Source organism: Sceloporus occidentalis, unplaced genomic scaffold (genome assembly GCF_023333645.1).
Source record: "Sceloporus occidentalis isolate IW3139 unplaced genomic scaffold, rSceOcc1.0.p SCAF_1, whole genome shotgun sequence".
NCBI lineage: Eukaryota > Metazoa > Chordata > Lepidosauria > Squamata > Phrynosomatidae > Sceloporus > Sceloporus occidentalis.
The window spans coordinates 128,481,334-128,612,770 of record NW_028316981.1 but is presented as its reverse complement, the minus strand read 5'-3'; the positions used below and the strand labels follow the sequence as shown (position 1 = coordinate 128,612,770).

General features: G+C 41.7%; 2 protein-coding genes across 3 annotated transcripts in view; both read left to right on the top strand.

The window, feature by feature from the left end:
- The first annotated feature begins 17,675 nt into the window (after nucleotides 1-17,675).
- Nucleotides 17,676-75,597, top strand: LOC149322124 (SEC14-like protein 1). Of its 2 annotated transcripts, XM_089534954.1 has the most exons (17): nucleotides 17,676-17,935; nucleotides 22,820-22,910; nucleotides 52,771-52,920; nucleotides 53,008-53,139; nucleotides 56,178-56,306; nucleotides 57,273-57,504; nucleotides 57,978-58,087; nucleotides 60,519-60,708; nucleotides 63,784-63,872; nucleotides 65,479-65,549; nucleotides 66,355-66,526; nucleotides 66,798-66,932; nucleotides 68,214-68,348; nucleotides 69,291-69,542; nucleotides 70,741-70,919; nucleotides 73,031-73,132; nucleotides 75,092-75,597. In XM_089534954.1, the coding sequence occupies exons 2-17, from the start codon at nucleotides 22,848-22,850 to the stop codon at nucleotides 75,105-75,107; spliced, it is 2,157 nt and encodes a 718-aa protein (XP_089391080.1). In that variant the 5' UTR covers nucleotides 17,676-17,935; nucleotides 22,820-22,847; the 3' UTR covers nucleotides 75,108-75,597. The 2 variants fall into 2 exon arrangements, with proteins under 2 accessions (XP_089391080.1, XP_089391091.1); XM_089534965.1 differs by having other exon boundaries at nucleotides 73,031-75,597.
- A 55,384-nt stretch (nucleotides 75,598-130,981) lies between these two features.
- The window catches only part of LOC149322123 (GTP-binding protein Rhes-like), a 9,630-nt gene continuing 9,174 nt past the window's right edge, over nucleotides 130,982-131,437 (top strand). The window contains exon 1 of the mRNA XM_089507749.1: nucleotides 130,982-131,039. The gene's annotated coding sequence lies outside the window, so the exon portion shown is untranslated. The remainder of the gene's footprint in view (nucleotides 131,040-131,437) is intronic.

Below are 131,437 nucleotides of genomic sequence, written 5' to 3'. Positions count from 1 at the left end.
TATTAATGGGGAAGGACACACAAGCTAGGAGAGGCTGGAGCAGTTTGGGGTGGGGTTTTGTTTTGTTTTTGCCTTACCCTAATGGGAAGGGTAAGTTTCCACCCCTTCCTCTCCTCTCCCCTCCTGTTGAATTACCCAAATGCAGACTACTTTTACATTTTGAACTCATTTTGCAGCAACTGAAGTAAACTGAGGTCAAAGGAGAAAAGTGGGAGGAGGAGAGAAAAACTGGAACATTCTTAAGAGCAGCTCAAAAAATGGGACAACAGAGGATTAATTGGGGCTGTCCCTGCCAAATCTGGATAGTTGGAGGGAGAGAAAAATTTGAAAGAGAATGGGGAATGGTGATAGATTACTTAAAACATTCAGCATAATAACCTATGTGAAAACATCAACATAGATAAGTTGATGATTTGAGAATTAAAAACATTTATAGACTGACACAAATCTTTATTTGTCTGTCAGATTTAGGAACGTATTCCATATCTAAGACAAAGGACTTTCTTTAATTCTGGCATCCTATATAGAAAAGGAAAGGTTCATATAACAGAGTTACCTTAAATATAATTTGAAATCTGAGACTAAGACGATAATAAATAAATAATAAAAACTTTATTTATATACCGCCTTTCCTGTAGATCAAAGCGGTTTACAATATAGTGGGTATGTGACACATGTTGCAATACAGAACAATAAAACACCTCACTAGTTACAATTCACAGTTTCATAAAATCTGAGCCATATCGCGACCATTAAAACCAACAGTTATGGGGGAAGTTCCTACCTTCTTGGACATCTCATGGACGATGATTTGTAAAGTAATGCAATGCATGGAATCCTGTAAAAGGAGGAATTTAATGGTAAAAATAATAGATTAACCAAGCCAGAAGAGGAAGTACTAAGTTTATGTGTTTGCCAAAATGTTTGTCTTTGATGTTTGTTGTTGGAATCTCACAATATTTAATAAATAAATATGCTGAAGAGATGGTGTGCATGAGGCAAAACTCAGTGGGAGGATATAAGAGAGTCTCCATTTTTTAAAGAAACCTAAATTTTAAAATTTAAAATTAAAAAGTGACATTTTAATTTAAAAAATCTTTTTAAAATTTACTTTAAAAGCATCACATCTTACCAAATGTTCACTTTAACCACATGAAAGTATGTACATGTAAATACATTTAGGCTATGAGCATGATAAAGTATAATTTGAGTTTTCTTACTTATTTATGTCGCAACTATTACCATTTCATTCAGTGATATATGGGAATTGCAATTTATGAGTAACGTTAGTACAAAACAAAAACCCCATTATGGTTTGGTCTGGGAGGGGGTCAGTGGAGTGTGTGACCCCATAAGCTCCCACACTGGTTGATGCCAACCATAGTGATGCCACTGCTCCCCCTGCCACACTTAATGCCTGTCACTTCTCTGTCCTTTTAAAAGTGCCAGCTTGGTCCTGCTAGTTCCATGTGGCAAGGAAGAGGAACAGCTGTCATGTGAGCAGGAGGTGGAAATGAAAATGAGTCTGGCACAAAGAAGAGCAACTATAAGAGAGCAGGAGATAGTTCAGCAGCAGGAAAGATGGGTGAGAAATGAAAGGGATAGGTGATGGAGGGATAGCAGTAAATGGAAAGTCAAGAGAAGTAGCAGACAGACACAGAAAAGAGGTCAGAATGGGGACTGTAAAAGGAGTGAGTTTAGGTAATAACAGTGGGATCCTCTGAACGGGGGGAACAACACACTTCACTAGCCCAGGCATTCTATCTCCTGCTTTTCACTCATGCACAGGTCATAGATTTTACATCTTGTGTTTTTTTTCTAAATCAGGAAGGAATAATTTTATGGTAATGGGTGGAAATAATCTTCACAATAACTGACAAAAAGAGGCAATTAGAAGAGGCTATTTGAGAGGGAAATGATCACAAATCCCACAATTTTGATAGACTGGATAAAGGACAGGATCTGCAAACAAAATCTTCTCAATTAAAGAGTTGTGAACTCTTATTATACAAGTCAGGCTGTTGATCCACATGCCTCTATAATTCATTCCATTACTTTTTATACCATGTAGTAACCTGTTCCTATTACTCATGATAGTCATGGAAAAAGTGAAGTCCTTGTATATTCCTTGTTACGTTGTTCATTGCTCTTCCTTTATTTTCTGTTGCTTTTTTGGGGGGAGGAAGCAACCATTCGGAATGACAACAGCATGGACAGCACTTGAAAAACCCCTGTCAAAAGGCTTCCTCAAATGCCCTTCAAATAACTAGAAGTGCTTTTACTTCTCACAATGCTTTTACACATGACTGTTATACCCTTGTTACCCAACTGACAATAAGCCAAAAGGTGTTAGTTTTAGGGGGCAAATTTCTACCAACTCCTCTCTCCACTTTACCCCACATCAGCCTTCCAGATTATAACAGCCTCCATCCATGGGTCTTGGGAGTAATGAGGGTGGGGGTTACAGGTGAAATATATCAGCCTGCATCAGCAAAATGTCAAAGAGTGAAATACGCCTGGATGCGAGCTATTTAATAATCTGGTACCCAAATTCTTTGGGCAAGTCACACTCTCTCAGCCTCAGAGGATGGCAGTGGCAAATCTCGTCTGGAGAAACTAACCAAGAAAATCACATGATAGGTTCTCCTCAGGGTCTCTATAAGGCAGAAATGACTTGAAGGCACAGAACAACAAAACCCAAATTTTAATTTCAGCATGAAAATATGAATTTATATGACCAAATCTCACATTTTTACAAAACTTTTAATGATTTATTTTAGAAAAAAAAGAATACTGAGACTGGCATTTTGCTTAGTTTCTGGGAAGTTCTCCAAGCTTCCCCTATTGATGTTTTTATTTCTGTGACATCAGCAGAAACTCTGCCCTTTCAGAAGCCTTGTGAATGGTGAATGACAACATTCACTGCAGTTTTGTGACCATTCAAAACTGGTAGTAGTTTGTCAGCTTTGCAGAACTTATTGTCATCACCTGGCCTTCCTAATTAAGAACATCTATGAGTCAGGTTTGGGCCTTGGACATCTATCAACATTGGTCTGCGTAAAAATTTGAGCAATGGCATATTGACTTTGGAAGGTGAAGTCAGAATGTTGGCAGCAGAATTCACTTGGCTAACACTCAGTCCCTTGCGTTTTAATCTTCCCCCATGCCTTTAAAAAACAAAACAAAAACTGCAATGCGTAAATGAGGATGGTGACCAAGCAGAAGTGATATGGAAAGCCGAGGAAAAAGAAAAGGCAAATTCAGTGTTACTGGTTCTTAAGCAATAGATTGAAAATACGAACTACAAATATTGTGATAGCATTGTTTAAAGCTACAGCACAGCCACATTTGGCACATCATGTATGGTTATGGCTGCCTAGGGTCAAAAAGGATACTGCGCCACTGTAAAAGGGATGATGACAACTAAAGGCCAATTAAAACGATCATAAGAGTTTGGAGCACATTTCTATACAAAATGAAAAGTTTTATTTTTGGGAAAGAGAGAATTGTGAGGAGGCCAGGATAGAGGTTTCAAAATCATCAGGAAAAAACCCATGACTGATGACCTTGTTCCTACAGCAACATCTTGTTTGGATATCATAGCAGTCAACATACTTTTGTTAAATGTGAAGCTTTGCCTCAGGGCAACCTATCTTGCTCACACAGAAATCTGACATGAAACCTATAATAACACTCCGCTGAGCTTTATGCAGTATAGCACTATATCTGACACAAGTTCAAAACTGCTTGATCTGAAAAAATGTCCATTTTCAGAGACTATGTTCTAAAAACTAGAAAGGCACCAGATCTCATCTGACCTTGAAAGCTATGCAGGGTCAGCCCCGGTTAGTACCTGGATGGCAGACTTCCTATGACTCCCAGTGTTGTAAAATATATTTCTGAAGAAGGAACTGGTAAAACCACTTCTATGTGTAATCCTTGCATAAGAAAACTATGAAAGTCATGGAGTCACCCTAAGTTGACAGGCAACTTGAAGACACATACATGCATACATACATATTTGCAGAAAATGACTACATAGTGAGTATTTTTCTTACTAATTCCATACGTAGAGCAAATTACAATTGCTTAATCAGATCATTTTAAAAACACTCTGCTAGAATTTCCAACAAGACACTATTGAGGGAGCCAGGCGAAATTTCTTTACATTAAGTTACATTTAGGCCTTTTACAGATTGCCAAAATAAAGCTGCTTTGGGTCTCTTTGGAGGTATGCTGTTTAAATGATGCATGGGTCCTAAGAATCCAGAAGCTGCACCAAAGCTGCACTCCAGTGCTTTGGAATAGAGTGTGGCTTTGGCGCGACCTCCGGACTCTTAGGACCCATGCATCATTTAAATAGCATATCTCCAAAGAGACCCGAAGCAGCTTTATTTTGGCAGTCTAACAGGCCTTAGATACTTATTCCAGCAGTGATTGAAGTGTTTAATACCAAAAGTGTGGCATGATTATTATATGCTTCCACCATTTGGATAAGAGCTTTATCTTCTGGCTTGGATAAACAACAAGCAAGATTCCTGAAGTCATTGTTTCAATTTCCAAATTTCATTCCTAATTGTATGTTTTTGCTGGAAACAGGGAAAGCCCCTTATCCAAGCTTGGTGGCTTGCCTTCATGTTATGGATGAAGATTACAGTGTTTAGTGAGGGCTTAGGTCTCCTTAAACATCTGGCACAAGTAGGGTTGCCATAAGTCTGGACCTCCAAACCGGGACAAATGTAGGACAAATGTAGGACAAAATTTTCAAATGGAGGGCACATTTTTTTTTAAAATGGAGGACCCGCGGAAAAAATTGATGGTTTTAAAAAATGTTAATATAAATACATGTTTCTTAGGCATGATCAAAATGGAGGACATTTGGGCATTATTCCTAGACAGATGACAGAAATGTACTTTCCCTTTCTGTCCACCCCCCTCCCCCCATTCCCAACAGCACATTTGGGCATTGAACATGGCTTTACTTAAGATGGCAATCTCTTGCATATTTCAGAGGCTTATTCCATAACCAAACTCTTTGGGTTTCATACTGAATATGTCAAGGTGATTTAACAAGTAGTGGGTTTGCCCTCAGATTCAACTGTACTTCTCAGAAGTGTGTATTTGGTCAAGGGACTTTGGTTTTTTTTCCACTGCGCATGAGTTTGTAAAAATCAGAGCAACTTACATTGGTCGTGCCTCAGAAGCTGGCTCATTTCATCATCATCACCATCATCACTATCCTCTTCCTCCTCCTCCTCTTCTTCCTCCTTGTCTTTCCTCCTTCCTCCTTCCTCCCTCCTCCCTTCCTCCCTCCTCCTCCTTCCTCCTTCCTTCCTTCCTCCCTCCTCCTCCTTCCTTCCTTCCTCCCTCCTTCCTCCCTCCTCTTCCTCTGCCTCCCAGGCCCAAGCGGAGGAGGAGGTGGGTGGCTGCCTTGGCGCACTCCTCCCGCCTGCGCGCCAAGGCAGCAGGCAGGCAGCCACCCACCTCCGCCTCGCGCGCCTCTGCGCGACCATGCTAGGCGCTTGCCTTGGGCCCGGCAGGCAGAGGCAGAGGCAGAGGAGGAGGCAGAGGTGCCTGCCTGGCTTGGCGCTCCCCGCCCGCCCGCGTGCCAAGGCAGCAGGCAGGCAGCCACCCACCTCCGCCTCAGCCTCCTCCTCTGCCTCCACCTCCCAGGCCCAAGGAAGTGCCCAGCGCGGAGGCGGAGGAGGCAGTGGGTGACTGCCTGCCTGCTGCCTTGGCGCACGTGCGGGCGGGGAGCACCAAGCCAGGCAGGCACCTCTGCCTCCTCCTCCGCTTGGCGCGGCCTGGAACGGAGGAGGAGGAGAAGGAGGTGCGCCTCCTGCACGTGCCCGCGCCCACTCCCCACTTCCCCGCCTCCCTGCCACCTTTCCCCGCAATCCCACGTCACCCACCTCCTCCTCCGTTCCAGGCCACGCGGCCGCGTGCAGGAAGCGCACTGCCTCCTCCTTCGCTTCCTCCACGCAGCTGCGTGGTCTGGATGGAGGAGGAGGAGGAGGTGGGTGGCGCGGCCGCACAGGGAGGCGGGGGAAGGTGGGTTGGCGCTGCGCGGGCCCCGAATCGGGGGCTGGGGGCCAAACCGGACCGGGACCGGGAGGGGGCCCCCAAAAGCAGATTTGTCCTGGGGGCCGCCAGGATATGGCATCCCTAGGCACAAGGTAAATATGTTAGTTCCTGGTCCAAGTATGTAGCTGAGAAAGCTGCATCGATTTGTCGCTCCTCATCTCTTCTTTCCAGCCTTGGTTTGTATACTGCTCCCAAGTCTGTCAAATTAAGACTTAGAAACAGCTTTCTGCAATAGTGCATTTGTATTCTTATGACTCTTGTTTCTCTACACATACATTATGATGGCCTTTTTCATATAGCCAATTACTGTATATACTCATCTCTAAATCTAAAAATCTATGCCCAAAATTGACTCCAAAATCCTAGGTCGACTTATTTACGGGTCAGCGTGGTAATGTGATAGCAGCTCTTTCAGATTTCCCCATGCAGTTTCTTTCTGTCCTGAGCCAAGCAGAAAGAGTCCTTGGTGATTGATTGATTGATTGATTGCTGTTTGTTTAACAGTCCCTCTCCCACCCACGGACTTCTCTGTCTCAGAGTGAAGGCTGAAACACTGAAGATTCCTATTGATTGCTGCTTCCCTCTTGCTGCTTGCCTACACATACTGAAGGAGACTCCAAGTTTTACACTTGACCTATTCATGGGTCATGCCAAAATCCATAATTTTGGCCCCAAAACTTGCCCTCAATTTATACATGAAGTCGACTTATAGTTGAATATTTATGCTATTTGCTAAGCCTGTTTCTAGGTAAGTATCACTGCTTTTTCTCTAAGGCTAGATGCAATATATATTCCATAGACCTACATCATGGTAGATTTGCTGGTGTTCCATATGCCGAAAGAAGAGGCCCATGTAGTCACTTGGAAGTAGAGTCTATGAAACATATTTTATTATACTATAGTCTTTACTACTAGATTTGACAAGCCAAAATGTATCCATTATTAAGATGAATGGAAGATCAGATCTTTTAATGTAATGTAAAATACTTGTTGGAAGATAAATGCTTGAATGTCACTCTTGAAGTCACTAAATTTCTGAGGCAGCTAGGATTGGAACGCTCTATATATAAAGGGATAGTGAGAGTTAAATCTAGCAACCCCCTTGATTCTTGTCCTATTGTAGGAAATTTTGATGACTTGTATCTCTTGATTGTATGTGTAAATTTTTGGCCCCAAAAAGACATACTGATTGAAAGACATACTTATTCAGTCCAGTTTTCCCCCTTTAGGCTGGGGAGGAGTGGAGATTAAAGTTTATAATGAGTGAGTTTTAAACTCTTTTCTATTATGAATGAGTTCTAAACTCTTTTCTATTACACAAAAATAATAAATCTAACATTTATGAAACAGTATGGGGTGTTTTCATTTTTAGGCTCCTTCTTGCCTCCTCATTTACTTTAGGAATAAAATGGGATAAAGAACTATACATCTGAATAAGTAAACCCAGCATGCTACACATTTTATATAACCATTTATTTGTACATTAAAAAGCAGAACTGAATCATTTATATTGTTCAGCAAAAAGATTGCATTTCATATATTAATGCATTAAAGGCAAAGAACATTCACTAATATGAAGAACTAGTTTGAACAGCTTTTCCATAAAATGTCTCTCATTGGCACTGCAAGTGCATGAGTTGGGTGTGTGTGTGTGTGATCCCAGGGGTATGCGGTGAGTCCAGGAGGGGAAGAGAAAGGGACTAGAGTAAAATATGAACACAGCAAAGGAGGCACTCCGAGAGGAAGGAAACAGTCAATAGTAATAGCATTTACATCTCTGTACCACTTATCAGTGAACTCAGCACTCTCTAAGCCAGGGGTAGGCAACCTGCGGCCCACGGGCCGGATGCGGCCTGGCGAGGCCTTGGGACCGGCCCCAGCCCGGTCCTGCTGCCGATTGCCGCCGGGGCCTTTGGCCTCTTGCGCGCAGGGGCAAGGGGGGCAATTGTCTATAGATGCCTCAGAAACATGCATTTATATTAACATTTTTTAAAAAATCAGCAAAATTTTTTGCGTGTCCTCCACTTTTTTAAAAAAAGTGTCCACCATTTGAAAATGTTGTCCTACATTTGTCTTGGTTTATTTATTTATTTAAATTTTTTAAAAATTATTTAATTATTTATTTTTTGGCTTCGGCCCCCCAGTTGTCTGAGGGACAGCAACCCGGCCCCCGGCTCAAAAAGGTTGCCTACCCCTGCTCTAAGCAGTTTACAGTGCTGGGTACTCATTTTACTGAACTATGAAAGGATGGAAGGCTGAGTCAACCATGGACCCTGGGATTGAACTCTTAACCCTGTGGCTGCACAAGTGCTCCAGAGAAACAGGGCAATTCATTGCTCCTGTGCTCTGATCCTTGAGCTGGCCACCTCTTGATGCTATTCTGAGGAAGGGAGGAGCTGGAAAAGGCAGAAGAAGAGGGGAGACATACGCTTATTTATTGATTTGAATCTTCAAATTTGGGGGAAAGGGATCCAAACAAGGATAAAGAAAAGATAAAGCCTTTTAAAAATCAATTAATTCCAGATTTACGTGTTTTGGGAATATGGTATGAACATTTCCCATACATACATTTGCCCCACTAAATTATACATGTATATGAGATTAAAATATTAGGACTACGTTTATTGAAACTCAGAGAAACAAAACAGCAGCTATTACATTTAGAAAGGATTTATATTGAGGAGAGGTACAAGAGTGGTGTACACATACAAGAATGCTGATAGGGTGGCCCATCTCCCACACTGGATTGACTCTTACTTTGAATTTTTTTTTTCTTTGCACAAAGGAATGCCTTTCAAAGTCTTCAGTGTGGCAGCTTTGTTATTTGTTGGCAACAAAAACAATAAGATCTAGTTATCTACCCTTGCTTATCTAGCAGTTGTTGTTGTGTGCCTTCAAGTTATTTCTAGCTTACGGTGAACCTACCATGGGGTTTAATTGGCAAGATTTGTTCAGAAGAGGTCTGTACAACCCACGGCCTGAGGGTGGTCATAAGTTGAAAGTGACTTGAAGGCATACAACAACAACAATATGGCAAACCTGCCATTCACAGCCTACTAGGGTTCCTAGATTCTGATAAACTAGTTTCTATAAACTGCAATGAACCATAAAAATCACTATTTTGTGACAAAGGGTTTGTTGACAGTGACCTTTGAGAGTGATGGGGAGGAACTAAGGCAATTCTTGTACATTACAAGCTGAATCCTTAAATGCTAGTAGCCTGAGATGAAACTCTGTGAACGCTGTGACCTTACATAGGTCATGACTCATTCCAGGCACAGTCTCCACTGCCACTAAATTATATACCAGAAGGCAGGAAAATCAGTATTATGATGTGTTTTCAAGTATGCAACATACGTAGATGTTGAGTTTTGCATTCCCATTTCCAGCTATTGAAAATGCAATTGGCTAATGCATTATGTCCATAAACAACAACCAGCAATATTAATATTAAAAATTTCCAGTAACCCACTGTTTAGTCATGCAGAGACTTGCTTCTGTGTTGTTAACAAGAAATGACTCAATAATAATATAAATACTGATCTTTTCCCTCTGTAAAAGCATGTAGGTTATGTATATTTACTGTAGTTTCTTGAGTATCTAAGCAGCAGTTTTCAAAGAGCATTCCTAAGAACAGTGGTGCTGATGGAAAGCCCAAAAGGAATTGTCCTGTTAAAAGATTGGTAACAGATGATTTCACTTTTGTGAAAGGTGTGCTTGTTCATGGTGTTCAATCTTTCCTTGCAAAATGCAAACATAATCAGTTGCTGGGGTGATTTTGCCTGTATAAGGCAAGCAAAACACCTCTCACTCTCCACCCTTTGATAACACAGAAAGAGACCTCTCTTCTGAAGAGTTGTGATATGGGACATGATTTACTCACTGTGGTTTCTTTTAACCATTCAGAAACTGTTGTGATGGTACTGGAACATGCAGTTTTACTGGATTATATTGTGATCACACTTAACCATGACACACTTAACCGTGACACTTAACCGTTGGTGTATTAACTGAAGAAAGGAGCCTTAGGCAGAATACAGACCGCCCAAAGCGGGCGGTCTCCCGCCGCCCTAGTTTGCTCCACGGGGAAGCCGCAGCCTCCAGACCACGGGGCTACCCCACAGAGCAAAAAGAACCCTTAAAAGACAGGTTCTTTATGCGGCGTGCTTGTGACACTGCAATACGCCAATGGTGCACTTGCGGTGTCACAAGCGTGACAGGACATGCAGACGCTAGGTGTCCGTCATGTCAAAGTGGCGGCACCCATGTAGATAGGGCGCCGCCATTTAGAAGTCCTGGCGACGTACTAGGGTTAGGGAGCGTCTAAAAGCTACGCTTCCAGGCAACCCTAGTGCGTCATCAGGACGTACTAAAAGGCCCATGTAAACAGGGCCTAACAAAACTAACCTGAAAGTTTTATTATCTCACCTACTTTTGTGCGTGTGTGAGAGAGGGTAAAGCAATGTAATACAGTATATAAAATACCTTTAATATAGACAGGCAGACAGGCAGACAGAGAGAGACAGGCCTTAGGGCTGAGCCCTGGCATTAACACAATAATAATAATAATAATAATAATAATAATAATAATAATAGCCTTTTGCAAACTGAGGTGCCCTGATGGAAGCAAGGAAGTGAAAGGGAAATAGCACAAGCACACATACACATGTAGCATTCAAATCTTACATAATAATAATAATAATAATAATAATAGCCTTTTGCAAACTGGGGTGCCTTGATGGAGGCAAGGAAGTGAAAGGGAAATAGCACAAGCACACACATATTCTATCTATTTGTATCACCCTGTAGCAAAAGTCGTTTGCATAGTCTGTCAAAAGTAAAAAATAAAAAGAGAGAAATCTGCCTGTGAGAGGGAGGCATGTTCCATTCTCTGCTCTCCCTCTGACTATCCCTCCCCTGAACTTTTGGCTCCATCCTCCTCCTCCTCCTTAGCCCAGATTCTGCCCTTGGCACCCTTTCTCCAGCTCCTTCCTTCCTTCTACTCCTCCTCTTCGCCCGATGAAGGGGAGGCATGTTCTGCCCTCTGCCCTCCCTCTGACCTAAATCCTTCGCCTGAATTTGACCCGGGGCAAAGTTCATATTGACGGAACCCGTTTTCCCCCCAAAAGATACAGCTTTTACTCCGCTTTCAAAAGACACGCGCCAAGGAGCATTTGCCCCTGAACGGGTGTGAAAATCTCCAATTCACTTGTGGAAGAATCGGGGTCAATATGAACTTCCCGTGCTTAATCCGGGTTCTGATCCAGGGTAAAAGGTAGTCTGAATGCCCCCCCCGTGTGATCGGGGTTTTTTTGGAAGCAATTGTGGTTCCCACTGGCAGCACCACTTTAAACTCCCCTGTCAATCATCTGACGTAAGCCCGGCTTGGAAATGGGGGGTGGTGGTGGTTGGAGGCTGAGAGAGTGTGAGGCTGAGAGAGTGTGGCAATGGAGCAAGGCAAGGTGGGGAGAGTGGAGAAGAAGAGGAGGAAGAGACCAAGGCAAGGCTGGGAAGGGAGCTTGGGGCTGGGGAAGGGACATCGCCATGCCAGGAAGGGAGAGAGGAGGAGGAGGAGGAGGAGGAGGAGGAGGAGGAGGAGGAGGAGGAGGAGGAAGAAGATGGAAATGGAGGGCACTGGGACCCAGGGAGGCCTGTGAGAAGGAGGACAGGGCATCTTTTCTTTTCTTTCTTTTCTTTCTTTTTTGTAAATACAATTAAGCGCTTAAGCAACAGAGTGGTTTAGCACGTTTGCAAGTAGTTGCTAAACCATTCTGTCCCTTCATTGCTTGGTTTTATTTTTTTTTAAAGGAACCAAACATCACACCAATAATGATAAGACAGCACATGGGGGTGGGGGTAACATCTCCCAAAAATGGGGAGGGATGGTAAACAGTGTTCTGCCATTAGTTCCTCTCCTCCAGAATGCTACGATTCCAATCTGTCGTTCTCTCTTGCTTGACAAGCTTTGGAATAGTGTTTTTTCAAAAGAACCTCTTTTTAGCTGGTGTCTGGAAAAAACGGTTTTTTTGCTTTTACCTCGCTTCTTCATGACAGATTCGATCACATTGCGACAGGAACCGAGTTCAAATGGGAATGAGAGTCACTTAATTTGCTCAGCAATCCGATTCTTTTTATCGTGGGAATGGGACCTCTGTTTGTCACACTAAAATGAATAGAAAGTACCAGGTCAATACATGCAATAACAAAAAATGTATAATGATAATATTTTGATGCATCGCACATAATTGGTAGGTTCAATATATTAGGTGTTACTCTGACATTCTGTAGAATGGATAAAACTTGGAATGTATAGGGTACCAGCTAAACTTAGATGTAACAAGTTATAAGAAATGTACGCCCGGTACACACCGCCAGGGAGCGGTGTCCTGGTGGTGATAGTAGTGCTCGGGACTATGCACCAACTACACGGTCCCGAGCCCTACTACATGTGGGTGGCACCATAATTGCGTGGCACTGACCACACAAAGGGCGTATCTGTGACTTGTGGGCATCTGAGTGCCCACACGTCTTCTACAGTACAAAGCCCTATGACGGATTGCTCCAGGATGCTCCTTTTTTTTGCTGTGCAGCAGTACCGCACTGTTTGGTTGCTGCGATAACACTGTGCAACCAAAAGGGACAACATTTCTCTGCCTGTCTGTCTCAGCTCTTAGTTATTGGTAACTGGTTTACTTTTCTAGGTAACAAAAAAGTAATGAAGTTATATTTGAAAGTCAGAACAAGTAGCAGCAAGGTTTTCTTCCTAGTGTAATGGATCATGTTTTAATTACTTTCATAAGTTATTTTCCAGGAACACATTTAGAGACATTTAACAGAAATTTCCCAGTTTTATGCCATTGTCATATTAATCCTAAGATTTTGCCTCCTTCAGAAAAGTTATAGAAGGTAATTGGGGCAGGAGTAAAACAGCAGAACAAGTAATGTAATGAGCTACTCTCCAAGCACAATGTAATAGGTAATGACAACAGGCCACTCTGCAAACACTTTTGAGAAAGTGTTTTAAGTTTTAAGATTGTTTTAAAAGTAAGTAACCGTTCAAGCTCTGGTAGCCAGTCTATGCCATTATCATCACAAGTGACATAGGAAATGGAGGGAAATTCGTGTTATACTTTGGAGGGGGCTGGAAGCAAAGGGGGCTATGGGTCTACCAACAGAATAGACAGTACCAACAGTATCCTGCCAGCTGTTCAGGCACTGTTTTGATACCTGCATCCAGTTCTTAGACCAAAACCACTCAGGTTTGCTCTACATACATACTGAAATGCACACTAGAATGACACCAGAGTGATTCAAGTGCAACACAAAACTCAACCATGGTTTAGAATTACAGGAATGAACAGTACAATTCTCAAGATGATACAATTGTTTTGCACATGCAGAGATTGAAAGCTCTCTAACAATTCAGATCTAGTAACCTATGGCTTTCGAAGCCTTAGCTGGGTGGACAAGACTAAACAAATCATAATTTCAAATTAGGATCAAACTATGATCCAGACGTGAAATGAAACAGCAAACTATGGGTGCTCACTAATTGCAATTTCCAAGGGGATAGCAAGGGCAAAAGGAAGGACAGACAACGCATAGTTATGTATGAATAGTACCCTATGTCTTACTGTAGAATTAACATGTAAGATGCTTTTACGAAGCATTGGCCTTTGCTTTTGTACTGCTGGCCCATAAGAACTTCCAGCTTGCCAAAAGTGAAATAAATTAAATGAAGCATACAAGCGTTTCCCTGTTTCTCTGCTTATTTCTTTTCTTTTCTGCTATGGCAACCGTTGGGTTGAAAATGTTTCCAAGCATTTGCAGCGACACAAAGAATTTTTTAGCACATGGTCTCCAGGGATATTGATGAGTGCCAAGGACATGGATTACATAGCACAATACACTGAGTAAGATGCCTTTTGGGTTCTTAATATTTAAAAGTGTAATATTGCTTTACAATACATAAGAGAGCTATGTTTTTTAAACTGAGAGAAACACCTGCTTTTCCTAAAGCTGCCTTCCAGCCTAGAAAGCTTATCAAGTTACTCAAAGTGATACTAAATGAGATACTGTACTAACTCACTGAACAGACAACAGGAGGAAGAAGCCTCTAAATCTGCCTAGGAATTTGAACATACATAATGTAAAAACAATAGTTTGGGGCATTTTGTTATTATACAGTGGTCCCTTGGTATCTGCTGGGTTTTGGTTCCAGGACTCCCTACGGATAACAAAATCTGTGAATGCTCAAGTCCCATTAAATACAATGACATTGTAAAATGGTACCCCTTATATAAAATGGGCAAAACCAAGGTGTGCTGTTTGGAATTAATAATTTTTTTCAATATTTTCAAACAGTGGATGTGTGAATCAGTGGGTAAAAAAAATCCATGGAAATGGAGGGCTGACTTGTATATTAATATAACCATAATATATGAATATAACAAAATTATTATTAATATTATTATTATTATTTCTTACCCATCTCTCCTAATGGATCAAGGAAGGGAAAAGTAACAGACTAACAACTACACAACCTCAGTTAAAAACACAAATCAGTTTAAAACAACAAACAAGACACATACATATTTAAAAATCCACCTTTAGAATTAATCATTTAAAATTTACAATTTAAAAACCAAGTGGATAGGCCTGCCGGAAGAGACTGGTCTTTAATGCTGTTTTAAATTCAGACAATGTATTCAGCTGTCAAATCTCTTCTGGCAGGTTGTCCCATATTTTAGGGGCAGCTGATGAAAAAGCCCTCTGGCTGACAGATGCCAGCCTAGTCTTGGCTGACTGGAATATTAAAGGGCACCTGAGTGTATGAGGCAGATTATATGGGAGGAGGCAACCTCATAGGTAAATGGGATCCAAACCATGTACCAATAGCAGTCTAGCAATTACATGTCTATACTGCTTATCAGTGCACTTAAGCAGTCCCTAAGTGGTTTGGCTGAGTCAGTCCTGGAGACACTCGCTGGGATTGAATTCACAACTCTGTGGCTTGTGAGTGAGTGGATGCAGTTATGGCATTTAACCACTGCGTCACTAGGGCTCCCTGGACTGGTTGGAGTTACACTCCTGCTGAAAGACTATGGTCCAAAAAACACTCTAGAAATAATCCAGTCTGAAACCGCTTTAACTGTCTTGTCTCAGTGCTAGGGAATCCTGGGAATTGTAGCTTATTGTGGCACCAGAGCTCTCTCTGAAAGAGAAGGCTCAATGGAAATGTTCACACAGGGGATATCCTGTCCTTGTCCCATTCCTGTCCTATTCTTCCTGCACAATCGTGGGAAGGACTTTCAGATGTTGAGCAGATCCTGTCATTAACCCGTCCAAAAAAGTGCGATTGACCGTGATTGTGCAAAAGATTTGCAGTTGACATTGCACAGATCCTGTAATTAACCAGCCATTAAACCAACATTAAAGCAACATTGGCTGGCATTTTGCAATAACGGAAGTTTGCATTACTGAAATGCCACTTTAATGATGGGTTAATGGCGGGATCGGTACTACAATTTGAAAGCCTTTCACACTATCGCAGTTACGAAGGGTTTATGATGGAATAAGGACCGGGGAGCGATCCCATCCCTATCCCATCTGTGTATGAAAATCTCTAATGTCTCACAAAACTAGTTCCCAGAATTCCCTAGCATTGAGCCAGGGCAGTAAAAGAGGTCTCGAACTGGATTATTTCTGCAGTGTGTTTCGGATCTCTGTTTGCAGCTTGAGGGTGCTTCTGGATCCATTGCTCCAAATGACAGCTCAGATAGTGCTTACTGTCAGCTTCAGTTGTTACAGTAGCCGCATCCCTACCTAGCACTGGAGGACCTACAGATGGTAGTGCTCATGCTGGTAACCTCAATGCTGGACTTCTGCAATGCACTGTACGTGGGGCTATCTCTGTACCAAGTCTGGAAACTTCAATTAATGCAAAACATGGCAGCCAGATTGGTTACTGGGACATCCAGGAGTGATCATATTACACCTCCAAACCCAGGTTAGGAGGACTGTTGACAGCAAGCCCCTCTGTCTTGCATGGATTCAGCTTCAATTTCTTCTTCCTCATCCAGTCCATTACATTTCAGGCATTTATTCAGAGGAGACACATAGTGGAAGAGGCAGGAAATAAATAAATAAATAAATAAATAAATAAATAAATAAATAAATATTCATATTTATATCCTGCCCTTTTCCCAAACTGGGACACTCAGGGTTGCTCACAACGTTAAAAACACAGTACAACTAAAAGCATACAAAAATAGTACATTAAAACAGAATTAGATTATTACAATATTAATTTTTTTAAACTTTATTTTAATTTTTTTACTATAAACATGAACAGTCTTGGTTCTTACAGTAAATACATTTCAACAAAAGTTTACATTGTTATAGTAGTTTTTTCCTTCTAATGCTTCCATCTTTTACTGTTTCTATAAAGACTCCATCCTTTTGATCCTTCTGGGTCTCTTTAAAATTTTCATACTTCTTTTCTTTCTTTACTTCTGCAAATTACCTATTACAATAATAGTCACAAATAAAATGGTTTCTTTCTCCACCTCCTTTCCCCCGTCTAATCTCAAGTATGACACTCATTTCCTTCCCCTTCTCTTCTTTTTAATTTCACAAATCCTTTTTTTATTTTGTCTTTTCCTTGTTATTAACTGCTATTGTTATTTTCCAAATTCAAATGTAACTTGTTTTAATATTGTAATAAAGTCAAATTGTTACAATATTAAAACAAGTTACATGTTAAAAAATAAATAAAATGCAACTAAAGATTTTTAAAATGTTAAAAATGCTTTAAATACTATCCTTAGCTGAGGCTGAAAAACCTGAGGTAGTAGGTCAACCCTTAGTGTGGATATAAAATGGGAAACGACTTGAAGGCTGTTTTATTTGATGCGTTTTAACAACCTTTGTGGTCAAATCTTCTAAAATGTGTTCTTCATGAGCCAGTTTGTGTCCCTTTCTGGGAGAAAGGTATATACTTGTCTGCTCACATTCCCTGGGGTTAGGAGCACAGGACCCCGTGAATGTGGGAAAATGCAAATAACAACAACACTATGTTTTTACCTGAGAGAACAGCTCTCTAGGAATCTCTAGGTCCTCCAGTGGAACTCTGTGGTTAACATCTGCCAGACATTGACCATAGAGTTGAGCTGGAGGAGCTACAAATGGCTAGTGGAGTGACCCCTCTAGGAATCTCTAGGTCCTTAAATGCAACTATTGATTAAAGTCAACCATAGAGTTGCGCTGGAGGACCTAGATATTCCTAGAGAGAACATATTAATAAAATCTGTGAATAATCAGATCTGCAAACATGGAGGGGCAAGTGTAGATAGACAAAACAATAAGGTACACAACAACAAAATGTGTGTTTAAAAACGTGTATTTATTTGTGAGCCAGCCACTAACTGAGGGCGGCGACGCCTAGGCCCCTTCTGCAGCTGCTGGGCCTTGCCTTTATTTCCCCTCAGGCAAGCGAAAGAAAGAACTCAGAGCAAGAAGGAGTCGCGAGGGCGCATGCGCAGAGCCCGGGCGGCCATTCCAGCGGGGGAGGGAGGAGAGAAGAAGCCATCTCCGTCAGCGCCGCTGTTGTCGCCCTCAGTGCGCAGGCGCGCGGGTTGGCAGGCGGCAGGGCCCCTCCTCTGGCCGGTCACTGGGTAACAACCAGCCGGGCCTCCGCCTCCTCCTCCTCCTCCTCCTCCTCTCTCCCGGAACCGGCGGGGAGAGCAGCAACACCGCTCGGAGGGGGCCGCCGCCAAGACGAAGCAGAAGACCAACAGCAGGAGCGGGAGCCGACATGAGGCGAGAGACCAGCCGGCCTTGGCGATAGAAGGTGGGCAAGGAAGCAGGCAGGGATGCCGGGGCCCTTCCCTCCCTCCCTCCCTCTCTCTCTCTCTCTTGTGTCTCTTTGGGGCCCTTCAATGCTCTCCTCCCCTAGATGGACCCGCAGCCCAAAATGGAGGACCAGGCGCCCCCAATGGAGGACATTTCCCCCTCCCAGGGGAAAAAGGGGAGCTTTAGCAAAGATACACTCATGGCCTATATTCATGCTTCATGGTCCGGGTCTGAATGGAGGACTTCTGGGGATTCCTCCTGGGCCCAAGGCTAAAATGGAGGACGCCCCAGGAGAAATGGAGGACATGGATCAAGAAGAGCTTTAAGAAAAGAATAGGAAGCTCATAGAAATGTAAATCCATGCGTCTTGGTCCTGCTCAAAATGGAGGACTTACCGGCCTTCCTCCTGGAGGATGATTCCTGGAAAAGGAGGACCAAGTCTGGGCACCCTCCTCCCTGCTCCTGCCACCGCCATCTTCCCCTTCACAACACCCCTCTCCTCCCCCAAGTGTTTCACATCTGCTATGGAAACACTGTCATCTGCCCTTACAACCTGATACTTGCATAGCACCCGTCCTTCTATCCATGGGCTCCTAGGTGTCTTCTCTGGAACGGTCTCTCCAAGGAGGCAGGAGGCAGATAGGGATGCAGGTGGAAGTGGGCCTTGAAGTGGGCGCCAGGGTGAACAGATGTCCTAAGCACCAAGGAAGACCAGGCACTATAAAAGGGAGGACCTTACTCAGTGAAAAGCTAAAAGCTTTCTCTCCCCCCCCCCCTTCCTCCATGTGAGGCCTGGGCCCTTTTGCCAGACTTCTGCCCCAGGCACCTGCTGCTGGGTACTTTGCAATTCAGCTGTGTCCCTCTCAGGTTTCCCAACAGTCCCGCTCCCTTCCATGGTAAGATTCACACATTGAGCTTACTCTTACAATAATAATAATAATTATTATTATTATTATTATGTATACCCCGCTTTTCAGCCAAGGCTACTTACTCTCTGGAAAAACCTTGGATGATGCTTCTAACCCCCCTTTCTTTCCTGCATCTCTTCTGGGACCGTGGTCCCATCATGCCACCCTGCCCATAGTGGCCCATAGTGGCGGAGTCCGTCCTTCCTCCCAAATCGTCCTTTCTGGCGTGCAGAGGTTCCCCTTCCCTCCGACCTCTTCCCCCCTGAGCTTCTTCCAGCCTTCCCTGGCCTGACCTTGCTTCTGGCTCTTTTCCCATGGATTGCTTTCCCCTTTGCCCTGAAATGTCCTAGTGCTGTTTTTGTTTTACCACTCTGGCCTTTCCAACTACCTCCTCCCTTTTACTTCCTTTCCTCTTTTCATGAAACTAAAAACTCAAGTTAGTTAACTTTTAATGGCTTGTCTTTGGCTCAGAGGTCTTAATTTAAACCCCCCCCCTTTCCTCACTCTATTTGTGAGGTGTTTGTCCACCCCATAAGGGTAGCATTCAGAGACACCTAGCCTTGTGCTTCTGCAGTATCAATATGCAAAGGGACCTTGCAGCACCTTTCAGGCGTAACAGTGCCAAAGAAGTTGTGGCATGAGCTTTCGTAGACTTAAGTTTACTTCCTTAGATGCATGAGTCTACAGAAGCATATGCTACAACTTCCTTCTCACTATTAGTCTCAAAAGTGTTGCAAGATCCTTTTGCATACTGTCCACCCTCCAGTTCTTCTGCTTTTCCTGTTATGATGGTGGTGCTTTGTTCCCTTGTTGAATCTGAAATTAATTTTTTTCTCCACATAGGGCAGAGGGATAGTAGCCCAGTCATGGGGCAGTTTCCCCCCTCCTTTCCTTATTAATTGCACCCCGTTTGCTCCCAGTTCAACTTGGCTCTGGGGTTAGAATGGGGTGCTCTATAGAAAATTGTTGGATTATCTAGTAGCACATCTAACGGAAAGCAGGATATGAGAACTGTGTGAGTCTCTGGTGAATTAATAGAGACTAAATAGGTCCCAAATGTAGTCTCTCTTTAGTGAAAGAAAACTATTTTCTGTTTTGGGTTACTTTGGGAGAGGGGAAAGAAACAATTGCTTTTCAAAGTATCTTGATTTGAACTAAGAGTTCTGCTTAAATGCCTTCACAAAGATTTTAGGCTGTGTGACTAGGTCTTTCTTTCTGTGTAGACTGTGTTTTTCTAGCCACCTAAGAATAATTGTTTGGCGCCCTACCCACAAAGAGATCTCTGTGTTTCAGAGGGAGATTATCTTTTCAACTGTCTTCATTCTCAGCATTCTTTCTATGTTAAAAACAAAAGCTGTTAAGTTCCATTGGCATTCCAAAGCTAATTTGGAACAGCAGCTATTTGTTTAGTTGAGCAAGTTTTCCCCCCAGCTGCAGAAACTGGTTTAGATTGTCTGTCCTTTGAAGGGAAGCTGGGGGATGTTCAATTTTAACAGCAAGACTAAGCAAATCATGGTGCATAACAATGTTCACTGTCTTGAAATGTTTATCTCTTTGGGGTGCCCTAAACAAAAGGGTGCTAGGAGCTAAATACTCTAAAGGCTCCAGATCCTGTCTGATCTTGGAAGTTAAGTAGGATCGGTCCTGGTTAATACTTGGATGGGAGTCCATCAACAAATACAAGGTGCTATAGGGAACTACCGCAGGAAGGAACTGCCAAAACCACCTCTGAGTTTTACTTACCTAAGAAAACCCTATGAAATTCAGGGGTTGCCATTAGTCAACAGAGAACTTGAAGGCACATTATATATACACACACACACACACACACACACAAAAAAAAGGGAGTAATATTCAGTTTTGTAAGGCTGTTTGGGCTTAAGAGACTGCTGGTAGTGTCACTGATCTGCAGGGTGTTATGCTGTATTTTTCATTTGCTTCCATGCTGATCCACGAATACCTGAAAGTTTTTATATACCGACTCTGTTCATGGTGCTTTTCAAGTGGAAAAGCAGTTCCTAACTCTGCTTTTTGTTACTTTAAAATATACTTGTGAATTAAAATGATTTGTTACCAGCCCAGAGTTAAATTTTTAACTCATGGTGCATTAAGATGACGATGTGGACTAATTATTCATTTGGAGGATAGTGATATGGGAAAAGGTCACCTTAAATGTTAATAACTGACATGGCCAGGACACAGATAAATCTTATTTAGGAGATACAGGCTATTCCAATGCGCTAAGACTTAAAAGTTCTTAATGTTCAATAAATGCACTGTTCATGGTTATTTGAGTTCTGAAAAATCAGTGTGCGGCAAGAATATTCTGTAAGTGTTCTTGCATTTCTTTTCTTGTGTTGCTTGTCCTGAGTTTTGTTTGTTTCATTCTTTTAAAATGCCAGCTGTGTTTTCCAGATGAAGTTGATGATTTTTTTGGATATACTGTATTGACACAAAAAATAATGGCTAGTCTCAGTAGCCTACTGTTTGGAGAGTAAGTACTCCTCCTCTCTAAACAAAATAACTGAACCGATGTTTATCACTTGTTAATAGTCCAGAAATATCTTTAAGGGCTGACAGTTAAGTCTTCTTGCATTTATGATGTATTCTCCTTTCTCATCTGTTGGCACACATTTTCATATTGTACTCCATTTGGGATATCTGGCCTGTGGCACTTCAGATATTCAGCACAAAGAGAGATCTGGAAATTAGTTTTGGAATACAGCGGTGTATATGAATGGTAAAAATCACAGACTAAGTCATGATAAACAGCAGCCCATTGTACCTACTCACAGCCACTTCACACCTCAAATGAACTCTCAGTGAGCAAACCAGGAAGATGTAGTTAACCATAGCTTCGTCTTAAACTGGGGGGGGGGGGGGCGATGGTTCATCACTTCCAAAAAGCCAGAATATGACATCATGGCTTAAAATTCACCTCCTTAAACTGACTCATTAGGAAGCAATTCACAATAGTTCCCAGTTCAAAAACTTCTAGGCTTGCTTGTTTATGGATACAAGCAATGAAGATCACATAGTAACGGTGGCAGGTGATGAAGCTTGTGGATCTCTTGGCTTATTAAGCCAGCATTCAGTCTTCAAAACCTGTTCATAGTTTATCTGTGCATTTGTGCATTTGAGGTGGTTCTCTACCTTATAGATCCCTGGAATTGTGTGTTTTTTTTTAAGAAAAGGAAGCTCCACATCAAACTGCAATGATTTGAAGGAACTGGATGTGCAAATGAAGTGGGGTGGTGATGGTTCTAATTCCCTTCCAGCTCCTGATCTTTTTACATAACAGCATTTATTTCTTATCTGCCTCTCCCCATGGATTGGGGCGGGAATACCGTAAGTAGCAAACACACAAATGCATTCATTTGTGTAGTCAGGTGTTTCTGTACAACTGTGAGCGCTTCGATCTTGACATTTCATGGCTGAAAGAAAGTGTATGTATAGCAGAAAAAAATGCCCCGAACTTCCTGCTCCTGAGATGTGTTGTACATTCCTTGTTTATAACAGTATCGTTCAGCCTGTTCTGCTGTTTGTCACATTTTGAATATGAAGTTATAGAAAGAACTAAGTATGTTGCTTAAAGTAGTATATTGAGCAATATACTGGGTAACAAATTCCCATATTCTAAGCACATTTAAAATATAGCAGTTTCTAGCTAAATACAGCTTTTCAAACTTGTTAATGGCATTAAGGATAGCTGGTAACTTTAACTATGTACTGCATCTTAAAAAACAAACAAACCTAAAATTGCTGTAGAAGAAATATTTTAGAAGTAGCATTCACTGTCAGTCTGAATCACACTGACCCTGAGTTCTTGATTTTCAAAATCTTCTTGGATGTATCATTGGGATGTGGACTCACATGGGAAGTGACATGCAACATCTCCATGGTTACTGTTCCAATTGTAATATGCATGTATTGATATCATTCCCACTGTTTTCTTGTTTTTTCCCCCATTCCAGATCTCTATAATACTAACTACTAGCAACCATGGTGCAGAAATACCAGTCCCCTGTGAGGGTGTATAAGCACCCCTTTGAGTTAATTATGGCTGTAAGTATATATTTTCTAATATATGTTGTGTTGTATTTCCTGTATTGCTAAACTGCTTGGTTGGACAACTTAGTGAAGACTAGTATTAATATTCACTAGCCTTCATTTAGTGATTATGATGGAGGTCATATTTTTTCTGAAAAGAATGATGAAGGTGTTGTCTACTGTCATTTTTTCAGTTAGCAGTAACTGTTCACATTTGCACAAGGACACGGTAACTGTTTTAACAATCTGTGAAGGCAACTGGAATAATACTGTCTGTATCCTTTGCTTATCAAGATCAGCAAAGCAGTTCATTTTTCAGTTTTGGCATTACTTCAAACTGTGGTTAAGAAAGCTGATAGTGCTTTGGCATGATATTGGATTTACAGGCTTAGTTATGCCTGGCTTCCAAAATCTGTTGTTCATAAAGTATAGAGTGATGTGTGGACCAGGGTTGGGGGAGAAAGGCTTACAGCTCTATAATTGCAGCTTTTTATCCTTTTGAAAGATCATAGTGTGGTTGGACTCTAATTATTGCTGGCTATACCATAGTTTGATATGATGTCTGAATGGTGTGCTACATCAGATTCTAGAAACTACAGTCTTGTAACCATCTGTTTTGGTGTAATTTGAGATAATTAATAAGTGTGAGAAGGAAAGGAGAGAAAGATGTGTTTCCTGCATAAAAACTCTCACTCTCAAGCATAGCTGTAATACTGGCAGACTTGTTGTGGGAGGCACAGAAAGCCTGAAGGCGTTGACAGTGGCCTTTTAAACAAATCGTCAGGACATGCTGTGCAAAAGAGTTTCTTCTGACTTTGGTGCCAAGATATTTTTAAAATGGTACTAGAAGGACAATTGAGATTAAAATTGTTATACCTGTGGCTGAGAGATCCACCAACACACACGCACACGCAATAGCAATTTAAGGGAATGTTAAGGAATTATGTTAATGGTATTTAGTGGTATTTTTCTCCATTCAGTAATGAAGATATTCCTGTGGTTTACTGACACACAGTTTATTTTAGATCATGGTGGTCTTCCAAATACAATGATTTCTCTCATAACAGTATCCCCAACAAAGATGCTAACACTCATGAATGTGTTTAAAAATGGGGATAGATAAATTGTAATTTGTTTAAGTGGAAGAAAGAACCCTCTACAAAAATGAGGTAAAGAGAATGTTTTAATCTTGCAACAGCAAGAAACTGATTGTGTGGATGAACACAGTAGAAGCTAGCTACCACAAAAAGCCTCCAGATTTTTTATAATTACAGTCTTTTCGGCACTCTTTCTCAAGAAACTGCAGTATTTAAGGACAGGAATTGTGCTGATGAACAAAATGAAGTTCTCCTTATTTTGTGAATGGGGGTAGTTTGAGAGGTCATTTTATTTAGTCGAATTCACAGTTGTTTTCACTTGTTTTGAAAAAAGTATGTTGGCAGAAATGAGAGGAGCTTTTCTGTCTGATGGTCAGAATTCTTATTTAGCTTGAGGACATTTTGCAGGTCTTAGTGTGGTTTTGGGGGAGTTGTTCGAACAAGCATATAGTTACCTGTGAATATTTCAATCAAGTTTCCTCCCACAAGGTGTGAAGGAAGTGACCCCCTGACTGGGAACTATGTTTTATCAAACAGTTTGTTGAGTACTTGCACATATGTTAATTCTCTCCTATAGAACATTTTCAAACAAAAGGACCTAATGGCAACAATTCTATTGGCCAGTTTAACCATGCTGGCACCAGAGGAGGTGTAAGCAGTGGCACATCAGCTGAGATAATGTGGCTGTGGGTGCTGATGAGCAATGTGGGTGACTAGCCTCAAAGGCCATCTTCATCAGGAGAGGAAATTAGCCTCCCCACTCCTAACCAACCCTGGAGCCAGCAGAGTAGATTCTACTCCTGATGGAAACAGCTTTCACCATCACCCTCTGCTGTCACTTTGCTCAAAAACGTGCTTATTCCAGGTTATCAGACCTGTACAATGGTGGTTACTAACTGAATTATTTCCTGCCAGACGTATTCTGCTTTCTTGGTCATAATTTCTTTGTTAATGGGTACCCCCCTTAAGTTCCTGAATATAGGCTTGTGTGGATTCATAAAATACCATCCACAGAGAAGACTACATGAAATCAGATTACATTGGAATGAAACTATTGAGTTGTGCCATGTGGGAATGCAAAACTTTTCTCTTACTTAACCACGGTATTATTGCAATTTTGCTGGAGCTAAGTAGGAGGTGGACATGTGCTTGCCTTACCTTGTTTTGAAAACATGCATATTGTGTTCACTCTCATAGGTATTCCAGTTCCAGAGTGCAAAACTATGAATGGGTGTTGTAATAATAAGTGTCTTGATCTACTCTCACATACACTGGATCATTGCATTCCAGTCCTGGCAAAGATCAGGTTTTTATATACCATATATACCATGTGTACTAAAATACTTTAGTCATAGAACCAAATACAAGGGAACCAGATTTAGAATTAAATTGCAAGTGCTAACCAGGACTTAGCAAAAGAGAGAGTGCTGATGGACTAACTGGAAACAATATAATAATTGTCAATTTTTTTTTTAACCTATGAGTGAAAAATTGCCCAAAGCAATCCAACACAGTCACATTTAATTACAGAAGAAAACACTTCTTAAAATGGGGATTTTACAAAAGAAGAAGAAGTTGGAAGAGAAAGACAAGAGGGTCATGCTTGGGGCTTATTCCAAACCACAGTAACAGGAGCTCAGCTAGAATGTGTACGGAAGGTTAGAAATGATGTCCTGAGTTGAAAAGGTCACCAACATGGCTATGAACAGCTTCAAGGAAGCTAACAGAGAAAAGAAGGTTTCCTTCAGCAAAGTTGTTGCACAAACAAGGAGAAAAAATATGAACCCACATCTGCACATAGGAAATGTCACAGAAAACAAAAGATATACAAAAGGCTGGATTTGAGGAGTATGTCGCTGATAACATTAAGTCCAGCATTAAAAAACAAGCAAGGGAGATGGTTGGACAGTTGGGTGACCAGGGAACTAAAGTAGTACTAAAAGAGAATAAGGAGATTAGAGAGAAGTTGAATAGTTTCTTTACCTCTTGTCTTCAGTGAAAAAGATTTAGGGCAGATACTCATACCTGCACTAATATTTTCAGAAAGGGAGTCTGAGGAATTGAAGCAAAGACAAGCAGTAAGAGATGACATAGACCCTTATTGACAAAGTGAAAATGTAAAATATTGTGTACTACGGGTGTGGACATAAGCTCCCAGAAATCCTGAGCATTGGTCATAGTGGCATCCAGAACATCTGGATGACTAGGGCATATACAGTTGGCCCTCTGTTTTCATGGGGGATCTGTTCTGGACCCCCCCACCAGCATGAAAACAGAGGCTTGTGCATATTCAAGCCCCATAGGCTTGAATGGGGCACGTGTCCCATTGAAAATAGCAGAGGTCGCCGCAGATTTTCAAGGTCTCTGATCATAGATCCGTGGGTTAGGAAGGGTGACTGTAGTTATAACTGCCTGTATACAGTGGTGGGGTCTAATGTTAAAGAGTCAAATTCCATGTTCATGTTGATCAGGTTAAAGGCCTTTGGCCTAATCCAGGGGTTCTTAATTTATCATCTATGGATGCTTTGAGGGTCTGTGGATGGACTTCAGGGGATCTGATCAAAGGAAATGGAAAACCAAATGGATAGAATTCAGGTGATCTGAAAGTTGGGGAACTTTAAAATTTTGGTTCCTTTTACTTTGAAAGTTATGATTGAAATACTTTTTTTTCCTGCAGAGGGGAGTCTGTAATTTTCATGATACATTATTCCTAAGGGGGTTATGACCCCAAAAAGGTTAAGAATCATTAATCTAATCAAACCAAGTCCATTGTCCTTTAAATAGTGGTAACTTTTTAAAAATTGGTGATTAGTCTGTTTCTGTGTCCAAAATAAGGTGCTGTATTCTCCTTTTTAGACTACCACATGCAAACTGATTCCTCTTCATACCATGTGTTTTCATCACCTAACATAGGAACAATATGGAGAGAGAGTTCATTTCTCCCAATGAATCTTTATTATGGGAGCAGGAACCATGAGGAGATTGCAGAGCAGAAGTGTCCTATGATTCTTTTAAATTTCAATTTCTTCCTCACTGGAGAGTATTCCAGGCATGACAGGAGGAAAATTGGGATAGCTTTTGCATACTCTTTCTTTCTCTCCTGCTTATATCAGATAGAGGAGGGGAGAGTACAGTTGGAAATAAGGTTATAAGTGCAAGTTGGATATTTGTCTCAGTTGCTTTTCCGGTGTCTGTGCTGTGCTGCAATTATGAACATCCTGAAAACATCAGGTCTTTTTTCTCCTGCATGTTATATAAATCTCAGAAAAGTTGATTCCACAGAATCATTTCCTAGAATCTTTTTTTTTTTTAAATTCTCCCGCTTCAGTTGAAATACTGTTCAGATGTAGGTAGCTAAGTCACAGGTTACAGTGGGGCAAGTATTCAGGCAGTTTAATTACATTTGATGTATGTGAATATATGTGGAAGGCAGGCTATGACTTTGATTGTGTACAAATGTACATGAATGTTGCTATATGATAATGACTAGATAATACTTAATTACAGAAGGGTTTTATAACCAAATGGGAATTTGGATAGCAAGTGTTGGAAATTCACTGATTTGGCATGTTACCTCTGGTGATAAAGCAAAGGAGAATTGCTTATCAGTAAGGAATAGGGGAAAAATAAAGATACTACCATAGTGAGACCTTGTTATAGTTTCTCTTATACAAAAAAACAAAACAAAACAAAAACCCCCTTTATGCAGCTAAGGGAGTAAATCTTGTATATGACTGCTGTGTTGGTTTTGCGGGAAGGCTCAAATACCAACAGAGTGTGAAGCAAACATGTATGAATACCTAATGACAGAGGGTGCAGGATGCACAAGAGTTTAAAAAGAGAGGCAAGCAATTGACAGCTTTGTGCAGAATTACAATGTGACAGTAATCAATAATACTTAATAATCAAGCACACAATTGAAGAGATTTAAAGTTCTGATTTGACACATTACAACATGCAGTCTAAATTGTGATTACATAATTCATGGGTATTATATAAGGCATCCATGTATTATTACAAAAGTGTTCAATATCATTTTATTTTATTTAAATTTGTTAAATTGAGATATTTTTCAGAAGTAGTCACTGGTGATGTAACTCAACCTGGTAACATCTACAGGCATGTGCATTCTCCCTTCTGCACTGTGGAAGAAAGGAACATTTGATTTGGGATGTAAGACATTCCTTTCCATGTTGCATCTCCTTAAAATAGCGACAGACTCTACCCACTTTTCATGTTTATCCTGATAACTGATAGTGTGGGAAAGAGAACTTTGAACACATACTAGTTGAGTTTTGTAAATAGTTTAAATGTCCTCAAGCCAAAGTTCGCCAGCAGGCAAACGCCTTTAATATGTAACTGCACCCAGGGAGGCTTCTTATTGGGGTGTTTGCTTTTTTGTGTTTTTAATGATTTCATATTTTTAACATGTTATATTGATGTGAAGTTTTAACTGTGTTTTTACATTCTCCCGTTGTGTAAGTATCATTTGTTACCTGCCTTGGGTCTAATTTAGGAGGAAGGCAGAATAAATTGTAAAATATTTTCAAAATGTTGAATCAACTCTCAAACAATATAAAGTTAGAAATCACCAGATATAAAAATAACCGAGGGATGACATTCATTTATTTATTTTCTTTCAGTTAGTTTACTCTTTTAAACTCAGCCCCAGGGGCTAGAGATTGAAAGCTGAACTTCTCAATAGTTGCAACCTGGGCCTCACTTTGCTGTAATGTAGCCCTTCTAAGTTGTGTTTGTGCTGTAAAGGTTCACAGCTGTGATCTGAAGATTGTGGATTTGGTCGTGGCCAGCTGAATATATACAGTACACATCTTTATACATGATGAACATATAAAGTTCAGTTCTAGCTGTTTTAGGCATATTATGGTTAAAATTTGAAGTAATTATGCATCCAGTGGCAATGTTTATTTTCACACATGTTGAACTGGAGTAAGAAGACAGTTTGTGTATGGCTGCCTAACATAGCACTGCAAACCTCAAGTGTATGTCACATGGCAATTTCAAATGGCAACAGAGATTTTAAATGCCTGCAGAGGTTTTATGCTTGGAAAATGCAGTTAAATTAATTGATTTGTTCAAGTTTGCAAAAAATAAACTAATGCTTTCTGAGTAGCAGATGCATTTTACAAATCTGTATCTTAAAAATGTAAACATATAGCTGAAGGGGTATACTGTAAAATATATTTATGATGTGACTAAATGTTAAGATGCCTTTCTTAATAAAATTAGATTCCCTAAAGTAAATCATAGAAGTATATAGGGCATAATTCTAATTTTTAAAACTCTAAAGCAGCCTCATCCATGTCTTCTGGATTTTATGCCAGTTGGTCAGTGACTGATAAGTGAGCTTGCGGAAAGAAGAGAACACACCTTTGCATTATTCTCTTCTATAGAGCAAAAATATCTTCAGAGAATTTGGGCCTCAGAATGGGAAAACAGTGTATATAATTGAGATTAAACCATATGTGGATTCCTAGGTTTATGCTCAACATCAGTAAAAATATTGATTTCTATCTCTAGTAGTATGAAGTGTCTCTTGAACAGAAACCAGTGGAGTTGGATGAATACTAACACTTCCTCCCTGCCCTCTTATACAAAGAAACAAACCCTGAAAGGACATTGTATAGTGAGAGCAACAGCAGTATTTTACAAAAAAGCAAGAGGTTTTACTTGACTGTTATGTCAAGTAAAAAAACCAAAACTGCCTTCACTCTTTTTGAAGTCTGTTGCCTCATTGCATTATTGTTGATTGGTTACAATTACTTTGGCTTTTCTTAGAATGTTGTAGATTACATTGAGCCTTATCACACGTGAACCTGGAACTCCAATCCAGAGCCTTTCTGAAGTGAGGGGGAAGCAGAGTCACTTCGAATCCAAGGCAATTCATGTGATTAATTATCACACATGAAGGATGAAATTGTGCTCATTACTGAGGCAAAGCGGAGCGAGTGCAAAATAAATTACCACACCAGACGGATTCAACAATTCGAATTGGCACCCTTGCGCATGCTCAGTGGGGCTTTGGACGCTGTCATCCTTCCCTGCTTCCTCCGTTTGCCCCCTCCTTAGCACCAGGATGCAGGAGGTCAGTAGGAGCAGGAGCAGGTTGATGGAGGAGGAGGATGAAGCACCAGGATGCAGGAGTTCACTGGGGGTGAGATCGGGGTGAATGAGCAGGAGCAGGATGCAGGGGTTCACCGGGGGTGAGATTGGGGTGAATGAGGAGGAGGAGGATGCAGGAGCAGGACGAAAGAGGCCAGGGAGAGCTGGATCGGGGCCAGGGAGAGTAAGACGCAGGGGGCCAAAGGGGGCGAGATCGGGGTGATCTTTCACACCAGAGCAATTCGAATTGAAATCAAAGTGAGCTTGGAAACAATGTTTGTGAATTCGCTTGTCACCGAATTCACCTACATCAGGAGTCACTTTGGATTGACTTTGGATCTGGCTCGGAACTGCTCCCCATAGAAAGCAATCATGTGTGATAATACATCACATTTTAACGTGAATTTGCATGGTTGGACCAGAAGTGACTCCGGATTGGAGCTGCAAAAGTCGTCTGATAAGGGCCATTGACAAGATTCCTATTTAGCTTACTACATATATGCTTGATCATGGCATGATCTGAAAGGGGGGGGGATTGTATATGTTTAAACTGAGATGCAAATAACCATGCAACTTGTTGGCTGAATATTCCTATCAGCTGTTGCCATCTTAAAAGTGACAATTTCTTTTCTGAAAGTGCAAACATTGCCTTTGGTTTTAAGACTGAGAGTCTTCTATTTACATGGCTTCTACAATTGCAGTGGTTATCAAACATCTGCAGTGAAAAATGAAACCTGTATAGAGATCAACCATCTTTAAAAATGGAATTCTCCTGTATTCTATTCTCAAAACAATCCTACTGTGCTTCATTAGATATAAGGAGTTGGAGGCAAGCAAGAGGAGCAATTCGTGGAGCTTTTATTGTATTCTCTTGATCTGTTTTTTGCAGATCATGAGAAATCTTGTTCATTTTCAAATTATAAAGTTAGTGGATATGAGGCATTTTCAGACTGCATAATACTTTGATTTGTTCAGAGGCAAGCGTTTTATTGTTTGAATTCCATTACTGCTTTCTGTTGTGTGCCTTCAGTTCATTTCTGACTTAGGGTGACCCTAAAACCATCCTTTCATGGGTATTTCTTGGCATAATTTGTCCAGAAGAGGGTTGCCCTTGCTTCCCTCTGAGGCAAAGTGTGTGACTTGCCCATGGTCACCCAATGGATTTCCATGGCTGAGTTGGGATTTTTGCTTATAGCTATAACAGGTTCATTTATATACTGCTTCATACCACACTAAGCAGTCTCTAAGCAGTTTACAACTGTAAGCTAAATGCCCCCAACAAGCTAGATACTCATTTTAGCAACCTCAGAAGGATGCCAAGCTGAGTTGACCCTAAGCCCCTGGCTAGGATTGAACTCACAATCTTGTCGTTTGTGAGTGAGTGGCTACAATACAAGCATTTAATCCCTAATCTCCCAGTGTCCTAGTCCAGTATTCAAACCACTACAAAATGCTGGCTGTCAACATTCCACTGCATCGCCAGTGTTCATATTTGCCCTACAAAGGAAAAATGAAAGAGGGAGCCTATGTGAAATCTTGTCAGTTTTAGTGGAAGAAAATCAGGACTCAGTACGCTAATAAGAGTTGGTGATGGCTTCATTGCCTAATAGTAATGGTGAGGTTCACCTGCTTTCTGTATTGTACAAATTTGATTAAGGGCATGGAGTGAGTTAACATTATGTAGACTCCTTGAGTCTGTATGTATTTCTAGGCCATTCTCTAGGCTGAACTGATTTAATCTCTACTGTTGTGTATGGATGGTAAATTTACTAATCATTAAAATATATATAGCTTACCAAGCAAGTTACCAAATTGCTGTCTGTACCTCTATAAGGAAATACATCTTATGCTTCAAGAACATATAGCCTTAGGGTTTCCCAGATTATAATGTTCATGCCATAAATTCATAGGAGTTACCCTTTTTATGGAATTAAGATGTCTACCTGTGAAATTAAATTTCTGTTGTAGGGAAACTACTACTTTGAAACACTCAAACAGCTCAGGATATTTTTTTTCAAGTGGGAAAAAGTGATCCTTCCTCCAGTTACCAAAATCTTACATCCCCGGTTGAATTTCAATAACTTTTATTGTTGCTAAGGGATCTCATTTTCTTTAAAGGCAATTTTAATATAATACAGGACTCTTTTAATTCCTTATTCCCCCCCTGAATATGTGGCATGATAGATTGGCTTAATTTGGATGGGACTCAGATATCTTGACATCATGTGATATATTTTTGGCTTGTACATTCCATACTCCCCTTCTAAATGACCTTAAGGATGAGATGCCTTTGCTTCTACATTCATGTTAATTACAGTTTAGCACTGAACTGAATTGCACACTATAGTTTACCTTTAACTGTGGTGGGATACAGACCACCCCAAAAGGGCAGTCTGCTGACTCTTCCTTTTCTGCTGGTGTGAAGCCGCAGCGGATAAACTGCAAGGTTTCCCATCGGCAAAAAAAGAACCCGCAAAAAGCAGGTTCATTTTCTGGCGCACTTGTGACACCTGAGTGTGCAAATGATGCACTTGTGACGTCACAAGTGCATCGCGATGTGTGGATGCTAAGTGTCCATCGTGTCAAAATGGTGGCACCCGTGTGTACAGGGCGCCACCATTTTGATGTACAGAATACGTACTCGGATTGCGGGGCGTCTGTAAGCGATGCCCCGAGGCAACCCTAGCACGTATTCCTTATGTGCTTAAAGACCCATCTGTACTGGGCCACAGTTTTATTTGATTTATTTATAAACCACATTTTTAAAGACAGTTTGCATCAACAAATCATAGTTAAAGCTCATTGTTTTAATTTGGGTATAACGAGAAATTACATTTAAGTTAGTTGAAAATAGAAGGAAAACCTTCTTCTTCATGTTTGTTTTGGATTAAGTGGGGAGTGACACCTGTTCATACAATGCTAAACCATAGTTTACAGTTGCACCCAAGCAACTGTACCCAACAGTTCTTCCAGTTTAACATAAGTGGAAGTAAAATGCCTGTAGTGGTGTTTTGAAGTCAAAGAGAACTTAAGTGAAGTGGTACTTAATCCTTAAAAATGGTACCATCCGGACTGTTTACTATGTAAAACTGGCTTCTGTGTATCTGGAGAGTTCACCTGTATTTAGCTGAGCTGCATTTGAAAATTAACTCCCTGAGATATTGATCTGACTCGCTTTTCAGAGTGGATCACAGCAGGAATGACTAATCAAAGCAATTTATTAAACTGAGGAATAATACAGATGTCTCTCATGTGCTGGTGCTTTAATACGGGATGAGTGAAGTGCAACCCTCTAGATGATGTTAGACTGTAAGTCCCATCGACCCTAGTTAGCAGACTAGTGGTGAAGAATGCTGGAAATTACCGTCCAACACCACCCAGATGGCTGCAGTTCAATTAACTCGGCTGCAGTCTTTTATTTTCCTGCAGTTTATTAAACACTGAGCATGAAAAGAGGATGGTCTTGGCTCACTACTTTGTGCTTCACCTGAGACTGCCTTTGAAGAGCGTTTGGAAACTGCAGATGAATATTGTGTCCATACAGTGTGGGCTGGGACTCATTATAGGGAACATATAGACAACAGCAACACTGGTTACTGATACATTGCTAAATGTAATTCAAAGTGTTTTGAACCTTATATTTAAGCTGCCTTAATGAATGCATTCTCTCATACCAGAATGCACAGCCTTTGAGATCTGCAAGAGCCCCACCATCTTCATGAATAGGTTTGGTGCATACGTAGGAGAAGTCTTTCTTGTGGCTTTTCCCAGATTATGGGACTCCTTTTCACAGGGGGTTAGGTTAGCCCCCTACTTCCCAGTTGCATTTCTTCCAGAAAGCAAAGGTTCTTCTATTCAGGGTCTCCCAGAAAATGACTGCTTTTCAATTATTAATACGGTGTTTCTATTTTGGTATTTTAATAGTGTGGTATAATTTTAATTTGTATCTTGAAATGTAGAATTATGATTAAGGAACTGGTTAAAAATGCGTTGAAGCCTTTTTGCATCCCAAACCTGGAAAAATGGTGGCCATGGATCAATGAATGGCTAAAATGAATCAGTTAAAAGAAGTATAGAAGTTGTATTTTTCAATAAGAATAGGGAAGCATTTGACTTTGCTTCCTGGTAATTATGTTGCCTCTGTTCAGCTATTACTTTGTAATAGTACTCAGCATATGGCATAGGGACTTTTATCCTGTGAATTTTCTTGCAAAGATAAGGTAACTTTATCTTTATTCTCGCTCTCTTGAGTTTCTTGAAGCCAACTCCATCCTTGATCCCTTCCAGTCTGGTTTCTGCCCAAGGCATTCCACAGAGACAGCTCTCACTAAGATCTCCAATGACCTTTTACAGGCCAAGGCTAATGGCCTTTACTCTGTTCTCATCCTTCTTGATTTGTCTGCAGCCTTTGACACTGTTGATCACTGTCTTCTAGTTGATATACTCTCTGACCTTGGGTTCTCAGACTTTGTTCTCGACTGGTTTATATCTTACTTGTCTGGCAGATCTTTTGCAGTGGTTGCAGGGGGCCAGACTTCTCCTGCTCCCCAGGGCTCTGTTCTGGGTCCCCTTCTGTTCTCTCTCTACACACTGTCCTTAGGAAAACTCATCAGCTCTTTTGGCTTTTCCTACCATCTGTATGCCGATGACACCCAGCTGTAACTTTCCGCCCCTGACCTTTCTCCAAGGCTTGAACAGCAAGTTTCGTCTTGCCTTACAGCTGTCTCGCAGTGGATGCGCCATCGGCGTTTGAAGCTCAACATGTCCAAGACGGAGCTTCTTGTCTTTCCTCCTAAGCCCACCCTTCAACACTCCTTTTCTGTCTCTGTGGACAACATTTCTATTCAACCAGTCCAGCAAGCCCGCAGTCTTGGTTTTATCTTTGACTCTTCTCTGTCGTGTATCCCTCAGATCCAGACCACAGCCAAGGCTTGTAGATTCTTTTTGTACAATATTGCCAAAATCCAACCATTTCTCTCTGCCTCTACTGCCAAGATCCTGGTCCATGCCCTAGTGGTCTCACGACTTGATTACTGTAACGTCCTCCTGGCTGGGCTTCCTCTTTCTCACCTCTGTCCTTTAATTTCTGTCCAGCATTCAGCTGCACGCATTATCACATCCACACACCGCTCTGACCACATCTCTCCTGTGTTGGCATCCCTTCACTGGCCCCCCCTTTCCGCATTCAGTATAAGCTCCTGCTGTCCACGTTTAAAGCCCTCCATGGACTGGCCCCTCCCTACTTATCAGACCTTCTTTCTCCTCACCTTCCCACTTGGGCCCTCCGTTCTGGTAGTCAAGGTCTGCTGTCTCAGCCCAGGATTTCCTCTGCCCCATCCCGGATTTGCCCCTTTTCACTTGCTACCCCTCACTCCTGGAACCTTCTTCCCCCACAAGCAAGAGCCATCACTTCTTTAACCAGCTTCAAAATGGAGTTGAAGACCATCCTGTTCAGGGCAGCGTTCCCAGGCATTGCATAATTGTCACTTGCTATTTGATGTTCTCTTGTTGCCTGTTTTATTGAATCATTTCCTATATTGCTATGTATTTTATATGTATTATCCTACTAGAGAGGCCCCTTCCCCACCACCACTCCCTTTGTGTCGTGTCTTTTTAGATTGTAAGCCTGAGGGCATGGAACCGTCCAATTTAAAAGATTGTATGTACAGTGCTGTGTAAATTTACAGCGCTTTATAAATAAAGGTTAATAATAATAATAATAATAATAACAACTTTGTAATGCACTATTAAGATTTGTTGGTTATCTCCTTACATTAGGTGGGAGAAAGGAGGAGGTGACACAAAGCTAGTGATGTCCTTTTTGTGTTGGTAACATTTTGTTCCAACCTCAGTGAACTGTAATATTTAGTTTAATGTGCTGATATAGTATGGAAATGGATGGACATTCTTTGAGTCATGAAATGAATAACAAGAGATGAGAAGGGACCTACAAAAACACTGAGAGTTGTATAGTGTTTTGAAAGCTGAGTTTATTAAGTTTATTTCAGATTTACTTTCCTCTCTGTAGTATGCTTAAATGCAAGTTTATTCATAGTTTATTAACAACATATAATGTCCTATCCTATCACATGAAGTGTTCTGGGCAACTCATATTACATATGTATTTTGATTAATTTAGAATTAAGTGACTATATAAAAACAAGGTCCCTAAGAGCGCCTAGTAAAGGGCAGGGATTTGTTTTCCTTTTATTAACTGCTGAAGAAATCAAGGGGGACATACTGTATGTACTCCACTAATTACAACGGGATTATGATTGGTATTTATGGATTGAGGCAGCCTTCTCCCTCCCAGGTCCTTTCAGGTATTTTGCTCTTCTCCCATGAGCACCAGCTCAGCATGGCCAGTGGTCAGGGAAGATGGAAGCTGTAGCTCACAGTATCATTCTAGGGAAACTGGGAGGAGAGGCTTTATGGGCTTCTGGCCTTGTTACAAAAGTTTCTACAGCTGGAAAGCGTGGACAAAATACTTGCTTAAAAGCTTGATTAGTAGGTAGCACCAATTGAGATCAGTGTGTTAGGATGCCTAGCTGGAGAAAACCATCCCCATCCTGACTCAGCTATCCAGAAAATTAGTGGAAAACTGAGGTCTAAACTGCACTCAGGAAATAATGCAATTTGACACCATTTTAACTCCATGGCTCAGTGCTGTGGAATTCTGGGATTTGTGGTTCAGTGGGGCACCAGAGCTCTCTGACAGGGAAGGCTAAATACTTCACAAAACCACAAATCTCAGTATTCCATAGGAAGAGGCCATGACATTTAGAGCAGTGTGAAATTGCATTAATTATGCAGTGCAGATTAGACCTGTGGCAGTTGTAAATCAGAAACTGGATATTTCAAATGCATTGGTCAATTTCTAACAGATGAGATGAGTGCAGAAATACTACCACATATTTCGTGTTACCTTATGTAAGGGCCTTTCTAAATATATCTTGTTATTTTAATACAGCAGCAGGTAAATATGAGAGGGGTATTTTCATGATCTTGCTTCAATAATACGTGAATATACATGTATCCTCCATGATTACAAAAGGTACATACACTGTATTTCTAGCCTCCTGCTACTCACAAGTTTTTGGGAACAACTGTCATGAAATTTAGACATGTCTGGGCTACAGTAGGAGAGTAAGCAACCCGAGTTTCCTGATGGAATTGCTTACTGTTCCAAAATGTATTGTGTTTATGCCCTTGATGGGAAATGTGAATGACATCAGCTTTGGGTTTAGTTCAAGAACCTGAGTTAGCCTTCCTGTCACAGTCCCAAGGATGCTTTCTGAACCTCTGTTTCAAAAGCAAATTGCTTTATTTTGAAACTCTTCTTCCCACTGTTGTTGTGTGCCTGATTTTAGATTGCCAGCTACTGTGAACTATTTCTGTGCTTCTGTGCTGGTATTTCATGCTCTGTAAATTACAGTATTGATATAGCTATTGTAATGAAGAATGTGACTTTTTAAAATTGGTTTAAAAATACTTGTTTGTTCATGTTTCCTGGTTTTTTTGGTTAGGCTCTCAAAGGTAGCAGGTACAGTGGATTGTAGAAATAAATATCAGTGCATCTTTTTAAAAAGCAGAACAGAGTGCATAGGAGAGCAGAAGTTAACACAGAATCTCAGCAATTAAAACTTGCCCTGGACATAAAAGCATTCTGTGAATAGATTTTTTTCTTGGAATTTTTTGTTTTTAGTATGTTCTTTTTAAATAATTTATATCCTGCCCTTCTGCCAGGCTTATTTTCTTATTATAGAATATGGATAATATACCTTCCATTTTTTAGTCCTTATATATTCTGCCAGGGCCTACTGCAGTCTTCCACAGAATGGCTACTGTGGCTCAGGGAATATTCTAACATCAGTGATGAGGAAAACCAGCACTGTATGAGCTCTTGTTTGTATGTAAGGCTATACTTACATTATATGAACACAGTGACTGATTACAACACTGACTATGACTTTGGAGGCCAGGTATCTAATTCCTGCTCAGCCATGGACACCCACAAGGTGATCTTGGGCAAGTCAGACTTTCTCAGCCTCAGATGATGGCCACGACAAATCCCCTCTGAAGAAACTTGCCAAGAAACCCCATGATAGGTTCACTTTACGATTACCATAAGTCGGAAATGACTTGAAGGCGCACAACAACAATGACATACTGCAGTTGTTACTGACAACCTTTCACCAGTGTGGTAGTTACCAGATGCTTTGGATTGCAGTTCCCAGTAACTACATCCAATATTGAGGGATGCAGTTCAAAGCATCTGACTGAAGGGCACCAGGTTTGGGAGGCTATTTATGCCAACTCTTCTGTTAGTTCAGTGGTCCCCAAACCTTTTTGAGCTACTACCTCCTTTCCATTTGGAGGCAACCTTGGGGACCCCCCCCCCCCATGTATATTTCATGATACTAAGTCTACTGTTCTGCTGCATATTCAAAACAATCAATTTTGGTTGCTGTTCTCTTTGCACCTGGTCCCCTTGGGATCAGTGACTGAGCAGCCTCTCACACATACCAGTCTTGCAGCAGAGGTTGGTAGCTGCTCAGCCATCTGATCAGCTGCTGCTCTCAAAGTGACGAGATAAAAAGGGAAAAGTTTCTCCCTGGTGAGGAAAGACTCTCAAGCCTTTGTTGGAGTAGAGGGAGGTGCAGCAGATGTGTATGTGTAGGGGATTTCAGGGGCCACATGGTCTAGTCTTGAGACTGATGTGGATGAAGAAAGGGAGATATTTCAAATACAGGAGCCACTCGAAGGTGAAGAATTTTATCCAAGAATCAACCCTGGATACTTCTCCCTCTCCTTCCCAAGAGATGTGCCTTTCCCACACAGCCTCAAGTGCCCCCTCTTAAAACACATTGTTTCTTCTGCTATCTCTTTTCTTGGCCTGTCCATTGAAGGAAAGCAGGAACAGCAGTGCACTTCAGCCTGCCAGCCAAATCCCAGCAAAGCTCACAAAGCTGCCACCATTTCTCACCCACCACAATGTGCTCTAACTCCTTTCTCCAGTCAATCAGTATGTCCCAGAATGATGCCACTCCAAGCCACAGAAGCAATGCCCTGTGCCCAAGTCAAGCCACCACCACTAGTAAAAGGCATGGCTAAGGGAGTGAGTTCTCATGGGTAGGTGAAGAATGGGAGACACCACCACACAAAGCAGTCAGGGTGGCTGCACAGTGGTTTTAAGGGACCTTGAAAAGGAGTTTCATGCAACCTTCATCCCCACCATGGTTCTAAAGGATGCTGGTTCCCCTTGCCTTTTGTGCACATCAGTACTTTGACTGAAGGTCCCACCCACCCCCATTTCCCTCACTGCTCCCTTTTCCCCGCACAGACCATCCCTGGATCTTTCCACCAACTCCGGGGGGGGGGGGGGGCATACCACCCACTGGGATTCACTGTGTTAGTTGCTCTGGGGAGGATTCTCATGAATCCACTGGGGGAAATCTTCACCATGTAGAATATCACATTTTCTGAGTATCAGTTGGTGGATTTATGGCAGAAAGGTAATTGCACTTCTCTTGGAGCATATGAGCTGCCAAGGAAGTGAAAATAACCAGTGTTTAATGTCCCATGCATAGTATTTGGTTCTACTTGTATGGGAGTCAGTTTTCCTGTGTTTTCCTAGTAGGTATCTGCCTGTTGTACAAAAGAAACAGCTCACTTTCCTATCCTATAGCATTTCTTGGAGGCCACAGTGTCAGCACAAGGGAACAGAATCTATTAAGATAGCCTCCTTTCCCCAGGACCTCTTAAGCTTCCCCAATATAGCATCATATTTTATTAGGAAGATACTTGAAATTCTGCCCCATGCTGGGCCTTATCACATCTTTGCTATTGGCAAACTGTTTAGGATACTGTGACTTTGTGATGGATGCACTTGCTGTTCCAGTTTAGCAGTAGCTCCTAGCTATGGAAGAAATATGTAACTTAAAAGTAAAAGGTCACAGCTGTCAAGGTGAGGGCGAAGCAAATGGCCAGTGGTGTCTGAATTACATATAACCCTTGTGAAAGTTGAATGCCTTTGAAAGTATTCTGCTAAGTGTTACACAATATTATCTTCAGGCTCCAATCTCTGGATTTAACCAGTCTAGGCAACTCTGTAGCAGCTGCTTCCTAGTTGAGAACTCTGACAGTAATTTACAGGTTAGAAGTCTTTACTGAGCTTGTAAGCTATTGGGTATTTTTTTAACCTTAAGTATATTTTGTGGCTAAAAAAATTACAGAATGAACACATGGCACAGAATATGATGGCAGTGCCAGTATACATGGTCCTGTACTAAGGACATATTCAGTTTCATAGTGAGTGTAAATTCTCCAGACTGCTACTTTATTTCTGTCTGTATAGTGTTAAGTAACTGCCAACAGGCATTTACTACTCTGAGTAGCCTTGCTATGGTCTAATGACCCACTCAGTCTGTAGAAAAAATCATATTGGGGCTTGGATTGCATACTGAGACATGGATCCATAACCATCCATTCTGTGTAATCCATCCATCCTTGGGCATGAATCATACAGAATAATGTAGTCTGTCTCTCAAACTTGGAGCCACTTTTCTTGGCTGATCCAAGTACTGTCTATTGAAAAATCCTCCCTCCTGAATGCGCAGGTGCTAATCATGTTTTCCAGTCTGTATCTAACCCTGTGCAAAAAGTAGAATAACTGTGTAAGAGGATTACCACTAGATCTGAAATCTAAAAAGTAATTCTATAATCTGTGCTACTGTATGAGTGGTGGAGATGTATATAGAGTTAATATGCATTGTACTAAGACATCAAATTTGCTATAGATAGTTAATAATGCTTATAGACTGTTCAATATCTAAAATATAAGAAGTAGAGCATTTAACTACTTGGAATATACAGTGGAGTTGCCATAACACATTAAGGCTGAAGACAAACTTTACATTGGATTTTAGCGATTTTCACTGCTGTGTTATTATTAGAAAGGTGGTTTTTTTAAAAAAAAATTAAGTTCATAAAGTGCACCCCACTGAGACCTGAGTCTCTATGAGTTGAAATCAGCTTATTAATAGTTAAAGTACTCTTTCAAGCAAAAAGTATTTCAGGTCTTTTGGTTGCTTAGCAACTTCTGCGTTTTCATGGATTGAGCAGAGATCTTAAGCTTGCATGTGTATGGAGGTGGGGTGGGCGGTGAGGAAGAAATATTTGAAGCTGTTTTTTAAGCTCAGCAGGTGATGGATTTTGTCATATTGTTGCATACCCAGAATTGCTCTTGGAAAATAGAATGCTACAACATGAGGTCACACACAGCTTTTGTGAGAAAAATCCAGGTGCTAAATGAACCATACACAATAAAATTGAGAATATTTCCCCCTAAAGCATTATAAGTTATGTTCAAACCAGCATAACTAACTATTCATGACCTTGCATCTGCTACATTTTTAACCATTACACTTTTGTGGCGACTACATAGAGCAAAGTCTAACAATAATAATGTAGATTGCATTAGTGTTATTATTATTATTATTATTATTATTATTATTAACCTTTATTTATAAAGCGCTTTAAATTTACACAGCGCTGTACATACAATCTTTTTAATTGGACGGTTCCCTACCCTCAGGCTTACAATCTAAAAAGACTCGACACAAAGGGAGTGGTGGTGGGGAAGGGGCCTCTCTAGTAGGATAATACATATAAAATACATAGCAATATAGGAAATGATTCAATAAAACAGGCACCAAAAGAACATAAAATAGCAAGTGACAATTATGCAATGACTGGGAACGCTTCCCTGAACAGGATGGTCTTCAACTCCGTTTTGAAGCTGGTTAAAGAAGTGATGGCTCTTGCTTGTGGGGGAAGAAGGTTCCAGGAGTGAGGGGTAGCAAGTGAAAAGGGGCAAATCCTAGATGGGGCAGAGGAAATCCTGGGCTGAGACAGCAGACCTTGACTACCAGAACGGAGGGCCCAAGTGGGAAGGTGAGGAGAAAGAAGGTCTGATAAGTAAGGAGGGGCCAGTCCATGGAGGGCTTTGAATGTCGACAGCAGGAGCTTATACTGAATGCGGAAAGGAAGGGGGAGCCAGTGAAGGAATGCCAACACAGGAGAGATATGGTCACAGCGGTGGGCGGATGTGATAATGCGTGCAGCTGAATGCTGGACAGAAATTAAAGGACAGAGGTGAGAAAGAGGAAGCCCTGCCAGAAGGATGATACAGTAATCAAGTCATGAGATCACTAGGGCATGGACCAGGATCTTGGCAGTAGGAAAGAATTGCTAAAACCACTTCTGAGTATTCCTTGCTTAAGAAAACCCTATGAAATTTCATGAGGACATCTCAGCAGGCACTGCATCTCAGTGGCTCAGGTCCTACCTCTTGGGCAGATTCCAGATGGTGTCGCTTGGGGACAGTTATTCGTCCAAGAGGGAGTTCATATCGTCCCTCAAGGTGCAATTCTGTCCCCAATGCTGTTTAACATTTACATGAAGCCACTGGGAGAAATCATCTGGAGACATGGCGCACAGTATTATCAGTACGCTGGTGACACCCAAATCTATTTCTCTATGTCTCTGACTGCTGCAGTGACTAAGGATGGCATCTCTCCTCTGGATGACTGTCTTGGGTAGGTAATGGGCTGGATGAGGGAAAACAAACTCAAGTTGAATCCAGAGAAAACGGAGGTACTAGCAATAGGTTCCCCAGGTCCAGGGACGGAAATTTGCCAACCAGTCCTGGACGGGGTCACACTTCCCCTTAAGTTCGCAGTTTGGGAGTACTCCTGGATCCATCTCTACAGTTGTCATCTCAGGTAGATGTGATGGCCAGGAGTGCTTGGTACCAACTTCGGTTGATATGCCAGCTGTGTCCCTACCTCGATCAAAAGGACCTTGAAGCAGTGGTACATGCACTGGTAATCTCTCATCTAGATTTCTGTAGTGCGCTCTACTTGGGGCTACCCTTGTACCAAGTTCGGAAACTTCAATTGGTTCAAAATGCGGCAGCCAGATTGGTCACCAATACATCTAGGTTTGCCCATATAACACCAATGTTAAAATCTCTTCACTGGCTGCCAATTAGCTTCTGGGCGCAATACAAGGCGTTGGCCATTACCTTTAAAGCCCTACATGGCTTGGGCCCGAGTTACTTGCGGGAATGTCTCTCCCTACACAATCCGTCCCGCACACTTAGAACATCTGGGAAGAATCTATTGGAACATTATAACACAAGATTAATATCGACTTCCTATAGAACATTCACAGCCCCCACATTGTGGTATAGTCTACCGGAAGAGATCTTCTTATTACCTATTCAAGAAGGCACTTAAGACGGATCTCTTCCAGCAGGCATATATCCACCTGATTCTATATAAAATCATAACTAGTGCTCCACTCTCGACGACGTTCATAGGATAATAATAATAATAATAATAATAATAATTTGTTTTATTTATATACCATTATTCCAAAGATCATAGCGGTGAACAGCAAGTAAGCTAATTATAACTGCTTGTATATTTTAAAGAACTAATAGGAATGTTTAATTCAGCGTTAGTATTTTATAGTTCATATTTGTATTTTATTATATTTTTAAATATATAATCCCGCTTCAATCCTTGGGAGAAGAAGGAGATACAAATTATCATTATTATTATTATTAAGTCAGTATGCAACTTGAAGGCACATATGCACACATGAGACCTAAATCTAGTTCTTTCTGTTGAACACATTGCTTCTTCTTGCAATTCTTTAAAATACATTTTGGCACAAATGTTGTAATTTCAGGCAGACACACGTGTATTTTTTAAATTATATCTATGCGACTTGAAATTTTACTGATGACTAATGTGCTTTGATTGTTACTAAAAGACTAAAAGGTTGGAACAATAAACATCTATCATTTATCAGACAATGGTGAGAAGATCCTACCGCTTTAGCTACCCATAAATATGTAATTTATAGAGATCAACTCTAAGGAAATTTACTTTTACATATATGTTTAGTCTAAATTAATGTATATGCATAGCCCATGTACACATCCTATGTACTTCACATGCTTTTTCTTTCTTTCCTCCCCATTCTTTGTTATTGTGCACCTTCAAGTCATTTCCAACTTATGGTGACCCTAAAGCAAACCTATCACGGGATTTTTTTTTGGGGGGGGGGGATTTATTCATAGAGGCTTTGTCTTGCCTTCCTAGTGGAGCGAGTGTGACTTGCCCAAGGTCTCCCAGTAGGTTTCCATGACCAATATTAATTTAATTTAAGTGATTAATTTCACAAAAGAAAATCTGTTTTCTATGAAAAAAAATGTGGAGGATTTGCACAGAAAATGGCTGTTCTGGATAAGAAGATTAATTTTCTCACAGTTTTCTGCTTAGGAAACTTTTTTTTTGTAGAAACAACAAAACAAAAACAAGTTTCCTGTCCAAAAAATGATGCTTTCTGAGCAGAACAATAGTGTCAGGGTGTTCTGTGGAAACTACTCATTTGAAAAAGTTGCAAACCATTTTTGGGTTTTTGAAAAATGCATTATTGCCTTTCTCTCCCATAGTAGGAAAAAATGCTTGAAATTATTTGTTGTTGTCTGCAAGAACAAAATTCATGAAAAAATTTAGTCTTGCATTCCCTATTTGTACATCTTTTGCAAAAGTGCCCATTATTTGAGTTATATTCATGAATTAATAAAGCTAAAATGTAATTACTGTTCACATGGACACACACACACACACACATGTATATACACAGTATATGTGGTTGTGTGTTATTTTTACGATGGTTACAGTATTATTTGGCTCATCAACAGCTAGCATTAACGCAGTTGTGATGTAGTGTTCTGGGTTTTTGCCATTAATATCTTAGCTGGTTGGTTCAGGTTACATAATAAGTATGATGCTGCATTTATGTATCTTGCATCTGCAAGTGTTCAAAGCCAGGGTTATTTTTTTTGAAAAGGGAGATTATATTAACTTTAAAAAATAATCATATCCGCAATTAGTTCTGCTTTTAAGCTATATTTGAGAAACTCAAAGAAAAATGTGTGATTGCTATAATCCCAAAAGCTAGGCTTTAGAGACCGGTAGGAGAACTCGGGAAAGGCACCAATAAAATGAACTTAGGCCCATTACAGACCGCCCAAAAGGGGCGGTCTTGGGACGCTGCCAGTTGCAGCGAGGAGGAGTCGCAGCAGCCAAACCACGTGACTCCTCCACGCTGCAGAGAAGGAGCCCGAAAATCGTGCTCCTTTCGGCAACCCGGAAGAGACGCCGCAAGTGCCAAAGCACACACTCGCGGCGTCACTTCCGCCATGCGATGTGCGGACGCAGAGCGTCTGTTACGTCAAAATGGCGGCGGCCGTGTGGAACGTCCGCCGCCATTTGTTACAGACTCTGTCCGTAACAGGGTAAAGGCGTCTAACTGGGACATCCTGAGGACGTCCGAAATGGTGGTCTGTAACCCGCCTTAATAAGCTTCCTTAAGAGGCAGATTCATAGCAATGTTAGCAGTAGTTACACTCAGTATGCAGAACTAATACTGCAAAGTACGTTATGTAAGTAGATTCCAGTGTGCAGTAATTGCTCTTATAGTTTTGTCCAGGAATGGAAATTGTATTTCAAAACATGAAACTTGGTTGTCTCAGCTCCCTTATTTTTGGTGCTTTCTTGTTTGGCAGCCCTTTAATCCTGCTGAATTAAAGGCAACATAAATGAGTGCATAACCAATCTTCTTAGTATCTTGATTGTAAGGGAGGAAATGCGCTCTTGTAACATGCTTAGCATGACCATCTTGGTATTGTTAGCAAGGGGAAACAACTCCCAGCACAGTGTGGGGACAGATTACTCAGATGCGCCAAAACAATAACCTAGCACAGTTCAAAAACACCCAGCTATTGGTAATGGAAATGCACTGACCACTTCTCTCTCACACAAGAAGCCAACTCACAGCCAGTTGCTTCATTCAGAGTTCTGGAAGCTTTTATCTTCATTTGCATTGTATACAATATGATACAATATTTACACACATCTCTCAGTCAGCTTCCAATTAACTACACCAACATCTGCTCTAACCAACTCTACCAGCTCCAAACTAATCCACAACTACCCACACTCTTGGTCCACTTATAAAGAGTGTTGGCCCCAAGTTATCAGTGCCACATAGAAAGATGCAACCTTACAGCAACTTTGCATCATGCCATGTGCTCCCGACTCAGCAGTATGTGGCCTTTCCATGGAATATGTGTCACTTGTCAATCAAAATATTTTCTGTTGTTTAATGGTACATTACTCTAACAGATATTTGGTGCCACAATAGAAACACAAGGTTTTATGTTTAGATTTTTATCTGAAAATGAAATATTGATGTCTCCCATATCTTCCTCACTGTTCTGTGATGGATCGATCATAGAACTACATTTAGAAAAAGTTATATTGCATGTTAGAATAAAATTACTTAAGCAACACAGGCTGCTTCCATGGTGACTGATAGCTTTTAGCGCTACCAGTCACAGACCTTTGTGCACTTATTCCCTCTCTCTACTAGTCATAGAAATAAAAAAGACAGAAGCAGTGGAAATAAAAATCAGAAATGTTACACATGGGGGATTTTTCTGCTGGACCACCCATAAAAACCTGTGCTTGTGGAAAAGTGATCTGCAGTAAAAGATCCCCATCCAGAAGTGCACACAGTTGTAGGATTTAAAGACATAATTGCTGTAGAAGTGGCTCAGACTTGTAGAGTTGAGTACCACATGTACCTACTCTTGACCGCCATATAGGGAATGGAAAGCTAAAAAGTTCAACTGTAGTCAAACCACAACAATATTCAGTGAACCAATCGATTCTAGATGTTGGCAGCCCCAATAAATTTACTTATTTATAAATATTTTAATAAAGTAATAAATAATTGAATCCTTTTATGTAGCCACTGAATAGTGTATACCCACTAATTTAAAAATGGGCTGACTTAGGATAGAATACCAAATGATGGCTTTGAAACAATCTTGGTGATAACAAATTCCTTAATCTCTTTCCTCTTTCACACTGCTTTATATCAAACCATAATTTGCCAATTCATCCAGATCCAGCATGCCAAATTATGGCTCATGGCCATCCTGCAAACAAGGACTGGAAACTATAGACAGCTTCCATGAAAGGGCAAAGAGTAATTTGCTGTAAACCACCATAGAAGGGAATTACAGCATGCTGAGGAGGATGTTGTTCAAAGGGTCACTTTCATAGCAGTTGGTAAACTATTATCTTGACTAAATTTGGTTCTTCGAGACCAATGCTAACTTTTAATATGAGAAAGTATAAATGTTTCAGAGGAAGGGGTGTGGTTTGGTGTACAGTATTTCAGTGAGAAAGCTATATGGTTTTCTGTGGGTGGAATCCATTTTGGACTGCTGTGGCTTGAGTGTCCGTGTTTGATTCTCGTTCAGAAGATACAGACAATCAGATTTGTGGAAATATTTAAGCTACAAAATTATATAGGGCAAATTGTTTTCCAATTGCACATAATTGTTTTCATTAAATACAGGGTGTGCAAAATTCCCTTTGTGGTGACAGTTCTGTAGATGCGAAGGAATTAAAGTTGGGTACAATAGTTTACTGTCATCATGACATTATGTTAAGAAGAGGTGCCAGCCATCATCACCTTTCAATTCCACAGTGAAAAGAGGTGGAAAACAAGCTGCTATAACTTGCTGTAGTATGTTCATAATCAACTTTGAGATTGATCACAGTAATCTAGTGAAGTCTTTCTCTAGCAAAGAAACATGGGACAGGTGGAAGGGCAAGTAGACTGTATATATGCCATAGCTATACTTTGATTTTGAGAATAGCCTTGGGGCACAATATCCCCTAGTACAGAACATAATGTCCTGTACTTTCTTCCCATTAAAAGAAAACACATCATGGAAGTAGTGAAGCACACATCACAGGAAAGGTTTTCTTTTTGGGTTTTTTGCACTCCCTAAATATTTTGGAAATAGTTTCTACTTTTGTGTATTGAACTCAGCCCATTCTCTCAGTCTGTGTGTATGTTTTAAGGAAAGTTTGATTATAACAACTGTAGTCTTGTATCACTTCAATATGGAATCCCAAGAATATTGACTGTTTCTTGAATTATCTGAATAACAAAACTGGTATTTCAATCCAGGGGGTTGTTCCGATGAAATCCACTGCAGAAGAAGAAAAATGTTTGCGGACAGCTAATGAGAATCACACAGAATATGCTTATGTATGGAAGAAAAAAATAATAAAAGATGTACTTATGTATAAACATAAGGTGTTGTTATTTATGCTAGTATTCTGGGAAAGATTTTAATACAAATTGAGGATGCATCACGTCAGGAACTTTCTCCACGCAGCTCTTGTTCTTTCTTCCCAGTGTATATTTTTTCTATGAATATCCTACAAAGCAGTGACATGTCTTCGTTATGTAAACAAATTTGGTGTTCTGATTAGCAAATATTTCTTAAAACAGAAGCAGTCCATGGATAATTGAAAGAAATGATATAAATACAAATGTAAGAACAAAGTAATAATAATAATATGGTTTATTTGTAATCCGCTTTTCCACAATTTGATCAAAGCGGCATACAATAATAATACAGAAAACATTCCAATAAAATCAATTAAAAACAGCATAAAAAGAGCACAGTGATCATAACAACATAAGGGCCAGTTGGATGGGCGAGTCAATATACACATTCCAGGGTCGTCGATAAAAGGGGTAAGGGATACAGTGATATATCACGGTGGGAGGGCTTGGGAAAAGAAATACGTCTTTAGATTCTTTTTAAAAAGATCTATAGATGTGGTAGAGCGGAGCTTATCTGGGATACTATTCCAAGATCTAGGGGCTAAGATAGAAAATGCCCTCTGTGAGGTCCTCACATAGCGTGTTGTTGGGACCTCCAACAATTTCATCCCAGTCGACCTGAGTGTGCGGGGCGGATTATATGGGGAGAGGCGGTCCTCCCCATATACCCTGGGCCCAAGCCATTTATGGCTTTGTAGGTCATTACCAACACCTTGTATTGAGCCCGGAAGCGAATAGGCAGCCAGTGAAGATCTTTCAGAATGGGTGTTATATGGTCAGACCTGGAACAACCAGCGACCAGTCTAGCTGCCATATTCTGCACTAATTGTAGCTTCCGGGTTTGGTACAAGGGTTGCCCCATGTAGAGCGCATTACAGAAATCCAGTCGAGAGGTTACCAGAGCATGTACTACATTTTCAAGGTCCCTCCGGTCCAGATATGGGCGCAGCTGGCGTATCAGCCGAAGCTGATAACGAGCGCTCCTGATGATCGCATCCACCTGAGATGACAACTGGAGCGACGAGTCCAGGTGCACTCCCATGCTGCGGACCGAGTCCTTCAAGGGGAGCGTGACCCCATTCGGGACCGGATGGCAAATCTCACCACCCAGACCGGGGGAACCTATCGCCAGTACTTCCGTTTTCTCTGGATTCACACTGAGTTTGTTTCCCCTCATCCAGCCCATTACCGACTCCAAGCAGGCATTTAGAGGAGAGATGCCATCCCTAGTCACTGCATCAGTCGAAGACACAGAGAAACATATTTGAGTGTCATCAGCATACTGATAACACCGCGCCCCGTGTCTCCGGATGATCTCTCCCAGTGGTTTCATGTAAATGTTAAATAGCATGGGGGACAGAATAGCTCCTTGAGGGACACCAGATGTTAGTTCCCTCTTATTGGAGCAAAAGTCCCCCAGCTGCACCATCTGGAATCTACCTGAGAGGTAGGAACGGAACCACTGGAGCACAGTGCCCCCGATACCCAACTTCCTCAGGCGTTCCAGAAGGATACCATGGTCGTAGTTTTATCTTACAATAATAATAGTTACATCAGGGAAATATTTCACGTTTCACAGTTGCATAAGTCTAAGGCCCAGTGGTATAGTTGTTTGAGCAGTGGACCATGAGTGGAGAACAAGGTTCGAATCCCTGCTGAACCATGAAAAACTGTCTGTGTGACTGTAGGCAAGTCACAATCTCTCAGCCTCAGAGGATGTCAATGGCAAAGTCAAAGGCAAACCAAACCAAACCCCCTCTGAAGATACTTGCCAAGAGAGCCCTTTGATAGGTTCACCTTAAGGTTGCCGTAAGTTGGAAACCACTTAAAAGCAAACAACACACACACAAGGCCCAAACAGTAAAATAACTCCACTTGCTCTGAAGAAGATCAAAGAAATTGCACATGCAATCAAGGGACTACTGCACTTTCAAGCAAAATTAATTTCTTGACAAGCAGAGTAGCTACAGTTAGATTTTTAAAAGAGATAATAGTCAGAGCCTAAATCTCATCACAGAGGTGTTAGCTTAAACTTGTACCTACAGCTTCCTAAAAATGAACTTATGGCTCTGTCCCTTCCACTCTCTCACACACTGAGATATCTACAAACAGATGTGGGAATTTATTTTTTCAACTTATGAAAATGGCTGTAGTGGAAAGGAAAGTGTGTCAAGTGTAAGTGGAGCAAAATGGAGATATAAGGCTTAGCACCTCGCACCACAGTTTACAGTAGTTTAATCTACAAGCACAAAGCAAATACTTCCATCATTTGACATTATTAATTCATTGCTGAAAAATAAATTGGTAGCAGAAAAAGGAAGAAAGCATGTGTATTTCTATTTCTCCATAAATAAAAATGACATTGTGAGTGTGGAAGATGAGATCAAGTTCTAGACATTTCAAGAAACATTTAAAAAGTTATTTTGTTCAAAACGCAAGGTGAATGGGTTTGGTGCTCCATTCAAGGCCCTCTGCCACCTGCAGCCCTATGTGCCTTCTGCATTTGCCCTCCTCTGTGCCTCCTTGGACTGTCCTGGATAATACACTTAGGTGCCCACGGATAGAAGAATGGGTGCTATATAAGGCAGACATCAGATATAGTGTTCCCATAGAAAATGTGAAATATTTTGCATGGCAGAACAGAAAGGGATGGGTTGTGTTTTTCCTTTTATTACTGTTTTTCTGTTAAAGATTCCCAATGGTAGGGAATAAAGTTTGCTAGCCTCAAGATTGCTATAGCTATTGCCTTATTCCAATGTGACTCAGGAGGAAATGGGAGAGTTTGTATACCCCCCTTTTGCTCGCTCTGCTACCCCAATGCTCATGGCACAGAACTAACAGTGATGAACCTTTCTACTATAGCAGCAGTTGAATATTCCCAGGTTAGAGCTCTGTTTCAGTGAGAAGGAGTTTATTATATCCAGTGGTCCTTGAAAACACCCATACAGAGACCCTTGGGAGCCTTAAGAGCTAATTTGGCTGTCTCCTTTATATGTTGGTATCCTCTCTCCGGGCTTTGCTGTCTCCTCAGACGATAGGCAGGGACTTATGATTTGAATGCCCTTTTACTCTGTCAACTAGTGTGGGGACTAGGCTTAGAATCCTCTCCCCTGCTTTATAGGTGTCTGCATGAGTTGAAATGTACAGCTCTTTGGCTCTGTGTATTTTTGTTTGTTGTATGTAAAAGAGCTTTGCTATGTGAACCCTCACCTGCTGTCTGAAGGACTACAATCCAGACAGATTTACCACTGTAGCCAAAACTAGGTCTATCACAATAGCCCAAACCATGTTTTAAGAGACCATGCCAAAATACTGCAATTTCAACGAAGATCCAGGCCATCCTAGCAAGGCAGCCATCTTAAAATCCATTTTCCTTGCAAGCATCTGTTTTCCTTCCCACTGTCTCTCTCTACCTCTTGATTGATTCCTTTAGGGATGAAGACCTGCTATTTTTGGTAAATTGGTTGCTATGGGGAGAGAATATACCCGTAACAAATCAGCCACTGGCCTTACTGTTTTAGCTCACCTTTTCCTCTGGTGTTGTCTGCAACCAAAACAAACCCCTGTGAATTAAAAGTAAAAAGAATAGCACAATAAAACCTTGTCGCTGTAGTTCTATGTGTTACAATATGGCCTGTTGAAATGGCTATCATTTTGGCCGAGTATGCGTTTGAGGCCTCTGTTATTTTACTGTAGGGAATGGAAACGGGCTTTGGGGAGCATGCACTGCAAAACTGTTCCTATGTTGCTCTCAGAATAAGGACTATACAAGTTTTACTAAATCTGGAAGTTGCGGTTTCAAGGTTTTGTATTGTTGTGCCTTGGAGTCTGTCTTTTGATATTCCTGGTTTTCCATATAATGTAATGTCATATCTTCTTGATAAAAAAACAACAACAACATACATTCACAAACTGTTGTGATCATTTAGTTGTCCAACTGGGGCCATTACTGTGTGAGCAGCATAACAGAGGACATTATATTTTTGAGCAGAAGTAGAACCTGGTAAATGGTATATTGTAGTCATTAGATAAATGGAGCTTCTGTGCTTAGGAACAGCTATTATGGTAACACAGAGACTTTAGATGTCTTTAGCAGACTCTAGGGAGGCACTTGGGCAAGCTCTCAGGGTGGTTCTTTAAAGGAGTGAAAATTAGTCTCTTTTAAAGTACTCTAGTGCCACATACTGCTCCTGATTGATAGATATTTGAAATACACATAGTCACTTCTTTTAATATTTAATGGGCTTTAACAATTGAAGTGAGCAGAACAGTTGCAATCAATTTAACTTAAGCAGACAAAATGCTGTCTGGAGAGTCTGGTAAAATCTTTGAAGTATGTTCTCCCTTTCTTTCCACTACAGGCTTATGAAAAAAGGTTTCCTACATGCCCTCTCATCCCCATGTTTGTAGGCAGTGATACTGTGAATGAATTCATGAGCGAGGACAGGGCTGTCCATGTGATTGAAAGGCGCTGTAAACTGGATGTAGATGCACCACGGCTCCTGAAGAAGGTAATTCAATTTGCCTACTTGGGAAGCCTAAACAGTTTCTTATAAGGCTGCTGCTGCTTAATAACCTAGTCTGTTCTCTCCTCTCAGATTGCAGGAGTAGATTATGTTTACTTCATTCAGAAGAACTCCTTGAACAAAAAAGACCGCACTTTACACATAGAGGCCTACAATGAAACTTTCTCAAATAGAGTTGTTATCAATGAACGCTGCTGTTACACAGTAAGTAAGAAGTGGCTTGAATGCAGTCTTCAGAATGTTTGGTAGAGATCTGATTTTGGCTCCTTCTAGATATGGAAGCATTACTCATAGTGATACATGTCATTTTCCAGCTGCTTAATATGTATATAACAGTGTTCTGTATGTTCTTACTTTAAACAGAATCCCACAGTGTTTTTATGTAAAGCACTATCATCTTTTAAAATTCTGTGTTTGGACAGTAAAAACAAGCAATCTGTTAGGAGTCTTGTGTGCTTTCAGAAGTATTAACATTTTCATTCTAACTCAGCGTATGTGTGGCTTAAAGTCTTACCTGCTAATACACTGGCACACAGCCATAGGTGGCATGACAAATTATTGAACCAGTGTTTACCAAGCTTGGAGGAATCCATGTTTTGCCTGATCTCTTTCTCAAGAAAACTTAAAGTATGAAAGAAGAAAAGATCTATAGTGAACACTTTTGCATCTCAGTGCTTAAAACAATTTGTTTGGCCCCATCCACGTTCAAAACCTTTGGTGATACTGATAAAACGTTGCATGCTCACGTCATAGTAAGCAGGCAGGAAGTACCATTTATTTTCTTTTTCTTTTTTTACCAGTATACATGGCTAAGATTAGCTGAATTTTGTTGGTTTGAATAAATTGTGTTTATTATGAGTTTTCAAAAGGTTCCATCTTTTGCTTAAGTCTAAACATTTCACATTCACATGAGTTAATTTAAATGTTTCTCAGTCCCATGCATGCCCATATTTCGTAAAGATGACATACTGTGGGAGAGTAGTATATTAAAATAAGCAAGAGTAGGCTTCAGGTTTTTATCATTTGCTTCATTTTTTGGAAGAAGATAGATCCTTGTGGTCAAGCCATATTCAGAATAATGGTTCAGGAGAGAGGTGGAGCATAAGATACATTGATGGCTGAGTGGAAGGAACCAGTTGCTACATATCCAGGGTGTGACAGCTTAATTTTGGAGAGTGGAGGGAGGTTTCAGTGACTTGCTATTCTTGTTAACTAATGTCAAAAACACACTGCAGAAATAATCCAGTTTGAGACCGCTTAACTGCCCTGGCTCAGTGCTAGGGGATCCTGGGAATTGTAGTTTATTGTGGCATCAGAGCTCTCTTAAAGAGAAGGCTAAATGTCTCACGAAGCTATAATTCCCACAATTCCCTAACACTGAGCCAACGTTAGACTAGGAAATATGCTCAAGAATATTATGATATGATCACAATTATGTGGATCTCTCCTATCCCACTTGAGATGATCATAACATTAAGAAATTGAGTTTCATATGAACTTGCCAATATTGTGTGTGAGAAAACCAGGTTAAGAAAGTCCTATAATTCGGGCTTGTGTTCACTATTTGCGTATTTTTCAAAAGTAGGTTAGACAACAATGCTGAGGAAGCAGGGCTAACAAATCCATCTCTCCAAAGATAAGGGGTATTTAAACAGCTCCCTTTCTGAAAGATGACAGTATCTCAGCAGGCACCAGAAATCTCAGCTGCTTATTATAAAAGCAGAGAGCCAAACTGAGAACATGTTGAATATCTATGAGGTGGAAGAGAAAATAAAAGTAGCAAATGGCATTTTCGCTGTGAAAGTTAAAATACTGTACTTAGTATTCCCATAGAATAGCTTAAAATGGATGCAACTAATTAGTCATATATTCCAACTGAAATAAGGCATTGTTGGAGTAATATGCAAAGAATTTATTTAGTAAGGTGTCAAGAGTTGGTTGTCCAAAAGTGATACATAGCTACTTTCAACTTATAGCCTTTACCTTACAAAGTATGAAGTGAACCTAATAAATGGTGTTTAGTAAGTGCAGGCATACCCATTTCTTCTTCTTCTGTTTACATGTTCATATGTTCACTTAAAACAATACACACTATTGTATTGCTGTTCTAACTCAGAAATGCTCGCATCTCTTTCTTCTGTATCCTGCTGCTAAGTAGTCTCTTTTAAAGTACTCTAGGACAGACCACCCAAAAAGGGTGGCCTGCTGACGACCTTTTTCCTCCGAAGGAAGTCGCAGCCACCAAACCGCGCAGCTTCCCTGCGGAGGACAAAGAACCTGAGAAAAGCGGGTTCTTTTTAAGCCGCACGGGCGGCGTAACAAGTGTGCCAGTGGCGCACTTGTTACTTAAGTACCATGCGGCAACATGCGGATGCCGCGCTGCACTTACATAACAATGGCCACCATTGTTACACTGCCCCGTACGTTCTAGGGTTAGGGACCATGCGGTTGCTGCGTGGTCCCTAACCCTAGAATCGGTGCTGGTAAGCCACTTTATGGCAATATGTATCACACCTAAATTTCTGTAAAAGAAATAGGTCACTCTATGAAGGCTGCATAGTACAATGGGCCCTTGGTATCTGTTGGGGTTTGGTTCCATAACTCCTTGTGGATGCTCATGTCCCATTGTATACAACGATAGAGCAAAATGCTGTCCCTTATATAAAATGGCAAAATCAAGATTCATTTTTTTTGTAATGTATATATTTTTTGCATATTTTTCAAACAGTAGATGGTTGAATCCATGGATAAATAATCTTTAGATACAGAGGACTAACTGTATATTTTGTTCTCTAAATATACCAAAAAGTGCAAAATGGGTCATGTAGTAAAGATTAGAGAATGGTTATTTATCTTCTAAGAGACTGTAATGATCAACGGATGCCTAGAAGACAAAATGTGTATCACATTTGTTAGCTGCATGGAATTTCCCCAGTTCATGCACTTTACTATAGTGGCCTGGCAGCCTTGGCAAACTATATTAGGTGGTAAGGACTCAGGGCTCCTGTCGTTTTTGGATACTTTTCTGTCAGGTTGGAGGACAAAAATGCATTTCTTTCCCTAAATAAGTTGGATCCCTGATTCATTGTCTTACTATTGCAGTCATTCCATGTTCCAAATTCCATGCATTGATGAGATAGCATGAAGTGATATTAAGGAAGGAAAAAACAATAGGCCTTCAGGAATAACCATCCTGGTGATTTTCACTCCCCCACCCCCTACTTTGTTTCTCAACTCTTCAGGTGCACCCTGACAATGAAGACTGGACATGTTTTGAACAGTCTGCAAGCCTTGATATTAAATCTTTCTTTGGCTTTGAAAGCACAGTAGAAAAGATTGCCATGAAACAATATACCAGCAATATTAAAAAGGTGAGCTGTAATGGTTATTGGTCCCTTGTCTGCTGAATCACACCCATGAACATTTTGTTGTCACTTCTAGATATTGCCACAGGACTGTGTATAATTTGGGGGTTTGGGGTTTGTCTGTCTGTGTATTGTCTTGGTGTCACTTTGTAGTTTTTGGCTTTTTTCATCTTCTACCAGTGGTGTGGCATGTTCTAATCTGAATGATATGGGTGGATCTGTTCATACTGGGAATAGCGAGGTCTGAGTGTACACTGGCCTGCTATTCAGCAGTTGCTTAGACTGATATTTTTGTGTCTTTGTGGGATAAAACAAATTCTGTCATGTTAAAGTAAAACAGTTCTTTTTTCAGTCAACATAGAACAGTCTTCATCAACCTAGTGCCCACCAGATGCTTTGGACTTACAACTCCCAAGATTACTAACAAATCAGACATGCTGGCTGAGGCTGATGGCATTTTGTCCAAAACGCCAGGCGGTCACTAGGTCAGGAAAGGCTGCTAAGCGGATAACTGCTCAATGACAGGCATGGCTTGACTAGCAGGAGTTAGGAACATGTTTTGCAAAGAGAGGAAATTTTAGAAGTACCTTAACAAAACAAAAAATCCTGCCCCAAAAAGAGGATGACTTCTTTTCCCCATGCTTTAAACTATATCTAAAGGTGATCCACAGTTGCCCATGTCATGTCTGGAATCAAGCACCATGCATCCAGTCACTCATGCCTTGACAAAGAGGGAGCAGAGAGGCACTTGCATTTTCTTCCAAATTTATCTGTGTCCTTGGAGAGGCCTGCCTTATCCTTTCATTTTTCTGTACATTAATTTCTACATCATGGTGGGTGATGCTGCATTAAAAGTTGGTGGTTAATAGTTAATTTCTCTCTTAGATGAGAGTTTCCCATAAGAAAGAAAACAGTAATGCCACGTCCCAAGGAGTCTTGTGGTTATGACTGAATGATTGTTTTGCTTTCAAGGGCAAAGAAATAATAGAGTACTATCTGAAGCAGCTAGAAGAAGAAGGGGTAACATATATTCCTCGTTGGACTCCCCCTGTGAAATTCATGTTTGAACGTGGAGCTTCTCATGTGAGACGGCCACTGTCCTCTCCAGTCAACATACCTGAAGCTGCCGTTAAGGAGGTGCTAAGTCCTAAGGAAGTGAACACCTGCAACAGTGCATCAGATCCCACAGCTGGAACACCTGACGGTGCATTGTTTGTCCTTCTCTTTTGTGCAATAGTTTCTGATTGCCCTTGTCATTTCAATAGACTTTTAATAATGCAACCAATCAATGTGGAAGGTCTTATCATTTTTCCCCATGAGGTGACTTGATTTAAATGGCAGAAAATAAACTGTACAGGCAGTATTACAACTTTATTGGTTTGGTGGGGTTCTGTAGACAGTTGAGTTTTATTGATTCAAAAATTGGGTGGTACAAGGGAAAAGCCAGCTGTTCCAGACTGCTGGAAGGTTGACACTGTGAAAGGTAAAATAACTTAGTTGAAAGGGTTTACCAAAGCTACAGCTAGTGAAGTTAGATCAGATGCAATCAGGGCTTAAAAGTAGTTAGCTTTGTAAATAACGAATTAGTGTTTCCATGTGAAGTATGTGTTCAGTAAACCATTTGTTATTTGGCCTAGCACCATTGCCTCTATTAACACTGTATAAATGCCATTTCAGACAAACTAGACGCAGACTACATCAAGAGGTATCTGGGTGATTTGACACCACTTCAAGAAAGCTGCCTCATTAGGCTTCGGCAATGGCTCCAGGAAACACACAAAGGCAAAGTAAGAATCTTTCTCCTTGCTGGGCATCCTATCTGTCAGAAAAATGCATCTCCTGCAAGATGGTCTGGCACAAAGTCAATGCTCTATTCAAGGGAATGGACACTTACATAAGTTGGCCTTGAACTAGTTTGAACCTGATTCCTTGAGGTTTTTTGTTAGCTAGGATAGTCTAATATTGAAATCTGGTCCCCAAAGTGCAGAATCCAGATGCTTTTTAGACTAAAAGAAAGCAACATTTTTTGACAGCCTAGAGATCCTTTCATATGCTCAGGTTTATGACAGCTGTACAGATTAACCACTTCTATTTGTATTGAATGGAGGATTTCCACTGCTAGTGTAAGGCTTGTTAACAAGGAGTGTTGGGGACTATTAACACAATGCCATAATCTACCTGTACAGAGCATTTGAAAATATATTGGAATACATCCTTGGATGAATTTCATCAATCACACAGTGCTGAAGGCCAGTTAACCATGAAAATATATCTTTTGCACACATTGCCAGATTCTAATTTCTTACCTCTTTTCTCTCTCTCCCTGGCCAGTTATTTGTACTGTTCAATATAATAAAACAAAGGCTATCTCAGGGGTAGGCAACCTTTTTGAGCCGGGGCCAGGTTGCTGTCCCTCAGACAACTGGGGGGCCGAAGCCAGGGGTGGAGCTTCCACCCTCCAGGGGTGGGGCCGCATGCCAGGGGCGGAGCTTCCACCCTCCAGGGCGGAGCTGCATGCCAGGGGCGGAGCTTCCTCCGAAGCCCCGCGGGGAGGAGGAGGCATGTGCACGCCCTCTCCTCCTCGGTCCCTTTCTGGCCAAACACCCCCAACCTGCATTCCAAAACACACACAACAGCACATTTGTGCATTTCACATGGCTTTACTTAACGTGGCCTCTTGCATATTTCAGAGGCTTATTCCATAACCAAACCCCTTGGGTTTAACACTTAGCATGGTTTAACATGGCTATGCATATTGAACATGTCAAGGTGGTTTCATCGTTCTTGCACCAAGTGTACTTCTTGGTCAAGGGACTTTGGTTTTTCTTCACTGCGCAGGAGTTTGTAAAAATCACAGCAATTTACATTGGCCTTACCTCAGAGGCTTTCTGATATCAATATCACCATTAAAGAAACAAAAACACACAGAAAAGGCACTTTGGAAAGTCACATTCTCTTGGTTTCTGAAACAGTGCGTCCATGCCTCTCAAGCTGACTCATATCATCATCATCATCATCATCATCATCATCATCATCATCACCACCACCACACTATCACTGTCAAAACAAGGGAGACTTGTTGGCATTAAAAGCACCCAAAACACACTTTGGAAGGTGACACTCTCTCGCCTTCTGAAACAGTGCCTGCATGCCTCTCAAGCTGACTCATACCATCATCATCATCACACTATCATTGTCAAAGCAAGCAAGACTTGTTAGCATTAAAAACACCCAAAACACACTTTGGAAGGTGACACTCTCTCGGCTTAAGAAACAGTGCCTGCATGCCTCTCAAGCTGACTCATCATCATCATCATCACCACACTATCACTGTCAAAGCAAGGGAGACTGGTTAGCATTAAAAGCACCCAAAATAAAAATTTAAAAAACCTCAAGGCCTCTGGCCACTCACCACCTCTTCCTCTTCCTCCTCCTCCTCCTTTTCCTTCTTCTCTTCCCCCTCCTCCTCTTCCTCCTCCTCCTTCTTCTGCTCCCCCCTCCTCCTCTTCCTTCTCCTCTTCCTCCTCTTCTTTCTTCTCTTCCCCCTCCTCCTCCTCCTCCTCCTTCTTCTGCTCCCCCTCCTCCTCCCCCTCCTCCTCTTACTCCTCCTCTTCCTTCTTCTCTTCCCTCCTCCTCCTCCTCCCCCCTCCTCCATGCGCCGCGCAGCCTGGGGGGCGGGGCGGAGGAGGCAGAGGAGAAGGAGGTGGGCGGCGCGGGCCTGTGCAGGGAGGCAGGGAGGGCAGTGCGGGCCTGCACGGGGAGGGCGGCGCGGGCCCACACGGGGAGACGGGAAGGGCAGCGCGGGGCTTCCCCCTTTGCCTTCTCTGCCCCAGGCTGCGCGGCCCTCCTCTTCCTCCTCCGCATGGTGGAGGAGGAGGAGGGCCGTGCGGCCTGGGGCAGAGGAGGAGGAGGCGGCAGGACCGGGCTGGGGTTGCCAACCCCTGGGCTATCTTATGGTATAATGTTTTCTCATCTTGGATTGTATAAGCTACCTTGAGTGGGCATTTTGCTTAGAAATGGAGAATATGAACTTGAAGGCTAATATAAATTAAAATATTATTTTAAATATTGATCATCATTTAAGGAATCAGTCCTAGTTCTTTGCAATACAAATGGAAAGTGGATATTTCACTGCTTGTCAAGGACATTTACACTGGGCTAGATAATTTGGAGTGGACCAGTTTTTAACCTTCAGCCATTATTAACCATCTTTTACAGATTCCAAAGGATGAACACATCTTAAGGTTCTTGCGTGCCAGGGATTTCAACATTGATAAGGCCAGAGAGATCCTATGTCAGTCATTAACATGGCGCAAGCAGCACCAGGTTGACTACATTTTGGATACTTGGAACCCTCCCCAAGTACTACAGGATTACTATGCAGGAGGCTGGCATCACCATGACAAAGGTATAGTAGCATATTTATGGAAAGCATTTTATAGGAAAATCTCACCACGTATGTAAAATGTAGCAGCACAGCAAATGGGAGCCTCTGTTGGACCAGGACTCTTGGAACCTAGGATTCAAATCCATGTTAAACCATGGAAACCAGCTGTGTGACTTTAAGCAAGTCACACTTTTAGTCAGGCATGAAGACAATGGCAAACCATCTCTGAATAAATTTTGCCAAGAAAACACTAGGACAGGATTGCCAAAAGTCACAGTCAACCTGAAGGCACAGAACAACAAATAGAGCTGGTAAGAATGGAGGAATAACCAGGAAGAACAGTACTAAGAATGTTAATAATAACTGCATTATGTTCTAGCAGGTTAACATTGGCAGGATACAGACTGCCCAAAAAGGGCGGTCTGCCGCCGCCTCCATTTCCACCGGCGGGAAGCCTCAGCTGCCAAACAGTGAGGCTTCCCAGCGACGGGAAAAGAACCCACCAAAAGCGGGTTCTTTTTGCATCGTGCTGGTGCGGCGCACTCGTGACGTCGCCAGCGCGACGGGACATGCGGACACTATGCATCCGTCACATCAAAATAGCGGCACCCTGTTTACAGGGCGCTGCCATTTTGATGCCCCCGTCACATGCTAGGGTGAGGCTGGTATGGACGCTGCATCCTCGGCCAACCTCTAGCATGTGACAGGGGCGGCGCAAAGGCCCGTTTAAATCGAGCCATTAAGTGCAAAGAGAAAAGGCTGAAGTACTCTTGTTTAGAATATTTGGAGTAAGAATTAGAGTTGCATCTTTAAGCTTTCATTCCAATATAACAGACTCCACTTGTCTCCATTATTTTAGTCACAAGGCCATATACCCTGACACAGCAATTGTCAGTTATGGATTATAAATCATGCATTTCTGACCTTGGGTTACTTTATCTGTTTCACTGATTTCATTACTTTTATAGATAGCATTTCCTCACTCCACTCCAGTTTCATGTTAAATAAATAAAGCTTAGTTATGAGAGTGATTATATAAGAGAAAATATCTTAAAATGAAATATGTTATAATAGGCTAAATTGCGGAAAGTCATTGTAGTTGTTGTTGTTATTGCGGTTGTTGTTATTGCTGTTGTTGTTTTTATTGTATATTTCTATCCTGCCTATTTCACAGATCAGAACTGAAAGCGGCTTAGAACAATTAAAAAAGACATCATTAAAAATCCACAAAATACAAAAATTAAAACAAGATTAAACAATAAAAAATAAAACCAGATTAAAACATACAATATTTAAACACACACACCAACATAGTAATTAGTTATATCCAGTGCATTATGTGACCATATAATGCTTTGGACTATATAATGTACAGTCATTATATTACTGCCCAATGCATTCATTAAGTGCCTGCCAGAATAGAAAAAGTCTTTATTTGTTTGCATAAAGAAAGTAAGAGGATACCAGTCTAACTTCTCTGGAAAAGAAAATCCAGAGCCTGGGAGGCAGCCACTGAGATGTCCGCAGCCTGTGTGCCTGTGAGGGTGGAGGGACAGAGAGAAGGGCTTCCCCAATAGATCTCAAAGCAGGGATTGGTTCGTAAGGGAGAGTATGATCCTTCAAATAACCTGGACCTTTAGCTATGTAGGACTGTAAAGGTTATAACCAACACTGAATTGTGCCCAGAAATGGACTGGCAGCTAATGAAGCTGTTGCAACAAATGAGTGGTATGCTTCCTGTAGTTAGTCTGTCTGCAGCTATTTGGACCAGCTGAACACTCTTCAAAGGCAACCCCACAAAACACATTGCAGTAATCCAACCAGGATGTAACTATGGCATGTGTCATTAAAGTTGTTTTTTCAGGAATACATTTCAGAGACAGAAAGAACATTTGTTGAAACAGTGAGGAAATGAGTCAATGATCCATGATATTTTAAAATATTTTCACTAACTTTGTCAAATTTATCAAAGCTCTGCTATATTGCAAATTTCATCTTGGTCGGGGGCGGGGGGGTGAGGGTAGGAGCCTTGCCCTCATGATGGAGAAATATATCAAAATCTTCCCTGGAAGGGGTATAAAGAATATTTATCATTTTTCTCATTCTCAACAAGAAAATGACTCAACATGTTGAGATAATCCATGGAAGACATTATAAGTGGCTGGAAGCTTTTTCATGCAAAGACAGAGAAAAAGACTAGGTTGGGTCTGTTTTAAAAGGGAAGGGGGTCACTTTTGATACAATGTTTTGCACAAACACATTGGGTTTTGTGCAGCATACATTTTCTACATAAAAAATTGAACAAAAGACCTTATATTTTCACAAAGTGCTAAAATAAATAAAAGATACAAAAATTCACAAAAGCTCTTACTCAGTGGAAGAAAAACTGATTTTTTTCTGTTCTCAGATCTGAGATAAAATATGTAAAGATCTACATCCTTATTTCCATGTGACTAATTGTGAGTTTACAGGTTTAAATGAAATGCCTAACTTTTGCCCATGTTAAAACAATAATTTACATTTCTGCCAGTTTCTTATGTTCTGCTCCAGAACTGAATTTGTATAGATTCTCACAAACTTTTAAAATACTGTCTTTTATTCAGAGAGCCTGACATTCATTTGAGTTGAATGTTACCTCAGGTTTTTATCTTGCAACATGATGCAACTTGTGTATGTTTGCTGTGCCTGCAATCTCAGCTGTTAGAACCATGAAAGTACAACACAGCTGCTTCAGAAAAAGAAGCTATTTTTGGTTGAGTAGCCTACTTTTTTGTGCTGTTCTTGTTAAGCTACCGGTGCGGTTTCTTATCTTATAGTATTAATTTATCATAAACAGTGTGTCCTTTTTTTTCTTCTTATCCTAAGGTGTGTGATGAAAAGGGGAAGTGTCTGATGAATTCAGAAGTTAGAGGGGATGTCATGTTTCTTTGCAGACCAAAATATGTGATGGTGACTTTAATGGCCATCCAGGTTATCAAGGAAGTCCTCGTAACTCTATGGTGTCTCTGTAAAAGAGAGTTTTCTATTGCCTCCATTTGTATATATGCCTAAGAAGATTTCTTTAAACATTGTTGTCTTTCCTCTTTTTTTGTTCAGATGGGCGCCCCCTGTATGTGCTGAGGCTTGGCCAGATGGACACCAAAGGTTTAGTGCGAGCTCTTGGGGAAGAAGCCTTGCTTCGCTATGTAAGTGCCTTAGATGTAACAGCTGTTTATAGTGAATGTGGTGTTCCCATTTTACTACTCTCTGCCCCTCTAGAATGGTAATCCTAGTGCTGTTGTTCTCAAAACTTTATGTTCATTTTGAACAGACTCATTCTGTCCAAATGAAAAGCTTACTTTTGTCCTGGGGGACTGGCTAAGTACACATGGGAGAATAAGGTGTTGGGACTCCGGTGTGTTGGAGAATACCACATCACATCAGACTGTAGCTGGTGGAAGCTGCTTTTTAAAATGTTTCCTCTGTGAGTGTGCGTACGTATGTGTTAATCTCTACAAGCATGTAAACCAGGGGTGAGCAAGCTATGTCTCTGGAGGGGTTTTTTCTTTTATTGTTTAATAGTTCATGTGGCCCTCAGAGAGTCCTGAGGCATAAAAGTGTCTCCCAGATCTGCTATAGTCAGCCACCCTGATGTAAGCAAGCATAAGGCAGAGGAAACTTTCAGGGCCAGCAGTTTAGTGCTTCACTTGTTTTTCTGTTCTGTTTGGGAGTTTTTGTATGGGGAAGCGTAGACCAGGCTAAGCCATAGATAGATAACAGCTTGGATGGGCTTGGCAGTTTTGTTCTGTTTCAGCCCTTGCTGCTTTCATTCAGCATTTTAAGATAGTCTCTTTCTGTGCCTCCATTTTCAAATGTTCCTAAGTTGCTGGAGAACTCTTTCTGCCTGCAAAATTTTTCCATTGTGTACTTATGCCTTCAGGAAAAGATTTCTCAGTTGGCCCTGTTTCTGAATATTCTCTGTGCCGTCAGCTTATGGAAAATATGACACATTTTGCACTCAAAGCTGTGGTTCCACAGCATAATGCAATGAATCAAAATGGCTAATAAAATCCATTCTTTGCATTTCAGTATTGAAAGAAAAGACCCCAGTATTCTTAAACAATGGCAGTAGTACGTCGGATAACATGGCTCATTAATTACATATAGCTTCTTGAATCATATGTCACTACATCCAAATATCAAAGTGGCAAATAACACTGGCTGGCAATAAAAGCAAGAAAATGATTTTTAAAATGACTTTGTGCAACTCCATATGTGCCCTTTAAGCTACTGCCTCTAATTATGCTCAGTTTAAGAACAGAATTGGGAAATCTAAACCTACAAATTGCGTGATCTGGAACTTGAAAAGCCACCTTGAATCCCATTTTGGGAGAAAGACAAGATACAAATCCCTTAAAATAAATAAATAAATAAACGGAGTTAATAGTGTATCATGATGATGATTATGATGATGAGTTACTGAATTTATACCATACCTTTCTCCTGATATGGGATTCCCATACTGGTAAGGCACCAAATCCAATAAGATTTATTCCCAAGTCAGTAAATACATGATTGCAGCCTGAAATTCTTAGATAAGAGATAGAGATATGTATGACTAAGGTCTGAATTGGCAAAATGTGAATATCAAAGTGGCTCTGTTCTTGTACTAGATCTTTAATAGCACACAATTAAAGCTAAAACTCAGCCAATTAAAGCAATTCTCTGTCCAGATTTCATCCATGGTCATTCTGCAACAGCCTCTTACAATGCCATTTCTTTTCTCTCTTTTTTATGTATATGTCTATGCAGGTTTTATCTATAAATGAAGAAGGACTGAGGAGGTGTGAAGAAAATACAAAAGTCTTTGGAAGGCCTATAAGGTAAAGAAACAAAGTTAATATTCCACCACTTATTTTATTTCTTTGAAATGTGGAGATATTCTGTACTCATCTAGGCTTTGCTTCTCTCTGACTTGATATTTTAAGGTTATGATTGCTAGTTTATCTGCATATGAACAGGGCCCACATGTTGTACAGTGTTATACAGACTTAGAACCCACAAGGCTCTGGTAATTCACCCATTATGTGCCTGCTAGTCTTTAGAAAGCAGAATTCATGATAGAAACCATTTGATTACTGTATTAGGTATTTCTGACAAAACGGGCAGGATTGATTATTAATTATGGTCCTACTGTATGATCTGAGGACACGTAATGCAGCAGTCTTACTATGAAATTAAGCTGATATATATTTGATTAGTGTATGAATGGGAGATTGCATGGAAGCCCCATGTGCACACCTTTTGAGACTAACATAGAGGAATAGTGGTGTGTAAATGTACTAACTGCACAATGTTGGTCAAGGAAAGACCTGTAATTTTCGCCAACAAATTCTGCTTCTTCCTGCTCTACAGAAATGGACTGTACTAGGCCAGAGTGGTTGACAACAAATTTCTCTCTTTCTGAATCTAATTAAGATGAAGCTGACCTTCAGGGGAAAAAATGTGTAGCTGTGTTGCTTCAGTATTAAATCACCTATCTACTTAAACAAGGAAGGGTTGCTAAAGTAAACCAGCCCAGCAGTGTTTGAGAAATAAAACTCTTCAGCATGCTTGATTGCATTATCTGCGGAGTTAAATGTTTAATAGGTGCATTAAATAAGTTGTTTTTATTTGGGGGGGAAACAGCTCTTGGACCTGTTTGGTTGATCTGGAAGGCTTGAATATGCGCCACTTATGGAGACCTGGAGTCAAAGCCTTGCTAAGAATCATTGAGGTAGTTGAAGCAAATTATCCAGAAACACTGGGACGTCTACTTATTCTTCGAGCTCCCAGAGTATTTCCTGTCCTTTGGACACTGGTAAGTTCATGTGTTTTGTTTCTCTTGGAACCCAGCATATACATTGAAACAGCCTAATTTGACTTCTATGAAGTTCTTCCTTTCAAGAACCAAAACATTAAATCTGTTTAATAAAAAAGCAAATGTGGGTGGCTTGATAGGATAGTTCATGTAGAATCATTCATCTTCTGCATATGCCACTTCTGTTTGTTTTAGTAAAAGTAAAATACTGTATGATCTTGAAGTCTTTTGAGGACCTTGGAACTTTCTTAACCCTGTATTTTATTTTTAGGTTAGTCCATTCATAGATGACAACACTCGAAAGAAATTTCTGATTTATGCTGGCAATGATTATCAAGGACCTGGTGGGCTGTTGGATTATATTGACAAAGAAATTATCCCCGATTTCCTTGGTGGAGAATGCATGGTAGGTAACTGCTGGTCACTTTCGTATTGATCTTTTCGCTGCTTTTGTTGAATATAACATCACTGTATTCCAGTATGGATAGAATGTAATTTTAAGGGATTTATGTAAGTCAGATGTTCATAAAACAGGCCAGATGTTCTTAGACTAAACAATCCGAGAGTAACAATTGGGGCACTCATAGAATCATAGAGTTGGAAGAGACCGCACGGGCCATCCAGTCCAACCCTCTGCCATGCAGGAAATCTAAATCAAAGCATCCCCAGCAGATGGCCATCTAGCCTCTGCTTAAAGACCTCCAAGGAAGGAGACTCCGCTACACTCCGAGGGAGTGTGTTCCACTGTCGAACAGCCCTTACTGTCAGGAAGTTCTTCCTAATGTTGAGGTGGAATCTCTTTTCCTGTAGCTTGCATCCATTGTTCCGGGTCCTGTTCTCTGGAGCAGCAGAAAACAAGCTTGCTCCCTCCTCAATATGAGTTCTGCAGTTCTAATTACAAATACATATAAGTATGTCCAAAATTGCTAATTGCTTGTGAATTACTGAAAAATGATTTGCAGCTTAATGGCTAAAGATGTGAGCAGAGAAGTCTCCAAGTTCAGCCTCATCTCAGCCATGAAGGTAACCTGAGCAGGTGCCTAAAGAGACTTTTCTCTTTCAGGCTACATCCACCCATATCCACCTATATCCACCCATATCTAGTTTGGGATTAATAATCCTGATATTTCTTACAATTCCATAGTAGAAGATTACTGAAACAAAGTATGTAAAGGGCTTTCAAAACTCTTAAGACATTTATGTAAATGCAAAGTTCTCTTGATTCAAATCTCCAAAACTCCCTGGCACAAATTGCATAGCTTCCTAATATTTCCTATATAGTATGTGCTACTAGTGGTTTAAACTACTGTGTGCCACTTGATGTATGGCACAAGGTCATTTCATTTCTGATCTCTTTCCTCTGTGATTGATGATAAGAACACATAGCTTAAGGGACATTTGAAATGTCTTCTAGAATATACAAGGTTGAAGTCAGAAATCATCTGACAGAATCAAAGAATTATGCTACATTCATGATGAATCAATCTTCTTTTTTGCATGAAATGGTAGATGTGAAGTCCTTTATCAACCCCACTCAAATTTCCTTTCTCGTAGTAACTGAGTTTGCTTTTAAGCTCTTTACCAAAAGAGTCAAAGTAACCTCCTGGTATATTCTTGGTAGTGCTTTCTGTTTACGTAGAGATCTAATGTAATTTTCCCCCTCCCCATTATCTTTCAAACTCTGAAGTGTGAAGTTCCAGAGGGTGGGCTGGTTCCCAAATCCCTGTACCGGACGGCAGAAGAACTTGAAAATGAAGATGTAAAGCTGTGGACAGAAACCATCTATCAGTCTGCAAGTGTTTTCAAAGGAGCTCCCCATGAGGTATGTTTCCTTGTTTTTTCCTTTAATCCAGTTGTCTAATATGGATAGACAAACCCGGTTCATAATTTGGAATAAGATTCTTGCTAGCTTCATTCTTTCAGAGCTGGTTTAGATAAGACTTCAGTTTGCTCACTCATGAAAATAATTTCTCATGTGAGAAAGGAAATTCAGCAAGGTAGAAGTTTCCCTTCCATTGTTGTGATGGCCAGGGGGAAGCAGCCTACAAATTTCTTTTTAGAAGCTGCTATGCTGCTATGAAGATCAGCTTCACATGATCAGTCGTTATTCAGAATTAGCTTCTCAGATGTGTACAAATTATTAGCAAATCCTGGCTTGGTATGTTGAGGGCAATGCTCAGTTTATGAGAGGGGGTAGAAAGCCTTCAATGGAATTTCTAAGCCTTTCTAAAAGTAGTAGCTGCCCATCCACCCACCCACCCCCAATCGTCCCCACACTATTCTGAGCACAAGTGGGACATTGCAGTGCCCATGCTTGGACCTTAGATTCTTGCCCCAGTTCTCCAATATCTGTTCCAAGTCGTGCTGGAAAGGTAACCCTTTACATTTTGTTCTTCAAAGATGTATAAACAAGTTCATTCTTCTACTCACATAAAACAAGGGGGATGATTAGATCTTTTCCTTGTGCAGTGCAGTTTAAATAATACTGCACACCTGCTTCCCAGGTTTCTAACTTTTAAAGCCTGGGTTTTGTTTTGCACTTGTAAGAACTGTTTTTTTCTCCTCCTCCTTAAATGAAGACTAAGATGGTGAAATAACAATATTGCTGCTTTAATAATGTGATGGCATTCATAAATATTATAAAATCAGAAACAGAATAAATTAATCAACTTGTACCTCTGCCCACCAAATCATTTGTGGCAGGAGCTGTAACAAATATAGACAAAAGCTTCTAATGCAGTCTCTTTCCTCTTTTTGACTCTAGATTTTCATCCAGATTGTGGAAGCTTCCTCTGTCATCACCTGGGATTTTGATGTTTGTAAAGGTGACATTGTTTTCAACATTTATCACTCCAAGAGAGCACCACAACCTCCTAAAAAGGACTCCTTAGGGGCCCACAGCATTACTTCTCCTGGTGGCAATAACGTGCAACTCATAGACAAGGCATGGCAGCTGGGGCGAGACTACAGTATGGTAGAATCTCCACTTATTTGTAAGGAAGGCGAGAGTGTGCAGGTGAGAACAATTCTCTGAATTCAAGCCATACTCTGATTCTAACAAAATGTTCTTACTGTGCATCTAATTAGATTACAGCATTTTCCCCCTTTTATCCTCTTCATCTACCATATTTAACAAAAATACTTCCAGATAGACTAGTGGCTTCGCTCATGTGAAATCTTATTGGCTGGTCTAATCAATTGAGTGTCTAAGGACATTGAGTGTCTAAGGTCTTTATCACATTAGCCCCATTTTTCTTGCAATTGTGTTAGTTAAGGAAAACAGAAACATAAAGTTTGGGAGCAGCCATTATTACATGTCTCTTCAATAGTGTGACTGGGGCTGTTTCTGCCATGAAAGGTCCCTTGCACTCTCTTCCGCACTCCTGTCCTGGTAAGATTTTGAATTCTAAATCAGTTTGTTGTGGTTCCTTTTCTTTTGGGGCCATGTCTTCTGGCATTGGCTGTATGTTTCTTTTTTTACTTTCACAGCTTGCCACCTCATCCTACTTCATCTCTTTCATTACCACTCCAGGAAATCTAATTTTTCTCCTGTGGAGGGACTTGTTTTTAAAAATAAAATCTGTTTAGAACTTTTAGCACTATTAAGCAACTGCTATAAGTTGCTGTAGTGGTATCGCAGTGTTTCTCCTTAATGTCCACCCACGCATGTGGACACACTACCTGTGTGAAATGAGATATTGAAAGAATGGAAGGAAGGAGAAAGAGAAAGTGTATGTGTTGTCAAGAAAAAACATGGATAGCAACAAAGCAGTTTACAGCAGTAGGACCATAATTTTGCAGTAATGCTATAGCAATAGTTTTAGCTAAAAAGTCTGCAGAGATTAAAAAATTGTAGGAAGGTATTGGGAAGGAAGGGTCCCACATGAAAATGAAGGGATCAACATTGAAGTGTCTGGAGGCAAAAGAGGGAGGCGAGTGAGTGACCTGGGTATGTCTACCATCACAACCTCCATTATATACAAGGTACCCACAAATGAACCAGAAATATGCCACCTTTTTACTGTGTTTCTTGGAAACAGAAATCACAGAGTGTGTTTGAGAGGCAAAATTAAATGGAGCAGAGCACAAATTGCTCGTCCGAATGAGGCCTCAGTGAGATGAACAAATGACTTCCCTCTCACCTGCATTAGAATTCCTGCATTTGCTTTCTCTTTTACTGAATGTTTGTGCCATTTTTCTTCTCTTGCTTTCAGGGGTCACATGTAACAAGATGGCCTGGCTTCTACATTCTCCAGTGGAAGTTCCACAGTATGCCTGCCTGTGCTACAACCAGCTTGCCTCGCGTGGATGATGTGTTGGCATCTCTACAAGTCTCATCCCATAAGTGCAAAGTTATGTACTATACAGAAGTAATTGGATCAGAAGATTTCAGGTATGTTTAGTGGTACCCTTGCAAGTGCCATTCTGGGGGGAACGCAAGGACAGCAAAATCCCCTAAAAAGAAATAATATTATCTTGTATGTTTGCATGTGCTGCAAAAACCATTGTGAAGTTCTCCAGAGCATTAAAAGAACTGTAGCAAGGGTCTTTACAGTAATTAGTGATTGAAGCTTGTGGAGGTGTTGACCTGAATCCTCTTGATATTCTCTGATACAGTAGGTTCACTGAATCAGTGAAATTTACTTAACAGATAACATTTAACAAAGGGTCTACTCTAACTAAAATTATCAATAGGATTCAGGCCACTCCATGTTTCTATCATAGAATCAAGTTGGAAACTACCGCAAGGTTCCTCTAGTCTAACCTCCTGTTGGTGCAACTAAAGTGTCCCTGACAGGCAGATACTGAATTGCACCTTTTTGAATTTCAGTCAGTAACCCAGGTTGAAAGTTGTCCAATTGTAGTAAGCTTATGTTTCACTCTCCTCTACTGCCTCTTATTAACTCTAGTATAAGAAAGCTATTTTTTTTAATCTGCTTGCCAGGCTCCTTGCCCACTTAACAAAGTACCTGCAATTTGCATGAATCCTGCCACCAACAGGATCAGTTGTGTCACCCTTCTTTTGTATTACTCTTGGCACAATTAACATTTAATATTTAATAGTGAAGAATTTGGTACATTTTGGTCCTGAACTGAACATTATTTATTTATTTTATACCTCACCTTTCTTCTTGCACAGGACCCCAAGCATTGACTTTTATAGGAAGGTCGGAGTACCTGTCCTTTTCACTCCAAATAAAAACAAAAACATTGCTTGATATTTGGAATCAGTATCAGACAGACATAGCAAGGGTCTATGGAACACATGAGAAAAAGGCATTATGATTAGAATGAAGTGGAATTTGGGATCAAGGATAAAGAGATTATAGTCACAAGGCCCTGTGCAGGCTTCTAAAGGCCCCATTTAGGGCCTTAGAAATTCCAAAGGGCCATGGAAAGGTCCACTGTAATTTTTGAACCTCACCAGATTAAACACTGATTGCAAGATTTTTCTCCTCTAACTACAGAAGGTACCAATGTGTTTTGTAATGGCTCACATTCATATGAAATGAAACTGTACTAAATATATGGACACTTGGAATGTCAGTTGTTCACCAGACAATATGTAGAGCTGATGGCTCCTAGATAAGGGTGATTATACCTGTTTTAGCCTGTTCATATGAGGAGGAAAGCAGGATATTTAAGCCTGAGGATCACCAAATTGTCTTACTCTGGCTGCAATATATTTCGTAAATTCAACTGCAAAATAAAAATATCTTGATTTTTTTTAAAAAAACATTCCTTGGTGGACTGACCATAATAAGGAAGAATGATAGCTGTTACTCCATTCAAAGTGGGTGCAGTCAAGATAGTGCAGACACTAAGCGTCCGCTACGTCAAAATGGCGGTGCCCATTTTGACGTAGAATGGGCGCCGCCATTTTGTATGTGCTCAGCACATAATAGGGTTAGGGGCGTCCAGAAAGGATGCCCCTTCCTAACCCTAGTACGTGCCAAGCATGTACTTTTTGGCGGTGTGTAACTCGCCAATGTTACTTTCAGTGAATAGTTTTCAGTACATGTCACCAGGAAGACAATTCTTAGAAATGACTCGAATTAAATGCTTATTTATACATTTGTTCTGCCCTTTTTAGCATTTGGGTCGTCTTACTGAATTGGATATGTTTTTTGGGGTTATTGCTGATTTGTAGTCTTGATCTTTATTTCTGCATTTTGTTCTGTCTCAAGCTAATTCTTTGTTTTCTCTTTACTGATGAAAACCACCATGACAGGATTTTCACTCTAATAAATATTTTGAGAGGTGGTGGTGGTGATGGTTGATTCTGGTTTTTGTTTTTGTTTTGTTTGTTTGTTTGTTTTTGGGATTAACTGATTATGTCAACAATGCTATGGTTGAGGTGGAAGGGTATTTCAGCAGGCCACTAACCACCATATTTGTGCCTCTCTAGTAAGGAAACCAAAACAATCAGCTCTGTTGTACAGTACCACATGCTCAATAAGTGTCTTCATCCTATCTTGTGTATCCTCCTTTCTCCCTCTGCAGGGGATCCATGAGCAGCCTTGAATCAAGTCACAGTGGATTTTCTCAACTCAGTGCAGCTACCACTTCTTCTGGCCAGTCTCAGTCCAGCTCCATGATTTCCAGGTAGTCCCACTTCCAGGGGGAAAAAGCCAGTTGATGTGATGGCCGGACCCTCTTCTGTGGCAGCCAACTGCAGTACAGCTTAATCATCAGTGACAATTGAAAAGCAAATCGAAACAAACAAGCAAACAATAAACAACACAAGTGGAAGGCCTTTTTAAAGATAGTAAAGTAGCTGTGTGCATTTAAGTATACTGGTTTTGTTTTGAATTAGAACTGAAGGAGTGTGTCTAATCTTAAGTAGCCATAGTTTTCTTTTCCATTTTTTTATAAACCTGCTTGCACAAATCCTAACTTGGAAATGCAAGGGCTGTTTTTTTTTTTTTTTGCAAAAAACTGAGTAATCATTGTGTCAGCTGTTGCGAATTCATTTTAAAAAAATAACACCCTACCAAAACATTCTATACTGCATAGGAAATTTAACCTAAAGCTTTTTGCCAGTGAAATTCTCACTTGAGTGCAAACCCTCCCCCTTCCTGCTACTGTGAGCTCCCTCGTCTCTTACACTAGCAGTGGCTAGATTGTTGACATTTCATGAAGTGCCAGCTGGTGACTGGCTGAACTCCTACTGTTTTCCTCTGGCTTTGCTGTAGATGAGCACTGCCTCTGATAGAGGAGGCAGAATGGCAGTCATTCTCAGGCCGCCATCTTGATATGATACATTCCACTTAATCATAGTGTTAAGGCCACGCTCCAGCTTTGGGCAATGAAAGGTTTTAAGACAGAATTACAATTCTGAGCACTGAAGATAGGAAACCAGAAGGCAGTGGAGGCTCTCCTTAATTCGGTCCAACCACTGGACCTCCTTTGGGTCTTCAACATCATGTCTGTCTTCCAGATAAGCATTTGACACCCCACCTCACATGCATCTTCTGTTTCCCCTGAGCAAAAACCAGTTGAATGGATAGCATTCTTCCTGCCAATAGCTTTTTCAAGGAAGGTGTGGCTGTAGCAGTTCTTGTTTTCCTGCTGTCCTCTTACATTCCCTTTACTGTGCCATGAATTCAAAGAAGAACCTCATATGCCACTACAGTAGAGGCAAGACACTTAGCTTCTTAACAAAACACTGTCTGCTATGGCAACAGTGACCACAACCAAACCACCTCCCCATCCAAGGTTTTCCCCATAATGGAGACTTTAATTACTATGCTAAATGTTTCATAAGTTCCAGCAGTTGCCTCATTAATATTCTGAGAGACTTTAGCTTGAAATTTACCATATATATTTGGACAGTTCAGGTCAGATTATGTTGGCTGTGTTGTATCAGTTTATGATAGCCAACTAGATAAAATATTACAAGGGCTACTTATCAATTTCTGAAGTCACAGTATTTCCCCCATCCCCTAATCACTCTAAATCCAAGAGAGATTAAGGCCCTTCTGTTGACAAAGAAAGCCTCATCCAGAGAAGATTTAGTGCTTGTGCTACTTGTAGTCCATGGCAGGTGTGCTCTGTTTTGAAAAGGAAATGATGAAAACAACTTGCAAATATCTTAATAAGAAGATAAGGAAATTTATTTAAAATCAGGGGGTTAAAGGCCTATGCTAATTTAAAGGACTTAAAAATGCTGACTGAAATAGTTGTCATTAAAATTTGGCAGCAGTTTTGCATGCTTTAAATTATCAGAGTAAGATAACCATGCTTTAAAAACTGGCTGAGTAGTGTTAGGGAGAGTATAGTTTGGTCCCATAAACCTATACATGATATGTTGCTTCTGCTGTCTGTGACAGCCGCTTGACTAGTAAGACTCCAGCATGATACCCATCTTTAATTAGCAGTTTTAGTTTTTGGCATGCAATCATGAACATAGCTCCTTCCTCAAAGAAATATAGTACTGTGCCAAATCTATCCATAGGTAGCCCTCAAATAGGTGCCCTGCTTTTAATGGGCACACCTTTTCCCCCACTTGTAAGGGCTCTGTCTTGAAAGATGGTCCCCTCTTTCTCTCTCTCTTTCTCTCAGATGGCGATTTTGCTGACAGCTGTAAAGAAACCTCTTCACTCAACAGTCCACATCTGCCCAGAGATGTCTGGCTTTATAGACCTTTTTTGAGTTGCAGCCACTTCTCCTGTGTGAAGATCTCTTAAATTTGCTCAGAAGTGTCCTTCGCGGATACTTTTTTTCATTAGAAGTCTAATGTATCTTTCAGAGCTCAAAGCACAAACACTTGAGGCTGTTGTCATAAAAAGCAAGACTTTTTTAGTGCAGTGCCATGGCAACTAAGTTCCAGCTAACCCTCTGTTCTTCTCCTTAGTGTGTGATCTCATTGCTGTCCTTACTCCATTTCTCTTTCCTCCAGAACTGATAATTCTGCTGGTCTGAACTAAACTGAGCAACTTCTCCATGTTCATAACTTCATATCATTTTCTGTAAATGTTTTGTAAACATATTACCTCAATCTTGGTAATAAGATAACAGTCTTTAAAAGATTTTTTTATTTGTATCAGTAATAAATGTGAACTCTTCGGGGGGAATGTCTGGATTTTTCTTTTTCGCTCACTTCCAGAAATAACTATTCTAGAGGCAACAGACTGCTGAAGCAGAGGCAGTATGATAGGAATGTGCTGAGCAAAAGGAACTACTGTGTTCTCTGTGCCAGAGATGATGTGCATTTAATTTGCAGCCCTTCTGGCTTTGGAAGAACTTAAGTCAAGCAGTGCTTTCAGTTTAAAATTGTTTTCAGTTTAAAATATATTTAAAATTGTTTTCAAATGAAGAGTTTGGGAGGTTTCTGATTCACTTCATCCCACATAACATTGAGGTTCTATCAGTCCCTGTGCGGATCACCGTGTGCCAAACAAGAAGGTATTGGCTTCACCAGAGAGGGAGATGGGCAACTCCACATGAGAAATTCCCTGCACCAGGTTCAGCAGCCACCACATTTACTTTTCACTCTCTCTTTCTGGTTGATGCTTCTCTTTTTCCTAGTGTACAATGTGGAGCAGGATGGAAGATAGCAGTTGGACATAGCCCAAAAGGTATTTTGACATGTAGTAGGTCCCCCCCCCCCCCAAAAAAAGCTTAATATTGAAACGCATCTGAATAAGAATCCTGCATGACAAATCTCAACTCTCCCTTTTCATGTATAAAAATGTCATTGAGGGAGAGATGGTATTTGAGAAGAGTGGAAAGTTGACTCACCTGTTGGATACATTCAAAAGTAGAAAGGGTTCAAGAACAGGAGGAGGATTTGTTGTATTGAATTCAGTTTTGGCCTTAAGAAGAGCCTTGGCTAGGTTGAACCAAAGAGCTATCTAGTCTTGCATCCTATTTTGCGAGGCAGAAACTAGGGTACCAGAGGAAGAAATAAGAGAAATAATAGAGATAAAGACCTACTCCACAAAAAAAGTTCAGCAGTTTTAACTAACAGTACACATGTGAAGTGAAATAACCAGCCTTGCATAAATAAATAAACACACATACACAGCCCTCCCTCCCACATTCGCAGGGGTTAGGGGATCAAGACCCCCATGAATGTAGAAAAACTGTGAATAGCCCTCCCCCTTGCGGCAACCATTTCCAGTGTGGGAGGGGCAAGGGAACAGGTGTCCTCCTTCTCTCCACCCCTCTCACCCTGTAAAGCATCCCTCAAGCTTTTCCAGGGCAGCAGGGACTTCGGAAAATAGAGCGCTCCCTTATTCTGGCTCCTGCCATACACAAACACACACCCCGAAACCCTTTCCCTGCCCAATCGCTCCCTGGACAGCCCAGGGAGCAATCGGGCAGGGAAAGGGTCTTGGGGGTGGAGGCTCCTGCCTTTCCCTGCTGGATCGCTCCATGGCTGGCTGGGAAAGGGACACAAGTTGGCTACTGGACTTTTTCTCCCGAGGGGAAAAGCCCAGGAGGGAGGAAGAGGAATGCCCGCATTAGTGGCCATGACCTTTCAAATAATCAAAACCGCGAATCTCAAGGCCGTGAATGTGCATGTAGGACTGTATATATAAAACTTTCTAGAGACTATTTGAAAGCTTCCAAAATTCATATAGAGATGATATTTTTCTTTCACCAGCTTCTACCTTTATGATTTCCATTTTGGTAGCCAGACTTAAAAGACCTATACTTAAAAAAAAAAAACATCATGCTAAGGGGAGCTGGTGAAGCAGCCTTATTTGCGCCCCCCCCCCCCTTTCTCTTTGTTTTCTTGTTCACACATGCTTAGTAAGGGGTTCTGGAAGCAGTTGCTGTTTACCTTTTCTGTTGTAGACAGACACACACAACTAGGTAGAATCCCATTTCAAGCTTTGATGCAGTGTTTACTGCAGACATCTGCTGCAACTGAGCACCAAAAATCTGCATTTCTTCAGCCCTCCTTCACAATTCTGTCAATACCTATGTTGCAAAAAACTTCTAGCAAGGCAGAGAATCAGGAGATTAAGCAAGCACTGAGCAGCTGTAAACATAGTAGAAAGGAGCTTCTTTGTCAGAAGCTTCATCAACTGAGGTGTACCCTTACTTTCATTTACTTCAGCCTGTAATCTAGAACGAAATAATAATCTCCTCTACTACACAAATCTTTGTGATCCTGTTGTTGGGTAAAAAGTGATATAGAAATGAATAATGATAATAATCAGTGTGTCTTCTATAATTACATGTTAACAATTCTGTGAAGATATAACTGATTTTATATGTGTAATTACCAACAGATGTAAGAACAACGGCAGGATGAGAAAACTTATTAATGGGAGCAGATTCCTACCATACATCTTTGCACACACAAATGTATATATTGTGTGCAAAGCATACATAGGCGATTATTGCACGAAGCACTAGAGATGGAATTAAAATGGAATTAGAAACTATGATTCCTATCCTTTTCGCATAAGATCATCACACATCCATTGTTGATCTATTATTGCACCGTTCCGTGTTAACAAGAGATACCCATCAGTAACCCCCAATATCACTACATTCACACGGTTTTGCATTTTTCATTTAGTGATACAGTAGTGTTATTGGGAGGTCGACCCCTCTCCCTACATCATTCTGGTTTAGTGAAGAAGGCTGATTTTGCCAAATTTTTGAGGTATTCATTTACTTATTTAGGTGTATGTTTCTGGTAATTACCATAGTCCAGAATTTGGATTGGAATAACTGGATTTCTTATTTAGCTTTTTGTTTGTTTGGTCCATGTTTTCTTTTTCTTTTCTTTTTTTTTCTTGGTGAATTATACTTTAATCTAAGACTCTCTGTCAGCATATGGAATTCAAACATGTTGCAACAATCTGGTTTTTAAATCTTCATCAAAACAATAATAATTGTAAAAAACGAATGCACAAAGCAAGAAGAAAAGGGGATAGAGGCTGGGCTTGTGTGTGTTATGCGGAAAACAGACCGGAAACATTTGCCACAAAATGAAGGACTGTGGTGGTATTGAAAGGTAATGCAGAAATACTGTAAGTGCATTAATAGCATTATTGCTACTGTTGTGATCGCATTAAAGAAATTGCTCAATTAGAGTGCAAAAGTTCCCTTGTGCAGTAATCTCCATTGTTTGGTATATTATTCTGCAATATCAACACATCCTGCAATGTTTTGAGAGATCATCCATATCTATACGGGTTCTGAGAAAACAAGCCTATCAAATGTGCCTTGTCATTTCTCATGTAGTGCCACCTGCTGGTCACATACGTGATGGGCAATCTATGTTTTATCCCATGTCTCCTTCCTACTATCCATAATTCTCCCGCGCTGCTTCTCCCAACAGTTTGAGTGATAGAAGCCAAGTCCCTACATGGTTGGTTGACCACAGCACTTGCTCATCCCCCTGAAGTGCTGGTGATTCAAATAAAATGTGTATTTTTCATTTTTAAAAAATGCATGAGTGATGGAGTTCAAAAGTCTTCTTAAAAATAATGGCTTGAATCCTATTGTTAGTCTCAGCTAGAGCTGTTGAATCAATGAGTTCTACCTATTTTATTGACTCACCTTTCAACAACTGATTTGGTTGGTCTACTTTAGCTGAGACTAACCAAAAGGATTCCAGCCATTGAGTAGCTAGAGGCCCACAAGCTGGAGAGTACTCCTGCCCTAAAAGCAGAGAGGAGAGGAAGAAGGACCTACAACCTGATTAAGCGAAAACACTGTGGTTGATATGATCAGGAAAAAAAGCAGGGAGACCAGGGAACATACGTGTGTGTGTCTGTAAGAGAAGTGGGGGCAATATTGGAAGAAACAAATGTAGGACTGATATTGTAAATGTAGGTGTGACAGAAAACTGGGTTCAAAGGTGTGGTTGGTATGTGAGGCATCAGACCCGACCTCTGTTGTGTTTCAGGCTTGCTAGCTGTCTTTGAGCACCACCAGCTTGCTTTTCTGCAAATGGCTGCTTGTGTGATTGCTTAATTCCTATGGCAGCCATTTTGTGAGGGCATCTGTGACATTTCCTCAAACCTCTGAACATGCCCAGCAGCCTGAAAAGGTTGAAGACCCCTTGCATATAAACAGCGGAAGGCCTTTCCTTAGCCATTTCTTTAAACCTTGGCCTCAGCATCTTCCTGAAACAAGGCAAGACCTTTTTTTGCCTTTGGATTACATTTTAAATGCCACAGTGACAGCAAGAGGAGACAGCAACAGTTTGTGTAATAACCTATTCATTTTGAAATTGTTTTTAAAACTTGTTATCTAGCCTAAACATCTAAAGGAAGGCTAGCATCAACTCAAATTAGTGTTGGAAGATGGTCTTATTATCCTTGTTCCCCTTCTTTACTGTCCCTAGAATTCATCATTCAATACCACTTTTCAGGTACATAGCAACGGCTCTTTTTAATTTCTTGCTTCACCTTTTAATTTCTGTGGTTCTCTATACTCCGGTGTTTACCTCCCAGACACAGCAAATATTCTCACAGCAGTTGCCACTTCATAACTGGAAGGCCCTCGGTCCAGAGCCCCCTGATCTGAGACTGCATTGGCACAGTAAGATGAGGGCTCTCTTATAGAGAGCAAATGGCTCACATTACATTGATGAAGCTCTGGTTAGCACTTGGATGGGAGACTGCCAATGATTCCCATGTGCTGTAGGCTCTATTTCAGAGAAAGGCACTGGCAAAGCCACATCTTGAGTATTCCTTGCCTAAAAAAGCCCTAGGAAATTCATGGGGTCAGCCTTAGTCGACAGGGGACTTGAAGGCACACGCACACACGGAACTGCTTTGTAGTATTCCTGTGATCAGAGGAAAGAAAGCAATTACTTGGATCAATTAAATTTGTCCCACAAAAAGCCTGTGTCAATAACAGTTGGCAAAGGTATCTTGCTGTACATTCAATTGCACTTTGAATTTAGAATGCTTCTAGTACTGCACTTTTTCAGGGGGGATCCATCCAGTTCATTTAGTTTGGGAATGTGACCTCATGAGGTCAAACTGCAAACTGTTGCACGGATTTGGGGACTAGCCAAGGAAGAATGAAGGCAGCATGGTTTTGCCTTCAGCCTTGCAAGATGCCAGGAGCACAGGCCTTTTTGGTTTTGAAAACATGTCATGGGATATGAGTTTTTGGTGAGATCATTCTCAGACACAATGGAAAATTCAGATAGAAAAAAGATTGAGGAGAACACAGTTAAAGAACATAGAAGAGAAAAGAGTGGAGAAATGCAACCAAATCTCCCCCTCTGCATTTCACAGAATAACACGTCTGACTTACAGCTGTTTTTCGGCCCAGTTTAGTAGCAGAAAGATTAAGTAAATAAAATAAATAAGAGAGCTAAGCACTGATTTTAAGGCTAAATAACAAATGCTTGGGATGCAATATGTTTTCTATAGAGATCTAAAATTTTACAGCATCTGAATTGTTCCTCTTCATTAAATACATTCATGCCAGAAAATGTTTTTGATTTTCATTCACATTTTAATTCAATTTTCAAAGTTTCATAGTGCATTTAGAAGTAGATTTTTTTAAAAATGAAAAAGACTGTACACAAATACAGAGTGATTCAAAAAGTAAAGCTGTTATTTGCACCATTTTTCAATTGACCTGTATAAACTATTTATCTTTATAATTGTTTAGAAAGAGCTGCTAACTTTTCCAGATAATGCAATCCTATGTAAGTAAACACCATCACACTAGGATTTATTTCTGTGTAGATTTTTTTGTTGTGTGCTTTCAAGTCATTTCCGATTTATGGTAACCCTAAGGACCTATTGTGGTGTTTTCTTGGCAAGATATGTTCAGAAGGTGTTTGCTTTTACTTTCTGAGAGCCCACAGTCACTCACAGGATTTCCATGGCTGAAGGGGGATTTGAATCCTGGTCTCCAGAGTCATAGTCCAAAGCTCAAACAACTACACTATGCTGGCTCTCAGTAGATTAGCAGCTATATTTTAAGAGCAATTCCTCATCTGCAACACCCAAAGCTCTATGCCATGCTGGCTCTACTTACATGTCAGTACTTACCCCATTTCTCTCCCCTTCTTAGTTACATGTTCACACTTATTTTTTAAAGTTTAATTTATTCACTACAGTTCCTATGTGTTTTGATTAGAAATTGTCACTGCTATAAACCTCAATTCTGTGGTTGGGAATGACCCGTACTGATAAAACTGGGCAAGTTCCTGGAGTGCACCCCCCAATGTCTCATTTTCTTACTCAGGTAGTATTTAATTGAATGAAGGTTGATGTTTACTAAACAAAACAAAACAAGGACCAATGGCCAGAATCTTGTTGGGGACTTACATCTTCGTAAGTGGACTTAAGTATGCAGAGATTTGAATGGCACATGTGTGTAATGTCCATATCCAGTAGAGGGGCTGCTGTAACATTACTTCATAGCAGAGACAGTAAAGTGCCTGATGTGCATTGGTGTGTAATGTACAACAGGGCCAATGTACTGCAGTGCCAAGGCACGCTGGGCACCAATGTATGTCAGGTATTCTTGCTAGTGTCCCATTATGCATCTTTTCAATCCATAAAGGGAGTTCTTAGCATCTCTGCTACATACTAGGCATACATAAAAGTTATATAACAGGTTATAAAGGATTCTAGCAATAATTTCCACTTGAAAACACCTTTCTTATAAAATATATGGAATTTCATCTAACCATGTTTTATTATAATGCAAGGAAGCCTTCTTGATATCGCAACAGGTAGCTGCATATTGTGTTGTTTCATTCTTCCTAATAAAAATATTACTCTGCTTTGTGCTTTCGATTTGTTCAAATTGGCCAAAAAGTCAGGTGCACCTCTGAATGTAATCATAGTTGTTCTGTGCCTACTGTGGCCCTATCACAGGATTTATGGTGATCCTGCCATGGGTTTTCGTGCCAAGATTTGGTCAGAGGCGGTTTGTCAACACCATCCTCTGAGAGTTTGTGATTTGCCCAGGGGTTTCCATGGCTGAATGGGCATTCAAACCCTGGTCTCTCAGAGTCCTAGACCAATACTGAAACCACTGCACCACATTGGCTCACAACTACCCTTCATTAAACCCATATATCACATGGGTCAACCTGCAAAAAAGTGAAGATACCGTAATGGCAAACTTACTTTCAACCAACATTCAATGCACAGAAAACCTGCTGGCTTAAGACCAGAGTTAGGACTGTCTTCACACTGACTTCTACTTCATAATATCAGGGTATTGAAAATGGAGTAGTTCATTAACAGCCAAATTCTGTAATCTGTAATCCCAGGAGGCAGGAAGAGACTAATAAAGATGCTCTGCCTTGTTCTGCATTACTTTACAAAGCATCCGACGCTAGCTATATGCTAGCAGAATCCTCCAGAGAGCTGACCTATTCCTGTTTGCAGCTTACCTCTACTTAGTTGCTGAAATGGGGTCAGCGAGTGGATTCAATTTGTCATCATTCACACTTCTTATGCTGGCACAACATGCAGGAGCTATAGGGTTCTAACTACATGTTGAATAATTGTGTGAAGAAAGGGAGCCAAGAGGAGTACCCCTTTCAAGAGGAAAAGCCTCTATCCATGGAGGCTTAACTCATGACTGGGGAGGGATATGCACAGAATCAAGGGTTGTGTCTGACAATTGTGATGAATGCTGGAATGCCTCCAGGGATTTTCTCTGGCCCACCAGGAGTGGTTCAGTTCATGTATTAGCGATGCTCCTCCTGCACCAGCAAATGCAGCAAGTTGAGCATATCAGCTTTTCAAAGGAAGGCAGTCTGGAGGAGCAGAGGCCTAGCCAAAAGGGTTACACAACTCAAAGTGGTTCAAGCCCAGAGGAACCTCAGGAGTTGTGGGAATGACTGCCAATGAACATGATTTTTAAGCTGCTACATACCTCCTTCCCTGTGACTAGGAAGAGAGATATAAATTGTGTAAAATATCTAAGAACAGTTCCTTATCTGGCCTAATTTATAGGGGATGCAGAATGCTGAAATGTTGGAGTATGAACAGCATTTTCCCTTCTCTTAGTGTGATGTCCACAGGCAGGCAGAGAGACAGCATGAGCAGATGACCACTCTGCTTCAGAGAGACACATTGAGTAAACACTGTTGAAGTAACAAAAAGTTAGAAAACAACCCAAGTCCAAATACCCCACCCCCCACCCCAAAAATAGAATTCAGAAACATAGCTATGGCGGGATACAAACGGGCAGGGGAAGACATTTTGGAGGTGTATTCTGCTGAATACGGAGCCTCCAGACCGCCTGTCCCGGGGGCGTGGCTCAGGAGATGGGGCTTCCACATGGGGGGCAGTGAAGACGCCTCACCTGGGGCCGTTTCTGACCCGGAGTTTCCAAACCGCCGCCTCGGAGGACGCTGCAAAGAGAGAGGCAGCTTCCTCACGGGCGGCCAAAAACGGGGCTTTTTTTTTCCTTTGCCGGCTGGCGGGTGCGCAGCTGCACAGCTGCAGCGCTAAGCAGTGGCGGCAGAAAGCCTATGTGCACATTTAAAGTGCCCAAGCCCCTTTAAAACTTTTTCCCCCGCTCTGCCCAAGAACAATGGTGGTCTCCTGCCAGCTGGTGATCAGCTGGTGTTGGCATCCTTGTCCTCTTGCACTTTGCCAGTGTCACCAGCATCATGGATGCCTCCTCTCCTTTGGTCCCCGCGCTCCTGCTGAATCTGCAATGCACAGCCACAGCTGTTGCCGCTGCCACCGCTGTCCCCCTGCCATCCCCCATCACCTCCCTTGTATATATGTAAATATTTACAGTTTTAGCGGTTTTTATTGTTAGGTGAAAATGGCACAGGAATGTGTGTAGGGGTTCACTTTAAAGTCCAAACTTTCCAAGCAGCGCATGCGTACATGTTGCTCTAGGGTTAGGGTTAGGGTTAGGGTTAGGGTTAGGGTTACGAGTCTTAAAATGCGCTGCAGCTGTGCTGCAGCTTCCACACCTGCATGGCAGCTGACGCTGCAATTAAAGCCTGACTGCAAACTGCGCATGTTCCAGGACCCTGACTCATTATGCGACGCAGCAGACACGGAGCTTTTAAATGGGCAACTTAAATTAGCAGCATAGCAATTCTGGCGTACCGGTGCAGCAGCTTACAGACGGAGCTGCGCACCTGCGCATCAAACGGAAAAGAAGCGGAGAAAAGCAGCACCTTTTTAATGCCGCTTCTTCCCGCTTGGGGCGTGCGGGGGGCGTGTTCATGGCGGCATTCAGGTAAGGCCCGTCTGAAGGCTCTACCTTCATGACGTCATGAATACACCCCTTTTTGCCTGTCTGTATCCCGCCACTGTTAGTCTGGAATATCAATATGCAAAGGGATCTTGCAGCACCTTTGAGACTAACTATGCACAAGAAGTTGTAGAGAGCTTTTGTAGACTCAGTCTACTTCCTCAGATTCATGAAAAAGTAAACTGAGGGGTGAAACATACCACCCAAAAAGGGCAGATTGGGACCACCGTGGTGCCACTTGCCTTGGCACGACATCAACCACACATATAGAGCCCCAATTGGCCCTGCCGCCACTATTTTAAACCAGCTTCTGACAAGGAGCATTTCCCCCCCCCCTCCTTTTCAAGCCAGATCTTCCAGGATGGGGTGTCATCAGGGTGGCTTCAGACTGCTTTGGGATGTGCATCATCTAAATGTCATGCCCCCAACGCACCCTGATGGCACCGTTTTTTGGCTCGTCTGTTTCAGGCCTGAGTCTACAAAAGCTCATGCTACAACTTCTTTTGTGCAGTTAATCTCAAAAGTGCTGCAAGATCCCTCTGCATATCCAAAAACGATAGTCATCCTACATGAAATTCAGGAGCATGTGATATTGGTTCCATGTTGTCTTTTATTTTTGACATTTGCAGTCTAGTTTGGATGTAACACTAAACATTAATTTGATATGTGTATGTGTACTCTCCTTCTCTTCTTTTTCTTCTTTTGAAGCTGCAAGGAAGACAAGAAAAATGTTGGTTTTGTTTTTGAATTAACCATGGTCTATTTTGTTCAGAATCAGAACTGTAGTTAAATTTAACTATGGTTTATGGATTATAAGCCGTGGTTTGAAGTTGGCTTCTTTCTCTAAATAATTAAGAAGACTAAGCTAAACCAGGGATGAAACATGGAACATTAACATCTCTGAGCTGAATAGCAAAGAGCTTCTCGTGTTTTCCTTGCAGCTGTGGGATACATTAGCAAAGCAGAGAAAAGAAGAATTTACAAGGCAGAAGCTTCTTCATGGATTCCAACAGCAGCAACCTTGTAATAGTTTTTATTGCTTTCCTGTCATACAAATGATGGAGAATATGGCAGCTCTGAATCAAGGGAGCATGACTAGGGAAGGGACACAGCAGAGAGCATAACTGTGCTATGTATGTATGTATGTAATATTTTTCACCTTTCTCCAAATACTAGCTCCCAAAATATCACTATCTGATCTGAAAAACAGGTAACCAGTAAAAACACTGAGTTATAATATTAAAACACAATTAAATAGATTATCATATTGAAATAAGTAAAGAATTTAAATAGTTTTGAAACAAATTAAAATATCACCTTCCTGTCTGAAGCTTTGGGCATGAAGAGTAATTCTGACAAACAAAATCAGTTGTGAACAAATTGCTTGATTGTGTGAATCTGCATGTTAACTGTGCAGAGTCAGACATTTCCACTAGATGATGCTAGTAATCTTTTAAAATTTCATTGTCACTCCAGATGGAAGTGAGGGAGAAGAATGGAGTACAGAGTGTTTGCTGAGAGAAGGATATGAATAAAGCATCACATTTGTTTAAGATCATCAGCCGAAAATGTATTTTTTAAAGAAAAAAAATCATTATTTTAAAAATGTACAATCATACCTCCATATCTACGGATTCTGCATCCATGGATTCAGCCATCTACAACTTGAAAATATATGTATTTTAAAAATCCAAAAAGCAAACCTTGATTTTGCCATTTAAGGGACACGATTTTATAACTCCATTTTATAAAACTGGACTTCAGCATCCACAGATTTTGATATCCGTGGATATCAAATTCCAACAGACACCACTGCATTTGAAAAAAAAATTCAGGCTGATGAAATTAAAGGACTGAAAAACAAACGAATTTTTGTTTGAAGTGTCTGTGAGTTCCGGTGTTTAAATAAATTATTGTACTGAACCACGGTATTGTTCTTTAATTCTACAGCTGTATTTGCCCTCCAGCCACTTACCGTACTCTTGATTCTGACTGGTGGACCCCAGGTTTCTAACAGAAAACCAAGTAGATTTGGCAAAGCAGTAGCTGCCCTTTTAGGGTAGGACTCAGCATCTTTAAAGTACAAGCTAAAAGCTGGAGTGGATTCACAGCTCCACTGACTTGGAACCACCAGCTGCCATGGAGTCTGCCTATGACAGAGGTGACAGTAAGGGATGGCAAAGTGAGGCAGAACACACAGGATGTCCTCAAGCTTGCAAACAAACCATGCTACAGGCTAACATGTCTGATGTTTTGGGCATGAAGAATAACTCCAATGAACAAAATCAATTTTGAACAAATTACTTAACTGCCAGTTAATCTGAGGACCTATTCCGGATGGAAAGGAAGGGTATTTTAAATGAATAAACACCAGCTGTCCTAAGATAGCATGCAATCGTCCCATGAGAGCTCTATCAGATCACGAGGGGGCAACTTGTAGCCTTCCAGAGATGGTTGAACTTCAGGTCTCATCTAGAGATTGGGAAAGGGTGGAGATATTCAAGGGGACAGTGGCCCCATTCAGATTCACCTATTTGCACTGGATGGAACTGGGCAGAATCAGGTCCCCCCCTCCCGAATCTCTCCGGAAGCAAGTGCCCACTAAAAATTTACCTCAATCAGGGTAATTAAACCCTGAATGTCATTGCAGCTCTTGTGGAGAGTTCATATTTGCGGAACCGGTTTAAAATGAAGGCTCCTTTGCTGTCAATCAAATTCAGTTCCACTTTCATCAAGGTGACGTTTCCTGCAGCCATTGGGCAATCAGAAGTGTGCTTCCCCCCTCCTTTTTAAAAAAAACAACAGATGGGAGTGTGCGCATATTCTGTCAAATTTAAAACCTCCAGGTGTGTGTGTGTGTGTTGTGTGTATTTGGGTCACTACATATTATGGAACTTCCCCTGCCTCCATTTTCAAACCCAAAATGCAATCTAATGCAATCTCTGCATCCTCCCTCCTTGTGACCCCAGAATGCCTCATACACATACAATAATTAATTAATTAATTAATTAATTTCTCACCCCAAATGGCATCTCTGCATCCTTTGCTTTCCCTCAGCCACCCCAGAATTCCTTCCAGACACATACAGTAGCAAAAGCATTCTGTATCAATTTGCCAAATTGAAAGAGAAACATTTATAACATTCGCATTCACATATAAAAATAATTTAGAAAAAAAGCCTTTTGCAAAGTGCCGTGCTGGGAGCAAGGAAATGAAAGTGAAAGTAGCAAAAGCAGACACTCATTCTATCTATATATGTATCTACCTGTAGCAAAAAGCATGTGCATAGTCTGTCAAAAAATAAAAAATGAAATTAAAAAGAGAGAGAGAAAGCTGTCTGAGAGAGTGAAGGCTTGCTCCATTCCCTGCCCTCCTTCTGACCTACCCTGAATTGACCCTTTCTCCAGCTCCTTCCTCCTCCTGCCATCCCTCTGACCTAAATCCCTCCCCTGAACTTGATCCGATCATGATCAGGGCCAAGTTCATATTCACCGGACCCGGTTTTTCAAAAAAGATACAGCTTTTACTCCGCTTCCAAATGACCCGCGCTAAGGGGCATTTGCCCCTCAACAGGTGTGAAAGCTTTGGATTCGCTTGTGGGAGATTCAGGGCAAATATGAACTTCCCGTGGTTAATCCGGGTTCTGTAAAAGGTAGTCTGAATGGCCCCTAAAACTCTCAAAATCCCCCAGCCAACATGACCATTGAGGAATAATGAGAGCTGCAGTTCAAAAACAGCTGGAAGGTCACAAGCTGCCCATTCATGCCTTTGATTAAAAAAAATGAAAAAAATCCACAAATCTGCTACTCTAGGACTACAATACTGACTAAAGCTACTAGCAAGGTTGGGAAACACATTCATCACTTGACAATTACCATGTCAGCTGACTGTGCAAAATGGCAGACACAGATATAAGGGATACAATCCAGTCTCTGGACTCTGCTTGAGGTCTCAATTACTCCCCATAAAAATGTTCCAAGAGTTCATAGAGACACAGTGAGGATGCTTTGCTTTTAGACATGAGGCTACCTGACTGGTTCAAAGTTAAAGCATGCAAGCATAAAAACCAGAAATGGAGCACCCCAAGCCTCCCACTTTCTTTTCCTCCCTCCAGCTCATTCCTAATGCCAAGTAAGGAAATGCACCCAACAACATCTTAACTGGAAAACCTACCTATCATTTAGCCTCTTCAAAACTACCACTTTAACTGTCATGACTCAATGCTATGAAAGCCTGGGATCTGTAGTTTTGTCAGATATTTACCCTTCTCCATCAGAGTGCTCTGGTGCCACAACAAACTATAAATTGCAGGATTCCATAGCACTGAGCCATGGCAGTTAAAGTGGTGTCAAACTACATTATTTCTGCAATACAGATGCAGATATGGAAGAAGTTTCTAAGGACTTTTCTCACATGATGGAGCACAATAATTGGGTATTTGGAAGGGTCTTATTCATCATATGACACCGACCTTCTTCTGCTGTTTTCTCAGAGAAATAGCATTTACAAAGCCTTCCTTTATTCATTAACACAAAAACTCTGTTAATGACCCCCTGTCACACTACTGTTCTGTATCACTGCCAGTGTGATAATTCAGTTCCAGGTTAAGGCTGATTTTGGGTGGTCAGGATGTGGCTCAGGCATCCTTTGCTTACAGTGATCAGGGGAGAAGGAGAGGGGTGGACATTTCCATTTATTTTTCTTTCAACCAGCAAACTAACAGAAACTTCTAAATATTTTCTTCTCTGTAGGAAAAAAAAAATCTATTGGTAAATAACCACACCCCTCCTGGCCAAATGGGGCTTTTCAGAGAAGCCAAGAAAGGAAAATGTTGCTCACTGTCCCTCCCCACCCTGCCTCCTTTTGCAGCCAAATAACCCAGTTCCAGAGTCTCTCTCTCTCTCACACATACAATGGAAAAGAGTCTTATAGGCGGGTTACACACCGCCATTAAAGTACGGAGTCAGTCCGTACTAGGGTTAGGAAGGTGCTGTGCTTCCGCACCCCCTAACCCTAGTACGGACTGAGTCCATACAAAATGGCGGCTCCCCTTCCACATGGGGGCCGCCATGACGACGTCACGACCGTGCCGCCTCTATACAGGGCAGCGCGGACGTGACATTGTCGGTCCGCACCACAGCGGCCCCTTTCTCCCCCTCCCCGCCGCCGCGGGGTGTCCTTGGGACTTGAAGCCCCAAGGACACCCCTTTTCAGGCTGCAGGGAAGCGGCGTTTTGCCGCTTCCCCGCAGCCTGAAAAGCAGCGGATTGGGGCTTCAGCAGCTGCCGTTCTGGCAGCTGAGGCCCTGATACACCGGGGAAAGGGGCGGGTACAGCCCGCCCCAAATAGGCGGTCTGTAACCCGCCCTAGTTAAAAATAAAAACATTTATTTATTTAGCCCTGTCCTACTGTTCTTGTTGTTAAGCTTCACACTTGATTATTCTCTGGCAGATTAATCTCTACTTTAGCTGTTGGCTTTCATCTGCCAGTGATTAATCAAGTCTATCCCAAAGCAGGAAAGTGCCCACAAAAGGTGTGGGGGGGAGAGCCTTTTTATAGGTAAGACTGTTTTTGTTTTATTTTTTGTGGGGAGGAGGACATTTCTCTGTGTGTATGCGCACACTTACATGTAAGCCAAACTAGGAAAAAGTGTGAGGATATCTTCGAGGAGGTGGTGGGTGGGCTGTCCCAAATGCTGTGTGTGATAAGGTATTAGAAAAGGAAGAGAGGAATCCAGATGGTATAGTGTTTTTGAAAACAACTCTGTTTTAGCTAGAGAAGAGCTGGTGAGATAAAGCTCTCTGTAGGCATTGTACTTGTTAGGTGCTCATATTTAAAGATGTTGAAATAATAACAACGGAGTAAAGTAATTTGCAATCATCTGCAAGTAAGCAAAATTAATAACAGCCTTTCAGCCACCTGAGAAACAGTTCTGACATCCCTGCACTTATCCTCAGTTGAAAGTACTAGTAAGTCTCTTGCTATTTCATCAACAATTTCAAGAAAGGCATTCTGGAAAGTGTTTTTTCTGGTTAGAAATTTTCCAAGCAAATCAAATAGTAAAATTTCTGTATGATGCATTCTTTGCCAATGTTGGGAGCTGGCCAGCTGGTCCCAGTTTCCTTCCAGGAATTTATGACTGAATATTAATCTGAATTAGGTATTATCCATTCATTTGAACTGATGAACTGAATATTAAAATACTCTGATTCAAATACAGTTTGCTGAATTCCAAATGAATGTGCAAGTTCTTTCATTTAGCATTAGATATTCTTTTTCATCTTAAAAAATCTTAAGAATATGCCATCTTAATAATTCATCTTAATAATTATTTTCTTAATTACTAGTGGCTGCCCTGAGTTTTCATGACAACCACATTTGATATAAAATGTCTCTCCCATGAAACAAGTGAAACAAGTGAGGGAGTGCAATCCATGTGGGCTGCACTTGTCTGGGACTCTTGAAAACATCAGGGGCTCTGCTAGGGGAGAAAGCAGTCACTGGTGCCTTCCTCCAGTTACAGAGAGTGAAGAACCCTTGGCTTTTGTTGTTGCTATCGTACCAGTACATCCAGAGCTGCAATTTAAACTGCCCACTAATATTTTCATTTGGCAAAGTGGGCAATGCAAGAGTAGTTTTGATTCTGAAATACCACCCACTGCAGGAAGCTACTTTCACTGGCTCCATTGTTAGGGTTGAGTATGCAGAGAAGTCTCAAAGAGCACTTCTTGTTCTCTTGCTCCTTTATTACTCAGATCCTGGTCTTTGTATCTCAGATTTGCTTTGGGCATGTCTTGGATGGATTTGAAATCTACTTGGAGCAAAGGTGGGAGTCATGTATCTCTTCAGATATTTATGGACTGCAAATACCATCAGCTCTAGCCAGCATAGCCTAAAATATGGAATGCTGGGAGATGCATTCTGTCAACATTTAGAGGATCACATCAATCCCACCTCTTTTGGGGGAAGGGGACTAAGAACCACCCCCTTTTCCTAAGAAAGAAATGTTTGGATACAATGCCCATTCTTGGAAAAAGAAATAGGGAAGGGCAATCCTGTAAGAAACAAGCATCCATTTGATAACACATTTGATCTCATTTACACAGTAATCAGTATAAATTATTTTTATTGATAGTTTATTTATATTAACTTTTGTACAATGTAAATTTTCCTCTAGCATTTGTTTTAACTGTCTCATAAGCCAACCTGAGTCCCAGGCTGGAAAAAAGACAGGATATTCCTCTTTTTGCTCCTCCCAATGGCCACTGATAAAGACTTTTGCTTTCTCTTGAGGACATGGAAACTGCAAGGTCTGCTTTTTCTCAGTTGGAAAGCACTCCTATAGTCACCTTTCAGTGAATTGTGTAAAGTTGTTTTGAACTATATTGAACTCAAGCATGTTTTGAGGAGATGCTTATAGCACCAGTTGCTCTTCTCTGCATAGTCTCCAACTGCATAATATTATTCCAGTGGTCCCGTGGCAATCAAACCTGTATACAGCTTTCTAAAAAGAAATACACACTCAGCACAAAATAGATAGCCATGTATTCTGAGGACAGACATCCCACCAAGGTCTGAGGAGAGTTTCCAGCAAGGATAGAAATGATAAAGGCTAGCCTGAAGGGAGTGGAGTCGGCAAACGTACTGTCCTCTCAGAATGGATGCACCTCCAGCAGTGAAAAAGTGTCACAGTGTACTTCTTTAAAGCCTAGAAGATCCAAACTTCTATGATTCCTGGTTTCAGGTTTGGTTGAGCTGGCAAGGAACAGAGGCATGATATGCCCCCGTCACGTGCTAGGGGTTGGCCGAGGACCCCTCATAATGATTGCAACAGCCAACACCTTCCCAAAACAGGCTGCTCTATCCATGCAGCAACCAGCTTTAGGAGGCGGTTAGCAGCTGCAATTGCTTCGGTTCTTGCTGCATGAATGTGCACATAGCAGCCTTACACTTTGGGAGGGGGGAGGAGGAGTGATTGCAGTTGCCAACACCTTTCCATTTGCACAGCAGCTGGATTTGGGAGGCAGTTGGGAGACATGATTGACTGTTCTCAGTCTTCCTCCCAGAAAGCATGGAACTCCAAAGCAATATCATGGAGGGAGGTGTGATAAGAAATTATGTCAAACCAGAATGTTTCCATTCTTAAACTAATGCTATTATTGCAGGATAGCCAGTTAGTGTGATAAAGTCCCTTTCCAAAAGAAGACTACAGCCTGGTACAGACAGGCCTGAAAGCATACCCTCATCACGTGCTAAGGTTGCCTCGTGGCAGTGCAGCCACATGCCCCTCAACCCTTGCATGTGACAAGGGCGTAACAATGGTGGTGCTCTGTATACATGGGCGGCGCCATTGTTACATAAGCGCCGTGCAGCATCCACTCAGCGCCACGCGGTGCTTACGTAACGAGTGCGCCAATGGCACACTCATTGCACGGCTACTGCAGCTCAAGAAGAAACTGCTTTTTGCGGGTTCTTTTTCTGCTGGTGGGATGTTGCATGGTTTGGCGGCTGCGGCTTCCCTCCGGCAGAAAAAAGGCCACCGTCAGCCCAGACCAGAAGAGAAGGTATATACCGGGCCTACATTAGACTTTCAACAGGGTTCAGGGAAGCAGCATAATAAGCCATTCTTCACAGAAATTATACCTGTGGGCACAACTGTTTAAGAATCTGTAACAATATTTATTCAGCATACAAACTCAACCTGTGAATTCCTCAGAAAAAAAACAAACCACTGAGGAATTTCCATGGTCTGAAATATGAAAACTGCTCTCTTCCCAGAACAACTCTCTTTGTTGCCATCTATCCCTGAATTGATGCCATTTTCCAAATATTATTATTCACAATTCCATAAAACCACAAGACCGTCACAATGTCTTTGTGTTTTTTCTTAACCAGTTAGTATTTATGACATGCTTTGTTTTGGCCCATTGTGTATTGCCGATACCTTGCTTTCAAGTTTTTTGTTTTTTTTAAAAAATCTCTCCTTTAAAAGAAAGGCAGAAAGTGTGTCTCAGATCTTGTGATCTTGTGGAAATAAGTCACAAGAATTTCCAAGTACATGGGTGTGGGGAATGGAGCTTACTTGCTGGGACAGAAGCAAATTGTGAATCATGTTATGAATGTCTTAACAAAGAGAAGGAGATGTGCCTGTCAATTCATTTCCAGTCAGATGGATTCTTCCCCCAAGGTACTGGAGCAGAGAAGTCCTAGCTTTGATGCTTTGTGCTGTAGGCTTCCCCCTGGCAATCATAGAACACACACACACACACACACACACACAGAATAAGGCAGGGGAAAACTTCTTCCATCCTATATGGCTCAGCCACACTGCTTCAGTTCTTGCAGTCACTCTGGTCCAATCTGCTTGGACCATGAGGAAAATGCTGAAATCAAAGCTGCTGCAGCATCATGTTCTCTTTCAGCCCAGGAGCACCCGTTGCTAGTCTGAAGCAGACTACAGTCCTATCTTTGGAGTAGCTGTTGTGCCCAATTCCCCGGAGCCCTTGTTCCATGCTTGGAGGTCAAAGAAGAGAAACAGCAGCATTTGTTGGAAGAATAACTGGGGGTGGGGTGGGGGGCTGTTACACAGGCAAAGCAGAGAGGTGGCTGGAAAAATCCAATTCCTTGGTAGGGAGAGAATATATGGATATATGAGGGTGCACTTAGATTGTGTTCCCTCATCTTTTCCTTCACCCAGGAGCTCAGGGCAGCCATAGTTTCATGGTCTAAATTGCTGCCTCCTCCCTCTCCTCTCCACCAGCACACAACAGCAACAGGGGCTTTCCAGGGCTTGGCAGCTGCTGGATGGTTTTTGGATGTAGAGCAAGGGCAATGGAACAGCCCTTTACACCTATCCAAAAATGGGATTTATGATGTTCATGAACAGGATGCCAGCCATAGCCTATCCTGTTAATGGCATATGCATGTACAAATTAACCCTATACCTGCATGTGTTTATTTGTTATCATTGCAGTATTCCTCCCTCTGCATCACCCAAAGCCCTCCTTTGACCTACTGTGATGACCCCCACCCACAGCTATTCATCCCTGAAGGACAGCACAAATCAGAGAAGCATCCAGCTGTGTCTCCATAGCCGAAAATACAGCAATTACATCAGCCACTGAAACTGCCAGGTGACCTCAGAAGATCTCAGGGGCTGATGCAGTCACTTTGTGTCACACCATGGGGCACTAGATAGATGCTTCTGTGATCTCCTTAACTCTCTCCAGGGGTAGTGGCAAGGGTGGGGATGGGGAGGCTTCAGTGGCTCTACGGTAGGTCTAGTGGTGGTAAATGTCTTGGTGTAGTGTAGTTCCATCCCTACTGTGTTTCCACCATCTTCCAACCAAGGCACTATCTTTCCATAATGGTGGGACTGCATGCTCCTATGAGACAAGAGACTATGCTGATGATAGGGTCTCCTATGTCAAACAAGCTTTTCCTGAGGAGCCAGATGAAATGTACCAAACAGCTACTGGGCAGCAGTGTTGGGTCAATGATCAATGACGCTGGTGGAGGATCTCTCAGAGACAACAACAGTGGTACCATACCTAACACTTGTTAGTACTGAGCAGAGCAGAGGGAGGCATGGTAAACCCCTTCTGAATGTCTTTTACCATGAAAACCCTATGATAAGACAATCCAGAAAGAAACAAGCGATAGTACCAGAAGATGAGACTCGCAGGTCAGAAGGCATTCAATGAGCTATTGTGGTACTGCAGAGGACAACTATGAGTAGTGCTATGGCTAATAATGCAACTGGACTCATGCCAAAAGGACATTCAGCTGTTGCTGTACTCAGAGGTGAAGCACAATCTGAAGCTGAAAAACACATGTTATAAGAATGTGGAATGTGAGAAACATGAATCACGGGAAGCTAGGTATAGTAAAACAAAAAATGGAACATATAAACATTTCAATACTTGGGATGAGTGAGCTAAGGGTGACAGGAATGGGACACTTTGAGTCTGATAATTACACAGTGTTTTTACTCAGGAAATGATAAGAAGAAATGATGTGGCATTAATAGAGAGGAGAGATGCCACAAAAGTAGTCAAAGAATTTCAGAAGAAAATAACCCTGTGCTTTATAGATTAGAGCAAAGCTTTTGGTTGTGTAGACCATGAAAAAATTGGCTCACTCTTCAAGAAATGGCTGTGCCACAACACTTGATGTTCCTGATGTGTAACCTGTACTCAGGACAAGAGGCTACTATCAAAGAAATGGAATTGTTTCCAGTTGGCAAGGGGACAAGCAAAGCTGCGTCTAATCACCTTATTTAACTTGTGCTCTTGTACAACAATGAACATATAATATGTAAAGCAGGATGATATTCAAAGGAAGGAGGCATGAACATTGAAGGAAGGAACATCAACAATTTAAGATATACATATGACACCATGCTACTAGCAGAAAATGGCAAAGAAAGTCAAGGAAGAAAGTGAAAAGGCAGGTTTACAGCTGAACATTAAGAAAACAAAAATAATGACCATAAATGATTAACATAACTTTAAAGCAGATGATGAAGACATCGAAATACTGTAGTTCAAGATACCCTGGCTTGATCACACACACACACCTCATTTTTCAAAAGCAGAATTTGACTTCTTCTTTTTTCTTTTGTATCAGCAAAGCAGGAACAGAAGACATTGGCTTGATATTAAGTTATATGTGCAGAAAGAGATTTAGAACCCACTATTATACTTCAAACAAGGGATGAGCATCATGAGGCCCCCAGATTCTATTGGATTGCAACTCCCAGAATTCCTCACTATTGGCTTTACTGGACAGAGCAGCATGATTCTTGCCTTTGCTTTAAGCAGAAGGACCAAGCATCCCACCCCAGCTAGAAAGACTGCAACCAGGTGGCATGTGTACCCTCTGATCTAAGGCAAACTTTTCACGGGTAACTTCAAGGACCATATTTCCCTTTCTTCTCCTTTTTTCAACTGAGAGTAGATCAGACAACCCTTCAAAAAGAGGACACCTTCAAACAGAGTACTATACTCTGTAATGAAGGACATATCACTACCACCCTCTTGCATGAGTAGTTACCCAGGCTGCAGCTGCATTACAGAATTTATGCAGTTTGATACCATTTTAAATGACATGGCTCCGTCCTATGGAATCTTGGAATTTGTAATTCATTGTGTCACCAGAGCTCTCTGAAAGAGAAGGCTAAACATCTCTGATGGAAAAGGCTAATTACAAGCCCCACAATTCCATAGCCTCAAGCCATTCAGTTTAAGCAGTGTCAAACTGCATTAATCCTGCAGTACAGGTGCCACCTCAACCTCTGATATAAATGTTTTTTTGGTATGGCATTATGGCTGAAATCAACCCTTGCTCACTTCTGTCACATGGCTACCTTCATAAAAGAAAAACATGTGGGTGTAGCATCTTAGTGGCACACACACATACACACACAAGTGTGGCTTAGGTATGTCTCTTTTTGGGGAGGGCACAGGGAGCTTTTCTCTAGCCCTTTACAGTCCATCCAAAACATCTCCCATGGTAGCTGTCAGACCCTGAGAGGGGCCACTGAAGTTGCTTTTTAGAGAGGAGGGGGAGGAATGGACAGGCAATTAAGATGATGAGGGTGTAGCCTGCCTGGCCCCAAGAGTAAGGAAAAGGAGGGTGCAGTTCATCTGTAAGCACACCCTCATTTCATCCCCCCACCAAGCCAAAACCTGCTGCTCCTCCATTGTCTGAATTCTTTCCCCTTCCTTTCCCCTCTCCAGAGGTATGCAGCAGCAGCAGCAGCTCCACTTGGGCTTTTATTACTGCTACTGAAGGAGGTGGACCCAAGACTGTGTGGAAAGAATGTTCCCTCTGCCACCTTTTATGTTGGATTTCAGCTGTGGTTTGCAACTACAGTTGGCCCTTCACATTTGCAGCTTTGATTATTTGCAGATTTGATTAATATGTTCGCTCTAGGAATCTCTAGGTCCTCCAGCACAACTCTGCCAGAAGTTGACCCTAGGGTTGTGCTGGAGAATCTAGAATTTCCTAGAGAAAACAGATCTCTAGGCATTTATAGCTCCTCCATCATGATTCTATGATCAGTTTCTGGCAGATGTTGACCATAGAGGACCTGGAGATGCCTAGACAGGTGTTCTCTCAGGTCAAAAGAACAGTTTGTTTGTTTTTTTAAAAAATGTGGTTTTTCCACATTTGTGAGGGTCCTTCACCCCTAACCCCAGTGAATGTGGAAAGACCACTGTCGATCCTAAAAACAATGTGTACAGCCACTTCAGACCGATAAGGCACTGTATTATTGTGTGTTATCAACTCATAGAAGCAAGAGCACAGACATTCTATAGCATATATATGAAACAGAAATGGAGATGTCTTCAATACAAGAAATGCAGCCACAAAGAAGCAATTCTGTTTCCAATGCATTCATGAAACACACAGCAGGGTAACTTGATCTGCAAATGTCCATTCCATGCCTTAGTGGAGGGGGGAATGCAATGATGTAGAAACAGATGGACACACCTGCCTCCTCTGAACTCACCCCACTCATCGAGTACATTATGGGGGATTAGGAGCCCAGAAGACTGTTCAAGCGTAGAGTCACAGGCCACCACGTGAGGTGCTGCTTTAGAGCCTTCATGGTTTCCAGGAACGGCAAGGGAAAGACAATATTTATACAAGATAGCAATCACAAAAGGAAAGGATTAGGGAAATGAGGCTTTCTCTTATTTCTTCATGACACCCACTCGGTCACGAGATTAAAATACAGGCACCATCATGCTGGTCAGAACTCTTAATGTGTTTGGCATCTAAGAGGGCTTTTACTAAATTGAACATCAGTGACGAGCTTTAAAGAGGGACCCTGTTCTGACACCGCTCCCCCTGGTCTTCCCACCCCTATCTGTGTTCCTTTCTTCTCATACACAAAAGCCAACAGCAGCCTTTCAGGAATAGCTCACACAAAAGCATTTCCAAGAGACCCATGCCATGAAAGCATTAATATTAGACATCAGGCAACCTGTGGCAAGCACAGCTAGCAGAGGCTCTCCATATGATGTTTGTTAAAAAGCCTCATCGGATCCAGAGAACCCAAACATAATAGGCTTGTACAATTGAACAATTTGATTTAATTATTTCAGAGGACATCTCAGGGAAGAGCAGCACAGCAAAGAAAAGTCTTCATCAAAAAGAGCAGGGAACAAAACAAACCAAGCCACAAAAGGCCAATAGCCTTCTATTGCTTCTGACGGAGCTGGAGTAAAAAATACCCACTGAAATGATTGACCTGACACAAAATCAGGGAGGAAATGAGGGGAAGATTTCCTTTTCTCTAATTCTCTCCCACTCTCCCCTGACAAATATCTCCAATGGCCAATGGCACAATAAACCTGAATATGTCACCACAATTAACCCCTAGAGCTAAGAAAAGGAGACCCTGGTCAGCCAGGTTGGGTGATCCCCCCCTTAACCTCCTGGAAGATCAAGTTTGAGAAGGGTCTGGGGCACTGCAACCCCCTCCACCTCCAAAGTCTCCTGCTTGGAAGTCGTCTTTCCAGAATGTCTTCTGCCATTCCAGGTACATGTCTGTTTTATACAGGTGTTGACAATGCAATGGACTGTAGATTTGACCCAGGGGCCTTTTATTGACCATGCTGCCACCAGTGACCTGTGGTCCAACCAAATGTGAAGGGGGAAAGGCCTCCCTCTGCCACCAAAAGGTGAGGTGCCTTCAAACTGGTTTCCAGTGGCTCCTGCCTTTCATAGACTGAAGATGAAACCTGTGATGGGTTTATCAATTGTGAACCTGACACTATTACAAGGCTCCAGTCCGGGAAGAGGAACTACAGTATAGGTTTCCAGCTGCTATTCCACTTCAGAGGCTTGCTTTGAATCCTTCCTTAAAGAGTTCCTATCTTTGCAGAAGCACCCTTTCCTACCTAAGTTAGCTAGAGAGGCTCCAACCTTATACTGGACTCTCAAAAGGCTATGCTGGAGCCACAAGAAGAGTTGACTTGACTGTTGCTACAGCCTCACAAATAATATTTCTCTCCACAGAATGCCCAGCGTTGCCAGCTTTCAGGGAGTTTGTCCTCACCTGCATGATTGAGTTTATAGAAGTGTGATATCACTCTTTGGAGTTTTCCATTTGTCTCCACATCCACTCATTTAGTTATTTTAGAAGACTGAGTGTACCAATTTTTGGGGATCTATAGTAGGGCTTTTAAAAAAAATCAAAAAAAATCTGGGATGCTGCTTGCCAAATTGGTTCTATAGTGTATGGCCCTCAGGGCAATTTTCTCCTAAGTGCTCTTTGACTAAGAGCTCCTCCAGATGAGTAAAAAGTCTCTGAAAATCCTAGGTTTTGTTTTGGTAAAACCAATTTTATTTTGGAGATCCACATGACATTTTCTTCCACTCAAAGTATTTCCTGGGAACTCTCAGCATTACCAAGGTCTTTTCATTCTTCCTTCCCAAGTTAGTTTACATTAACCCAGGGCATGCCTACACTGGCCAGAATACTTCGGGCTTCTCCCAGAGTATTCTCGCCTCATAGCTCCCCAAATTCCCCTGGCACCTGGGCACTCCACCGGGACACCAGGCAGATGTCTATACACAAGGTCAAAAGCATGGTGCCCAATGTTGATCATATGGCTGCGCACCTCATTTTGACCTCAGAGGAAGTGACATGCACCACCAGCAGCAGTGCCAGGTGCCACAGCAAGGCATTTGTGTAAACAACTGCTTGGCATCACTTCAGAGTGTACTGGATTTTCCTGGAAAATCTAGAGCAAAAGGTAGGTTTTTAAAATTTGATTTACGGCAGATGGCCCAGATTCAGTGCAGAACTGGCCTTCCCACATGAAGACAGTCCTCACTTGAATTGGGGCTGTGGTCCTATGTTATGTGGACAGGATGATGTGAGAGCTGGGGGAAGCCTTTGTAAATGACACTTGTAGACATGCCCCCATTATTTTCTGAGATGAAATGCATCTCTACTTTTATTTCTGTTTGCATTATTCCAGAACTAGCTAAGATGGCTTCTTGTTTCCAGGACACAGATTTAACAGCGATCAAACAAGAGAAAAGAGGAATGTTTGCACCCAAACAAAATCATCCTAATGTTTACCTCTTGTAATGGTTAACTAATGTAATATTGCTAAAGCACTTTAGCACTTTGATTATAACTCCTGAATAATAACACAGAAGGCTCAGTCGAAACTGGTGAAGAAATGCTGCACAAGTTTTAATGTGATATGTGGTCAGAGGGAGGGGAGAAGCAAGAACACATGATGGGGAGTTGAGGGAAACCCAGGATATTTTTTAAAAAGCACTTGAATGCAAACCTGGGAATATGTGGGTAAATCAAATAAGAAAGAACTCACATTTCCAGAGCTCTCTGTAGGAGCTTTTAGGCTATATAGCACTATAACTCTAAAAATATTTTTAAAAGGGAATGCAGGCAAGAAAACATATTATACCACTAGCCCTTGAAATTAAACAGAAACCCACTTCAGGGTAGAAATAAACATTACAGCTGGTGCCAGGATTGTCAGAAAATAGTCTGGGAGAACATAAATAGTGTTTGGATACTTAAAAACAAATAAAAACAAACAAAAACTACAGCAGCACATACCACAACCTGCTGACACATCTGTCCTGTCTGGAACAACCATGAGAAAGTTTTTGAGCTATGTGTGCAGACATACCTTAAAACTACCAAGGAAAGGGTCCAAACTCTCATCCTTGGATAACAGGAGAGGGGTAGATGCTGTGAACAGTACCTAGAACGACCCCTGATGAATAAGAAATGGTCACTAATAAATGAAGAGGAATGGGAGGATAGCAGCAACAGCAGGAGTAACAACAAAAACACATAACCTAGCAGTAAATTTTGATAATCTTGAAAGACCCCATAACCATTATCCCAAGAAGAATTCAAAATGCAGACAACTGTATGGACCCATATCAACAAATCTGTTCTAGCGGTTTAATAACTAGCAGTGTTAGGGCTACATGCCTTTACATGCCTATATTCACCCACTGTTAATTTGTTAATTTATGGGAGTATAGACACAACATATATTTACAGTAACTTCCTGATTGTTTTTCTGTGCACACTTTCTTGCATGGCTCCAACCTGCAGCAATTCTTTTTTCTCTTCCCCTTCAGTTTTCCATTACAACATGTATTTGATTATGGGCTAGTATTGTGAGTAAAGCTACTGTACTGCAGCCACTTACTCACAAACCATAAGGTTGCGAGTTCAATACCAGCAAAAGGGCTCAAGCTCGACTCAGGCTTGCATCCTTCCGTAAGTGTCTAAAATGAGTACCCAGATTGTTGGGGCCAATTAGCTTATACTTTGTAAACCGTTTAGGGAGTGCTTAAGTGCACTGATAAGCGGTATAGAAATGTACTTGCTACTTGCTACAAAGAAGGCTACCATAAGCTTATCTCTCTGCTAGATCCTGTGTGGATGGGTGGGCATGAGGCTGGTTATTGTTCAGCTTCTACCTTGCCAATTTTATTCCTCTGTTTATGCGATCCCATACTGTCTCTAAAGTTTCTCAGCAACTAACAGTTCTTAATACTGTTCTTAATACTGAATACTGCACTGAATACTCAAGTTAGGATCGTTCAAACAATTGTATTCCCTATCACCAATTATGGATATGAGAGTTGGTCAGTAATGAAAGAAGACAGAAATAAAATTAACTTATTTGAGATGTAATTCTGGAGAAGAGTGCTGAGGATACTGTGGATGGCCAAAAAGACAAACAAATGGGTCCTAGAACAGATCAAGCCTGAACCCTCTGTGGAAGCCAGGATAACTACATCGAGGTTGCCGTACTTTGGACACACAATAAGAAGGAAATACTCATTTAGAAAGGCAATGGTGCTGGGAAAAGTGGAAGGCAGCAGAAAGAGAGGAAGACTGCAAGCCAGATGGCTAGACTCATTCAGGGAGACTATGGGCCTGAGCCTGCAGAACCTCAGCAGAGAGGTAGAGAAGGGGGCTCTTGGAGATGTTTCATCCCTAGGATTGCCATGAGTCGAGGTTCACTTGAGCACAGCTAACAACAACAACAGCAACAATAGCTCTTAATAGCCCCTCAAGGGTCAACCAAAGATGATCTTTTTAGCTCATGGGGGGGGGGGGGGAGAGATGTCTCAAGATGCCAAGAAGTTGCTCTTAACATCTAACAGGCTGAAATGTGTCAGGCATTTTAGCAAATAAAAGGCTATGGCTGGTGTCTTGTTGAGCAGTTATGGATTCATAGATTAAACTTGCACATTCATAACATTCATGTTTATGACTGTGGCACTATTGTGATGATATTGCCTTGACTATTGCACCCCCACCTACCTTACTAGCCAGCAGCCACATCAAGCAACTATGTGCTCGTCTGCAAGAAATTGGGTTATAGCAGGATGATGTTTCCAGCTCAGCTGGCAATCTGTGGTGTGATATTCCAAAGTAGGGCCCTGTTGCAGCTCCTCATTCCACTGCAGGTGTGTGTGATGTGTGCCTTCAAGTCATTTCCAGCTTATAGTGACTCTAAGGCAAACCTATAATGGGGTTTCCTTGACAAGATTTGTTCAGAGGAAGCTTGCCGTTGCTTTCCCCTGAGGATGAGAGCAGGCGACTTGCCATAGTGGGTTTCATGGCTAAACGGGGAATCGAGCCCTGATCTCCAGAGTTGTAGTCCAACACTGAAACGACTATGCCATGCTGGAGCCTGCAGATCACTCACTATGGCACTATAATTATATGGAGGCCCCAGGTTTTTGTTCAGACCTCTATGGAGCTGGCCAAGATCCTAACCCTATTTGAGAATGGAGGGTAGGGTTCAGTCTCTTGGATAGCTCCTTTAAAGTTCAGACTTAATTCAAGAGCTGATTCACTACCACACTGACATGGAAGCCACTGACCACTAATGATGGGTCTTGAAAACCCAACAAACCCAAAGTAGTCACCGAATGTTCCCCCCATTTCCACCTCGCTGCTCAGCTCTGTACTTCAGTTGCTATGGTGATGCACGAAGAGACTGTATTTAGCCAAGAACTCCAGCATCAAGGATGGAGGCTCTTGGTGGAGAGCTCTTATTACTGCCTTGGAAGCAGGGAGCCAGCATTTGTATCATCTGATAATAAGCTATAAAAACTTGAATTAGAGAAAAGTGGCCCTGGATGTTAATTGCTCCACGGTAGCAACACAGCTATTTATCAATAGCTGCTTAGGAGCACAGCTTTCAGTTTCACTCAGGCTGGGGCTAATTGGCCCCTGTCTAACTGATATTGCCAAACAAGAACAGCTTGCGATGGGAGGGCAAGAAAAACCAAGGTGATGGGCTTGAATATGTAATGGGAGGCTTGCAAGCAAAACAGGAGGTGCCTCTTTCCATTCTAGGCATTTCATGCCTATCAAGGGACAGGGAAGGGGAGGGATAGAAACCAAGAAGGGACCACTCCAACATTAACCCCTACATGAAAGAAGAGGATTTGCGCTTTTCATGGCACAATGTGGAAAGGAACTTCTTCCTCACCTAACCAATCTGGAGCCTTCTCAATGCCTTAGAGTTTCAGCTCCCATCTTCCTTGGCCAGCATAGTGTAGTGCAGGAGACCTGTCCACACTGGGCCATCCTAGAAAAGATTCCCTTTGCAACTTCATGTTCATATACAACAGTGCTTGAATTGCAGGAGAGAGAGAGAGAGAGAGAGAGAGAGAGAGAGAGAGAGAGAGAGAGAGAGAGTGTGTGTGTGTGTGTGTGTAGGGGAGCAACAGAATTCTCTTCTATCTAGTTACTGTGTTAAGAATCATACTGGGGTATTGTTAGAGTGATGACTATTGTGAGCAAAGAAGAAATGCATCACCAAAAGGGGGTTGGGGAGAGGTCACAGGTATGCAGGTTTTCTGCACATCTGTGACAATTCTAACATAAGTGATGGTGGTTATGAGCCTTCATATCAGTTCTGACTTATGGTGATGATAATCCAGGGTTTTTCCCACAAGATTTGTTCAGAAGGGGTTTACCATTGCCCTCCTCTCAGGCTGAGAGAGTGTGAGCTGCCCAACAACATATGGAAATTCAGAAGCAGGTATTGTACCTTAGACAGAAAGGCAATAATGATTTCTTACCATGCTGGAGAGGACTGCAACTAGGTGACCCATGCACATTTGCCACGGGTAACTCTTGCTGTTAGCTGCTAGACAACTTCCTTAGTGTGTGTGTGTGTGTGTGCACATCTTCAAGTCACTTGTTGCTTTATGGTGACCCCATGAATTTTATGGGGTCTACTTAGGCAAGGAATACTCAGAGGTGGGTTTGCCAGTTCCTTCATCTGATATATAGCCTACAGCACCTGGTATTTATTGGTGGCCTCCCATTCAAGTTCTAACCAAGGCTGACTCTACTTAGCTTCCAAGATCAGGTAGGATCTGCTGCCTTTAGGGTATTGTTTATTGTTGTGTGCTTTCAAGTAATTTCTGACATATGTTGACCCTATCATGGGGTTTTCTGGAGCTCAGTGTGTGTCTCACCCGAGGTCACCCAGTGGATTTCTGTGGCTGAGCAGGGAATCAAACCCTGCTTAGAGATCAGGAGTTGTATTTCAGTGCTCAAACCACTACACCATACCGACCCCTCTCCTGAGTAACAGGTAATGGTTTTACTTGTAATACTGACTTTACACAGGGTCTCTCAAGTTCCACCTTTCTTTCTTCATGGAAGGGCTACTGGCAAGAAGCAGAGGAAAAGAGAAGAAAAAGTCTCTGCTTCAAGAAAAGGTCTTTGCTTGTCAGCTAAAGGGGAACAGAGAGGGATCTACTGTAACATCCCTTGGCTAGGTTCAACATAGCGGGAACAGCCTCTAAGAAAGGTTGTCTCTTGCATCTTCATCTAATTTACTTTTGGGGATGGTGAGAAGGACCTCCCCTAAAGACCTTAAATCTCTAGCTGGCTTGTATGGGGAAAAGCAGACAGTTAGTTAGCCTGGACCCAATTGTTGAAGGGATTATAAATCATAACCTGTGCTATGTGCCTGTAAATAGCTCACCCTTTTCAAATAATTACAGTGAAGTTCATAGAGCTACAAATACTGTTTTACTGACCTGAACAGAGAAAAAGAATGACTGAGAATTGTGAAACCAATCAATGGAGAACATGCTAGAACCTGGTAAGGTTGCTCACCAATCAATAGCTCTTCGCCCCCTTCCATTAAACCCATTGTTTCTGCCCCATCACCATAATCTGCATTCTTGCCCAGTTTTCTTTTCTTCCCATGCATTGTCAACTCTAATTCTGTGTCCTCATTGGATGGTACAACTAGTGGTACAACTGAGAAGATCGTGGTGGTTGAGGATGATGAAAAAGTTAGCCCAATACCTCTGGATGGTACCAGGTTGGAGAAGGTAGCCCCAAATAAGTGGCAGCAGCAGCAACAATAAATGAAATAATAACATCTGGTCAATACCTTGGACAGGACACTTTGTGTTTTCATTGAGCATCTTCATCATGTAATGCTGTGTAACTATTACTATTAAATTCATACACCTCATACTCATCCAGCAGATAAACTGATTCTGTTTGTATAAAACCACACCATAGTTGCTAATAATGAGTAATGCACGCTGCTAATTACAGACCCATTGGCTGACAATATGTTTTATACACCATATGAGTCATACTTATCAGCCATAAAACTCTTACAGGGCTGGATTTCATTCAGTTGCCTGGCTGTTCTGGGATCTCAAGAAGATAGCAGACAAGCAGGAGGTTGAAGGCTGTGGGGGACTGAATACAGCCTTGTACAGGTAAAATGAGCACAATATACATGGTGAACATGAAGAAAAGAAAAATAATTACCACAGAAGAAATACATAAATTCAACCTAGAGAATGAAGAATCATAGAGTTGGAAGAGATTACAAGGGCCATCCAGTCCGACCCCCTGCCATGCAGGAAATCACAATCAAAGCATCGCCAACATATGGTCATCCAGCCTCTATTTAAAAACCTCTAAGGAAGGAGAGTCCACACTCCAAGAGAGTTTGTTCCACTGTCGAACAGCCCTTACTGTCAGGAAGTTCCTCCTAATGTTGAGGTGGAATCTCTTTTTGTGGAGCTTGCATCCATTGCTCCGGGTCCTAGTCTCTGGAGCAGCAGAAAACAAGCTGGCTCCCTCCTCAACATGACATCCCTTCAAATATTTAAATAGGGCTATCATATCACCTCTTAATCTTCTCTTCTCCAGGCTAAACATCCCCAGCTCCCTGAGTCGTTCCTCATAGATCATGGTTTCCAGACCCTTCACCATTTTAGTTGCCCTCCTTTGGACACGCTCTAGTTTCTCCAAATCCTTTTTGAATTGAGGTGCCCAGACCTGGACACAGTATTCCAGGTGAGGCCTGACCAAAGCAGAATAGAGTGGCATTATTACTTCCCTTGATCTAGACACTATACTTCTATTTATGCAGCCTAAAATCACATTGGCCTTGTTAGCTGCCGCATTACACTGTTGACTCATGTTCAACTTGTGGTCTACTTGGACTCCTAGCTCCCTTTCACACGTAGTTTCATTCAGCCAGGTGTCCCCCATCCTATATCTGTGCATTTCATTTTTCCACCCTAAGTGCAGTACCTTACATTTCTCCATGTTGAATTTCATTTTGTTAGCCTTGGCCCAGCTTTCCAGTCCATTCAGGTCACTTTGAATCTTCATCCTGTCCTCTGGGGTATTAGCTACTCCTCCTAATTTGGTGTCATCTGCAAATTTGAAATTGAAATAGTAAAAGAGTTCCCATGCCTAGGATCAAACATTGATCAGAATGATGACTGCTGCCAAGGAAAAAAAGAAGACTAGGAAAGGGAAGGGGAGCAATGAAAGAACTAGACAAGATTCTAAAGGTTATAGACATACAACTGAGCACTAAAGTCAGAGTTGTCCAAGCCATAGTATTCCCCATCACCATGTACAGATATGAGAGCTGGACAGTAGAAAAGGCATTTAAGGAAAAATCAATTCATTTGAGATGTGTTGCTGGAGAAGAGTGCTGAGGATCTTGCGGACAGCTAAAAAGACAAGCAAATGGGTTGTTGAGCAGAACAAACCAGAACTCTTTCTGGAAGCCAAGATGATGAAGCTTGGCTACATCATGAGAAGGTATGACTCACTTGCTAGGAAAGGTGGAGGGCAGTAGACAGAGAAGAGGACCACACACCGGATGGGTAGACTCAATTGGAAAGGTCACAGGCCTGAATATACAAGATTTAAGCAAAGCAGCAGAGGACATGGGGTCTTGGAAGTGTCTCATCCACAGGGTTGCCATGAGTCAGGGCTGACTTGAAGGCAGTTAACAACAACAATAACAAACTTACATTGACCCATGGATAAGTCAACCCAGTTTTTTGGGATCAATTTTTGACTAAAATTTCTAGACCTATACATGAAGATACAAATGTGCATTTTCAAGTAGACTGAACTATAAAGGGTGTGTGTGCATGCACACTTTTAACAGATTCACCAAAATCCATTTTCAAAGCAGATCTCAACAACAACAACAACAACAACAACAACATAATACCGAGCCTGGGGTAAGAGAAAATACATTTAATATAATCTTGTGGATTTTGTTTAGGTTTCTTTCTGCAAATTAAGTTGAATGTAGTGGATACTCAGTTAAAATAAAAAAAAAAGCAGAGGTTTTCCTGTCAGTTGGTAAGCCTGTTAGGACCTATAACCCCTTCATGGTACTATATATTTACAAATGATTATGGAAGTTACCTAGCAACCCTTTCCAAATGCTCTTCTCACAGATAATACTTTTGAGTTTTCAGTTAATGACCATTTCTGTGTTAGATAGCTAGTACAGTAGAACACCATTTCACTTATGATACTGATTGCATGAATGTGGTGAAAGAGCACTAGAGGACTTATCTCATATTTGTCGTACTGGTTCATTATATGTAATAGGAATATATTTAGGGCACTCCATGAGAACTGTTGGCCCATTTACAAAAGCTGGATTTTAATTAGCAAACAACATCAGGGTCATGGCCTGTGAGGTGGAGGTATACATTAACTCAAGAAACATGACAGTCCAAATCTGTATTTGCCTAGAGAACCTAAATGCAGACAAGTGAGAGGAGGCCACTTCAAGGGAAGAAATGGAAGAGAGACATAGCAGGAGGGTTAAATATGCATGCACATGCACACATGCACACTCCTCCATAGTAAATTTCACACTATAGAGGGATGTTTGTAGGACTGTCTCTTTTTGAGACTCTTATTTGTAATGCTGTCAGCAGATATCATAGTACTAAATACCCTAAAGGCACCAGATTCTCATTGATCTTGGAAGCTAAGCAGGATCAACCCTGGTGAGTACTTGGATGAAAGACCACTAATGAATACCAGGTGCTGTAGGCTATATTTCAGATGAAGGAACTGACAAAACCCCCACTGAGTATAAGAAAACCCTACAAAATTCATGATGTCACCATAAATTGACAGGCGACTTCAAGGCAAATGCAGCAGACATCCTCTGTTGTAATGTCTTGTAATGTGTTAAAGGTGTTGTTTAATTTCAAGATGAAAACCACAAGAAAGGGGAGAAAGGGGTCTTGAAGTTGCTCATTCACAATTAGTTGTTTTCTTCTCTTGAAGGATAGCTGTTCAGGGACCTATCCTTCATCCCCAAATTGACCTGCTGCCTTCAGATGTAGCTTTGAAGGAAGATTTGACCATCCATAGATGCTGCCAAATCTGGTATATTCCAAACCACTAGATTTCTCCCAACACACCACCCAGATTCACAATAATCCTTGAAAACCTTATAGCTCCTGCAAGGGTTTTTATACGCTCATTTTGTTACACATAGAGGCGTTACAAACCGCCACTTTGCGGTGGTCTGCCGGCGCTGCTCTTTGCTCCGCGAGGGAGTCGCAGCATACAAACCGTGTGACTCCCTCGCAGTGCAAAAAAGAAGCTCCAAAATGGGGCGGGTTATAGACCACCATTTCAGACGTCCTCAGGACATCCCATTTTAAAAAGGGGGCATCTCTTCTAGACGCCCCTTTCCCTATCACGGACTCAGTCCGTGACAAATGGCGGTGGCCATTCCACACGGCTGCCGCTATGTTTACGTCTTGGACGCATAGCGTCCAGATGGGTTGCGGCGGTTATGGCGTCGCGGGTGCGCCATGGGCACCTCGCGACGTCATAACAGTGCCGCAGGAAGAAGCTCAATTTTGGAGCTTCTTTTTTGCTCCGCGAGGGAGTCGTGCGGTTTGTATGCTGCGACTCCCTCGCGGAGCAAAGAGCAGCGCCAGGAGACCGCCACAAAGTGGCGGTTTGTAACACCTCTGGAGCTTCTTCCTGCGGCGCCATTATGATGTCGCGAGGCGCCCATGGCGTGCCCGCGACGTCATAACCGCCGCGACCCGTCTGGACGCTATGCGTCCAAGACGTAAACATGGCGGTGGCCGTGTGGAACGGCCGCCGCCATTTGTCACGGACTGAGTCCGTGATAGGGAAAGGGGCGTCTAGAAGAGACGCCCCTTTTTTAAAATGGGACATCCTGAGGACGTCCGAAATGGCGGTCTATAACCCGCCTTCCATTCCAATGCCTCATTTACCTGCTCAGCATTACATGAGTCAGACTATTTTTCAGCTGCATGTCTGTCAGCTTTTATGTTTGATTACATGCTTAAAAAAATCTCCCGTCATCAGACAGCAAGATGTCTTTGTTCAGTCCCAGGGGTAGCAGGGAGACAAAGAGAGTGACTGAAGGTTTAAAACAGGCCAAGTCATGGTGGAAGCTTTATGGGCACCAAAAGAGCAGCAAAGGGAAACTTATAGTTTGTGGACTCTAGCCAGGATGGAGTAGGAGAAAATTCATAGTGGTAATGATCTGACACTAGCCCAGCAGTTCCTTGTTTCCATGCAAACATTTTTGCTACATCTCTCTACACAAAAAATTTTGTGTGCTTGCCAACAGATTTTAAACAAAAACACCATGAAACATCCCGCTCTTGTTTTTTGTGTTCAGTGGCTCAGCTTCACATCTTTAGAAAGTGGGGGGAAAGAGAGGAGGAGACATTTTGGATGGGGGGGGTTAATGTGAGAGTAAACACAGCATTTTGGTTTTGCCTCTAACAAACTGTTTCCATGGAGAGCCCTAAGTTCAGTGAATCACTACATGGATCATTTCCAAGGCTGAGAGCGAGAAAGCGCTCTTAGCAACCAGCCCCTATCACCATTTCCCCCTCAAAAGACCTCTTCCCTTCCTTTCACCTCTTCATCTCTTGGCCCATTAAGAGACTCTGGTTGGTTTCTCATGAGGTGGAGCAAGAAAGAGATGGCTGGAGGAGAGGCAGGAAATGGAGAGGGATTTTCCATTTAATTGAAAATGCAATTAACTGCTAACCCTCATTCTTCCTATTCACTCATTTTAACAATGCCAGCTGCCAAACTAGCTTGTGAAATGTGTCTATATCATTTATTAAATACAGATAAATAAACATCTTCCTTTAAAATGTCAAAGCCTACAGCAGACAGGCACTTGTCAATTAGCATCTTTCTTACTGTTTCAGTCCTCTGCATTTGTGCTGTAACACGAGTTATGGATGATTACCAATGACTCCATACATCAGCCCAACATAAGAACATGAGGTCTACTTAATGAGAATAGGCCAACTTTCCAAAAAAGCAATCACCTGGATGTTCATGAGTTCCCAAGAAGGGAAAGGAAAGTGGTAGCCATTCTTTGTTGTTTGAGCTCAGCAGGGTCAGCCCAAGAAATCTTGCCGCCTGAGATGGAGCAAGAAATGTGCCTCTCCTCATCCCCGTCAAGATGTATAGAATCCAAAGCCAGCCATGTTATTTTGTTACTGGTATTGGTATGTGCTTTCACATCAACTGTGACGTACAGTGCCCTGCCATAGTATTTTCCTGGTAAGATTTATTTAGCGGAAGCTTGCTATTGCCCTCCTCTAAAACGGAGATTGTGAAACTTGTCCAAGGACATCCCAGAGGTTTTCACGGCAGAATGAGTGGTTGAACCCTGATCTCCAGGAGTCCTAGTACAACAATCAAATTTGTCTAACCCTTAAAACCAAACAAAAAGAAAAAAATAATAAAGGTAAATACACAGGCCATTAAAAAAAATCCAAAACTCATATGCTCAATACTCAGCCAATTCACAAAAGGTTATACAAGCTTTTGAGTTTTACAGAACACCTCATCATACAAGATGGCAAGCAAAGCAACATGGTTTGAATGGGATTAAAAACAACAACACTGGTTGATGTCCAAGCCCTGTTTAGTTTAGATTGTGTTTAGTTATAGTCTAGTGAAGGCTACTGAAGGCCTTGAAACAAAAGAGTAATTTGAGTGACTCACCCCATCATGACAGCTTCTAAAGCAGTTCCTTCTGGCCAGCTGCTACCCACACCTGAGGTCTTTTTCATCTCACATCAAATTACATATTTATTCAAACAAGTTAAATTGTGGGATATACCCCCCCCCCAAAGTGGCTTCATTTTTCTTCTTCTTTCAATTAAAAGGGAGAAAAATATTTTTTAAACAATTTCCCCCTGAGCAACATTTAAGACAAGCATCAACTCCAGGTCCTATAAAAATACAGAGGTACTTTACAGAACGGTTGTTAACACAGACAACTATTAAGTCTGTTGTAGTTTTAATGTTTTAATAAGAACAATGAAAAGAGATGATATTATTAATCCATTAATAAATTTTGAACCAACATCTTTGCTATGCAGCTGAGCCATTGACACCAGCATGGTCAAAATGCTATCTAATGTATAGTTTTAAAACAATTTCTAAGGCTCAGTGTAAGGGATTCATCAGCAGGGGAAGAACATATTCTTGCAGCAGGTAGATGGTCACAAATGTTGGCGTGATGCCACAAATCAAAACATCCTGCACATAAAAAACTGAATTGTAGTCCATGCATAGGAAAACTCTGGCCTTTCAGGTGTTGTGGACTTCAACTCTCAGAAGATCTCATCCAGCATAGTTAACAGTAGGTGTAAGGAAATTGTCCAAAATATCTGCAGGATCAAAGATTCACAGCTTCTGATTCAGCCTACTCTATGTCAAAGACAGACCAGCACCGCAAGAAGGCACAGAAATAGAAGGAGGGAGCAGCCATGATAAGCTCCTGGAGAAGGTGGTAAGGAAAGACATAGAAGAAGCTGAGGTCTTTAGACTATAATCTTGAATTTGATGGGAGTAAAATAAATAATTTATGGTGGGAACCTATGGGAGAAAGTCACTATACTCAAATAGTGGAGCCTGAGGACTTTGCAAGGGGTGTAACCTCCTTCCCCACATAGGCATCCCGCCACTTGAATCTTGTTTTGCAGATCAATGAATACCATCTTCCTTTCTCCATTCCATGCACATTACTACTCACCTCATCACCACAATTAAATACCCATTTTGTGGTTCATTTTAGCCAGTGGTGTCACTAGGTTTGGTGTCACCTGGAGCAGTAACTCATAATATCGCCCCACCCCCCATTGAGCTCCTCCCATACCACACCATAAAGAATCCTTAGTAATGTATGAGAAATTTCTCCAGGCCATTGAACTGCCACCATAAGGCCCTCATCTATATAACAGAGGGAGCTTTTCTTTCAGGGATGCTTCCTGCTGTGATTCTGTGTCCCTTTTTAATGTGCTTACTCCTGCCTGGGCCTGTCACACTGTTGTGGAAAGCAGTTTGTCAGAGTCACCATGGGCAACTCCCTTAATGCTCAAATCCAGATCCTGCTGCAGATATCCCAAGGTTCCTGCTCTTGAGCCCATTCCCTGTCACATACAAACATGCTCTTTGTTCACATGTCTGGCTGTTGACATTGGGCTACGGGAAAGGAAGACATTTATGGACATGGCAATCCATCAGAGTCTCCATCCTAATCCATTTAAGGAGCTGCCTCTGTTCTCCTACCCCATTTGGAATATCAAATAGGACACCCTAACATGGCCCTGCATTTGCCTAAAGCATGCTGTAGGCTGCAATGGAATTGTGCATCTCTTTGTCCTTCAGAAAGAGAATGTGAGTGTTGAGCCTCTGTAGAGCTAGGAGGGGAGCCAGCTGGAGAGGAGAAGTGCTGAGATGGGGAGAGATAAGGCCATTAGGCAGGCACTGTAATAATAATTAATAATATGTTTTATTTATATACCACTATTCCAAAGATCATGGCGGTGAACAGCAAGTAAGCTAATTAGCAAGTAAGCTAATTTGCCCCCAACAGTCTGGGTACTCATTTTAGCAACCTCGGAAGGATGCAAGCCTGAGTCGAGCTTGGGCCCTTTTGCTGGTCTTGAACTCAATCGCAATGCTAGTCAATCGCAATGGGAAAAGCATCTTGGGAAAGAACGAATTATGCTAGCCCTATGTTTTCTTGGATTCTGAGTGTATATTTAGACAATGAGATTAAGGACATCTATGCACAGTCCTCAGAGTGATAAAGCCAGATCCTTCTACAACTTATTTCATGTTATGTGATAAGTGAAGCTCTTTTGAGATTAGGCACCCTGTGAATTCCATAGCAGTCGAATGCTGAATTTGATGCTGGTATTGAGTCCAAACTTTAAAGACAACATCGAAAGGTCTGGACCTATTTGAGGGATAGAGTTCAACACTTTGGATAACTCCTTTAAACTTCAGACTTGAAAATCTAGAGCAGGTTAACTGCCCCTATTGCCATGAAAGCTACCAGCTTCCCCCAGTGATAGGCCATAGCAAAGCTAGTATAATTTGTCAAAGGATAGAAAAGAACCAAAAAGATGCTCATATGAGTGCTTCCCCTCCCAAGCCACAATAGTAGGTTGAGAAAAATAATCAGGGATTCCAGTCTGATTTGATGGAGCCATTTTTAATTGCAGATCAGAGTTAGCCAAAGAGTTATTTTAGAAAATGCATGTGGTGTTGAACTCTATTCTTCCTGCATTAAGACACAAAAGATGAAAATGAATTAAACAAGTAACAATATGTTGCCTTCAAAATAAGGTTGCGGATATGAAACCTGAGGAAGCTATTTTGTCTTTCATAGGGCAAGCCCTGTTCCAAACACAGCCAATATGTTAACATGAATCACAGGGCTCAGAGGGCTCTAATGAGTTCTAACATTATTTGCTGCCTAAAGCAAGCTGCCATCCTATACCTTCAGCATCAGTGCCAGGAGACTGTGAAACCTTTTGTTGAAAACAACCACAGGAAAATATTCAGGGTTGGGAGTACATAGACGAAAAGATATCTTGACATTTTGCATGCAGGCAATCCAAACTATGTGCCAGGAAAAGCTGACTGTGTCAGTTATGCAAAGATGCATATTTTACACTGTGATTGTTGCCTAAAGTCCAACCTTAAAGCACCAATATACTCTTATTCTCTGCCCGATCCCTTATGTCTCATGATTGGCTGCTCAAGGCAAACAATAACAATGCCATTTAAAAAAGAAATCAGCAAAAGATACAGGTTTTAAAAAGCCAGGGGATTAAAAACAAGAACTCAAGAACTGCCCAAACTAAAGGCACAGATGGAATAAAAGTGTTTGCCTGGAGGCATCCAACTAAAGGTGCATCTACTACACTGTATAAATAATACAGTTTGACACCACTTTCACTTCCATGGCCCCAGCCTACAGAATCCTGGGACTAGCACCTTTCAACAGAGAAGGCTAAAGACCTTGTAAAACTACAAATCCCAGGATTTCTGGGATGAAGCTACAGCACTTAAAGTGGTGAAAAAAATGCATTATTTCTACCATGTAGATGCACCCTAAGTCAAATGGTGGGCGATCAAGATGAATACAGTAGATGAGAGTTATTTCTTCTTTAGATAGCACACAATTAAACTATGAAATTCATGACCACCAGATGTAGCAACAGCCACCACCTTAGACAGGAGGAGAAGTCATGGTGGTTATGCATTGCCCTCACTGCGAGAGGCAGTGTGATGGGGAACTGGAGGGAGAAGGTTCTGATTCATGTCCTACATGAGTGTTTCTCATAGACTTCTGGTCACTGGTCACTATAGAAAAATTCAATTTTGTCCTTTGGTTTGATCCAGCAGGGATCTTCTGGATCAAAATAACCATAATTTACATATTTAAAATAATGATTTCAACATTGCCTAATACTAACATTGTAATACCTTATTTTTATAGCAGCTGGCATCCTGCTAGTGTTTTACACACACACAAGCCAGTGTGGCATAGTGATTTGAATGTTGAAACTGGACCAGGACTGTGACTCTGGAAGATCAGCATTCAAATCCTCACTCACCCATGGAAACCCGGTGAGTGACTTTAGGCAAGTCACAGTCTTTCCACCTCAGAGGAAGGCGATGACAAACCCTCTATACACAAATCCTGTCAAGAAAAACCCACAATAGACATAAGGGCATGGAACAACAGCAAAGTGTGTATGTGGTTGTCTGTTTTTAGCCAGTATGTAACATCTATATTCAGTTCACGGTTGTATAAGCATACAGTTCTGCATTCCTGGATGGTGTATAACCATTCTTCAGTGCCTTCAATGTACCACTTATATCATGTACTTGGATTGCAGAGATAGGGTCTGTACAGACCGGTGTTATACACCAGCGTCAGGACAGAGTGGGGCTGTGGTGTCCACATGACACATGCCCTGATGCTGCCCTGATGCCACCGTCACGCTGTGTGCCCAACTACATGGTGAGCAGCATCACGGTGGTCCTTTGGCACTGTGTCCAGATGACGCATCAACAAAAGGAGCGCTAGAAGGTGCCGTCATGGCAGCAAAGGCACCCTTTCCATGGCACAAAAAGGAGCTGCTTTTTGCAGCTCCTTTTTGTGCTGCGGAAATGCCAGATTGGGGCTGTGGCATGTAGTTGCTGCAGCCCTGATCCAGTACTGAAAGAGGTGGTAGCAAGCTGGTCCAAAATGGCAGTCTGTTTAGCCCCATAGTTATTGTCCTCTTCCTGTAGCACAATAAGCAAGTAGATTGGCGAGCAGGCAATTGGTAGCACAATGTCAGTGTTCAGCAAAAGGGTGGCATAGCCCAGCCCTGAATTAACTACATGACTGTCAATTTAACTATGAAAGCCTGATGCAGCTATAACTGGGAGTTTTTCTGCATGTATTTCTTTTGTGTCTGGTCACATTCTGAAAAATGCTAATATATTACTTGGCCAATGTAGCATACAACAAAAAGATGAAATCTAAAACCTGTGCTAAAATTGTCGTAAAGCTGCTGTGGTTTTGTGTTTGTTTTTGAAGTTGATCTTCTGCTTGAATTCTATTAACATTTTCCTAGTTTGCTAAAAATACACATATTCTCATTCAAAGGAGAGTAGTCTCTGGTCTGTAAAATTTAACAAGCAGCTCTCCATGTAACTGTAAACAAGAGGGAAAGCATAATGAGCTGATTTTAAGGACTGTGAGGCCACTTTAGTTTGCTTGCTTGCAGTTTTGCTAGAAGACACAGAATGTGCAGGTTGGCCTAAAAACAACCAGCACTTTTGCTGGCAGAGTGGAACGATAACAATATAAAGAGCCCAATTTCTGCATATGTGTGTTACTGAGGGAAGCGCTGATGGTCTGAATGCATAAGAAGGTCAAGTGAGTCCTTGAGTGCCTGAGGAGTCAGATAGTCCAGCAAGCAGAAGACAACGTATCATCAGAATCTACATGAAGAAGACAGGGATGCCTTCCAGACATAGGAAGCTTTTTAAAGGCCCAAACTTCAGCTGTATATCATTTGATTCCCCATACACACACACACACACACACACACACCCTCCTACATTAACATCGCACTAAGTACTTGCTAGAGAGGAGAATTCTTTTCTGGAAAGAACCTGTGAATAAAATATTAGGTACATGCAACATACAATAGGACAACCCTTGGGATGGGCTGTCTACTCCAGACAAGTGTGTATTAGTGTACTAGTACTATTGCAGGTAAAGTATGAAAGACCCAACTGAGTTACCTTGAGAGCTGGTGGGGTCTCCTTCTCTAGGTAAAGGTAGTCCTTTGACATGAATATCTAGTCATAACCGATTGTAGGGGGCAGTACTCATTTCTGTTCTAAGCCGAAGAGCCAGTGTCGTCCGAGGACTACTCTGGTGGTCCTGTGGCCAGCATGACTGCACCAAATGCTTTTACCTTCCCACTGAGAAGTGCTACCTATTTATCTACTTGCGTTTGCATGCTTTTGAACTTCTAGGTTGGCAGAAGCTGGGACTAGTGATAGGAGCTCACCCCATCATGCAGCACTTGGGCCTCGAACTGCCAACCTTCCAATCTTCTGATCATCAGAATTGGCGTGTCTTAACCACTAAGCCACCACACCCCTTCTTCAAAAAGAGGTTAGACAGCTATCTGCTGAGGATGCTTTAGCTGGAGATCCTCTCTTGAGCATGGGTTTGGAATCAATGTCCTATGGTGCCTTCCAGTTCTATGATTCTATGAAGCATAGAAAATTTAGCAGGAGCTCTGCTCAACCTGATGGTCAATGAATACCTGGTCCCGTGGGCTATATTTCAGAGGAAGAAACTGACAACCCAACTTTGGGTAGTCCTTCCCTAAGAAAACTCTATGGAATTCATGCAGTCACAGCCAGTGTAATTGCCACAGGCTGGTCAGACCATGCCTCATAAGCAGGCAAGCTGCCCCATTCATCATTTGCTGAAATTTCTGTGTCACCTTCAAGGGCAGCCCCACATAGAGAGCATTACAGTAGAAGTCTGTGAGACCACAACAGCTGGGATCATGACAAGTACTGGTGATGAAATGCAGCTCTGGCTGAAAGTGTTTGTCCCCAAATGCAGTTTGCCACAGGAGAGAATTTGCCATCCATATTTACTACCAATATGTTTAATATATATATAGCATATAACATGACAATATTTAGTCTGGGAGGAGTAATGTGCAATAATTCTGAAAAATCAGGAGACGCCCCTGTGCCATTTGCAACATTTGCTGAGCAAATGGTCAATATATTCTACAATAAGCAATTACAGTGGAAACAACCTAATGTTGGCCCAGTCCCAGGTCACTTTGGATTTTTGTGAAAGAGAGCTGTGAAAGATTGCATATTGTGGGGATTAGAAACATTAAGTTACCCCAAACTATTACAACTGTAGCAAAGGTACTGAGGAAGAATACCCTGTGCGAGTGTCTTCAATGTCCTTGTTGTAGCTAAAACAATTTGACTCCATAAATATTTATTATTTATTAATTTATATGCCAGCTTTCTCCCAGAGCAAGACCAGGAAAAAGGTGGCATGTTATGATTCTTAAGGTTAAACTACAATGAACAAGACTGTAAGGAAAGGCAAATTGACAAGGCAAGGAAGCTAAACAAGTCAGTTGATTTATCCCTCTGAGGTGGCCAAATTAGAACCAATGATTTGTCAAAGGACTAAATTATTTTAATTATTTGGTGATTTGAATTACTTGCGAATGAGGGAAAAAAACCATGTTTTAACTATAGTAATCTATGCCCTACAGTTTCTCTTTGTTGTACACCAAAGCAGGGCAATAACTTTGGTGTATTTCTTTCTACCACCAGTCTAGTTTTCTGAAGCTTGGTGGGCACTTATTTCCCATTTCCCATTCCTATTTGGTGCAGTCTTAAGATTCCCAAGTGTAAAGACTCAGGGGTCCCCTACAGACAGGCCGAAATAAAGTTGCTTCGGGTCACTTAGGAGGTATGCTGTTTAAATTATGCATGCATCCTAAGAGGCCAGAAGCCATGCCAAAGCCATACCAAAGCTATGCTCCAGTCCTAAGGACTGGACCACAGCTTTGGCACATCTTCTGGCCTCTTAGGATGCATGCATCATTTAAACAACATACCTCCAAAGTGACCTGAAGCAGCTTTATTTTGGCCTGTCTGTACGGGCCCATTGTCACCCTTTAGGGAGTCATGATCATTTGTACCAGGAATGAAACAACAACTAATGCTTTCACATGCAACACGAATTCCTAATCTGCTTGTTGTATAGTCTACTTCCATAAGCTCTCATTGCAGGTCTCTCAAGGAGGTTTAATAAAAGTCCACTGAGGTTTCGCAAAAGAATGGCGGTGTGGGGGAAGCATTCCATACAGCACATCTGGCCATGTTGAGCCCTAAAGCTGCCACTGTCTGCCATGCAGATCCAGGGCAAACACTTTGACAATATTGTCCCTAGCTAGGCATCACTTGGTTGCCTTCAATCTGCAGAGTGGCCAGTTAGCGGCATGCTAGCCTGCTGCAGGCTTTTTGTGTTTTCATGCTAAATTCTCCTTGGAGATGTCAGCTGCCACAACGTGTCATTTCTGCTTCATGGAACTGGCTTAAACAGTCAGGAACAAGCTTCTGTTTTAGATTGTATTTTTTTTTAAAGGAGTAAAATGACATGATGCCACTTCTTTAACAAAACTGAAGGAGGTAGCTAGCAAAGTGATAGGTCTAACATGCTGAGATTTCATGGAGAGCTGACTGCTACTGAACCAAGAAGAACCACACAAGGGAAAGAACATTATACAAGAAAGTTGGCCTTCTCCTGTATATGCATTTGGTTATTATGTAGATTGGTATCACTTGAACAATGTTTTCTTATCACTTTAAAGGTGTGATGTATGCTTACAATCTCTGTCTCATGGATCATCCCAATGACCTATTCAGACAGATTCTTTATTATTTTACTAATGGGTAGTTGAGAGATTATGATTTGCTAAAGACAACAAAGCAACTGGGATAGCTCTAAAGTTGTCTCACGTGGCAGATGCTGGGAAGCACCAACAGGTGTTTTAGGAGAGAGCTATGGGTTGAATGGTATCCCCTGTATTTTCAAACTAGCCTGCTCACTTCAGTTGAGGTGAAGGAGGCTGCCTCATCATCAGTAATGAAAAGAAAGTTTCAGCTGCCAGCCCAGTTGTATGTAGCCTTTGTACATGGAATGGGATGCAGCACCACCTTGTCCTTCCTCTGAAACAACAACAACAACATCTCAGGCCAGCCTCACACAGTAAGTCAATGGCCACATTGGAACTTGGACCCAGGTCACAGTCTGATCAATTGTCCAAAAGGACTCCTTTGGCTTGTGCTGGAATAAATGTATAAGAAAATAAGAAGCCGAGGGGGAAAGAACACAAGACTGGTAAGTCCAAGGATTCATTCAGCCTAGTATTCTATCTTTCTCCAATGGACTAAAAGGAAAAAAAAAGGTGTTTTTAGGATGTTCATCAACACCATGCAGGTATATATAGTTCTTGTAGCCATTCCCAGTGTGTTTGTTCATGTCTTCATGGAGGCATGCATTTAGGGGCATGAGCAGAGCAATCCTATGGAGGCAAGATAGAGCCCATGGTCACACTCCCTGTGACGCTCATCCCAGCCAAGCCAGAAAGTGAGGGGCAGTTTCCACCCACCCTCTGATTTCTGTTGGTACATTTCCTGCTATTTGTTTCACTTCCAATGGAGAAAAAGATAATAAGTTCCAGCTCCAGAACAGGTATAGTATCCTCCCCCATTCCATTCTGGAGACAAGTCCAAGGATTAAAGGAAGGAGAGGGCTTAGGATGTAGGTCATGGTGGGCAACTGGGCAGGGTCTGGGGCCAATTTCACATCTGGAAGATATTTTGTTTGGGACCCAGGCCAATATGTATTGGGAATACAATAAGTACTGGGAAAGAGAGTTCCAGAGGATAGAAGTTCTTGCACATTTGGGGGTGTGGGGGGTTGGTTTTTGGATGAAAATCCAAGTGACTACGTTTTGGGGGGCTGCAAAATTGGGGTCTGAGGCTTTACACAGCTTGTAGGCTGCACTTCCCACACCACATTCTAGGTGACCTAAAGCCTCCTCTGATCTACCCCATCAAGCTCCCATTTTGATCTTATCAAGGGCTCAGCACTACCAGTGGACCATAATGGCAGAAAGCTCCGTTGCCAATCCAAGAGGACCCCAGGAGGCAAGCCATCCTCTCCACCTTCCATGGCCCTTAATGAGACCCCTTTAATGGTAGTGATATACCTCCCAGGCTCTGGAATGACCTGCTGGACGAGATCCGCCATATTACCACCTTGGAAGCCTTTTAAAAGGCTATTAAGATGGATCTCTTCTGGCAGGCCTTTCCAGACTAGGTTAGCTCCATTAGATCCTTTAGACTTGCCTCCCCCCTCTATTGATACCTCTGTTGATACCAATATCAAAATTGATTGATACCATTGCCCCTATCCCCCCTCCTCTAGAGGAAGACTCATTTCTTGTGCTAATATGCCCGAAATTTTAGTATATTCCTATTGGACCGTTTTAATTTTTTTATGTTTAATCTCTTTTTATAGGTTGATCACTGTTTTTATGATTGGGGGGGAGGGTTGGGTTTTGGGGTTTTAAATTGTAATTTTTAATTGATATTTTATTTATACTTTTGGAATCCCCTTTGATTCCTTTGTGAAAAAGCAGAATACAAATAAATATTATTATTATTATTATTATTATTATTATTATTACTATTGTAACTGTAGCCACCTTTAAAATTAAACATGAAATGATGTCCTCTAATTAATAACTATGTGCTCTAATCTTCTTTGAGTTTTTCCAGTATTTTTTTTTTTTTGGGGGGGGGGGACCAATAATCACAAAGCGCTTCAAAGATCCTTTTCAGTTTCTTTCAGGTTTCACAAGATATTTCTCATCGACTCACCCTTGAAGCAGCTTTGTGTCAGGATCAGTCTGTTTGTCCCCAGCAGAGAGACCCTGTCTTTATTATAATTTTTTCTGACACTCAATCTTTTTCTTGACTTATCTCAGAGACATTTTTAGGCCAGAGAAGTTGGGAACAAATTGCTCTATATTTTAACACATTGTTTACTTCATAGTTCAGATACTTTTTGTGGGCTTCCTTCTGGTACTAAAAGATATGACTAGAATGTCCATTACGTTTACAGGTTTTCCTTGATAGAGCAGGGGCTGATGGTTTTTCTTCACCAACCAGTGCTTAGCCATGTTGTCTGGGAGACTGCAGGGACGTAGCCAAGGAGGGGTGTTCTTGGGGTCCGGACCCCCCCTTCTGTTAGAAAAAAGAATGGTGTGTGCTGCTGCACCGCCACACCCAAGCCCCAATATAATGGTGGCACTTAGTCTGGACGCCCCCCCCCCCCCTTCCTAAAATACTGGCTACGTCCCTGGAGACTGTGAGAGTTGTTAACCGGAAGCTATGAATGTAACCATGACTATGTGAGATTTTATTTACTGTGTAGCATTCATATTGTGTAGAGTTTTCAGAAAGTTCTGATTAGTTTCAGAACACAAAAGACCAGTGCCCTTAATTTTGAGGAATGGTTGGGAAGAGTACTTGGGATGCCCAAAATGGGTCTTATTTGTCACTCAGAAAAGAAATGTGTGGTATTGTGTTGGGTATAGTGAGTTCCTGATGACTGTCTACCCACAGGTATTTCTGTGCAATATCCTGCAAATGACAAGTCCAGTCTGTTTCAAGCAGATAATCAGGACGGATTAAGGAAGCGAAAGGCCTATCACCCAGCAGTGGCTGCAACTGAAGGAGGATGCACATGGACATGTAAGCAAAATTGGTGGTGACAGACAACAAGGCTCACAGCTGCTCTTTGCAGTTCCTCTCCTCTCTTAAGGAAATAGCAAAGTCAATAGGACAGCCACCGCCAACATCCTCTGTCTGGTACATCGCAATGGCACATCTATTCTCTTTTGGAGAACTTTACCCTGTTGCCAAAGGCTATCTTTGAAAATTCCCTGTTCCTGGTGATGTTTTACAAATAGAAGCACAAGCCAGGATGCATTCAATCTACATGTACTCTGGAGATATATTTTGATTCATAGTTGATATTTTATTTGTCAGTTACCCTTATATTCTACTTGTCTTCTGGTAGGTTCAAAGTGATGTGCATGGCTCTCCACCGTCTCACTTTATCTTCAGAGGAACCCTTTGAGGAAAGTCAGTCTAAGGGAGAGTGACTGGCTGAAGGTGATCTTGGGTCACTGAAAACCCAAACCTGAAACTGCCAAGTTTTGACTACTACAATATGCAGTGGCTCTTTTTTCATTTACAGATTTTGCACTGCCCTAATGGCTCATCGTAAAGATCTAAGCTTTACGTGCAGCTTCTTGGGTCAGCATTCTGTTGGCTCCTCTATTGATGGCCAAGACAAAAATGATGAAAAGAAAAAGACAGCACCAGTGGGAGAAGAAGACAGCTGGGTTTGTGCTTCCTGCTTCTTGAACGGCTCCTGGTTCCTGGGGAGTTGGTGGTGTGTCCTCAAAGCTAAGGTGCTATGCAAGGAAGGTGGTTTAGATGTGTTTGATGGTGAGAGATTATTATTGTTATTGGAATGAAAAGTCTGATAGACCCTTTAGTCTAGTCACAGCAGAGGTGCTTATCTTAGGATAATGGGTTTAAAAGAAACAAATTGCAGTCAGAAAAAAAAGTTTAGAATCCACAAGAAGAACATTTATTAAGGCAATACACTCCTGGACAGCAATAACATAAACTAAAAAGAGGAAAGGATGGGAGGGAAACCTTGTGGCATATTCTCCCTCATCAACAAGCAGAGAAGAAGAGAGTGGAGGTTGCGAGTTCAAGACCAGCAAAAGGGCCCAAGCTCGACTCAGGCTTGCGTCCTTCCGAGGTCGCTAAAATGAGTACCCAGACTGTTGGGGGCAAATTAGCTTACTTGCTAATTAGCTTACTTGCTGTTCACCGCTATGATCTTTGGAATAGCGGTATATAAATAAAACAAATTAAATTATTATTATTTAGTCTGAGCTGGTTCCTTTTTCTTTGGCAACAGAGGGCAGTCACTTAATCAACTCTAATTGAACCAGACAGTGCTATATTTCCATAATGTTGCTGGGGTAGCTGGCTGATAGAGGAAGGAAAAACAAGCAGGTAAGGAAGACAAGAGATCCTAATCCCTCTCTGTCTAAGCCATCTCATCCCTGATGGACAAGAGAGCAGCAAGAACAAGCACAGAAGCTGCATGTGCCATGGGACAGGCAGCTGCCAAGACTCTGTGTCCCTTCTCCTGCCCTGAAAGCCAGACATTTGAGAAGCAGGCAGCACAGAACATCAGCCTTCTCCTTCCACCACCACTGTGCCACTGCCACCTTTTCTCTCCATACCACCAGGTAGTGCAGGAAGTGCTTGTTGCATTTTTTTCTATGTGCTAAAATAACTAATTACAGTGGGTTCTTGGTATCCGCTGGGGTTTGGTTCCAGGACCCCCCATGGATAACAAAATCTGTGGATGCTGAAGTCCCATTAAATACAATGTAAAATATATAAAATATTTTAAAATATATTATATGAAATGGCAAAATCAATGTTTGTTGTTTTGAATTTATGTCTTTTTGGAATATTTTCAAGCCATGGATGATTGTATCTATGGATAAGGAATACATAGATATGGAAAAACGACTGTAGTCTAGTTTCAGGTACTATGTATCTTGGCATAAAGCGTCTGCGGAGGGTGCGAGGGTGCTATTCACTGCTATTTGCTGGTTAGCTGATTCCATTGGTTGGTGCTCTGTACTAATTGCTGGGAAACCAGTGTGTGTGTGTGAATCTGCTTCGCCATTAGTGGCATGTTCTCTTCAGCACCAGATTCTCTACATCCCACTGTGAAAATAGAGACTGCAAGGGGTGAATTGACTTTGTTGGACCATAACTCTCCAAATCCTAGGCTACACTGCATGGTTTAAATGCACATCTTGCAGCCCACAAAAGCAGGATGGAAGCCAAGATTATGCAGAGCAGGAACCTTCCAGAGAATGCTCCCTGAGTGACCCAGTGACCCAGCATGAGTCCTGTACAGACACAGGCTGGAATCCCATATTGCAAAATGTAGAGTAAAGATTCTTCAGTTAGAACTATGCTATGTCTTTCCTCTCAACACTTCTAACTGTAACACACACACACACACACACACACACACCCCACCACCACCATTCAGTGGCTGATGGAAAGTGGGAATCAGAGAAAAATCTGCCTGTGTCCCCTTATTTTTCAATTCCCAGCTCCAGAGCCATGTACAATCCATGGAGGAGGGTGACAGAGAATCTGGAAGGGTTGAAAGGAAAGATGTAATATAGTTCCACCTGCAGAACCTTTTCAGTACACTCTGCAGTAGAGGATCTCAGACTCTGCATAAGGGACTTATAGTAGAATATGCTGCCTTGGAGAGTCTCCTTTGGAAGTTTATAAAGAGAGGCTGGATGGCCATCTGTCAAGATGTGTTTTGATTGTGTCTTTCTGCATGGCAGAATGGGGTTGGACTGGATAGCTCTTGTGGTCTCTTCCAACTCTGTGATTCTATGGGTGTATGATTCATGTTGGTTCTGCCTGTTGCAGAGGGAGGAAGAAAATACCAACCTTGTCTGGAGTGATGATATATATATGGGGGAATTACACTTAGAGGTTTATCACACTAAGGTTTTTGGGGATTTTTGCAGCTTAGATCGGGGGTGAGTGCGGGTCCACGATGCGGATTCATGTATAACGTGAATGTGTTATCAGACGAGATTCCTTTCTGTGGGTGCCCCTTCCGTGGCACTTCTGCAGTGATTCCAAAGTGATCCCTCATTTTGGTAAAATCAGAAAAAAGGGAATTCACAGAATTCGTTTTTAAGCTCACTTCGATTTCACTCCAAATTGGTCTGGTGTGGAAGATCACTCTGATGTCTCCCCCCCTTGGCCCCCTGCATCCTGCTCCTTCATCCCCTCCCCTCCTTCATGCCATCTCATCCTCTCTGCCACCCATCCAATCATCCCCCAAGTGCTCCTGCATCCCAATCCTGGCCCCAGTGACCCCCTGCCACAAATCCCATCGTCCCCGAGTGCTCCTACACCTCGATGAAGGATGACAGCTAAGGAGGGGGAAGGGAAGGAGGACAGGTCCAGAGCCCCACTGAGCATGCACAAGGGTGCAGATTTGAATCGTTGAACCCTCCAATGTGGTAATACAATGTGCACTCACCCTGCTTTGCTTGAATCTGCATCATGTGACTTGCTTGGAATAGAATTGACTCCTCCATTCAGAAGGGCAGTGGAAAGGCAACCAGGTGTGGTAAAACATCACATTTTAACGTGAATTCGCATTGCTAGACAGGAGTGACTGTGAATCTGGTGTGAAAAAACATCAAGTTTCATGTTGCTAGAACAGGAGTGACTGCAGATCTGAGCTGCAAACCCTCCATGTGTGAAAAGGGCCTTAGATATGTCACTAGCAGGATGCCAATCACAAGATGCTGCTTATTGCCAAGGCGTGATGGTGTCATAGAAAAGAGGCACCATGTGAAGTCTGCAAGCCTCCTCCAGTAGCTCAGTAGCCACTGGTGGTCAAACTCATGAAGTCAATACAGCACTATGACATGGGGTTATCAATAGCATGATGGGTCAGCTAGACAAGACTGTGTTTAACCTTCAAGAATTGTTGCTGGACATATCAAAGGAGAAATTTAAAGATACAGTATAAATTATAAAGTGATGCACTATATGATTATAGCAGTGAGACACTAATTTGCCCGGAAGTGGAAGATGGATTTTGTGCCATCAGAGGATGAATGGATTGCTAAAGTGTGTGAACTGGCTGAGATGGATAAACTGGTGAAGTTGATTAAAGAAAATCCTTAGATAATTTCAAAAAGGAGCCTTTCTTGTTTTACATGAAGAAAGAAGGGAAAATAATGCTTGTGGATATTGAGTCTTAGAGCAATATTATTTACTATGCTTAGGGCTGAAGTAAAACAACGGGCAATCATGAGAAACTACATATACTGGGTGTTAGCATTTTGGGGCTTGGGAAGTGGGTAGTAATTTATAGTTGCTGTTTAGTTATGTTCATTATTGGTATAAGAGGTGGTACTGGGGGTTTTGAGGGTGGATGTAGTGTAGATGGGTAGAATTAGGAGTGTGTTCTTAGGTAAGGTTAGAAGTATGATATATGTGTAATTTTGTGTGATTGACATGTTTAAAACTAAACACACACACACACAAGTACTGATCCTCAGTTTAGCTGCATCAATAGGTAATGGAGACGGAGGATGAAGAGGGATAACTGCACTAGAAGCAGCTGCTGTCACTGTTGCTGCCATCTCTCAACCTGCTTCTCTGGGACAGACACTGCAGTGAGTAAATAGAACTAGCAGGTGAGACTGTCCATATGGCCTCTGGAGGATGGGCTGATAAGGGAGGCCAGACCTTTCTTATCTAAATGAGGTTTTCTTAATTGCAGAAGAACATATGACCCCAGGCGATAAAGGATGACCCTTTATTTCAGAGTACTATCACCAGCAACACAAGTTACTCCCCCAGCCTGGTGAGTCCCTAATTTATGACTGGCCAGACCTAGGCTCTGTTATCAGTCTCTTCTCCTGATGATAGGAAGTGCCCCCTGGAAGCTGGGCTCTTGTACATTATAATAGTTCTCATGGCAAGCAGAAAATAGAGAGCAGCTCTTCTACTCCTGCAACAGTTGATGTCTTGTCCACTGCTTTGCAGGAAGAAATCCCCCAAATTCTTACCCAGCTGACATTTGAAAACTTTGTAAAAGGGATGGGCAACCTGCAGCAATCTCAGCTGAGTTTTAAAACATGATTGCAAAAAGTGAGGGGGAGGGGAGAAGAAGGCAGTGATGGAAAAAGAGATGCCACATTTTGCAGCTCCTTTTTGTGCTGTGGAAAGGTGAGCTTGGGGCCATGATATGTAGTTTCCGTGGCCCCGATCTGGTGCTAAAATGGGTGGTCTGTACAGCCCCTAACTTCCACGGCTGGTCCCAGTCATACCTAAGGAATTTGACCTGGTTGGCCACTGAACTAACTTCAACACAGGTGATGGGACAGCACCCTTTACCTCACCTGAGGGCAGTAGTCTGGCTTAGGGCATGCAGGCAGTTGCCTGGCACACTAGGCTCTCTTCTTCACCAATGATCACCCACACAAGGTGATATATTTACTCATGTAGGGGTGGGGAACTCTGGCAGGCCTGAGGCCCAATTTTCTATCCAAGTACCCATAACAAATGCATTCTCTGCCAGCACAAACAAACCCAGAAACTGAAATCAGAAATGTCCCAAAGTCATTTAAAAACAGTAACATTGCATTGTGGGTGGGAAGAAGGCTCCATACCTTAGCCATGATCCAATATGGTCACTGGCAGAAACTTGATCTATGCCAGCACTCTTCCACCAGGTCTTCTCCTCCATTCCTTCATTTCCCACATCACCCCTGGCCAAGCAGTGGCTGGGTGGGTGACGGGGTCCTGAGCACCATCCATCTGTGGTTTTGCAGCCAGGATGAATGAAGAGCCATCACCTCCCAGATCTTTGGGCAATATGCTTTGGCACAAGAGAGTGATGCTTCCACCTCTATGCCATATGCAAAACTAGCCAGATGTTGCCCAGCATCTTTCTGTCCATGTTAGCCACTGATGGGCCACCAAAGTGAGCCCCAGTTTGCTCCTGAGGTTATGAGTATAGGAATGTTCTTCCTTCCACATGACTTTTAAAGTACACGCACAGATGTACTGGGAGGTGTATCATAAAGAGAACACTTGTGGGGGTTTTGAGGGGGGCACTGGAGGAAAACTGTGCTTTCCTGGGGTCGGTTCTCTTTGTTTTAGATGAAACACAGTTTTTAAAAATTACGGTTTGAGGTAGACAAGGTCCTCCAGAGGGCCCACATACCACATTTTATCCCTCTCGGGGCCCAGTGGCTGGGTCAGGCCAGCATAGCTCTGTTTTGTGAGGACACAATGTGTGGAGACCCAGAGGCATGCTAAAGATTGCTTTGTCATGTGGAGAAGTCAGCTTAGGCCAACATTGCCCCATCAAACCAAACCAAATTATCATCATGCCAATTAATTCTTCTAGGTCAGATTCTTACTGCCCCCCTTTTTTTCTGAGCAAATGTAGCATTTTCTAATAGCACTTCCTGCTCAGTGACTCCAGCAAGTAGCATGGGGAAAACGTGCTAACCAATGTACCTTAAAAGAACATACCAGATAATTGTGTCCCAGGCTTTAGGCACTCTAGAGATTGATCAGTACTAATCTGAAGCCATATGGTTTTGCCTAAAGAGATTTGACTTGAATTGAAACAGCAGGACAGCAGCTGAGAGGTCCTATTCTCCTTAAAGGCGATGGTGGTGGTGGCGGTGGTCGTGATGGGAAACAAATACTGGAACTGTGAGCAACTTTCTGTTTTCTATTTTAGCTATCAGTTGGTCCAGTCCTCACTTTAAATGAATGACACTCCACACATTATCCAATGACAGCCCCTATTAAACAGATCTTACTGCTTATTTGTAAATGAAAGTCATTGTGGTGTAGTGGTTTCAGCATTGGAACAGGACTCTGGAAAACAGGTTCCTTGTGCCCCGCACAGCCATAGAAATCACTGGGTGACCTTGGGCAAGTCACATTCTCTCAGCCTCAGAGGAAGACAAAGGTGCAAAAAAAAAAAAAATCACCCCATGATAGGCTCAACTTAAGGTCACCATATATCTGAGATGACTTGAAAGCCCACAACAACTGCTTATCTGAAAAAGATCTTCATGTTCATTTGTCTTTTTTTTTCTTTTTCTTTTTAGGTTAAAGTGTGTTTTGGGCTCTGTAAATTTTCACATGTTCAAATGGCTGCTCATCATTGATTTTTTCCCATGGTCAAGGGGGAGACAAACACAACACAATAATAGATGTCCAAAGAGCTGAAAAAGCAAGCAAGAAGCAACCCACAAGCCTATGCTAGTTTTTGCTCCCAGACTGAACAGGGTTTGGTTTTCTGTCCTGAGTGAAGATTGCATGCTAAACTGCTTCCTGAAACACAGGCCTGTGACCTCCCTGATTGAGTCTATCAATTGAGCTCTTTCTATTGCCTTCAACTTTTCGTAGCATTACAGTAGTTTCAGTTTTATCATCTTGGTTTCCAGGGATTGTTCAGGCTTGATCTGTTCAAGGACCCATTTGTTTGTTGTTTTGGCTGTCTATCCTCAGCACTCCTCTCCAGTATCACGTCTCAAATGAGTTGATTTTCCTCTTATCTGCTTTCACTGTTTATCTCTCACACCCATACATGGTGATGGGGAAAACAATGGCTTGGGAAATTCTAATTTTAGTGCTCAATTGTATATCTTTGCTCTTTATGATTTTGCTTAGCTGCCCTTCCCATTCCAAGTCTTCTGATTTCCTGATTGTAGTGTCCATTCTGATCAGTGTTTGATCTAAGGTCTTCTTCATCTCCTTTTTTAACCCACCCTTAGGACAAAACCTTCACCTTCAGACTGTTTCCAAAGTCACATCTTTTTATGCGGACATTATGTGTCTGGTAATTATTTTTCACTGCTCTTTTTGTATTGATTCTTGCATGTTAATTTTTTAGGCCTAGGGCTTTATGAGTCATAAATAGAATTTTGAACCATACCCAGAAACACACTGGCAGCCAGTAGAGCTGTAGTGGCTTGGGAGCTGGGTGCTCCCAGGCTCACGGCTGAATGGAGATCTACTCCTTTATAGTGAACCTGAATCTCCAATAGAAGCAAACTACCATCCACCATAGGTTGGATCCCTGTTCCCTGATCTGCCTGTCCATCAATTGGGAGCAGCAACAGAAACATGAAGACAATGTGAAATCTATGAGGAGATTTGCTGTTGCTTTCCTCTGAGGCTGAGAGAGTGGGACTTGTCCAAGATTAGCCAATGAGTTTCCATGGCTGAACAGGGATT

Coding starts and splice junctions, on each gene's coding strand:
- LOC149322124 (XM_089534954.1), top strand. CDS start 22,848: ATGGTGCAGAAATACCAGTCCCCTGTGAGGGTGTATAAGCACCCCTTT. Junction 22,911..52,770: donor CCTTTGAGTTAATTATGGCT/GTAAGTATATAT, acceptor TTTCCACTACAG/GCTTATGAAAAAAGGTTTCC. Junction 56,307..57,272: donor ATACCAGCAATATTAAAAAG/GTGAGCTGTAAT, acceptor TTTGCTTTCAAG/GGCAAAGAAATAATAGAGTA.